At 43.9% G+C, this 144,179-nt stretch overlaps 2 protein-coding genes across 3 annotated transcripts; one reads left to right on the plus strand and one right to left on the minus strand.

Moving 5' to 3' along the window:
* Nucleotides 1-2,944: 2,944 nt before the first annotated feature.
* On the minus strand, nt 2,945-36,993 carry ZBTB10 (zinc finger and BTB domain containing 10). Of its 2 annotated transcripts, XM_073330745.1 has the most exons (5): nt 35,688-36,968; nt 21,955-22,852; nt 10,261-10,398; nt 6,891-7,066; nt 2,945-4,317 (listed from the first exon to the last, which is right to left on the minus strand). In XM_073330745.1, the coding sequence occupies exons 1-5, from the start codon at nt 36,672-36,674 to the stop codon at nt 4,012-4,014; spliced, it is 2,505 nt and encodes an 834-aa protein (XP_073186846.1). In that variant the 5' UTR covers nt 36,675-36,968; the 3' UTR covers nt 2,945-4,011. The 2 variants fall into 2 exon arrangements, with proteins under 2 accessions (XP_073186846.1, XP_073186847.1); XM_073330746.1 differs by lacking the exons at nt 2,945-4,317; nt 6,891-7,066; nt 10,261-10,398 and adding an exon at nt 11,231-13,473 and having other exon boundaries at nt 35,688-36,993.
* Nucleotides 36,696-40,465, plus strand: LOC140906579 (uncharacterized). Its single transcript, XM_073330747.1, has 2 exons — nt 36,696-39,093; nt 39,761-40,465. The coding sequence occupies exons 1-2, from the start codon at nt 38,802-38,804 to the stop codon at nt 40,237-40,239; spliced, it is 771 nt and encodes a 256-aa protein (XP_073186848.1). The 5' UTR covers nt 36,696-38,801; the 3' UTR covers nt 40,240-40,465.
* Nucleotides 40,466-144,179: the final 103,714 nt, after the last annotated feature.

The raw sequence follows: 144,179 nt of genomic DNA on the forward strand, positions 1-144,179 counted from the left end.
GGAATACACTTGTGTTGTGCGGAAGGGAGGGAAATTACCTAGCTGTCATATAGACAACAACCTTCATCCATCTGTAAATAGAAGACTTCTGATTACAGGTTAAGCAGGTTGGTCACACATTTGGTTATCTAGATTACTTATGCAGAGTCTAAGCACAGGTGCAGAAGCTTTTCTTTATGTTTCCAAAGAATTTTAAGAACCTTAGATGACAGGCATTTTAGAAGTGCCAAGTATCTGTTCTCTCATTCTTTTGGAGGCAGTTCTTCCATCAAAATGTTCCCCAAGCTGAGTTGTTGAGGAAGGAATCTTAGAGAAGCAAGAAGTGACTCAACACCAGTTCTTTGGATGCATATTAAGTAGTAAGCACCTTCCCCAACTCTGGCTGAACAGAATTAAGAATCTGAAAGACAAGCGAAAAAAAAACAAGCCGTCTCTACTTTATTAATGAGAGCTCTACTAAAATCTTACCAATTTAAAGCTAATGTCAAATAATTAACAAAGCTTTTCTCAGATGGTCAGAGCTACGTCAGTTGTTGGGAGACCAGAAGTTTATTGGAGGCTGGTGTCCAGGACTTAAAGAAAAAGTTATCGGCTGGTACCCATTCCCCTCAAAATGGAAATAAAAGGTTCTGGTAATATCAAGCTGTAAAAACAGAGCTGATATGTATGGTATCCATTTATAGATGCAAAAAAGTTTTTTTTACTATTGTGACTGATATTTTCAATTCCCGCTGCCTGTACTGTATCTATTAAGGATCATGTGTATCAGTCTCAGAACTCAGACACAAACTAATTTCACTTAAGAAAAAAATGATAGATTAACTCTTACAACAGATTCTTAACTGTGAATTTCTTGTGTGATGGAAAAGAGTCCATCTTTGTGTTTCATACCTTTAACATTACAATGGGAAGATGCTCCTTGGGTACTGTATGCTATTAATGTGTGTGTGCAATTTATGACAAGTTTTAATCTATTTTAGCTGTAGCTAAAAGTTTGATAAGGAGAATGAAATTATTAATCAAAATCATGTGTCTGCATCCTATGGATGTTATCACCCGGCCTCATGAACAAGTGCCTAAAAAGAAATGCCTTACATGAGTTTCTAAAGAGCAGGCATCACAGCTTTGCAAAATAAAAAACCCATTCTGTACTACAGACAGCCTGCAAAAGGAAAGGTTTGTGTCTTTTTCTTCTTCTTCAGGATATATAAAAAGGTAGCTAAACAAATCCACTGTGTCACTTTTCTATTCACCGTTCTACTAAATCACAGCCCCCAATTACTTTATTTAAAATGAAAAATATTGAGCGACAACCAACTCAGAGTACTCAGGTTATAAACCATGTTCTGAACAAGCGCATCTCCTGTACTTACCTATTTCACACCAGATGACTAAGATCGTCTCGTGTTACAGTAAGAAAACAATTTCTGACACCAAACAGTAAATGTTACTAACCACATAGAGATTGTCACAATACAACAGAAGAGTCTAAGGCCAGTCAATTATAAGAATGTTTGAATATTTATAAGTTACACTCAATCTATATTAAACCCTGTTTTTCAAAATATAACCAGAACAAAAGCACAACAATTCTGTAGTGTACCAAGTGTATATTTCAATTTACTGTATGCAATCTAACAACAAATTTGGTCATAATTTACCAGATATACATAAATGATTTAAGTAGTAAAAGGAGATTCAGTTTCAAGAGAATAAGTTCATACCTTGAGAAAAAAGTAAAATACATTAAGAATGTAAAGCCAGGTCCAGTTTCTAAGCATTAAGTGAGCTGTATTCTAATAAAGCAGATTTAGGTGAATTTCATATATATGTGTGTGTATATATGTATATGTATGTATGTGTGTATATATATATATATATATATACACACACACACACACACACACAGACAGATCTACCAATTGTAAACTATGGTTTTAAGGGGATAAATGGGATGGAAAAAATCTTTATGCTATACTTACATATTCACAAAGCAGAACATTACTTTTAACGTTTAAAATACTTTTTCATAGGATCTTTGCCCAACTAATTTCTACTTTGGACCCCACCAGAATTACACATTTCAGTCTAGAACAATGAGAATAAGATGTATTCTTCAGTTTAAAAAAAGCAAAACACAAAAACTAGTCATCTGTCAGGTTTATAGTGCTGTGGAAACTACCCATGAAACAACTGGATGATTAAAAAAATGCATTTTAATACGCATATAACTGTAGTTCAACTTATCTCAGTTTCCTCCAGCAGAAACAATGTCTAACATTAAATCACTGTTCTACTGAAATAAACGGACAACAGTAAAGCTTGTCTCTTTAAATACATACCAACTTTGATCAGATGGAGCACCATTAAGATTCTGTCCATCAAAGCATAGTTCCAAGTTTTCCACACAACTAGCATAATTTAGTTACCTGATATAAAATAGGAAAATATACTTATTTTAAAATTAAAACAAAAGCTGAAAATATGGGGACCCTCAATTTTTTAATACAGTACAGTCACACTGGCCTAGCTATGTGTTATGATAAATGCTGTGCATATTTATTCATTGTGACATAGTATTACATCAAATGCAGTGTCCAATGATCAGCTAATTCATTAGGCTAGATGAAGCGAAGGAGTTTAACCTAAAGGTGCAATACCCTCCCCTCCCTCAGAAAGGAGCCTGAAATCATTGGTACAGTATCACAAGTTTAGAAAAAAAGTCCATGGCTACAAAAATTCAAGTTTCAATGCCTCCTCAAAAACTGAAGTAAAGAGTGTGGGGAGTGGAGCATTCTAAATGGTGAACTCAAATGAATATCACTTTGCTTTTGGTTTGGTTTTGTTTTTTAAAAACGTTCGATCAAATTAAGCCGCCAAGTTAAACATAATTTAACATTAAACACTAGAAACACCCCAGAAAAATACAAAAGAATTAAAAAAATTAGATCATTTGTGTTCATTTTAATGAATAACAATGGACACAACAGCTAGTGTCTAAATTCATACTGCATAACAAAACTAGCCAAAAGCAGACATTAATCGTAAATTAACAAAGTCAGATGTCATAATATTTCTATGACACACTTTCTCCATTTTGGGGATACTTTAAGCTTTGTGTTGGACTGAGGTATACACTGGAGGAAAAAAGATGGTCAACAGGGAATGCTGCCAACAAAAAGATACCTAAAACAGGCAGCAAGCATTTAATATAGTAAAATTTTTTAAGTCACAAGGAAAAAGTTACTCATACTTGAATCACAATCTTCCCAGTATTATTAATCATTTTTTCCTTGTGTGATTATTCTGCATTTGTTGAAAGAGAAATAGCTTTCTTGCAAATTCAAAATTGTCAAGAAATCAAGTCAGTAAATTAATGCCAATACTATCTTCTCCAGCGCTTGTCACCTACACCACAGGCTGGCTTAAAGCCAACCAATATAAGTCAATTTCATTAGCATGTTGATATTACCTATACTGCATATTTAAGTTACTGAGGAGTTTAGACCATTAAGGGTAAGGGGGAGGCAAGAGTGGTGTGGCAAAGCCCTATTTTTGGAAATAAGAGCCACTAGCCCAAATTAGCCTCACTGGTTCACTGAAACTATGATTGGATTTGGGGAAGCTGTCATGTATTTCCATAACAAGATTGTAATTTTCTTCATTCATGTTGAAGGATACATGAATGCGTAACATAATAAGTACAGTTACCATGTTTGAATAGGACCCAAGTAGCTATATCCTATAAATAATAAAAAATACATTTTCTTTTGATAACTGACTAGATGTGAGGACTCTGTATAATTCAACCAAATGGTTGTATGCTGTACAGTCCTGTGCAAATATCATAAAAAATTTAATAATCCTTTTTTGCTATAAGGCTTTGACCCTACAGTTTTCACAGCAACATAACTACCATCCAGCCTGTACCATATTTTGCAAGCCTTCAGTCCAAGAACTCAAATTGTCAATCCACAGTGTCCAACTGCAGCATCCTTAAGCAGTACACCCTCAGTCATCTAAAGGCATACAGACTTCCCCAGATTCATCCCATCGAGACTGGTCATTCTGTTCTTCTACATCATCAACTAACTCTTCATCGGCTTCTCCGACTTCATTTTCCTCATACTCTTCATCCCTAGGGAAGTCTGTGTCCTGCACCTGGTCAACTCCCTCTTGCCCTCCTGGTTGAGATTTATCTGCACAGTCTACACACACTCCGTAGCGTCGAGATCCATGTCTTATTCCAACACTGGCTGCTAGCATGAAGATCTTCTTACACACCATACACTTGTACTTTTTATCCTTTTTATGCACCTGAACAGGAAGAGAAATGTTATTTAGAAGAAAATCACATTTGCAATATTTCGAAAAAACTGCTGAATTTGCATGAATTGTTTGAGGTCAGTTCATGTTTTGAGGTCATCAAAAGAGTTTTTGATACAAACTTTGCTAGCCAAAGGCTGAGAGGGGAGACAAAAGGGCCTCTGAAGGTTGAAAGGCAATATTTTCACTGCCTTAACTGTTGCCTGCCTACAGATTAAGCAGCTGGCTTGGATCAGACTGGCATGATTTTTGTCAGTTTCACTGCTGTATAGAGTTTTGTATAGACACTTGGGAAAAAAAGACCCTCTACCTGGTGAGAAAACCTGGATTTGTGCTGGAAATGGCCCAACCTGATGATCACTTTAGATAAGCTATTACCAGCAGGACAGTGGGGTGGGAGGAGGTATTGTTTCATATTCTCTGTGTGTATATAAAGTCTGCTGGAGTTTCCACGGTATGCATCCGATGAAGTGAGCTGTAGCTCACAAAAGCTTATGCTCAAATAAATTGGTTAGTCTCTAAGGTGCCACAAGTACTCCTTTTCTTTTTATAAGAAGAATGTTTTTTGTTTAGCTTAAATGCCTTCCTACGCAACACAATGTAAACAGTAAAAAGTCAGTCTTATATTGGAATACAAGTGTGCTCACAGGAGGTTATACTGGTGTAACTGTTTAAATTCTCAGATTATACTGAAAAAGTTTCCTCTGTAGACAAGAATGAAACTGGTACTCAGTTTAAGGCAATGAAGGATGATGAAAAAATAAAAATCCATGCAGATGATTAGTGATTCTACGCATGCGTAGAATCAGTATAGTTCTCAGAAGCAACAGATTTTCATAGTTCAGACTCACTCGGATATTGTCCCATACCTAGTGCAACAAAACCCATTCCTCAAATGAAAATTTACTTACTAATAGAAACAGCTGCTCACTGCAGTTAAAGTCTCGAGTGGTACTGAAACTACACTACCACAGAACAGTTATAACTTGGTATATATTACTAATACAACGTGTTCTTTTTTACTCTGAGCTCAGACTGAGGCAGTAGGCAGCAGTACTGTGTACCAGCACCTCTTTCCTGTTGCTTTCTTGTTCCCCAGAATTTTTGCTTTGCTTTAATTTTTAAAAAAGTTAAGGCTCTACGTGCAATGGTTGTTGAAATAAACTTCGTTGGCTTTTAACACGTTAACAGATCCAGTGATGTTGGCAGAGATTTTTCCCTCAGAGATACTAGCACCCACTGAAATGAATGGGGCAGCTAACTCAGATGCTCAATGACAATACTTTAAATAATTGATGTTGCTAACAGCTTCATTGCTCACAGAAGCATACATGAGAAAGGAGAGGGAGGACAATATCAGGAAGGTTTACACAGGGCACTGAGTGTGACATCTCATTTAGAAACCTTGAATGAACAGACTCTATAGTGTACTGCCATTTTCCCTTCCCTGACTCAAGAAGCAGCCAAGTCCAACGAGCCTAGCAGAATGTGTCTTTCCTGCCTTTTCAAAGGCGAGCCAAATTCAAGAAGCCCAACAGGGCTTATGGGCTTGAGCTTCCCCTCAGTGAGGCCCAAACAACCCAGTGGAGCTTGTGGATGTATCTGGATAACAGAGGGGGCCAAGCCCAAGTCACCCACAGAAGTTGCAGATGTTCAAAATGCAATCACACAATCTTCCGCAGTGGTGTCTCATGAGGGTACTACTTTAGAAAAATACCACCATCTTTTTTGCTACCAATTTCACCCGCCTTTATTGCTTCCCTAAAGCTGAAATGTTAGTGCACCTAGGATTTATACAACCCAAGAATTAAAATGAAACTTCAAATGTCTCATCACTTGTAAACTACATAGAAAATACCTATCGAAATGCCTAGAATATAAACACATCTCTGGCTTCTCACATAATCACAGCACTTCAAGATAAGTTCTTATGACCATTTAGATACTCACTAACGTGCCATATGGGTGCATGTAACTGTTCAATGGCATTTTACATGGGATCAGTGTCAAAGGCAAGTTTTCATTTTCAGCATCAGGTTGGAAACACTGGTCGCCCCAACTTGGATTTTTAAAGTGCATAATACATCATCCCATCAGATGGCTTTGGAATGAACATACCTTCAACTTCACCAAGGCACTTGGGAGAAATTGATTAGTGAGTTGTTAGTTTGGGCAGAAAATGGTAAAGTAGTAATACAGAACGAAAGGATGTTATATTCAACTGCTGCCCTAACAAGGGAAGGTTTCTTCTGGTCTACTAAGCCTATAAAATGACGCATTTCTGCTCTTATTTTTCTGTCACTTCCTCAATCCTCCTAAAACATCTGCCCCAAAATACTCATGCCATCTCCACGGAATATCTTGGAACAAATTTCACGGACAATAGTGTGATTTCCAGATGGGAATTTAAAGAGAGATATAGTTGTCCTGGTACCAAGTAGACTCCAACTTGGTTACTTCATGGTAAAACAGACTATTCACATGTCAAATCTCTTATGAAACTGTTTTTATCAAAAGATTAAGAAATATTTGAGAGCTTTAAAGACAGAGAAAATGTTACTCACCAAGGAATGTCTTTTTACATGCTCTCTTCGAGTAAACAGCTTCCCACAGATGTCACAGCTAAAAGATCTCACCCCTGTATGAATGAGCAAGTGTCTCTTTAGTGTTCTTCTGTATTTGGCTACATAATTACAGTGTGGACACTTCAGTTTGTTCATGATTAGAGCAGATGAATCACCTAAAAAAAAAAGTCCCAGTGTTTAGTAACGAAACAAAATAAAACAAGACTATCATCTGATACATTCTAGTTCAGCTGAAACAGCAAAAGGCTTTTGCACCATATAAATGTCAAAATTACCCAGGTCAGAACAGTGCTTCCCTGGGGTCCACTGACACAGTAGACCCAGGAAGCAGAATTTGACTGAAGGTGCCTATCTAGTAAATATGGACACCTCAAAGTCTCATTCTCACAAAAAGATTCCAGAACCCAAGGACAGACCAATTCTTTGAAACTGAGGGGAAAAACCCTGTTTTTATTGGTTTATATAAAAATTTGTTAAAAATATGGAAGGTATTTTGGTTCATTATATTGATAGCAAGTTGTATTATAATTTTAGAATAATCAAAGTTACTTAACTTCATTAATTTACTTATGCATTGCCTCCATAGAACCTCATTTACCCTCCCTTCTTCCCCTTTAATTCAGAGCTCAGATACAGCTTCTAGAGGTAGTGAAGAACCGAGGTATCATCAGGAGGCAAGAGCTAGTTATTATACCCATGAGCCAGGGATGGTAGAGCTCAATGGCCATGCACAAACCCGAATTACAAGAAATGTTAAGATACTACACTACTATATGACAAAAGGAAAGGAATGGGTCCTATGACTATAGTGCAGTTGGACAGAGTAGAACTCAGAAACCATTATGGGGGATGGCTGTTCATATGTTCACCCAGGGAAGACAGGAACACAAGATACAGGCACATGGACCTAACAGCCACCAAAACTTTTAAAAGATGTTTTCTAAGTGCATGTGGCTATGCATAGGATGGATTCTGGGGAGCTGATGTCAGGAAGGAGAAAGCAAAGACTTGTGTGTGTCTAAACAGAAGGTACTACTGCTCCCTCTGGCAAAGAATTAATTCATTTGTACCATGGATTTTAAGTATTTGTAGTCTTCAAAAATTTGGCTTTCAATAGCTGAGCACTCACGTTTGCTGCATCTAACAGATCCGTAACGTTAACTAACTTATTTGAATTCTAGTCACCTTTAAGAAATCTTATCCCGGAACTGACTGAACCTGTACTTGTATGCTTCCAGGCAGAGATAGTCAATAGGTGGACTGCAGACCAAATTCAGACCGTCAGATGCTTTTAAATGGACCGCAAAATCTTTTTATTTACTTATTACCATTATTGTTATTGTAGTGTGAAAAATGTTTCTCTGGAATCAGGACCTTGACAAAAAATAAGTGACTATTCCTGCATCCAGGTATTGCATCTTTAAAAGGCAAAAAGACAGCCACTCAGAGTGCCATAAAAATCCCCAACAAAAATGATCAATTTAAAAATCTAATACTAATGTATAAGGCTATGATTTAGTCAGAGGTCATGGATTCTGTGACTTTACTGGACCTCTGACTTCTGCTTCAGCAGTCAGCAGCTGAAGCGGTGGCTGGAGGCAGGACTGTGCACCCCCGCCCAGCTGCAGCAGCTGGTAACTGCAAGCTGGATAGCTAGAATCAGGACCCTGCAGCCCCTGCCCTGTGGTTTGCGGAGAGTGGAGGGATTGCTGTCAGGCTGTGCGCCCCTGTCTTGCAGCCAGTTCTGGAGCAGGGGCTGCACATGCCACAGCCCCGTGGCAGGAGCTGCAGCAGGGGCTGTGCACCCTTGCCCCGCAGCATCGCAGAGCCCTGCCCGCCCTCCCTGCGGCCAGCTCCAGAGCTGGGGCTGTGCTTCCGCCGGGGGCTGCAGGCGGGAACTGTGTGCCCTTACCCCGCTGCGTCCCAGGACCATGTGCCACCCCGGTAGACCAGCTCCAGAGCTGGGGCTGCGCATCCCCCACTGCCCTCCAGCCCTGCGGCTTCCACCAGGGGCCACAGCCGGGGTTGCATACCCCATCACCATGGCGGGAGCTGCAGCGGGCACTGTGCGCCCCTGCCCCATGGTGTCCCGGGGCCATGCGCCCCTTCCTGGCTGTGGCCGCAGCTTGGGGAGGCTGCAGCTGGGGTCGTGCACCTGTCCCACAGCTGCGGCCATCTCCAGAGCAGGGAGCTGTACACCCCCCAGGCTGTGCCCTGCACTGCGGCTTCTGGGATGTCATTCTTCCCGCCCTCTCCCTGGACTCCATTCCTCCTCCCTATTTAGCCCTGTCCCCGGTTATTTTTAGTAAAGTCACGGATAGCTCACAGGCTTCATGAATTATTGTTTATTGCCCATGACTTTTACCAAAAAAAAAAAAAGAAAGTGACAAAATCTTAACCTTACTTATGTATGCCCGCAAGGATGGGAGGGGGAGAGGCAGATACAAAACTTAAGCGTAACATTAAGACCCTGCTTGAAGTATTATGTTGAGGAAGTTTCTCCTAGTAGACAGAATACTGGACTGGGACTTGAGACCTGGGTTCTATTCACTGGCATGCTGGCAAGTGACCGTAGGCATGCCATTTCACCTCCTTTTGCCTCAGTTTCCCTACTTAGAAGGGTCAGTTATAATCATCCTTCCTTCATAAAGCACTTTGAGTTCTGATGAGGGATATAAGGGCTAGATATTACTACCCACTCCTGTATGTTCCTAAAATAGCTGCTTTATTGAGAAGGGGTGTCTTATTAAGATTACTTACATGACAGTGCTTCTTTGAGAATATCCAAAATCTTCAGAGAATTTGTCTACAGCTAACCCCTAGCTAGATCTATGTAGTCGGGGTGAATGGGGGGGCGGGGAGGGGAGATGTTACTCCCAGAAGGGCAAGACCACCCAAACAGGGGTCTCAAGAGAAGATGCTTTTAGCCATGCTGAAAGGAAATATGAATTGCACTAACCAAAACTTAGTATGTTAAGTGACAATTTTCAAAGTTAAGCATTATACATTTGAAGATCAAATCTATTTCATCTGTATGCTAATCCATCTATCCTAAATTGATGGTAAGAGCCTAATATTTCAAAAAAAGCCAAACTGGATATACTTTACTTTGGGAAAAGCTACTGTGACATTGTCAAAGAGGAAGTTTGCTATAACCCTAGGATTTTAAAAAATTTTCATAGAACAAGAATAAATTCAAGGAGGTCCAATGGTCTGTGCTATACAGAGGTCAGACTAGAGGACCACCGCTGTCCCTTCCGGCATTCTAATCTATACAATCATTAAATAGTACAAGAAACTGGACCCCCCCCAAACAAAGGGCTATGAAGGGGAAAAAAATATAACTTGCCATTTTCCCATGCTTCTTTTGGCCAAGATTCCGGCAACAGTCCATACTTGAAGTCATTTGAAGTACCCGGCAACAGTCCATACTTGAAGTCATTTGAAGTACCCGGCAACAGTCCATACTTGAAGTCATTTGAAGTACCTGTTACAAGTAATGTTCTTTTCACTTGATTTATACAAAATTCTATAGAAGAGAACTCTCTAAACAGTTATATTTTTAAACAAACTTTTCAAAAAGCTTTATGACTAAGAACCTATTTAACTTGTGATATTGGGCAAACTGCAGATTCTGCAATATTAGGCTTCCCTGCAATTTTGACAGCGGGCACCCGCATTCTCAGCCCTGAGTGGCTGACAGCAGAAAATTGCTGAAAAGTAATAATGACTTTATTACTGCAAATAATAAGGTCCATTATTACTTTTCCACAGTTTTCCATAGCTTGTCTGCAACTCAGCCACAATTTTTTTTTTAAACCACACAGTTCAGAATTCAAATAAGGCCTTATTTATGCATTGATTACTCTGATAGTCCCTTATAAGTAAACATTAACTAATTTCACCAAAATGTAAGATTCTTAGACTACAGCCCTGAGCAATTTTATCCTCTCCATGCTTGGAGATTCTGCAAAAACATTTTTCATGCCACAAAAACCCTGAAGGATCAAGTTTTACTGTATGTATAGAGCCCTACGCAAATACAAATTTATATCCATGGATATAAATCGGTATCTGTGGAACTGCAGGGGTGAAAGGAGCAGAACACGTGTCTGCCACTCCCAGGAGCCAGCTCCCCGCACTGACAGCTCCTCCAGTGCAGCTGCACTGCCCCCAAAGAGAGGGCAGGGCTGGGGCCAGTACAGCTATGCTAGAGGAGCTGCCGGCATGGGGCACTGGCTCCTGGAAGCAGCGGCCCCACATTTTGTTCCTTTCATCACTGCAGTTCCTGGGAGAGCCCTGCGGTTCCGCGGATACTGATTTAGATCTGTGAATATAAGTTTGTATCTGTGTGGGGCTGGCTTTATGTATGTAGGTCCTCATTCCCCCACTTTTTGCCCTCTTATTTTTTCTGTTTTTGTATGCCAGCAAACCCTTAGTGTAAACTCCCACTAGTGTAAAGTTGTTCTGCTGACATGGCTACACAATCTCTCTCAATGACATTAGCTATCCTGACAAATACTCTGACAGCACCGTTGCATCTACATAAGCAGTTTTGCTAACACACCAATGGCGAGCAGAAAGCATAATTTTCTCCTCATTCCCAGCCAATATAGCTATGCTGGCAAAACTGTGTAATGCAGACCATGCCTTATACCGGTAGAAAGGTGATTTAAACAGGTGTAACTCATTTCTGTAAGTCTACTGTGATAAGTGCATGTATTTGCACTATAACTACATACGTACTAGGGATTGTACGGCCTTAATTACACCCAGTTTCAAACATACTTAAAGCAGTACAAAAAACTGATCAGCCCTTTGTCCCATTCAGTCTCTGTAAATTTGTATGTTTGTGAAAAGTTGCACAAGGAATTTTTTTTTTTTTTATAAAAGTCAAATTTAAAGGAACAGTCTACTTAACACACACACTTATTTGAATTTCATCCTATTGTCATACTACTTAGTAAGTAAACAAACAGACCTCTCACTGTCCCATTTTTGTTGGTTTGTCAGTATTTTGTGTGCAATTAGTGCCAAGGCTTCCCTAGCCAATGAGTTTCCACTTTTTCTTATGTCTATTATATAGCAACAGGAGACTAGTTTTAAAAAAGCTGATTAAATCCACCCACCCACCCACCGAGAGATCCAGGAGTAAGTGTAGAAGCTGAAGATTGTAGTCATTAAGAATGGTTAAAACTTTTAAAGTCCTATCTCCCTTTAAAAATGTTATAAATAAGGAGCCGTTCTGTTGAACCTCAATGAGGACTGCAATTCTATTTTTGGTTTCTAAATCTAAACCCTCCCCATACATACACAAACACCATACACCTAGTATCTACAGAACGTGTAGGAGAAAGCCTTGAAATACAGTCTCCATCACAAAACAAAATTTTATGCACTTTGTATCATTCTTCTCGTCCCCCATTCAATTAATGTTGTCTCCCTCTCCTCGCTTGACTTCTTAGGTTTTTGTTTTATTCTTCTTCTAGCTACCAATGATGAAAAAAATACATTTAGAAACCACCATGCCCAGAACCATATATTGTGGTGATCCCCCAGCAATTAACTGGGTACAGGTCCCTTATCTATTTTGTTTTATTTTGTTGTTTGTCAGGCATAAAGAGAACAAATCTTTTATCAAAGGCATATCACGTTGGCATTGGCAGCATTACACGCCATTCTGATACACAAGAACATGTGTTTTAGACTGAATTCTGATGGGCAGCCACATCATTCCTACCCTTCTCCTGTGTCTGTTCTTCATTGGTGATGGGTGTTTTAAATCTGGAGGTTTGTAAACCTGTCCTACCCTCTTTTGTTGGGGGTTAAGTCCTGAGCAGGATGGGAGTAGCTATATCTGCACTTTTGTAAATTCCAGCTAACAAATCCATTTGCAGGTAAGGAGTGCACATGATATAAGAAGTTATGCCATGCTTTGACAGTGCTACAGCAGAAGCAGGAGTGACAGTATACTTCCTTTCTGCTGGGCAAGGTATGTGCAGAAGTATCCAGCGTACATTAATTTTTCACTACTATTGTTGAGGAGATTTTCACTCTACATCAGATTGTATGCATCAGTTTTACTCTGCTGCTTAAATAGCATTATGGATTATGGTTGGCAGTGGTAACTGCATGGGAAGACAGCTCAAAGGGAGCCCAAATGAAGTTAACAGGTGTCTGAAAAAACTGTCACGCAGTTGGGTAGCCAGCTACAGTCCATGTGGGATCATTCATGCAACTGACCTCAGCAGCTCAGTCTCAGTGATCACAAAGCCTCAGATCCCAATGAGTAAACAGGAAATTTTTCTCCCTCTCCCCACAGGCTTTGTTCCAAGGTTATTGGTTTTTATTTTTTTGGCTTTTGGGGGGTGGAGGGGAAGAGGGAGAGAAGAGGAGAATTCCAATATTTTAGCTCTCATGCCTGGTTGTTGGAGGGGAGGAAGTGACAACGTAACTTTCCTTTGATTCCTGGGAGCTGGGTGGAGAAAGAATGGGGGGGGAGGGAGTTCCTTTGTGCCAGCAATGCCCCTCTGCCATGTACATTGGCCAAACCAGACAGTCTCTATGCAAAAGAATAAATGGACACAAATCAGACATCAAGAATTATAACATTCAAAAACCCAGTAGGAGCACACTTCAATCTCCCTGGACACTCAGCAACAGACTTAAAAGTGGCAATTCTTAAAAAACAAACAAACAAAAAAAACCTTCAAAAACAGACTCCAATGAGAAACTACAGAACTTTGGAATTAATTTGCAAACCGGACACCATCAAATTAGGCCTGAATAAAGACTGGGAGTGGACAGGTCACTACAGAAACTGATTTCTCCCTGCTGATACTCACATCTTGTCGTCAACTGTTTGAAATGGGCCACTTTGATTACACTGGCCTCATTAGCACTACAAAAGCTATTTTTCCTCCCTTGGTATTCACCCCCTCTTGTCAACTGTTGAGACTAGCTCACTTCCACCTTAACTGAATTGGCTCGTTAGCACTGACCCCCCACTTGGTAAGGCAACTCCCATCTTTTCACTTGCTGTGTATTTATACCTGCCTACTGTATTTTCCACTCCCTGCATCTGATGAAGTGGGTTTTAGCCCACAAAAGCTTATGCCCCAATAAATTTGTTAGTTTTTAAGGTGCCAAAAGGACTCCTCGTTGTTTTTGCTGATACAGACTAACACGGCTACCACTGAACCCTGTAAGGAAGTTGTTCTTTGAAATTTTAGATCATACTTATGTCCAGGTTTCTGCACACAAAACATAGCGAGAACTCCCTCAGCTTGAAGAGAATATTGTTGATTCCAGTACAGGCATTTCACAGTATCTCATGTAATGAAACATGGGACACACATAGGGTATCTAACTTCCTATTCCTTTTGAATAGGTCAAATTCCCATATATACACAAAATCGTCCCTTTGTGGTGAAGAGTATGGATGAATGGTGATCTGTTATACCCCACTCTGGGGAATTAAAAATCTCCAGGTCTCTATTTTAAAAATAAATAAAAATCAAGGAACTGAAACCGATAGTGAGGGCAGGTAAGCACTTTAAAGAGAAAGGAAATTGTTATAATGCTCTTGGTCTTAAAGAAAAGCTGTAAAGAAAACAGTGCATCCAAAAAAAAATTTAAGCACCAAAAAAAGCTTTGTGATCAAAATTTTTAGCAACCCTAAGCAAAAAGGCCCCATATCTGCAACACTGATAATCAAACCCTGTCTCTTGATGCAGTGTAAACAATAAGTGTGTGTAGGGAATACGACAACTGTTCTCATCTTTTTGCAAGGCAAACTAAAGTTGTGTGGCAGCAGATTAAAGGTTTGATAATGATGATTAAGGACATGATTCTATCTCAAAAAAATGCAGCAGATAGGGTAACTTGAAATCAGACTTAGCAGTTTTCATCTTCTATATAGACAGACATCCTCAGTTGTGTTACAGAAAGTTTAATGGTTCTCTGTCACCAGATATGGAGAGACTTTTGCAAGATATAGTGGGCAACCAGAACACTGAAAGGATAGAGAACTATATTTGCCTCAGCCAATAAGCAGCAATTAGGTTTCTTACTGCTACTAACACACAAGTGCCCAGGCCCCTACACAATAAGGAACAGGGTTCACTTGGTACAGGGTGTGCCAGAAAGTATTTAGCAGGAGAATAACTGCCTAAAGATTTTACGATCGCATTTAACACAAGAGGAAATAAGTGGGTAGCAGACAAGACAGACAACATTATGCACCCAGAGCAGCCATTATGCATAGTTCATTTTAACTTGAAAACAGCAAATGAGTTAAATGAATAGGCAACTTACCTAGCAGCTATCAGTTACATTTTTACTGTAGGTATCATGGAGGTGGCTTTTTGAAAGTGACTTAGAAGTAGTTTAATGAGAAGGTCAGTAAGAATATTATATGCATTAAAGCCACTTGGGAGAGGGGAGACAGAGGCTAGCTTTGTTGATGGAACACCACAGTAAAGATACAAGGAAGGATAGAACAACGAGGAATCCTTGTGACACTGTGGAGACTAACAAATTTATTTGGGCTTAAGCTTTCGTGGGCTATAACACACTTCATCAGATGAATGGAGTGAAAAATACAGTAAGCAGGTATAATATACAGCACATAAAAAGATGGGAGTTGCCTTACCAAATTGGGGGGGGGGCGGGGATCAGTGCTAACGAAGCCAATTCAATTAGGGTGGCTGTGGCCCATTCCCAACAGCTGACAAGAAGGGGTGAATATCAGGAGAGGGAAAATTACTTTTTGTAGTGCTAATGAGGCCAATTCAATACTCCCATCTTTTCATGGGCTGTATATTTATACCTGCTTACCGTATTTTCCACTCCATGCATCTGATGAAGTGGGTTATATCCCACAAAAGCTTATGCTCAAATAAATTTATTAGTCTCTAAGGTGTCACAAGGACTTCTTGTTTTTGCTGATACAGACTAACATGGCTACCCTCTGAAAGAAAGGATAGGTAGCAGCTAAACTGGAGGGCCTAAACAGCGTAAAGACCAGAAGTTTGATACAGTGAGAAAGGGAGAGTCAGTAGAGATACTGGAAAAAGAGGGGTGACATGGTCAAAAGCAAAAGGTCAGGAAATCTATTTTTAAACAACAGCTTTTTTAATAGGCTTAAGGAGGAGAGATGAATGTCAGGAAAGCCAGAGAGAAGGCGTTTGCTGTAGTTAAAATAAGAGAAATTCTTAGATGAAGGGTCAGAACTTGAGTGTTGTGAAGGAACAAGGGGCAAGCTACGGATGCAGACTGGTGTCAAGAATAGAGTTGAAAACATCCCAGTTACATGCTATACAGGCGAGTTTCATCTTATGCTGGGGTCACGTTCTGTAGTCAGCGCGTAAAGCGAAAATCGCATATAGCCAAAATTACATTGAGTGTAATGGCAGGTGGAATCGCCCGCACTACAGGTACAGTATTTAAATGGTTATTTTAATCTTTTTTTGTTTTTGCTGACTGCGCAAAGCTGAATTTGCGCATAAGATGAGACTCGCCTGTAGTGGCAGATAAAATGGCATTGTCAGGGGCAGAGATCGGAAAGAATGGCAGTCACACTGGTGTTTGGCGGGAACATTAGTTCTGATCATGAAGCCTTTGTCTCAGAGGTTGGTCAGGACTTTTTGTACCAGAGATAGTTTAGCAGAGGAACGTACGTAACCCATCTCTAGTTGCCAGCCCAATCTGTCTGGTGGCAGGTGTAGAGCAATTCTAGGTTGTTATAAACTATCTTTACTGTGCCCCTATTCATTAAAAAAACAACACAAAAACAAAAACTGATTCACTACCCCCAAATAAGGGATCATTCATGTAGCTCTGTCACAAATTGGCTTCAGTCAGTGATCAAGTTTTGCTGTCAGGCAAACTAGGAAAATCTATAGAATACTGCCTTGTCTAAAGACTTCTTGGTACAATTAGTCTGTTTATTTAGAAAACTGTGACCTTACCATCCACATGAATGAGGACCTCCTTGAGATTACCTGAAGCTCCTCAGTTCATTCAGAACCACCCAGATGTTCCTAGCAACAATCAAATGCCTTAGCCACCTTTTAGACCATAAAGTTGCCCTAGCCCAGAGTTATGGGTCACTGTAGCTTTTGACAGAAAGGATTTCTTTTAAAGCATGTAAACTTGGGAAGTGAAGAAGAGCCATTTTGGAAGCAATTCAAGAGAAGAATTTCTATGAAGCAAAGATTCCATACCCCAACAGTGCAGAGCCTTTTGATGTACGAGACTCTTAATATCCGTTTAACAGATAGGTCCTCTAAGGCAGATACCACAGAGTTGCTAGTCTTTCTGAAACCTTTTGAAGACCAAGCAGCTTTTGCTGTTTGTATTTAGGAGGCTTGCGTCCCATCACCCCTGTGTGAAGAGAAAGGCCGAACACCCAGATTCTGGATGTATTAAGTACCATTTAACTTCTCTGGTCAAAGATAACTGGACAACAAACCCAAGGAAACTAAGATTGGCTTCCATTTTCTTAGTCTTTGAGGGAAGCCACCCTTTTTCTTTTTGGAGAAAAAGGATATCTTCCATAACATGGCAGATCACCATGCTTTTATTGAGCCCCTACGAAGGTCTGAACAGTGCAGTCACAAGTACTTTCCAGCATCATGGCCGGAAAGGAGCTGCTGTTGCTACCTTTTACTAACAAACTAATACCTACGCCCAACATCTGGCAGCCTCAGTACCTTCACATGTTGCCTTGTTGAATTAACGTTGTCTCCCTGTAGAAACTATCATCCACACAAGTGTCCTTCTACCCTTCTACAGTTGAACTGGTATTTGCCCATGAATAGACATATGTGACAGATAAACACATATTTTTGGCCAGGAGCAGATTTACTATGAAACAAACAGTAGGGTGGCACAGGGCCCCTAATGACAAGGGCACTCCCAAAATTCAGGGTAAATATCTGACAACCTGCCCAAGTCCCAGCTGGCGGTGCAGCAGGGCTCAGGCAGGCAGGCTGCCCCCATGCTGTGGCTCGTTGCCCCACGCCACTCCCAGAAGTGGCCAGCTGCTGGCATGTCTCTGCATGCCACTGGAGAGGAGGGGTAGGTGTTTCTTTGTGCTGCCTGCCTTCCACACAAGGGGCATGCAGAGATGTGCAAGCAGCAGGGCTAAGGCAGCTCCCTGCCAGCTCTACCTACCTCCCTCCCTCCGTGCCACTCCCAGAAGCAGCTGGCATGTCCCCCCTAGGGGTTGGGGGGTGCTGCGTCTCCGGGCACTGACTCTCACCCCAGCACTGACTCCGCAGCTCCCACTGGCCAGGAACTACAGCCAATGGGAGGTGCGGGGGCGGAAGCACGTGGAGACACCCTATCCCCCACCCACTTAGGAGTTGCTGCCAGAGGTGTGCACGCGCTGATTGCTTTGGGAGCCACGCCACCCAAGGTAAGCGTCACCCACCCGCCCGCATCTAAACTTCCTCCCAGAGCCCACCCCCTGCAGCCCTACCCCATGCCCCAATCAAGGTACCTCTCTTTATTTTCATTTACTGCCCCTTACTTATAATACAGGAGGAGGATGAAGAAAAATAAAAAACAGAAAGGGGGGGAGGGAGTGGGGGAAGACAGAAGATAAGAGAATGTTCTTTTCTTGGCTGGGTCCCAAGGAAGAGCCCCAAAAATGAAGCTGTGCACAAGGCCCCACTAACTCTAAATCCACCACTGCTTTTCACTGACAATATACTAGTATATGAAGTCAGAAGTGTGACTGGTCAGTGTTGCCTCTGGTCCCTGCAACATTCACCACCAGGCTCTCATACACAAGGTATAGCTGATGGATTTCCTAAGCAGAAGATACTTTCATCTACTCCTTTGATACAATCAGATCAGTGGATTGTGCATGGGTCATCCGTGCTACCTTTTATCCCAAAACCATTATGTACTATATCAGCTCTAGGGCCAGCAAGTGTAAAGGCTGCCAGAGCACACTATTTTATATAAGTTTTTATACCAGGCTCATCAGCACAGTATCTGAGTACCTTTCAGTAGTGCACTAAGAAACATGACTATTATTATCATCATGTTTGTTCGCTAATTCTCCCCAGGGAGAAGTCTGATCAGTGAAGCGTTTTGTTCACATGCAAAAGTCATTTTCTCTGGTACACATTCCCTATATGTACCTGTTTACTGAGCGAGATCAAATCCGACTTTTTAAATATTGCTTTCCCAACCTAGAACTCAGTTGCTGGACACTAGCTCAGGTTGAATTGGAGCAGGTAAGCTCTATTTGGTGCAGAACAGTGTCAGTTTAAAACAGAAGTGTGCACATGAGTTAGAACAGTACAAGTCTATTCACCTTTTTTCCTGAGAACAATCTCTCTGGGCCGGGATCAAATGATCCCAAATTTGCACCACTGAATCTGACTTTGCGCCCCAATGAGGCAAACCAATTTTCAGGACAACTGAGTATGCATATGGAATTTAGAGCACTTTGAAACGTCAGCTCTTAATATGGGAGCTTGGCCATGAGCTTCCTCCCATAATGCTTTTGACCAGCCTTTCCTGTGCCACTCAAGCAGCAGCTGCTGGGGGAAGTTCTGCTCCCTTCTTCCTCCTTGTAACAAAGTTAATTCAAAACCACTTTCATTTTAAAGAGTGGGGGCGAAGCTCAGGGAACATTTTCAACTCACAGCCAAGTACAAATTTTGTTAACAATTGCCCTTAAGGGCCACAAGTGACTATGCCTGTCCTATAGGCTTGACCAACACTGATTTATTAATCCTTTGAACTGGTCAAAGAAATAGTGGATAAAGGAGAAACAGCGGAAGTTTATGTGGACTTTCCTAAAAACTAATAATTGATAAAATTTCTCAAAGGCTATTACAGGAAGTTAAGCACTCATTGGAGTAAGGGGCAAAGTGCTAAAATGAACTGAAAACTAGCTGGGAGAAAAAAATAGGATAAGTAGATGGTTTATTTTCAACATGGGAAGAGGTTAATTGCAATATTCAACTCTTGGGGCATCTTAAGACTGGTATTGTTTAAAATAGTTATGATTATCTAAAGGAGGGGTGAACAATGAAGCAGAAAAATTTAAAGATGACAGTTATTTTGGTTAGTGCAGTTAAGACTAGTGAAGGCTTTAGAGGGACTGAAGGGCTGAATGAGTAAGTAGTATAACGACAGATCAAATTCAATGTTTTTCCAATGCACATTACCTCACATTTGTGGAATAATTTGATATCTCTAACTATTCAGGGTAGTGGAGAGAGGGTGGAGAGAGGAAAAAGGGTAGGGATGGAGAGATGAAAGGACATCCTTGTGGGCAGCTAAAAAAAAAAAAAGTCTGCTCATTGTGCAACAGCAGTTGACAAAAAACAAACAAAATATTTATTAGTATATACACACAAAAATGGGATGAAAGATACTGAAAACTTATGCCAGGAAATACTTTTAATAAAACCCACTCATTACTTCCTTCAGTAGCATGGGTTCTATTGCTCTTTCTAGAAAAATAATTTCTAGCAAACTCTTCACTGGTTACTAGCTGGGAAATTTGACACAAGAATCCATTCTCATTTTGAGTAAAGTCAGTAAGCATGGTCTACCTGATGGTGACACTACAAAAAAAAACACAAACACACCTCAGCAGGATCTGAGAAACAAGAATAAAAATTTGCTTGTTGAGTTCCCTAATATTTATCAAGCAATGTTGCTGTTCTCCCTCATTCAGGCAATACAAGCGTAATGGAAGTTGTCCATAGCAGGGCATTTGTGGGTATCCCAACATGTGGAGAATCCATAACAGCACAGATCCAGCGTAACTGGCTCCTACATACTCTAGTGCAGTGCCCTGAACAGAGAATAGGTTGGAGCAAGGAGAGGAATAGTTTGAGCATGCTGTACTCCAGCTATCCCCAGCTGGCATATGGTTGCTCAGGGACCATTATTAGCTGAAACTGGAGCTGCCATGGGCCGGACAGACAATTGGAGACCTATAACTCACTGATTCTCAGCTTCTTCAACCTTTTCTTAGGCTGCCCTATCTGGCTGCACGGGGAAGGAGAAGCCCTCTTTTGCAAGTCAATCCCCTAAGTTTAGGCAGGGTCAGTCAAGTTCCTATCCTGTTCATTATGAAGCACCTGCAGCTCAACAAGGAAGCAGACAATACAGCAGGCAGCCAGCTAGGGAGCTACTAAGGAGCTGTTCAGAGCAATCCTGACTCACATTACAACTACTCCTGGGAAACGGCGTGCAGCAGGAGGGGATCCCATCCAACACCAGCCCATACCAATAGGACTGGCACACCACACCACACAACCCATACACCACGCTGCAACCGTGGCTCAAGGAACACACTTTCAATTCATAATAAAAGTGAAACATCTCTTCAAGGGCCATAGGTTGACCACCACTGGTGTGAAGTCAAAATGCAACTTCTCTTTATACGGAACAAAGGGATGATCATTAAAAAGATAAGTCACTAGCAGACGCAAATTTACAGACTTCAACCTTTCCACCACAGGAGAGCTTTTGGCCAGGCAATTAAACTCAGTTATTTTCAAATTAAAAGGCAACTGCTGATTTTAAAAGCATAGTACGGATTAAGTTACATGTGGTGTGGATAGTTGAAATGTGCTAGTCAAGAGAATATACAATTAAACGTTTACATAAGCAAAATAAAAAAATGAAAGTTTTTACCAGTTGATATTACATTGTTTGGTTTAATAGATTACTGGCTCTTGAGGATTATAGGAAGTAGGTATTCGCCAGTGTGAACTGTAAGTTTTAATACTTTGACTACAAGTATTTTGGCAATAGTGTACATCTGCACACGAAACAGACATTCAGCTTTTTTTTTTACACTACTAATCGAAACAGAGTAAGCATGTTTACATTAGATAAGACTCCCTGCAACACTGTACGATATTTGCAATTCATTTTGTCTACTGATTTAAGACTTGTTGCAGGATCTTAGCTAATACATGTTTATAGAAGTGAGGTTATCCTAGAATGGATACAACAGTTTAACACTTGGATAATCCAATATATTAGTGAAATAATTTACCTGGTTCTTCCTTAATAAACTGCAAATCTTCTGGATATGGAACTGACGGCTGCATCACTGAGCAATCTTCTAAATTCTCTTCATTATTAGGTGGTATATTATAAATAAATCTCTTTGTAGTCTGGTTTTTCCTTCTTGCTTTTCCTGGTTCTTGAACTGATTGTCCCTGTGAGGCCATGTCATTCCACACAAACACTTTTCCTTCACCTTGAGATTCATTTTCAGCCATTTCAGGTGAGCTATCCTGGACCCAACTACAATCATTCATTTGATAGTTTTCAATTTGGCCTTCATCAATACAGTAACCATCATTTTCAGTTTTTATACTACTTGCCAAGTTAGTAAGATTCCGTGTTGCCCAGAAACTGGCAACTTTCTGATCCCTTGATGAAGGCAGACCATCCCGACTAACAGATCTTCTGTTATAATCCACTACTACAGCCTCTGGAGCTTCTGATTTAATGCTTATATTTAAGGCATCTTTAATGAAATTGCGACAGGACTGGACAACCTCAGTCATCTGAAGATAGCTGGCCACTGACATCACTTCAATGGCATTTTGGCTTGTGAGGACAAGGTTACCAGAATATAAGAAGTCCAATATGACAGAAAAACCTTGAACAGCAACAACATCTAAATAGGTAACAGTGGTTTGGTTACGGCTTTCTTTGTTTGTAAAGCAGTACAGAGTCTTAAAGAAACGGCTGCCGGCAACCAGGATGTTCTTGTGAGCTCTGAAGACCCTCCCACTCACCACAATATTGACATCACAAAGAATGCCTTTCTTCCTCTGTTCATTTAGTTCTTGCAGCAGCTGATAGCAATAAGAGTTCTCATTTGGCCTACTGTTGTAGTCGCAGTATCCCTCATTTGTCAACTCAGACGGTATTTCTGACTCCTGCAATTAGAGGGGGGAAAAAGTTAACTTTCAGTTAATTTCCTTCTTAATTTTCCCAATGCTGCCAACAGGATATGAAAATAAACTTGCGTTAAATATGCAATACAGAGGAAAATGGGGTTTATATCCTTTTTGTTTCTTTATGTCATAAAGGCAACATGAAATAAAAGTTTCCAGGAAGTTTCCTTGTGTATTAGAAACTCAGTCCAGTTCTACCGTTTTTTTCAGTTTCAGGAAAAAGGGGGTAGATGAGCTTTAAGTACCACCGAAGTAAAATGCAAACCACTGATGTAAAGATATTTAGCTCGGGTATTTAAAGTGTTCCTTTTTGTTAACACAAATTCCTGAACTAGAAGTTAGAAGAGATTTACATTAAAGATTCAACCACCAACCAGTTCAGGTAAGAGCTAGGAAAACTCCCTCACACCACTTCTCTGGTCTTACATAGAGGCCTCAAGTAAAAATGGGGAGACAGGACTTTAAGAAATTCCCAATATATCCTTCCACCCTCCTTATCAGCCTTCCACAAACAAATGGAAGCAAAATGAATACAAATGCCACCCTGCCTCCTTTGCAGATCACATTTAGTAATAAACTATATTCTAATGAACATTTATAAAAGTTGGTGCACTATTGGAAATATTTTTTACTTCTAAAGATAATATTTTAACAAGTACTTAATTTTCCAACTATGACAGTTGGCATCACAGAAACTTGGTGGGACAATACAGGACTGGAATATTGGTACAGAAGGTTTCAGCTTGCTCTGGAAGAACAGGCAAGGAAAAAGGAAGGAGATGTTGCCTTAGATCTCAAAAATGAGGTTGAGATAGAAATAGGACACAGACTTGTTGAAAGTCTCTGGATAAGGATAAAAGGGATAAAAAGCAAGGGTAATGTCATGCTAGGGGTCTACTACAGACCACCTAACCAGGAAGAGGAGGTGGATGAGGCTTGTTTATAAAGAGCTAACAAAATCATCCAAAGCACAGGACTTGGTGGTGATGGGGGACTTCAACTACCCAGGCGACATCTGTTGAGAAAAACAACACAGCAGGGCACAGATTATCCAGCAATTCTTGGCACGTACTGGAGACAACTTCTTCTTTCAGAATGTGGGAGAAAGCCATCAGGGGAGAAGCTGTTCTAGACTAGATTTTGACAAATAGAGGAACTGGTTGAGAATTTGAAAGTGGAAGGCAGCTTGGGTGAAAGTGATCATGATATGATAGAGTTCATGATTCTATAGAATGGTAAGAAGGAAAACAGCACAATAAAGATAAAGGATTTCAAGAAGTCAGACTGCAGCAAACTCAGGGAAGTTTAAGAAGGTAAGATCCCATGGGAAGCAAGTCTAAGGAGAAAAACAGTTCAAGAGAGCTGGCAGATTTTCCAAGAGACATTATTAAGGGCACAAGAGCAAACTATCCAACTGTGTAGGAAAGATAGGAAGTACGGCAAGAGACCTCCCTGTCTTAACAAGGAGTTCTTCAATTATTTAAAACTCAAAAAAGAATCCTAAAAAAAGCAGAAACTAGGTCAAACTGCAAAGGATGACTATAAACAAGTAACAAGTATGCAGGGACAAAATTAGATTAAACCGGCTAGAGACAAAAGGTAACAAGAAAACATTCTACAAATTAGAAATAAGAGGAAGACCAAAGACAGGGTAGTCTGTTACTCAAGGGGGGGAGGGGGTGTAAAGAAAGAACAATAACAGAAAATGTAGAAATGGCAGAAGTGCTAAATGACTTCTGTTTCATTTTCACCAAAAAGGTTAGTAGTGATTGGACGTCTAACAGAGCGAATACCAGTGAAAATGAGGTAGGATGGGATGCTAAAATAGGGAAAGAACAAGTTACAAATTAGAGGTTTTCAAGTTACCAGGGCCTGGTGAAACATATCCTAGAATACTCAAGGAGCTGACTGAAGAGATATGAGTCATTAGTGATTATCTTCAAAAAAATCATGGACGACGGGTGAGACTCCAGAGGACTGGAAAATGGCAAATACAATACCAATCTACAAAAAGGGGAATAAGGACAACCCAGGAAATTACAGACCAGTCAGCTTAACTTCAGTACCTGGAAAGATAACGGAACAATCAATTTGCAGACACCTAGAAAATAATAAGGTGATAAGTAACCGTCAGGATGGATTTGTCAACAACAAATCATGGCAAACCAATCTAATGCCTTTCTTTGATAGGGTAACTAGCTTTGTGGATGGGGAAAAGCAGTAGAGGAGGCATATCTTGACTTTACTTAGGTATTTGATAATGTCTTGCATGACCTTCTCCTAAACAAACTACGGAAATACGACCTACATGGAGCTACTATAACTTGGGTGCATAACTGGCTGGAAAAAACTGTTCCCAGAGAATAATTATCAGTGATTCAGTGTCAAGCTGGAAGGGCATATTCAAGTGGGGTTCCACAGGGATCAGTTCTCGGTCCGGTTCTGTTCAATATTTTCATCAATGATTTTAGATAATGGTACAGAGAGTATATGGTAACAGCGTTCAAGTACATAAATGACAGGTTTCAGAGTAACAGCCGTGTTAGTCTGTATTCGCAAAAAGAAAAGGAGTACTTGTGGCACCTTAGAGACTAACCAATTTATTAGTCTCTAAGGTGCCACAAGTACTCCTTTTCTTTTTGCAAGTACATAAATGTTTGTTACAAGGAGGAGGAAGGTAAATTATTCTCTTTAACCCAGGGGTGGGCAAACTTTTCGGCCCGAAGGCCACATCAGGGAATAGAAATTGTATGGGGGGCCATGAATGCTCACAAAATTGGGGTTGAGGTGCAGGCTCTGGGGTGGGGATGAAGAGTTTGGGGTATGGAGGGTGCTCTGGGCTGGGACTGAGGGGTTTGGAGGGCGGAAGAGGGATCAGGGCTGGGGCGAGGATTGGGGGTGCAGGCTCCGAGAGGCGCTTACTTCAAGTGGCTCCCGGAAGCAGTGGCATATCCCTTCTCCAGCTCCTATGCAGACGCACGGCCAGGCGGTTCTACACGCTGCCCCATCCGCAGGCACTGCCCTTACAGCTCCCATTGGAGCACCAGAGGGGGCCACTGGAGCGCACAGAAGCCAAAGTGGAGTCATGCTGTGGCTTGCGGGAGCCGCGTGGTACGGCCCCTGACCCTGTGCCCCGACCAGAGCGGGCTCAGCTGCATGGTGCAGCCCCTGATGCTGCGCCCTGGCTGGAGCATGCCCAACCGCATGGTGCAACTCACAGGCCGCAGTTTGCCCACCCCTGCTTTAACCTCTGAAGCTAGGACAAGCAGCAATGGGCTTGAATTGCAGCAAGGATGGTTTAGTTTGGACATTATGACAAACTTCCTGTCAGGGTGGCTAAGCACTGGAATAAACTGCTTCGGGAGGTGGTGGAATCTTCATCATTGGAGATTAAGAGGTTAGACAAATACCTGTCAAGGTTAGTCTAGATTAGGGGTCTCAAACACACGGCCTGCATGTGGCCCACCAAGTTATTTCCTTCGGCCCGCCATAGGCGCCGACTCTGTGGGTGCTCTGGGGCTGGAGCACCCTTGGGGAAAAATTAGTGGGTGCTCTGCACCCACTGGCAGCCCAAGCACCCCTCCTCCTCCCATGTGCCATGTCCCTGCTCCTCCGCCTACCTCCCAGCGCTTCCTGCCCAGCTGCCACCAAATAGCTGTTTGCACGCTCGGGAGGGGGGGGGGGCGAGGAGCAGGAACGTGGCATGCTCAGGGGAGGAAGCGGGGAAGAGGCAGGGCAGGGGCAGGGATTTGGGGAAGGGGTTGGAATAGGGCATCTGTACAACTTCCTGCGTAGCAGCTTTAACTAGGGTTGAGCAGAGTCCATTCCAGATGGGCCAATAGCCCACGTTACTTTCCTCTCTAGGCTGTAAACAGAGACAAAGTTCCAGATGGCCTCCAAAATCCAGTTATTCTCCACCCAAGAGCAGTCCCTAGAGGCCATTTCAGATTGTCCCAGAAATCCAAGACAGGATTTTCCCTACCTCAATCCACATGAAGAAGCAGGCTGCAAGAGTCCTCTACCTCTCTTAACACTAATGCAAGACTTAACCAACGTGCTTCCTGCAGGACAGTCAAAGGTAAATCCCAGCCTGGAGATCTGCAGGTTTCCCTGAAAGAGATTCGAGCTGCTCCCCCGCCTATCTTTGCCATTCTGCAGACGTTTGCTGGTACACCCCCACCTCCAAGGGACTGTCCCCTTCTCCTTGGTGGTTCTGCTGCCAGTGGAAAAACCTTGCTTGGGGTAATTTTCATGTGAAGGGCCAGGCCCTCTTGGGGAATGCTTCCTCTTTTTCTGGATCAGTATTTAAGATTGACAGAGTACAGATCAGAGAAGTACATTTACTAAATCATATTGGCTCAGCTCCCAGGGAGTTTTGGGTTGGGTTACTGCAAGAATGATAGTAGCTCCAAAGGAGAGAAATACAATTAAATTAAAAACATCTATTCTCTAATTCTGGGGATGTAGCAGGGGGAAGAGAAAAGCTGGAGTGGCTGAACATTCACTTACAGCACAATCCTAGCAGGATTTGTCTGTAGGCAAATTGCATCTCATATACATGGTCACTGCCTAGCTGAAATCCTAGGCACAGCAGTGAGGGAAAGATTTGGAAGGAATGCAAACGACACAGGGATTTTACCAGGGCTTCTAACCTTCCTTCACAGCCCTTAAGACTAGTTGATGCAAAACGCTGACAGCTAAGTGGCCAAAAATGAAATGACTATCAATATTAGCACTGACTTTTTGCAGTACAGTTTTTAAAAAGTTAACACATTGTCTTTTAATAGCATAATATCTCACTTTTTTCATTTTTGACTAAACTTTTGTATCATTGTATGAAAAGGTTTCAGTGATGCCGACCTCAGGCCAACATATTAGTCCTCATGTGGCCCTCGTGGTGATTTGAGTTTGAGATCCCTAGTCTAGAGAATACTTAACCCCACCATGAGTGCACAGGACTGGACTAGAACAGTGGTTCCCAAACTCGTTCCGCTGCTTGTGCGGGGAAAGCCCCTGGCGGGCCACACTGATTTGTTTACCTGCCGTGTCCGCAGGTTCGGCCGATCGCGGCTCGCTGCTCCAGGCCAATGGGAGCTGCTGGAAGCGGTGGCCAGCATGTCCCTTGGCCCGCGCCACTTCCAGCGGCTCCCATTGGCCTGGAGCTGCGAACCACGGCCACTGGGAGCCGCGATCAGCTGAACCTGCGGACGCAGCAGGTAAACAAACCAGCGCGGCCTGCCACGGGCTTTCCCTGCACAAGCGGCGGAACAAGTCTGGGAACCACTGGACCTCTCCAGCCAGGAGACCTCTCCAGCCAGGAGACCTCTCCAGCCAGGAGACCTCTCCAGCCAGGAGACCTCTCCAGTCCTACTATTCTATGGTTCTATAGAGGCAGCCTTCACCATTAGTTCAGAACAAACAAGTGAAGAGAGTACTGAAAGTGATTACTGCAAGTGTGAAAATACCACAAAAGCCTGAATTACTAAACCAGGAAGCATCTTAAAAATGTTTCAAAAGGATTTGCCATTATAGTAGTATTTAAATGTGTAACAAGTGTTAACAAGGGAATTACATGCTTTGCATTTATACACCATTTTTCATCAGAGTATCGCAAAATGGCTTGTAACAATTACTGAAGAAAGAATAATAGCAGGCAAAGAGGCACCAGGCAGTGAAGTATTATTGGTTTCCACTATCTGCATTGACCTATAGCAGTAAGTAGCAGACAGGAGAGTTTTGAGCTGAATTTTCAAAAAGGGATGGTGAAGTCAACAGATGTGGCAACAGCAAAGAAGTATCCTCTGAACAAGGAGGAACTGGAGAGAAAATTGGAAAGGGCAGACTGGGATATTCAGGGTGGCCCTAATGGAGATTGAGTATTGCCATGAAGAATACTAAGAAGGCAGCAGAAATTTTGTAGCAGATCAGTCAGAGATGGTCTTTCAGGACATGGTTAATGCAAATCTATTTCTATTTATCAGTTAGGAAAGGGCCACAGATGTTTCAGAACATGCTGGACTCTGGAGAAGTGATTTAGGTGGCCACAGGCTAGAATTTCAGTAATCAAAGCGTGAAGAGAAAAACATGTTATTGCCAACTATAATTCATACTTTTTAATGTCTATCACCTAGTCTGACCTATGTAACATACCAAATTTCATCCAGTTACCGCTGTATTGAATCCAATAACTTGTGTTTGACTAAACCAGATCTTCAAATCAAAACTAATGCCTTTCTGGAAGACATCAAGAGATAGCTGGTTTGCACCAAAACTAAAATCATTTCCCACAACACTCAAATAACTTGTGTATTTTGTTTGTAGCTCTCAAACTCAATCCAATGTGGATCATGATGAGGATGGCTGCAAGACTGACCAAGACTTCTCATAAATCAAGTTTTAGCTGCTTCTCTTTAGGTAGCAGCTATTACCCCAGTGGGGCAGAAACGGAAGGAAGATTGCGCTGCAGCAGTGTTGGGTGTAGCACTCAATCAACTCTATACTTTCCTAAATCACCACCCTCCTCACAGCTGACCACATGCCAGGTGTGTAAAGAAAAGCAGAATAGTGAAACATGAATGTGATAACTGGAAATGGATGTGGTTTTCTTCGCCACACCTTAGAACATCCTTGGTACATCCACTCAATAATATCCCAAAACCTTCTATCACAGAACCATGCCATACTCCCCACTCAAGAGTACCCAAATTCTTGCAGCAACTAAGTACTCAAAGGATTTGGAGACTAGAGTTACAGAAAAGATGAATAGGAGGTGGTGTGAATCCGATGAAGTGAGCTGTAGCTCACGAAAGCTTATGCTCAAATAAATTGGTTAGTCTCTAAGGTGCCACAAGTACTCCTTTTCTTTTTGAGAAAAGAAACACTGGTCAAGAAACCATTTGTCACAATGTATACCCACAGCACACTTGTGCTTAATGTAGTCTCTCTTAAAGGAGCTCGATTCATCTATTAGTTTATAAAAAAAAAAAGAAGATGCAAAGACATTTCAGATTAATTCAGAATAAGATATGATGATCTAACAAGTAGCAATTCCTCAAAGCGCAGATGATTGCGACGCCAAAGAAACATGTTCTTAAAATGCAGTAAATTAGTGAGATCTTGAACTCACACAGAGATATTTGTTTGGCATCAATCTCTGCTGTCTTCTGGGAGCAGGAAAGGACCAAAGGCTCTTGCACCACCTCTTGTATATGTGTATGAAGAGTAATGGAGAAGTAATTATCCTTTCAGAGTCTTCCATATGTTGCTTTGTTTGCCTTGCAGCATCCTTCCTCTATCCAATCAGTTAGTTCTTTCCCCATCAAGTAAACACTGCCCGCAAACAAGCCCTTTCAGAAGGGTGAGAGAGTAGTAATTTCCTGGCCACAGTTTTCTAGCCAAAACCTTCTGAAATGTTTTCCATCAGCTGCCATGAGGTGGAGCATCACCTAAACATCACTCACACAGACCTTGCCTTATTATTTAACATTTATATTGCAGTAGCACTGAACAGACACAATCAGGTTGGGCCCCATGGTGGAAAACACCATAGAAGATATAAGACAATCCCTACTTCAAAGAGCTTACTTTTAAATCAGCAAGTAAAGGTGAGGAAGTAATCCTTAAAACGGGGATACTCAAACTTATTTATGAATGAAACACCACCTCCTATTCATGATTGCATGACACTGAAGCAATTATGGTTCCTGTGGAAAAAAGTGATACTACATCAACTATTCTTCTGCTTTCAGAGAACTTCTGCCTTTAATCAAAAATGTATTTCACACTGAAAGGGAGCTTTCGTGGTATTACCTGCAAAGCCATAACTTTAAAAAGTGTTTAGTAGAGGGGAAAGAAAACTGGTACTCCACCACATGCATTTACGTCAGCAGCAAAAGGAACACAGACCAGAGTAAAATATTTTTGCAAAATTTATTAACTAAATAAATCTGTCCTAGTGCAAGAGTCCACATTTTAAAAACCTGAAGAGTCAGTTTACCCCAAAGTGGATATAAATCTGATTTTTACTGAAATCAGACTTTTCATTATTTAAATTATAGTACATATTTATTTTTAAAAATTAATTTGTTATGGCCTAGAAATATGTTAAGGCCTAAACTTATAATTTCTTAAAACATTTAAGTAAAAAATAATGCTGACTCCCAGAGCCTCTATTAAAATCTTTGAGTTAAAGACTGCTTTTCTATAAAGATAATTTCCCTCTGATTCTAACTTTTTTTCTTTATAAGCATGGCACAATAGGTCATGTACTTTATTAAGGGCTTGTTTTAATTAATATAAATTTTAAATGCTGTTTGTGTATTTAATTAAATTTCAGTTTCTGTCCTAACGTAGCTTGACAAAGATCATGAGTAAAAAGGTAATTATCTAGTAAACAAGCAATATATCATTCACTATTTTCTAACATACTAAAAGGTACAATTAATAAGAATCTAAAAATACTAAATAATTGCTTAAATAAATGTACACAATTACAGCCTACCCTCCTAAGTAGCAAAAAGATATACCAAATCTAGTGTAAAGGCCCTATTTAGTTGTAAATCAACACGTTTTAATGCTTATATGAGAATGCACTCTTCTGTAGAAAACCCAAGTCTACCACATACTATAAGTAATTTAAAGGCAGACCATATTTTTGGCCTATAGTAACTACTTAAAACTAGTTTACAAAGGGGAAAAAAAGACTTAAGATTGGTGCCTCAGTAAAAGGCAAGGACTCACAATACCCTTGAATTTATAGCAGCAGCAACCACTTGTGATGTATTTTGTGATCTGTATATCTCTAAAAAAAAAAAACCTGAAATCACTGCTTTCATTTTTGAGAGTCTATTGCCCAACAGATCTATAGAAGTTTCCACTGCTTTAGTGTCTAATACCCACAATTTCCTTTTCTCACTTGAACAATGGCATTATGCCATATGTTTGTTATGAGCAGCTGTTAAACATGCCCTGCAGTTGAAGCTTGTCAAGTCAAGAATACATGTGTACTGTCTAAGATCTCTCCTAGCTTTTAACTAACTCTTAAAAGGCTTCCTCCCCCCATGATGTTTCCTCAAAAATTTAGGAAAAACATGCTAAGGAACACAAATTACCTATTTAATATTCCAATGTTCTAAATATTTGATATAAGGGAATTTTTTTTTAAGGCATATTGTTTTGGTGTTACCAGATTAACTTTAGAGGTGGAGAGAAATGTAAACATGATAGGGATGCGATAACACATGGGAAGAGAAAGTAACAGAAAAAAACCCCATAGTTTGTTAATTAAATGTGGGATTAATGGCGAATGCGATTTAAGAGATTTGACAACCCAGTAAAACCATTTATTCTTTTGAACATTCATACAAGTCAAACTTGCAGCAAAAAAAGAATCACAACAATGGTTCAAGGATACAGAGATCAGTATCTTCCATTTGAAAGTTCCACCCTCTAAAGCAGGGGTGGGCAAACTTTGGCCTGAGGGCAGCATTGGGTTTTGGAAATTGTATGGATGGCTGGTAGCCAAGCATGGCCCGGCTCCCACCCCCTATCCCCCCACCCCCACTTCTCGCCCCCAAGAGCCCTCCCCTCCCCGGGGACCCCTGCCCTATCCACACACACTCCCCCACCCACTGACCGCCCTGACTGTCCCCCGCCGCCCCATCCAACCCCTCCCTCTCCCTGTCCCCTGACTGCCCCATCCAACAACCCCTGCTCCCTGTCCCCTGACTGCCTCCCACCGCCCCATCCAACCCCCGCTCCTTCCTGACTGCCCCTCCAGGACTCCTGCTCCCATTCAACCGCCCTGTTCCCCACCCTGAAAACTCCCCCCCCAAACTCCCCTGGCCTCTATCCAACCCCTGGCTCCCTGTCCCCTTACCACACTGCCTGGAGCACCAGTGGCTGGCGGCGCTACAGCCGTGCCACCTGGCTGGAGCCACAGCCACGTTGCTGTGCAGCACAGAGCACTGGGTCAGGCCAGGCTCTGCAACTGCGCTGCCCCAGGAGCTCACAGGCCCGCCACCCAGAATATTGCATCGGCGGTGCAGTGAGCTGAGGCTACGGGGGAGGAGGGAACAGGAGGGGAGGGGCCGGTGGCAAGCCTCCTGGGCCAGGAGCTCAGGGGCTGGGCAGGAAAGTCCCGGGGCCGGATGTGGTCTGCGGGCCATAGTTTGCCCACCTCTGCTCTAAAGCTACCCTGCAGGGGTTCCCACTTATTCAGAAATAGTACAAAAGAGGCAAAATCTGATGTTACACCATAATGCAAATGTTTTCATTTGAGTGAGCAGGTATGGAACCTGGAAGATTTCAAGTGTATTAAGCAATCTACTTTTATTTTAGGCCTTGTTATATTTAGAAGTGTTTGAAAAGATCAGTTTGCTCCCTCTCTTTAGAATATTGAAGTGTTACTGTATCCCATCTACTCGGTGTTTAGAGTTTGTGGACAAGCACTGACTGACAGTTTACAGAAGAGACAACAGATAAGGATGATTCATGTTATGAAAATTCCTAGCACACCAAAGTGCAGATCTTTGGCTGGTGTAAACAACAGCTTGAAAGAACTTCAACAGAAGCTATGACAGTCTACACCAGTTGAGGATCTGTCCTTAGTGTTTAAAGGTCTTCTTATAGAATACAAAAAAATGTTCAAATCTGAAGGAAAGCAGTAAGAAGGCTGTAAGATAGATGACTACTTAAAATACATTTCATGTGCACCTGGGTAAGGTGACAATAGCAGAAACATTTATATGAAAAATTTTAAAAGCCTAACATATCAAAGCAGCAAAATCCAGTTACATATCAAGAATGAACAGAGATACCACTTCTATAAATTACACCAGACTTACCATTACAAGATGATAATCCAAAAACAAGTTTAAAATATAAACAAGAAGGGATAGGAATAGTTGTGGGATTGCTAAAGAGGTTAACACAAAGAGTAAGGAAATAAAGCAAAGGAAACTGTCAGAAAGGAAATAGAAATTTTAGTCATTTAACACACATCAGGAAAAACAATGGAGACAGAGGAACAATCCTCAAATTACAGTACAAGAGACAAAATATGTGAGAATTACATGACAGATCACATTAGCAGTCTCAAAGCATCAAGTTTCTGAGAATGCTTTTACTAGGAAGATATAAAGATACTTCAACTAAAGGTGAAGTTTATAGTATATAATTCAAAAATGCTCAAACAACTGAAGTCACTGAAGTGGACTGTAACACAGGAGCAGGGCATAGGAAGTTTCACATGAAGTGAAACTTACATATCCTATCCAATTGAAACTGCAGGGGCATCTAGATTTGCTTACCATACCTGTCTTTAAACCCTGAGATCCTGCTCAAATTTAGAACACCTGGTTTTGCCAGAAGTGCAAAGGCTTTCCATTTTTCCAGATATGCCTTTAGACAAATCTATATAATAGAAACTATTTTCTTTATGCTTGACTTACATTTTGTGATCACTTCACTATATTGTTAATTTAGCCACAGTGTAGGATACTGTCAGAACACAAGTGACAAAGGAAATTAAGTACTCATTGTAGACAGGTTTCAGAGTAGCAGCTGTGTTAGTCTGTATTCGCAAAAAGAAAAGGAGTACTTGTGGCACCTTAGAGACTAACATTTATTTGAGCATAAGCTTTCATGAGCTACAGCTCACTTCATCTGATCTGCATGCATCCGATCAAGTGAGCTGTAGTTCACAAAAGCTTATGCTCAAATAAACGTGTTAGTCTCTAAGGTGCCACAAGTACTCCTGTTCTTTTTTCATTGTAGACAGTTAATTAAGCAGGATGTCCAATTAAAAAAGTACAGCTTTTATGTCAAGCACATGTATTTGTTGACATTTCAAACACCCTTTAGACACTTGGTAGCTACAGTAAAATAGTAATGTTGTCAGTGGCTTTGCCAATAAGAGGATAACAGCTTTTGCTTTCAGGGTGGTTGGGGATGCACACAGCTCACTAGTTTCAAAGCATTAAAGGGGTTAGGTGGCATATTAAGTAGGGTTTCAGGAAACCACATGTTTATCTTGATGCAATTGCAGACTCTTTATGCAAAGTAGTAGATGAAATCTAAAGTCACCTATGTTGGGAAAAAAGAACTAAGTCCAAAAGCGTATACGAGCACCCCATGCAGCCCCTAAAATGAATATTCCTTCGGATTTCGTGCTAGAGGATTTTGCATGTAGCTGTTTTTGGGACACTGCTATCGTTTTCCCCTGGAGAAGAAGGAATAAAAAACTACTTGCAGCTATCAGTGCATTAACACATTTAAGTGCATACAATTTTCTTCTCCTAAGGACACCAAATTATCATCACAAAATTAACAAATGAAAATAGAAGTCACCCATCCCTGAACACTTAAGTTATATTAACCAGGTATAACTACAATTAACTATATGACTACTGAAACTATTATATATACCCCCAGCTAATGTGTCTGGACCATAGGTGCTGGAACTAGGGGCCTTGGCTTGAAGTGGATTCCATTATATACAGGGTTTACAGTTTGATTCAATGGCTCTCCACACCCCCACTATAAAAGTTGTTCCAGCACCCCTGGCCTGGAGAGGCCTATTAGATGCTTCAGCCTGAAACAGAACACAGAGTAATCAGCATACTGGAGAGAGAAGGTGTAGGAACTGGAGCAGAATGTACCCGGCACCCCTCCCAGACAGAGAGAGACAGAAGAAGTCATTTAAACTACACACGTGGGCTTGCAGACATGTGAAAGAGTTAGTCTCAAACAGGGAACTGCGATACCCCCACCCAACACTACCCTGGCCGGGAGGATGCCACCCCCTGGGGCTACGTACCTGCTCTGCAGTGACCGGTTCGTTGAGGCGGTGCTCGGCGGAGAGGTGGTGTCTGAGAAGCAGGGCTCGTTTGTAGTTGCGGGTGCCCTTGCAGAGCTCGTCGTGCCCCCCCGCACCGCCTCCGCCAGCCATGCTGATGTCGCTGGGGGCAGAGGCGGCGGCGGTGCACCAGGCGCAGGACATGAGGCCGGTCTCCTGGCAGTAGTGCAGCCATGGGAACTCCTTGAGCCAGGAGCCCTGGAAGGAGACGTGCAGCTTCTGCAGCAGGGACTTGGGCCTGGCCGCAAGCGGGAAATGCTTGATGCTCTCCCCCTCCCCCGCGCCCACGCTGCTGCCCTCCGCCTCGTCCCCCCCATCGCCTCCAGACCGCCTGCTGCTGCTACAGCTGCCGCCCTCGGCGCCGCTGCCGTCGCCCAAGCTGCCCCCCTCGCCGTCCTCTTCGTCGTCACTGCTGTCGCTCAGGGAGCCCCCGTCCTGGACCAGGTCCTTGCCCTCCAGCAGGCCCTCGGGCTCCAGGCCTTCGGCACCCTCCAACTCCAGCTCCTCGTCCGCCCCCCGCCCATTGAAGTGCCTCCGCGGCCAGGCAGGGGCCTCGCAGCCATTGTTAGCGGCGGAGGGGCCGGAGAGGAGCCCTCCGCCGCCCCCCCGAAAGGCCAGAGTCCTGCGGTTCCTCTCGGCGAACATGGGGCCGCTGGCGGCCGCAGGGGAGACTGCGTCCTGGGGCGGGGGCAATAACAGCAGCTCCTTCCCCTCGGCGGCGGCCTCCAGCTCCTCGGCCTCCAGCCCCTCCAGCTCCACTTCCTCGTCAGCCCCCCGCCCATTCAGCTGCTCGGGGTCTTGCCGGGCCCAGGCCTCGGCCGGGTTACCCCCGTTGTTATTGTTCGAGGAGCCGCCCCCGGCGCCTCCGCCGGCCGCCGCTGCGGCCGCCGCGGTGACCAGGCCGCCAGCCCGGAACGCCAGCGTCCTGCGGTTCATCTCCGCGAACATGGCGCGCGCGCGCGCCCCCCGTCCGCCTCGCGCCCCCCGGCCTCGCGCTCTGACTCGCGACCGCCGCTCCCCGACCGACCGACTGTTCTGCCCGCTGACGGGGAAACTGGGACCCGGCCTGCCCAGGGAACAAAGAGAGACAAAGGGGCAAGTCCGGCCCCGGGTCTGGCCTCTACCGCCGCAGGCTCCCCACAATGGATCCGGCTCGGCAGCGCTTCCGTCCCGACAGGCCCCGGCCCAGGTCGAATGGCAAATGAACAACGGACTACTCCCACAATGCACCGGGGCAGCCACCGAGGGAGGAGGGGGGGTAGAGCGGGCGGGGGAGGAAGAGGGAAAGAGAGCGGGAGGCCGAACAGCTGGTGAGTGTCAGGTTCTAGTCAGCGCTCCCGGCACCTCCTTCTCCCCCTCCCCGCGCTCCCCACCCCCAGAGCACAGCGCAGCGCAGCGCAGCTCCCTGCCTTCCCCCCACCTCTGACTCGCTCTTTTTCCTTATGCTGCCATCTCTAGCCACGAGGTGCCCATCGAGCTGTAGCCCTGCTAGGGTGGCCTAAGCATCCCGAGACCCATATTGTGGCTCAGAAAGGGTGCCTGCAGGGCCCTGACTCCTTATTGTAGGCGATGGTGGCGACACACCGCCCGCCTCCGCGGTACAGTGTGCCAGGCGCGGGTAATTGCTCCGAAATGTACTGCCCCGAGTGCCTAAGCTACTTGTGCTTGTTGTGAAATGGGAATGCAAAGAAAAGGTCACACACGTGCTGAACTGAGTGGGGATGATTGCCATGGCTGTTACATCATGCACCGCCAATTATAGAGCGCCCTGCCTGTTTGTACCTGCGCGGACATACACTCTAATGCCATAGATTACCTGGGTTCCAGAATCCAGTACAGGGGAAGGGAGGGGTGAGCGGGTCAATGGTCTCAGTGTGCACTGAGGCAGTAATCATTAACAAATCTGAAAACACAGGTTATATTGGTTATAATAATGGACTGGTAGCTTTCACAGCAGTCCCTGCTGCATGTGTTTTCTAACCTCACCCAAAATCAAGCTCGCATTTCTTAATTCCTTTCCACTTGAGTGCTGTGTTTATGGACACAGACCTAAAGTTCACCCTGTAAAATAGTCAGGGCCCTATCTACTCTGCAATACCACAGTCACTGACAATTTGTAGCAGACTCTATTTCTTGCACAGAATTTAAACACTTTTGCGGGGAAAAATCATTTCTAGACTTCGTAATTGTGAGAAAAAAAACCCACCTTGAAAACGAACCAAAATAAGCCGATATTGTCAAATTTGCTTGATACTATACATGGCCTGGAACTGTTGCCAACCCTCCAGGATTGTCCTGAAGTCTCCAGGAATGAATCTTTAATTAAAGATTATGTTAAGTGATGAAATCTCCAGGAATAGGGCCCAACCAAAATTGGCAACCCTACCTGAAACAATAGCTCTGAATTGCTCCATTCATTGCAGTGGGGTGTTAACTTTGCTTAATCATGAGCAAGTCTACACTTAGGGCTTGGCTACACTTGCGAGTTACAGCGCAATAAAGGAGCCCCAGGTGCCCTAGCTCACTACCTGTCCACACTGGCAAGGCACGTAGAGCGCTCTGTCTCCGTGGCTACATCGCTGCTGGTACTGCGCCTCGGTGAGTGGAATAACGTTTGCTGCGCCACCGCTGGAGTGCCGTGGAGCCAGTGTGGATGCCCTGGTCTGTTATTGCACTGTGATCGGCCTCTGCAAATATCCCACAATGCCTGTTCTAGCCACTCTGGTCATCACTTTGAACTCTACTGCCCTACCCTCAGGTGACCAACCATCAGACCTGCCCTTTAAATTCTCTGGGAATTTTGAAAATCCCCTTCCTGTTTGCTCAGCCAGGCGTGGAGTGCTCTCTGCAAATCTTTCCAGGTGACCATGCCTCCACGTGCCAGGCAATCCCCAATATGGAGCAATGGCGAGGTGCTGGACCTCATTAGTGTTTGGGGAGAGGAAGCTGTCCAGTCCCAGCTGCACTCCAGCCGCAGGAATTACGATATCTTCAGGCAGATATCAAGGGCCATGCTGGAAAGGGGCCATGACCAGGACGTACTGCAGTGCAGGGTTAAAGTGAAGGAGCTGCGGAATGCAAACAGCCACTCCGGTGCTGCCGCCGCGACCTGCCATTTTTACAAAGAGCTGGACGCAATACTTGGGGGTGACCCCACCTCCATGCCAAGTTACCACCATGAACACCTCAGAGGCCAGTGCAGCAAGGCAGGAGGAGCAGCAAAGCGGGAGCGAGGGTGCTCCGGCGGAGGAAGACACCCCGGAATCCCTAGATGCATGCAGCCAGGAGCTGTTCTCAAGCCAGGAGGAAGGTAGCCAGTCACGGTGGCCAGTGCTTGGGGAAGGACAAACACCAGAGGAGGTTTCTGGTAAGCGGCTTTTATTTTGGGAAGGAAGTTATTCAGTGCGGGCTCTTGGGGCGAGGAGGGTTAGGGCTACTCGCATGCCTAGATGTGGAATAGGGCATCAATGTGCTCCCTCACATCGCAGTAATTGGCCTCAGTGATCTCTTCAGAGGTCTCAGCCAGAACTTGGGCAATGCACTTGTGCAGGTTTTTCGAGAGCGCCACTGTGGTCCTTGTCCCAGTAAGGCTAACTTGTCCATGCCACTGTGCCATAAGGGGCGGGGGAACCATTGCTGCACACAGACAAGCTGCATATGGGCCAGGGTGGAAGCCGCATTGCAGTAGAAGACCCTCCCTTGCTTCCCTGGTCACCCCCAGCAGTGAGATATCTTCCAGGATGAACTCCTGTGGAAAATGTGGGGACAGTGTTCAGTATAGGGGCCCCCTGCTGTTTTTAGCTCTCCCCAAGGCACAGAAACCCAGAGGCCAGTACAGCCGTGAAACAATCAGTCACACTTAATCCTGTGCTTACTCACCATTTTGGGGCTCCTGTGGGTTATGTGCGCTTGCTTTGGGACAGGCAAATTATGTTATTGTGTAGACTGTGCTTGCCCTTGAGTACAGGGGAATCATTGCTCTGTCTGGTGTGAACAATGCTGCCTCTGTTAAGTGTTGCATTTTGCCTTTACAGATGCAACCTTGAGATCTCAGCCGTCCATGTTATCAACGGCCGAGAGGCTGCAAAGAATAAGGAAGAAGCCACGTAGAAGCAAAGAGGACATGCTGCATGAGGTCATACAGCATTCAACTAATGAAAATAAAAACGTGCAGGAGTGGCGGGAGAGTGAAAGGAGGGTCCGCCAGCAGAATGCGGATTGCCAGCACCAAAGCACAGAGTGGCTGATAAGCATCATGGAGCGCCAAGCAAACTCGATCCAGGTGCTCGTAGCCATGCAGGCAGAGCACTACCGCGCCCCCCCCCCCGCAGCACTTGTCCCAAAACTGTTTCCCTTGTGCCACCATGTCACTTCCAAACCACTTTCCCCAACATCCAGGTTCTTACCGCCACCTGCTGCCTCCAACACCTGTTGCTTCACCACCCAGCCCGGAAACATACGACCCTTACCCACTGCACTCAACCCCCATCACCATGCAGTACAGCCACCCTGAAATGCAGCACGCATTGCACAGAACTCCAGACAGGACATACGCAAATCTCTGATTGTACCGTTCCCCACCCCATCCTCTTACCCTTTGTGTTCCCAAGCAGTTGTGTTGTGTTTCTTTTCAATAAATTGATTTTTTGGCTTTGAAAACTTTCTTTATTATTGCATAACGTAAAAGAAAACTTAGCCCAGGAAAGCAACAGGTACTGCAAGTCAGTGTATCATACGTAGCACACATAGATTCCTACCACACGTCATTCCCAAGCAGGGCACCACACCAGACATTACTGTTGGCTTTCAGCCTCAGATTGCTCCCTCAAGGCATGCCTAATCCTTGCAGCCGCACGCTGGGCCCCTCTAATAGCCCTGCTCTCTGGCTGTTCAAATTCAGCCTCCAGGTGTTGAAGCTCCCAGTTCCATGCCTGAATGAATCTTTCACCCTTCCCTTCACAAATGTTATGGAGGGTACAGCACGCTGATATAACTGCGAGGATGCTGTTATCGGCCAGGTCCAGCTTCCCATACAGAGAGCGCCAGCGACCCTTTAAACAGTCATAAGCACACTCCACAGGCATTCTGCACTGGCTCAGCCTGTTGTTGAACCGCTCCTTGCTGCTGTCAAAGCTCCCTGTGTAGGGTTTCATGAGCCATGGCATCAAAGGGTAAGCGGGGTCTCCAAGGATTACAATTGGCATTTCGACTTCCCCTACGGTGATCTTCTGGTATGAGAAAAAAGTCCCAGCTTGCAGCTTCCTGAACAGGCCAGTGTTACGAAAGATGTGTGCGTTATGCACCTTTCCACGCCAGCCTGCGTTAATGTCAATGAAATGCACACGGTGATCCATAAGTGCCTGGAGAACCATAGAGAAATAGCCCTTCCAATTAACGTACTCGGAGGTTAGGTGGGCTGGTGCCAGAATTGAAATATGCGTCCCATCTATCACCCCTCTGTAGTTAGGGAAACCCATTTGTGCAAAGCCAGCCACAATGTTATGCACGTTACCCGGACTCATGGTTCTTCTGAGCAGGATGCGACTAATGGCCCTGCAAACTTGCATCAACACAATTCCAACAGTCGACTTCCCCACTCCAAACTGGTTAGCGACTGATCAGCAGCTGTCTCAATTTGCCAACTTCCAGATGGCAATAGCTACCCGCTTCTCCACCATCAGGGCAGCTGTCAATCTCGTGTCCTTGTGCCGCAGGGTAGGGGCAAGCTCCTCACAGTCCCAGGGAAGTGGCTTTTCTCATCCAAAAGTTCTGCAGCCACTGCATGTCATCCCAGACTTGCATAACGATCTGATCCCACCACTCAGTGCTTGTTTCCTGAGCCCAAAAGTGGTGTTCCATGGTGGTGAGCATGTCCGTGAATGCCACAAGCAGACTCGTGTCATTTGCGTTACTCGAGTCGATATCGTCGGAGTCCTCACTGTTGCTTTGGATCTTAGGGCATAACTCGACTGCCAAACGTGATGCACTGGTGAGACTTGTCAGCATATTCCTCAGCAGTTCAGGCTCCATTCCCGCAGACCGAAAGGGAAGACAGAGCGTGCGGTACAAAAACCATTGAAAGATGGCGCCAAATGTGGACGGAAGCAAAGAGAAAGCTGGGATGCGAACCGATGCATCACGGGGCGCTGGGACAGGACTCAGAATGCCCCCGCACTCCCAGCCCCCTTCACACAAGCCACGGTGCAAGAATGGGAAGTGGTGCTCTGTGGGATAGCTGCCCACAACGCACTGCTCCCAATGCCACTGCAAGTGCCACAAATGTGGCCACACCAGTGCGCTTGCAGCTGACAGTGTGGACAGACTGCAGTGCTTTCCCTACTGCACTGTACGAAGGCGGGTTTAACTCACAGCGCTCTACATCTGCAAGTGTAGCCATGCCCTTAGGTCTGGTCTGCACTACAGACCTATATCAGTATAACTACATCACTCAACCTAACATCCCCATATGGACATAACTATTTCTTCTTGGGGAGGAGGATTAAATACGCTGATGGGAAAGCTCTCTCCCCTCGGCTTAGAGCGTCTTTATTAAAGCGCTAGAGTGGCAGAGCTGAATTGGTGCAGCTGTGCCACTGCAGTGTTTTAAGTATAGACGTGCCCTTAAAATGCTGCATCCGTGCAGCTGCAGTGCTTTAAAGAAGATGCTCTAAATTGATGGAAGAGAGCTTTCCTGTCAGTGTAGTTAATCTACCTCCCCAAGAGGTGGTAGCTATGTTGGCAGGAGGAGCTCTCCCGCTGACATAGCATCTGCATGATGGGGTTAGGTCAGTATAACTACATCATTCAGGGGTGTGGATTTTTCACATCCCTGAGCAACATAGTTATACTGATATAGGTCTGTAGTGTAGACAAGACCTATGACAGTCCAAATGTCACACAAAACATCCAACTAATATGCTTGTTCTAAACTGACTTCCAGACCTTCCCAGGTACCAGAAACCCAATTGTCTCCTCTCCAGCTGCCAAAACCTCCCATTTCCCCGACCACCACTTTCTATAATGCAGTTATGTTTTTAGCACAAAATTCTGCAACACATGGCACAGTGTTAGAGAACAGAGTTTTTGCTTTAAGTCTTTGCTTATAGGGCACTATCACAAGACATTTTAGTATTAAACATTTTATACCAAAAGGTAAAATACTTTTAAATAGGCAATTAATTAAAATCAAAGAGGCAAAATAATTAAAATTCAGTCCAAAAGAATCAATTTGGCTAAATTATGCAAACTCAAACAGCACCAAGGAATCTGGTATAAAAGACAATTCAGTGGCTCTCAAGTCAGATCTCCCAACCAACAAAATGGATCAGTTTACAAACGATATAAATGATAGGGTTGAAAAAGGGTAGCATTAAGTTTGAAAACTAAGGGAGAGGTCCCAGCACAGGCAAATCAAAATCAATAGGAATTGTATTTTAATTAGTCAATGAATGGGAAGCAGAGCACTGCCCAAATTCTAAATATAATAGTTGCCTAAATAATATTCATATGCTAAGGTGAGATCATGAGAAAAATCGGTAATTGAAAATACTAACTCCCCTTCACAACTCTGAGAGGATTCAGACAGAAAAGTAGAAAACTAGTTTAACACTGTCCTCAGGAGTAGTAGTACAATTGAGTTCAGAAAGACACTGTGTTAACTGGATTCCCATGGAAAGTTTTGAATTCAATTAAACAGTATTTTCTGACAGAAAAACATTCTAGTTAGTATACGTGGAGCTTATTGTCTTCTATACTTTGCAATACAAACCTTATGTTTCTTCATCCTCGGGTCCATATGGCCCTGCCTTGCCTCTCTCTGACTGTTTGTCACCTATTCAATATTTTCCACCACTTTCCTATCTCCTCTTATAGATTCAAGTAGTTTCCACAATTCTTGTAGATGTATGACAATGCATTGTACGATTTCTTTGTTTCTCCAGAGAATCTATGGAATTATAGTAAGACCCTCTTAAGCTTTTAACCTCCAATACTAGGAATCTATAGTAAGAAGATATATATATACACATACAGGACAGGCCCAACAAAAAAAATAACAGAACACCACTAACTGTCACCTTCAGCCCCCAACTAAAACCTCTCCAGTGCATCACCAAAGATTTACAACCTATCCTGAAAAATGATCCCTCACTCTCACAGATCTTGGGAGACAGGCCAGTCCTTGCTTACAGACAGCCCCCCAGCCTGAAGCAAATACTCTCTAGCAACCACACTAACCCAGGAACCTGTCCTTGCAACAAAGCCTGATGCCAACTCTGTCCACATATTTATTGAAGTGACACCATCATAGGACCTAATCACAATTAGCCACGCCATCAGGGGCTCATTCACCTGCACATCTACCAATGTGATATATGCCATCATGTGCCAGCAATGCCCCTCTGCCATGTACATTGGCCAAACTGGACAGTCTCTACGCAAAAGAATAAATGGACACAAATCTGGCATCAGGAATCATAACATTCAAAAGCCGGTAGGAGAACACTTCAACCTCTCTGGCCACTCAGTAAAAGACTTAAGGGTGGCAATTTTGCAACAGAAAAGCTTCAAAAACAGACTCCAATGAGAAACTGCTGAGCTTGAATTAATATACAAACTAGATACCATTAACTTGGGTTTGAATAGAGACTGGGAGTGGCTGAGTCATTACACATATTGAATCTATTTCCTTAAGTTAAGTATCCTCACACCTTCTTGTCAACTGCCTAAATGGGCCATCTTGATTATCACTACAAAAGTTTTTTTTCTCCTCCTGATAATAGCTCATCTTAATTAATTAGCCTCTAACAGTTTGCATGGCAACTTCCACCTTCTCTGTATGTATGTGTATATATATATATATATATATATATATATATATATATATATATATATATATATTCTTACTATATGTTCCATTCTATGCATGCGATGAAGTAGGCTGTAGCCCACGAAAGCTTATGCTCGAATAAATTTGTTAGTCTCTAGGTGCCACAAGTACTCCTGTTCTTTTTGCGGATACAGACTAACACGGCTGCTACTCTGAAACCTGTTTATTTAAATGTGATCCTCACTATCCCACTGTATAAGAATTCCTTTTTTACAATGGGGCAAGAGAGCAACACAAAGCAAAATGGTTACTAATGGGTGAAATCTTGATCCCACTGAAGTCAATTTTCAGAGTAGCAGCCGTGTTAGTCTGTGTCTGCAAAAAATTGGCCCAAATCCACAAAGGTATTTGGGCTCCTAATTTCCGCTGATTTCAATGGAAATTAGGACCCTAAATACCTCTGTGGATCTGGGCCATTGTGTTCATTATTGAATCCAATAACACAACTTTAACTATATCTCTCTTCTGCAGAAACATTAACATTTCTTAAAATAACTGTATTTTAACAATATATTTTACTGTCAGATAATCAAAACAGGTTTAACAAACCCCTTGTTTGTTGGGTGAAGTATGTTACCAGAGAGGCAGATGCCTGGCCAATAAGGAGCTATGTCAGTACTCACCCATGTATATGATAGATAGCACAATGATATCCTTCTCATAGCTTCTGCTGCTGCTGCCGCCACCTCACATGTGGCTCAGCCATGGCAGCTGTAGTTCTTTTCTCCTCTTTCATTCTCAAAATCCTCTGCAGGTGATGCCTTTTACCAAATCTCCCCTTCCCAGGGATAATTGGCCATATCCACACTGTAGAAAAGACCCACGTTGTTGGATAGCACATTTCAAACCTAGCTCCCTCCTGCCCCAGTTTGGAAGCTGGTTTGGTTGTTGACATACAGAAGGCCAAACTGTGTTCAGAACAGTTATCAAAATCCATCTGTGGTGTTTGGAAACACATCCTCTCTCTCCACATCCCACTCACCCCATATCTCATGTAGCCAAAGCTAATGATATTACTCTTTACTACTCTCCTGTGTCTGAAGCTGGCTTATTCCAAAGGCTCCTCTCATTTCCATTTCCACTACCCTGGAGCAGGGAACCAAATTCTGTTTCCATGTTACATTAACTTTGTTGAATAGCTTTGTTTCTCTCTGCTTAAGCTTGCCCTACCCTAATCTTTCTACCCACTTCACATTCTCTTCCTTCCCTCCTAATCGTCAAACAAGGCTCATATACCCTGGAAGAGGAGCCACAACAAAGCCTGGTTCCTTGGACATTGGCCTGGTCTACACCTAAATTGTAGGGAAACTTAGCTAAATCGCTCAGGGCTGTGAAAAGTTTCACACCCTGTGCGACAGTAGTTAGATTGACTTAACCCCCACTATAGATGGTAGGCCGATGGAAGAATTTTTCCATTGACCTAGCTACTGCCTCTTGGCTACTTCCATCACTGTAGTAAGTGTCTATGCTACAGCGGCATAGCTGCAGCTTTGTCACTGGAGCACTTGTAGTGCAGACATACCCTGATACAGTCCCTCTCCCCAACCGCCATTTCCCAACTGTCATGGAACTCTCCAAGCCAGTCACTGTGTCCTTCCCTAACATGGAATGCCAACAGGGATTCCCAGCCCAGAGGCACAAGTTAAAGGGCTCTATACTTGCTGCATTAGAGTAATACTATCATCATAATTAATTAATAAACAATCATAGAATCATAGAATATCAGGGTTGGAAGAGGCCTCAGGAGGTCATCTAGTCCAACCCCCTGCTCAAAGCAGGACCAATCCCCAACTAAATCATCTCAGCCAGGGCTTTGTCAAGCCTGACCTTAAAAACTTCTAAGGAAGGAGATTCCACCACCTCCCTAGGTAACCCATTCCAGTGCTTCATCACCCTCCTAGTGAAAATTTTTTTCCTAATATCCAACCTAAACCTCCCCCACTGCAACTTGAGACCATTACTCCTCATTCTGTCATCTGCTACCACTGAGAACAGTCTAGATCCATCCTCTTTGGAACCCCCTTTCAGGTAGTTGAAAGCAGCTATCAAATCCCCACTCATTCTTCTCTTCTGCAGACTAAACAATCCCAGTTCCCTCAGCCTCTCCTCATATGTCATGTGTTCCAGTCCTCTAATCATTTTTGTTGCCCTCCACTGGATGTTTTCCAATTTTTTCACATCCTTCTTGTAGTGTGGGGCCCAAAACTGGACACAGTATTCCAGATGAGGCCTCACCAATGTCGAATAGCGGGGAACGATCACGTCCCTTGATCTGCTGGCAATGCCTCTACTTATACATCCCAAAATGCCATTGGCCATCTTGGCAACAAGAGCACACTGTTGACTCATATTCAGCTTCTCGTCCACTGTAACCCCTATGTCCTTTTCTGCAGAACTGCTGCCAAGCCATTCGGTCCCTAGTCTGTAGCAGTGCACGGGATTCTTCCATCCTAAGTGCAGGACTCTGCACTTGTCCTTGTTGAACCTCATCAGATTTCTTTTGGCCCAATCCTCTAATTTTGTAACAATCCATGATCCTATTCAGAAGAAAATATCTGTGGCCTTGGGAATTGCTGGCTGTGAAGTGGGCTGACCTGCTCTGGGAAAAGGCTGACCAGCTGTGTGAAATGGCTAAATAAATAGGACTAGATTCACTTGGACCAGGTTTATGGCTGCTTTGCATCATTGGAGTGGCACAAAGCAACCAGAACATATCAGGGAATCTGGCTTATAAATTCCAACTTGGGTGCGAGGAAAGTTCATGTATCCCATGAACAATAACTACCTTTGCTGAATCTGTGCATGTGCCACAACTGAGGCCACATTTTCCACAGGGGCTATCAGGTGTACAATAACTCTGACTGCATATCCCCTAGTGGGACAGATGAACAGGTCCCAGGCTTAGCTTCCATTTCATTAATTAAAAAATAAAATACCAGCCTTCAGTTGCAGTGGCATCTCTGGAGAAGGGCAGTTGGGAAAGACTTCTGTGTCCGTTCTTTGGAAGTTGTGGAGCGCCCTCACATTACTACCGACTAACTTCTCAATCGTGAACTATGTTTCTATGTCTTAGCATGATTATATTTAAAATTTCTTCAAAGAAGAACCTAGACCTTGGTTTAGTCATTTTGAATAATATATTTGGGGAGGGAAGGGGCAACATAAAAATTTAAATAAATAAATAGATAAATAAAAATGACCATTTTACTTGGAGAGAGTGGCAAATTATTCCACCCAATAGATCACTTTCCTCTCTACAGCTGAGCTCATATAGAGTTGTCAGGCAAGGCAACACCATCTTTAGAGTGTGTAGTTCTTTTAAGTGTCTAAAATCTTCTGTTGTTTGCTTTTCTTGCTACAACCTTGAACTTCCTCTCCCTCAGAATGTAGGTTACAGCAACCTACATTCACTGATGTAGATTTAGTTGTCCTGTTTCACCACTACATTGCTTCTTTTTTATGCTGGTGCAACTATATTGAAATCAGTTGACGTTTACCAGCATAAAACTGTATTTTCCACTGAATGCATCCGATGAAGTGAGCTGTAGCTCACGAAAGCTTATGCTCAAATAAATTTGTTAGTCTCTAAGGTGCCACACGTACTCCTTTTCTTTCAGCATAAAACTGGAATTACAGAGTAGTGAATCTAGACCAATGCTATTTCATTTGGACCACCATTGATGTCACCAGTGATTTTAGCCCTGGGAGTTCAAGAAGTTGCAGAAAAAGTATCAATACGACTTTAAGAGTTCCATTTGAACTGGTTCTCATTTAACAGCAATGAGAATTTAACAGTCTTACAATTTGTTCCTCGACGCAATTCAGCTTGTTGACCTTGACCTAAGAAATCCTTTCCTGCTTGAACACAGAAACCACTTCTCTTCTAATATGTTAATCTGATAGTTGAGGTCAGCTGAGAGTGTTCAGAGTAACAGTTCTTAGGTCATATTTACTTTAGGCAAACGGGTGTATTTTTACAAGATAGCTAACACTTTGTAAAATCCTAGACAGGGCAGTTGTAGTTTAACTTGGACATAGCTGGTACAGGTGAACACTAGGATTTTACGTGTTAGTGATATCATTAGAAAAACACACTTATATGTCCTAGTGTGAGTAGGGGTTTTTATAGGGAAAATTCAATGGTTCAAGGGAGAACACTAGATTTGTTTATGGGTAAACTGATGACTCAAGGGTTTTCTTTAGGCTAGACAATGGGAGCTGATCACTCTTGGCTATGGATGATGTTCCTTCCAGGGAGCTCACAATGCAGTTAGGCTGCTTCAGTATTTTGGATATCAATCAGGGATTTATTACTAGAATTGGTCTGATAACTGCTGAGCCGGGTGTAAAATACAGGAGCTGAGATTCTCATTTACATTTCCACTTTCCTCAGACTGAAGTGGAGCAGCTTTGCAGTACCCAAAAGCCAGTTCCTTCCATTGTGAATGTCCTGTTATTGCCCCCAAAGTACAACTGCAAGGCTATGTACAGAGGTTGCTTCCGGTTGAGGGGTTGTATAGCCATACTGGTTACTACCAGTACAATTGTGACGTGAAAGTGGGAATAGGGACATAGTAAACCTGTGACATATGAGGGTGGCAGCTTGAAAGTGCTGCTCAACCCAGACTACTGAGGCCAGGGGCATATAAGGGTGACAGCTTGAAAGTGCTGCTTGACCCAGTCAGCTGAGTCCAGGGGCACGTAAGGGTGGCACCCTGGAAGTGCTGTTTGACCCAGCCTTCTCAGGCTTACTCTGTTCTGGTGCGGTACCTTTGGCACATATGGGATGGCACATAAGGGTGGCAGCTTGAAAGTGCTGCTTAAGCCGGTCTACTCAGACTTGCTCTGTATATGTGTGTGTGTTCATCCGGTTCTGGGGCTGGAGGAACCCAGCCCTGGGGAACCTAGGTCCTGCAGGATAGCTCCCATTGGGAGGGGACTTGCAGAAGGGAGAAGTAGAGCTCCATGTGAGAACACAAGTGACACAAGCAGTACATTGAAAGAATTACAGAATCCCGCCCACCCTCGCAGAAGAGTAACCCTAATAAATGAGTGTACCTCAAAGTAATGGGCAAATCTGGTAACACCACATTAGTAACAGGATCCTGGTGGAACCTATAGGTGCCCCATCCAACATACACAGAGGCACAATTTTTCTGTAAAACGAGTTACTTGAGTTTGGGGTGTATCCCAAAGAATAATGAGACTAATCCTTTCCAAAGCCTCCTATAGTGGTGTGATAATGAAAGACATGAATCAGTTATGTTTTGGGAAGAGGCAGCAAAAATTTGTTTCACAGACCTGGCCAAAAACGTTTAGGCTGGTCCTGTCAGAGGAAGGCCCTTGAGTAAAATTTGTTTCCCAGCTCAGCCCAACAGAGCCCAAACTTATTGACCAACATGGCATATTTCAAATCTTATCTATTTATTCAGGCTTTCCCTGAGGAGCTGGGTTACATGGAGGGGGTTCTTTTCCTTTGTTTATATGAGCAGGGATAATACTTTTAAGTACTGTTGACATCAAATCAGCATATATACTTGACTTTTTTGTGAGTGTGCCTAGAAATTATGGTAGAGACCTAACATAAATTGAAATAAATAATTTAACAAACTCATTTACAGACAGTATTGATAGCTCTAAAATAGAATACAGAAAAACATCAACAAAAACCCCTCATATATATTCTTTTATTTTACAGAATGACATCTCGTGCCACAGCAACCTCTTCAGTTAATCTGTGGAGGCTGCATTTTTTCAAAATTAGGTGCCAAGTGTAAAGGCAATTAAACCTGTAGTGAGCCATATAACTACAAGTTTTAGGCACCTCAGGGTACATCTACACTGCAAAAATAAAAAACCCATGGCAGTGAATTGTGGAACCCAGGTCAACTGACTCAGGCTCATGCTACAAAGCTAAAAATATAGACATTCTGACTTGGGCTGGAGCTCAGGCTCTGAAACCCAGTGAGAGAAGAGGGTCTCAGAGCCCGAGCTCCAGTCTGAGTGGGAATGTCTACATAGCTATTTTTTGCTCCATTGCAAGCCCGAGTCAGTTGACCCAGGCTCTGAGACCTCACCGCCATGGTTTTTTTCTAGTGTAGATGTACCCTATGTGTTGATTTAGGCACTTAAACCAGGATTTAGGTGTCTAAAACTGATTCAGCAAAGCACTTAACATATGCTTAACTTTAAGCATATGTTTCTGTTCAGCAAAGCACTTAAGCATGTGTTTAACTTTAACTTGAAGTGAATGAGATTTAAAAGCAGGTGCTTTAAGTTAACTATGTGTTTAAGTGCTTTTCTTAATTGGAGCCTCAATACAAATTTTGGTGCTTAAAGTTAGGCTCCCAAGTTGAAAAATGGGCTTTGTAATGTGAAATGTATATGCAATCTTAGTCAATATATTTATCAGTAAAGGAAGTTCTTGAATTCCATTCTATCACTTTTCAGCCTTGTTATAAATATATAGAACCCTGAGGAAAAAGCTATATACATTAATGGTTTGGGAATGTTGATATAATAGTGTGGACAAATATACGCCTCCAGAAGCTTGAAGTTAGGAGAAAAGTTTATAGACCTACAAATACGCAGCAGAATTTTTTTAAAAAAAGCTTGTGAAAATAATTTCTTATTAATATAATGTCTGTTAGTTGCTGACGTTTTCAACAAGTTATTTCCCATTTTCAATCAAAGTGAAAGTATTTTTGTCATCTGAAGTATCTATTAGGCAATTTAACATGACTGTTATGGTACATTATTCAGCTGTTCTCATATATTGGGGCTCTTTCCGTTACTTTCCTTTGAATTTACAAATACTATTTCCTACAAAATGGAAAACTATGCCAAGAAAAAAATTATTAAAAAGTGGGTTGGCTGAAAAGCTAATATCCTAGACTCTGTACAGTCTAGCTTCAGGCCAGGATATAGAACTGAAACCACTTTAATAGCATTGATTGATTATCTCCTCCTGTCAGTGGATAGAGGGGAAATATCCATTCTCATCCTCCTGGATCTCTCTGTGGCATTCAACATTGTCAGCCATGAAATACTGCTATCTCACCTGGGGGTGATGCACTAAAATGCTTCCTGGAGGGATGCACCCAACAAGTAGTGATGGGAAGCTGTACCTCCATGTGACACTCTGTACCTCAAAGTGCGGGTGGCTCAGTGAGAAATCTGGATGTACAGGGGCTGGTTGGTGGGTTCCGGATGCAGGGGCAATGGGACTCTGCAGGGGATCCAGGTGAAGGTGGTTGGGGCTCAACAGAGGGGGTCTCGGTGTGGGGATAGCAGGCTCAGTGGGGGATCTGGGTGTGGGGGGCTCAATGGGGAGGTCCAGGTGCCAGGGGAGTGGGACTTGATGGGGTGGGGGTCCAGGTGTAGCGGGGTACGGCTTGTCAGGGTGAGGGTTCAATGGACCTGCTTAACTGGGGAGCCCCAGCTGCTGCCGAGGGGATGCTGCATGCTGGGCTCCCACTTCCCACTGTGATTTCCCTATCCCCTTTTCATCTCCATCCTGCTCCCCTCATTCCCACATTCCCCTTCTTCTGCCCTATTCCACCCCCCTCCTTCACCACTGCCTCTTCCCCCACCCCCTCACTCCCCTTCCCTCATTCCGCCCCCCCTTGCCCAGCCCCACCATGGGCACTCACTGCTTCACAGAATAGAAAACAGGAAGGCTCCCAGCACACAGAAGGGAACTAGGCACGAGGACCCAGGAGACAGCATTCAGATGTAGAGTCAGTGGAGCTGAGACACAGCCTCCTTTGGCTGGGCAGCTCTGCACTTGCCAAATGAGGGGGGACAGTAGCGTGTAACCCCATGTGCCCCCCATGCTTTGCCTATGTTTGGAGGAGGGAAATCCCCACCCCAAAACTGTGCCCAATGTTGCCCCTTCCCCCTCCCCCACACAGCTGCCATTTGCTTCCCTGCTTTTTTCTGCAGGGAAGCACAGGAATTCTGCAGGGGTGCGGGGCATTTTCTGTGGGCACGCAGTCACGCAGAATCCCCTCAGGAGTAAATAAGGGTAGGGGAGAAATGTGCGGGAGATAGAACCTTCACCAGGGCAGTCCAAGACTATGGAATGAACAACCCTGGGAACTAAGGACCATCACAAACCTCACCACCTTCTGCTCCAAGTGCAAGGCATATTTCTTTGATTTAGCTTTCTCTAACATAAATGGACAACAACATGTGTATTATATATTAAAGCCTACCATATATATAAAGCCTATTATATATATATAAAGCCTACCAAAACAAAACTTTCCTCTGTGTACACTTCACCCCCTGGGAGAAGATGAGAGAACAAACAACACATGACAGATATTACTTGCATCATTTAATGCATAACTGGAAGGTGCCCAGATACTACAGTGATGAGCATGGTATAAGAACCTGAACGGAATAGAATAGTATGTAATGGAAAAGTTAATTTGTTTATATTCCTCTCTCAGATGAAATGTTGGCACGCAGAGTGGTAAATAAAGGCCTGATCCTGCAATCTGTCAAGGGCCCTTAGTACCTATTGACTTCTATGAGAAAGAACAGCACTCAGTACTTTTCAGGATCAGGCTTGAAGATTGTCCCATAGAAGGCAGAATATTGTTCAAAGAATACGTTTTCACTCTGCCAAATTAAAATATACTGAAACACAGAGAGAGAGAGTTAAAATAAGTGCTTAATTCCACAGAACAAGGCTTAAATACTCCTCACCTTACTCATGAGGTTAGTCCCCTTGGACTGGGTTTTTGGGTTCATTAAGCCAGCTTTGCGCCATACCAGTGGAGCTAAACTGCCTTAAGGTAGGCAACTGGTCAATGGAGCATCTCCTCTGCCTAGGGCCATTGTAACTGTCCAGTGGAACTTCCCCTATGCATAAGACCACTGTAGTAATTCCTATGTCATGCCTCACCGGGTCCCCCCAGACATAGGAAAGTAGCCAGGGAAAATAGGGGTATGATCAGGACACCCCAGTACTGAGCTGATCACCAGCTGCTAGAGCTGCAGCTGAGGGTATTGGTAATCGGTATAAAATAGAGCAGCCTTCAGGCTTCTTTGTTTTAGGCATAGGACTGCAACATAGTACACTTGCCTGGTCAGGAGAATTTGGGTTATTGACTTCAATAGACTACAGTACTCACATTAGTAACGAAATCAGAGATCACAAAGGAAATTCTATCTGTAGCTCACTCTACTATGCCTGGGATTCACAGCACATTTGGTTTGTTCTTATCTGGATTTTGTAAGGCATGCATCTATGACGATCATGATCATAACAGGAGTACCTAGATAAAGAGATAAAGAGATATGATCATTATGCAACCTCTGAGCACAATAGTGAATTATGCAACCTCTGAGCACAATATGAGAACTAAATGTGAAATGGAATCTGTAATATTTATGACACCAGCAAAAAGCTATCTTGCTGGTCATCGGTCTTTATTCCATCCTCTTCATCCTCCCCAGGTGGCAGTCAAACAAACACAATTCATTACACCAACCTTGCTTCAAAGATAGTTATAGCAAAGTGAGATTTCCATACAAACAGTGTAAATTGCCTTCCTATGAGGAAACCACTTTTGCAAATAGAATATTTCAGACTGAACGAAACCGTGTATAGTCAGCTTCATTCTTGTTTTTTGTTAAATGGTACATTATCATTATTTATTCAGGATTCCTGTGTTATTCTTGTTGTCACTGACTTACTGTGTGATCCTAAGCAAGTTATTAAATCTTCCTGTATTTCAGTTTACCTGTCTATAAAATGGGACTACTTACGGTGCCCACCCCAGAAGAGTTTTATGAGGAATATTTAATTAGAGGTAGATTGTTTTTTTAGGCACAGCCCTGAACACTGGGTGGTGTGCAAGCTGCATCATCCCAAGTGTAGCCCCAGGAGGGACTGCTCTGTCTCAGGGACATTCCCCTGAGATACAGTTGCTCTCTGGATTCCTTCTTGCTCCCGGGAAAGATATGTTACTGCAGGACATAGTTTATTTCCTCCCCTTTGCCTGACTACAGTAATTCCTCACTTAACGTTGTAGTTATGTTCCTGAAAAATGAGACTTTAAGCGAAACGATGTTAAACTAATCCAGTTTTCCCATAAGATTTAATGTAAATGGGGGCGTTAGGTTCCAAGGAATTTTTTTTGCCAGACAAAAGGCATTATATACATAAACAGTATACATTTTAAACAATTTTAAACTAGCAATTTAATACAGGTATAAGTTTTAAACAGTTTTAAACAAACAATTTAATACTATACTCAGCAATGATTTGTGAAGCTCTTTGCCCGTCCCCTCCAGCCTCCTGAATGCTGGCAGAGTTCAGTCCTGGTTGACCGTGAAAAATTAACAGGTGCTCTGCACCCACCGGCAGCAAAGCTCCCCCTGCCCCGTCGCCTCCTTTCCGGAGCGCGCAGTGGACTCGCTCCTCCCCGTCCCTCCAAGAAAGTTTGGCGGCGCTTAGGATTTCCTGGGAGGAGGGGGAGAAGCAGGGATGTGGCACTTCCCCGCTCCTCCCCCTCCCTCCCAAACAGCTGTTTGGTGGCAGGGGAAGCTCTGGGAGGGAGAGAGGGGGGGAGGAGGCGGAGAAGAGGAAGTTGTGCAATGCTCCCTTGTAAAGTCACTGCTCTTCCAGAGAATCCTACAAGCAGTGGGCAGAGCAGGCAGCCAAACAACGTTATAAGGGAGCATTGCACAACTTTAAACAAGCCTGTTCCCTAATGGAGCAGGGACGTAACATCAAAACAACGTTAAGCAGGAGGACGTTAAGTGAGGAGTTACTGTAGCTGTTTTGGTCAGTGAGTGGGCAGGGTGGGCTTGGAGTCAAGGCTGTACCCACTGTCCATCCCTCTCTGCTCCCACTTGCTCACAGTGGGGAGAGCAAGGACTGTACTGCACCTCAGACCTAGATCTTGACCCAGACCCAGTATCTGGATAGATCTTATTGAACTGAACGTATTTAGGCTTGAGTTATAAATGGTTATAAAGCTTTAACATTTTGAATCTCAACATCTACTGTCATTAAATAAGTAATGTCTGACCCCTGGACCATAATTTCCCAGGACTGTGAAAATTTAAATAGATAAAAATAAAAAATATTGCTTAAAACCCATAATTTCATGCAACTGTGAAAATTTAAATAGATACAATTCTAAAAAAAATGCTTAAAAGTGAATATTGATATTATCCATTACAGTTATTAAAAAATAAAAATCTAATTCTGCCAAGCCTAAACATATGCAGTATTATTGTAGCTGTGTCAGTCCTAGGATATTAGGAGACAAGGAGGATGAGATAATATCTTTTATTGAACCAACTTTTATTGGTGAGAGACAAGCTTTCGAGCAACACAGAGCTCTTCCTCAGGTATGGGACAGGTACTCAGAGTGTCACAACTAACTAGCAAAGTTATAGGACCCATAGGTGCTGACTCATGGGGAAAAAATGGTGGGTGCTGAGCACCCACTGGCAGCCAGCTCACCCCCGGTGCCTCCCGTCTGCTGGCAGTGCCGCCAATCAGCACCTCCTCCTCCCTCCCAGCGCCTCCTACCCGCCGCAATCAGCTGTTCGATGGTGTGCAGGAGGCGCTAGGAGGGAGGGGGAGGAACGGGAACAGGGCACACTCAGGGGAGGGGGTGGAAAGAGGCGGGGGTGGAGCTTTGCGGGGGAGGGTGGGAGTGGGGGCGGGGCCTGGGGCAGAGCCCGGGGTTGAGCACCCTCCAGCTTATTAGAAAGTTGGTGCCACTGATAGGAGCTGAAATTCATAACTTTCCTGGACACTAGATATCATGTAGACACTGGATTTATGGTTTATTACAACAATCTGTAACCCACTAATCCCCTCTTTTTGTCCTAGGACTGCAGAGATGTTAACAGGTCACTCTACTTTGAATGACCCCTTACAATGTGTGTTAACTACTTATGCTAAACTATCTGTTTGACCTTGTATTTAACTGTGACACTCTGTGTACCTGTCCCAGGCCTGAAGAAGAGCTCTGTGTAGCTCAAAAGCTTGTCTCTCTAACCAACAGAAGTTAATCCAATAAAAGATATTACCTCACCCACCAAGCTTGAACTTACTCCACCTTACTCCTGGGCTTGGTCAAGTAAGACAAGAGTATAGTCTAGCCCTTAATGAGTGTAAATAAAGCTGGTTGGGAATTTTCCACCACAATCTTCCAGTGGAAAATGCAGTTCTGCAGAATTGAATTTCTTCAGGAAAATGTAGATTTTTGCCAAAATTTTTCAAATTTCTGACCTGAAATGTTCTGTTTAAAATCAATTCAACAAAACATTAAATGGTGCTTTTACTTATGGGATTTGCAGTTCTGGTTCTCATTTTTTCCCAATGGGCTGAGTTCCCTGGAGGACAACATCTTCCATAAAGCAATATACTGATTTCCCTTTGATTGAACTACATAGTGCATCACGGGAGTCACATGACTCAGGTGCATTGTGGGTGATCTAGTTTGAGCACTTGATGCTCCCATTCTCCCCTCTGGGCAAGCCTCTCTGGCCAGACTACAACTCTTATAAGACCACTCTCCATAATGGGAGAATGCAGTTTAATGTTGGAATGACGCAAAATTAAGCCTTTTGGTTGGACAAACCAAAATGAAATATTTCATTTTGATCAAAACTGTTGATACAAAACATTTCAACAATTCCAAATACATATTTTTAGAATTTTCATTCTGTGAAAAATTTCAAAATTTCAACTTTTCATCCCAGTTTAGGATGAAAACAAATATTGAACAGTCAAAATTTCCTGAGAGATGGAAATTCCAAATTTTGCTCAGCTTTAATTGTAAAGTGATTTGAGATCCTTTTGACGAAAGCTGCCATATATGTGCAAACTAACCAATGTGACGGGGCAAGGCCAGATGGCTATAGAAAAGTAGTGGGAGATAGATATATTAGCTCCAGGCTAAACAAATCCCTGGTATCAGGTTAAGTGAAATGGAAGCTGTTCCAGGTCAATTAAGACACCTGGGGCCAATTAAGAACTTTCCAGAAGGCAGGGAGAAGGCTAGGTTGATTGGGACACTTGAAGCCAATCGGGGCTGGCTGAAACTAGTTAAAAGCCTCCCAGCCAGTCAGGTGGGTGTGCATGTCAGAAGATGTGGAAGGAAGTTGTGCTGTTGGAGAGGCTAAGTAGTATACACCATATCAGGCACAAGGAAGGAGGCCCTGAGGTAAGGGTGAAGTGGAGCTTGAGGAAGTGAGGGCTGCTGTGGGGGAAGTAGCCCAGGGAATTGTACGTCATGTTTCTAAAAGGTCAGCTACCATAGCTGATACTATTAGGGTGTCTGGGCTGGAGCCTGGAGTAGAGGGTGGGCCCGGGCTCCCCCCCACACCTTTGCCCCCTGATTAATCACTGAGACTGGGAGACAACAGAGACTCTGCAAGGAAGAATAACTTCTCCTCACCTCCCTTGCTGGCTTATGATGAAAATGGATCAGTAGACTGTGACCCTTGTCTCTAGAGAAAGAAGGGTCGCATGGAGGGTCACAGTGAGCCTCTGAGGCTAGCGAAATCTGCCAGGAAACACGGGACCCACGGAGGCAAGGACAGAGCTTTGTCACACCAATTTATCTTTCCATGCCGTTTTGGAAACTGGTCTAGTGTGAGTGATCATAGTACACAGTTGGGAATATGTTTGAGTTCTGCTTTTTCACAATATTTTAAGTAATAGTTTATTAAGAGTAAATATGCCCAGAATTTGTCATGGGCAGTCTCATATTTCATAAGCAATGTATAACTCTCAATTTGCCAAGTCCCAAATGTGGAATATAATATGTGACAAAGTCCCTGAATGAGGGACACAAAAAATATTGATGAAGGATACTTAAAATTCTATGAAATTCCCTCCTTTAGAGTAAACTATTCTTAAGGCTAAAATTTTGTCATGGATATTTTTAGTAAAAGTAATGGGCAATAAAGAAAAATTCATGGAAGCCTGTGACCTGTTTCTGACTTTTATTAAAAATATCCATGACAAAACGGGCAGGGGCTGGGCAAATGCGGGGTGGCTGGGAGCTCCGGAGCCCACACCACCTGTGGGGGCTCAGAGCTCTAAGGTCCCCCTGCCCTGGTAGTGGGGAGCTCTGGGGGTCCCCCTGCTGCTGGCTGGGTGCTGTGAAGGTCTCCCTGCCCACTGCAATGGTCGGGGAGCTGCTGGGGTACCCCTGCCCTGCCACGGCGGCTGGGGAGCTGCAGGGATCCCCCTGCCCTGCTGTGTCTGATGGGGAACTGCGGGGATCTCCCTGCTGCCGTGGGGGCCGGGGAGCTGCGGGCATCCCCCTCTGACTGTGGCAGCTGGGAGCTGCGGGGTACCCCTGCTTTACATGGTGGCTCGGAGTTTGGCGGCTCAGGCGGTGCTGGTACCTCACCACTCCCTGCTGCTGCGGAGGTCTTGGAGGTCTTTGGAAGTCACGGATTCCATGACCTTCGTGACAAAATCATAGCCTTAGTCTTAATCTTCGGTTCATGAATCTATATTTTTGTTGTCACTAACTTTCAATGATAAAAATAAGGGGCCATCAAATCTGTGTGGAATGTAGATAGATAACTTTAGGACTAAAATGAGTGACATCTCTAGAAATGAGATATGCTTCTCAGGTATGAAATAATGGATGTCTTCTCTTGTTGAGAATTTTGATTCTGCGGAAGTGTGTCATTTTTAGATGCAATTTATTCTTTCTCACCAAATAATCCTGTCTAAAATATCACTTCCAGTGCTCACTGTTTATAGTTTGCAATTCACAAATTCATTTAAACATTAGTGAATGAATTCATTAGTTCATGTTTGTACAGTACTTTGAAGACAAAAAGTGCTGTATAAAAGCTAAGTTACAACTTGTGAGTTTTCCTGAAAGTTTAATCAAAATGATATTTGGCATAATTCATCTGCAAATGATGTTCAAATGCAAATATGCTTCTTTTGCAGTGGAAATTCTGCTTTATGTTTTAAAAACTGTGTAGGATTGATTGCTATATGTTCCTTCAAATATCCACTGCAAATCAATTCTACTCAGAAGAATTTTTTAAAGTAGCTGAATTGGTTTCTACACTGTATAACACCTCAGAATTATACACTGCTTTAAAAACATGGTGCTTGATTTCCCCCCACAATGGTGACTTCTGACCCAGGGCCCTTGTTATTGCAGAGGGCCCATAGCTAGTCAGTGCAACCACCAGAATGCAGATACATATATAGCCTTTTGAATTAAATTGAAGCCAAGGCACAATCTGGAGGAATAAAAACAAGGTTGAATGTCAGGGTGTCCTATTCCAATATGACTGTGTTAGTGATTTAATGTGTGGCCTTGGTTCAGTCACTGATGCTCTGCCTCAATTTCCCCATCTATATAGTGGAAGAATAATTTGGGGAACGGGTATAAGCTACATCAGGAAAAGAACTCTTGCGAGTACAAACTGTGCATGCCTCCACTGGGAGAGTTTGCTAATATAGCTATACTAGTGTAGATCTGGTCTTGATTGGGGGAAAAAATAAAGGCTGGTGTCTTCCCAACACCACCCACTCCTGGCACCAAAATGAAACATCATTCACAGTAAATTGTGCAGATCTGTGAATGATGTTCCAGACACTGACTGTCAAAAGTGTTTGGCCTTTGGCTGGCCAAATGCATATTCCGCAACTGTTCAGTATTTAATTAAACCTTCTCCTACCAGGTTCTTTGAAATCAGTCTGTTGCTTCCTGAGCCAGGGCTGTAGAGGTTAGACTGCGTCCCCTAAAATAACAGTTGGCACGAACACCTCATGTACACTCATATAACTGGCAGGGAATAAAGTTCCATCTTGTCCAAACAGATAAATGCCAGATCTTGTGAGCATCCTGGCATCATGCACCCTGCAGGTGCATTCCACGTTGGTGTTCATGAACCTGCCTTTATAGTCAACCAAGGCCTGCATAATGATCAAGTAGTATCCTTTCTGGCTGACATGTTCATATGCTCCTTGTGGCGTGCAGACAATGAGCACATGTGCCATTGATGGCCCCAGCACAGTTGGGGAACTCCGTTCTCTCAAAGCCAGGTATTATTTAGGGACATTAGCAACGTTCACCACCTATGGTTAAACTGCAGCAATATAATCTCCTTTTTCCCCTTTTTGACTACACAAGATCAGGTAATCTACCCTGCACCTCTAGTTAGAGTTCCAGTTACTATACTGAGCAGTTGATTTTCCTATCAAGGAACTTTTGTTGAACTTTGAGGGAGAGAGTTGTTGTATCCTGGGAGTTTGGGAAAGTTTATTCAGGATAGTTCCTAAACACGTACAAAGAAGCAGTTATTGAGTTCAGACCTGGTCTGTTGTGCTCCCTACATACCCTGAAAATAGCTGTAACAATGATCTCTTCACCAAGACCCAGCACTGTCTTCTTAGGGCAACAAGCTAATGCTGTAATGCCCTCCACCATGCACCATATCCTCTATCTCAGTGGTTCTCTTGCGGCCCAGTCAGCACACAGCTGCAGCCCATGTGACATCCTTAGGGCCATACAGTTAGTATGTATATTGTGTGGATGTGACCTACATAACACAAAGACAGCTGCATATGTGGCCCACGATGGTAAATAGGTTGCGAACCACTGCTCTGTCTGCATCCTGCTGCGTTAGCAGGAAGAGGTCATCATCTTGTGCTGGATCCATGCCTTGGCACTGGCTGGACAGACAGAAGGGAGGAGGGTACAGAGTCAGAAGGGCTTTCATTTACTTGTGTTGGTGGGTAAATACACTTCTGCACAGGGGCTTGGGAGTTGGGAAGGACAGACAAGTTCTCCCACAACACACCAGAAAAAATTCCCTAGAGCAGCTTATCTTGATGAAGTGCTAAGAACCATGGGCTATGCTCTCAGGAAATCCTTGTGCCTAATGCAGGCTACTGTAGTGCCAATGTGGATGCGGCTACACCGGTCTGACTTAAGTGTGACTCAGCAATATGGACACTCGCAGGCTACATTTACACTATACACCAGTGGTGGCGGTGTGTAGTGTATGCATAGCTACACATTGCAGTGAAAAGCACACTGTCCAAAGTGTGATGTGTAGCGACACATGCCTGTGAGAGGCTGTGGTAGGGGAAGGACTGCAGCAGCAGAGAGTAGCCAGTGTCTTTCACTGTGGCAGAGAAGGGTTCCAGCAGTGGGGAGGCAGCGGGACACTACATTGCTGAAAAAGGCAGTGTAGATGGGGAGGCGTGGCTTGGGCAAGCAGAGACCTGTATAGGGTATGTGCTTATGAACATATCCACATCCTTCAGGCATTTCTATACTGTATTTGCCGAAGCCATGTCTCTCTGTCTACATTGCTATTTCTACCCATGCTCAGGGACTGCATGTGTACATATGCTACACCCCACCAAAACAAGAGTGCAATGTAGACACACCCTCACAGGCAGGGTTGGTTAACTGGGTACCCAGACCTGGGCAGACACTGCAGAGAAGACATATGCTGAATGGTGCCTTCCTCAGAGCTGAGAGAAAAATGAGTCATTGCTGTGTAGATGGGGAATCAGGAGCTGGAGAACAGGCTTGAGAAAAAGTGATCTTCTCTTTCCCTACCCTCCTCTTTGTGGGCTCTCACAACTGCCTTCCAAGAATCAGGCTAAATATTTTTTTATTTTAGTCAATTCTGGCCATGACCCTGGAGAAACCATCTCATGATCTTGTAACGATGCTGGTTCTGGTGGGACCCAACTGAGAGTGCCAATTCAGGACAAACTGCTTAAAGCAGGGCAGTTACAGCCCAAGGCTGGGGTTTCTGTGAACACCAAGGCAAACCAAACCAGACAGACAGAGAAGACATTGGTTTTACCCCACTGGCTAACCACAAGTCACACAAGCAATTCCCTTAGACGCTCCAGTTTCCCAGTATCACCACCAGTGCCACTCGTTTTGGGGACAGATGGTTATGAAAACCAATACCTCAGTAAAAGAAAAAAGGTTCTCTCTATCCCAAAGGACCAAGCCCCAGATCCAGGTCAATATACAAATCAGATCTTACCCACAAATCACGCTGTTGCCGATCCTTCAGAATCTAAAATCTAAAGGTTTATTCATAAAAGGAAAAGATATAGATGAGAGCTAGAATTGGTTAAATGGAATCAATTATATACAGTAATGGCAAAGTTTTTGGTTCAGGCTTGTAGCAGTGATAGAATAAACTGCAGGTTCAAATCAAATCTCTGGAGTACATCCACAGCTGGGATGGGTCTTTCAGTCCTTGGTTCAAAGCTTCAGTGTAGCAAAGTTCCTCCAGAGGTATGAAGCAGGACTGAAGACAAGATGGAGGAGCTGCAGCAGCTTTTTATATTCTCTTGCCATGTAGTCTTTCTTTCTTTGTTTCAAAGACAAGCTGTCCATCACATGGCATGGAAAAACCTCAGAGTTCTGTCCATAGGCATGTCCCTGTATACCTTGCTAAGTCACAAGGCGTGTCTGCCTTCTCTCAATGGGTCAATTCTATAGCTGATGGTCCTCAGTGGGCCATCAAGCAGGCTAGGCAGAGCTGACACCAACTTGTCTGGGGTGTCACCCAGAAGCATAGCATAAGTTTGAAATACAGACAGTATACAGCCAATATTCATAACTTTAACTACAAAAATGATACACACATATAGACAGCATAATCATAACCAGCAAACCATAACCTTGTCTTAGACACCTCATTTGACCCCCTTTATATAAGATATGGTGCCACTACAGGACCTTGGTTGCAACAATGATCTATATGGTCCCAGATTATGTCAATAATGTCACAGATCTATGTTAGGTTTGTGATCTTAAGGAGAGCCCAATGTGCCTGATTATTCTGCCAGCTTTGTGCACTAATTATCTGAAACCATATTCTAATTAGGTCTTTTTGGTGTTATCATACCCATGGTTTGAATTCCACATGAAATAACATCACCGACCTCACTGTCATATCACCACAATTACTGTAAATAATATGTATCTATAATATAGTTCTCTACCTCTCATCTGAGTGCTGATTCTACTTTCTTTTCCCTCTTTAATTCACTTTGTCTTCACTTTCTTGTTTCACATTCTGCCTTCCTTAACACTCCTCAGCACTGTCTGATTTCTGCTTTTCATCTCACTCACACCTTTTCCTACTGAACGGTACTGGAAAAAGTCCAAACTCCTCTCTAATTTCTAACTCTTCAAATTCATTTTCACATATTTTATCTCATATATTGTTTTCTGCTAAGCAGCATAGTAATACCAACTTCATTCACTTCTAATCTTTGCAGATTTTATCTACTCCTAGGTCACTCCTTTCCACTCTTCCCTTCATCTCCACTCTCCTTCTGTGCAGGATTCTTTAGATGTTATTCATGCCTCACTTTCTCACCTCCTGTCTTCCCATGGCCTCTTCCAGCTGCTTCATTCTTTGCTTTCACTCTGTTCTCTAAGTCCCTGATTCATCAGGGCTGCAGAGTTCTGAGTTAAGTAGCCATAAAACAGTTGCAGCTCTCCAAAGAATTCTCCTGACAAGAATGTCCCTGACAGGAGGAAAGTCCCAGCAGCTGCAGTTGGCATAACCACCTCTATGCTACATTCTCTTCCTGGCAGGAGATCTTGGCACAAGGACGCACCAGGAAGGGATTTCTGTGCCCCAGCTATTTCCAGCCACAACAACCCCTAGGGCCCCCCGACTACCTCCTGGTCTCTGTGTCAGGATCATTTCGTTTAAAGGGATGAATTTGTCCCTCAGGCCTTTGGCCATTTTCCTTCACCACACTATAACAAACATGCTTAATTCTCTTCCTCCTTTCATACTCTTGCACCTTCTAAAATTATTTTCAATACACATGCATTCATTCCTTTGCTGCTGTCTTTTATCTTCCTCATTTATTTAGTCAAGCTGTGGTCTCTCATATTCTCAAAAAAACCCCACCCATTGACTCCCTGCATATTAACAACTGTTGCCTAATCTTATTTCCTTTTCTCTCCTATTTTGGAGCTTGCTGTTCATTTGCAACGCTCAATCTTCCTTTCACATCATTCCCTCGAGATTCCCTTCAGTCTAACTTTTACCCAAAACATTCCACTGAAATTGCTATTCTGTCTGTGTACTGTTCTCTGTTAAACCTACTTCTCTCTCATTTATCCGTATTGTAAAAATTTCTGCTGCTTTCATACTGTCACAGGCTTCTTTTGTCTTTTTGTCAGACAGTGTTCTGTTTTCTCATGGTTCCAGTCTTATCTTTCTAACCTCTCCTTCTTGGTGGCTCAGGCTATGTCTATGTAAGCAGTGTCAGGATGAGCTCCACCCTGACATCTGGTGGTGAGGTGTGGCAAGTTGTGGAAAAGAACTTCAGGGGCCGATCTCATTTGCATAGGCACACCCACTACGCCTAGAATGAGACCATAGCTGCCCAAATGGTCACTTTGGCTGCTGTGGGATCCCCAGTGTCTCTGTTATTGGGGCAGGAAGAATAAATTGTTATTACCCTGATTATGGGAACTGTGCTTGGAACTGTACGTGGCCTTTTGTTATGATGGAGGGATTCACCATCAACTAAGTAGCACTCGCTAGGCAAGAGTCATGGGTTCCAAAACTGTGTGAATGGAGAGAGGCTGGGGACAAGTAGTAATACTTGGTGGCATGGGCCCCTTGGTGAGGGCCTTACATGCTAATTGAACTTCCTCCTCTCTCCACTGTGGAATATCAGAGCTAATTTTGATTTCATTAGAAGTCTAGTTATAGGCTGCTGAGCTCACTTTGGGCTGACAGTGCACCAGCACTGGGGCTCCCCTACTACAAGCTGAATTCACCTAAGAGCTGAAATCACTGAGTGTTGTGTTAAGTAGTGGGGGAGCTTGAAGATATATTGTGGAGCAGTTCGACGCGGAGCAGTGTGTGGATGGCAGGAGCTGCTTGTGGGCCGTGGAGCTGAGCGAAGGAGTTCGTGGGGCGGCTGGCGGAGCAGAGCGCAGCTGAGCGAAGGAGTTTGTGGGGCGGCTGGTGGAGCGGAGTGCCGCTATGGGGCGGTCAGCTTCAGATCATGTAAGGTGCCTCTTACCCCCGTCCCATTTCCACCCAGGTTGGGAGGTAAAGCTCTGCAGATAAACTTTCGAACTCTGGGGCTGCCCTGACCAGGGACAGAGACTTTTGGGGCATTGGACTTTTGGGACTTTGGGTGATTTGGGGTTGCTGGACTCAAGAACCAAAGGGAAAAGGGCATGCCCCAATTTGCCTGGGGTGGGGTTTTTTTGCTCATGGGTTGTGTTATGAATCCTGTTGGTGGTGTTTCCCCAACATAATGCCACATTGTTTCTCTCTGTTATTAAAAGGCTTTTGCTACACTCAGACTATGTGCTTGCGAGAGGGGAAGTATTGCCTCTTGGAGGCGCCCAGCGGGGGTGGTATATATTTGTCCCAGGTGACTGGGTGGGGGCTCGAGCCGGTTTGCATTGTGTTATTGGAATGGAACCCCTAGATATTGAACCCAACCCTTGTTGCTGCCAACTCTGACGGGCAGAAGGGTTACATCTACACTAGAGACCTTACAGTGGCACAGCTGTACCGATGCAGCTGCGCTGCCGTACGATCTCTCGTGTAGCTGCTCTATGCTGACGGGAGAGAGCTCTCCCATTGACATCGCTACCGTCACTTGTTAGGGGTGGTTTAATTAGGTCGCCGGGAGAAGCTCTCCCGCTGGCATAGTGCTGTGCACACTACCACTTATGCCAGAGAAACTTATGTCACTCCGAGGAGTGTTATAAGGGCTAGAGTAAATGGGAAGTTTGCTGATTAATTGTTTCCTCTCATCAGCTCCTGGTGGCAAAGCTCAGAAGCAGAGCCAGTTCAAGGGTCCTGTTACTGGGGTGGGAGATGGATATTTTGGGGACTCCGGATGTCACTATTTAAAAAACGAACAGCCTTTGAGGAGTGCAGGGGCTAGTTAGATCCTGGAGAATCTTGGATTTTAAGAGAAAATTTTTTTTGGCTATTGTCAGTACTTTGATGTGATCTATAAAGGATGAAGACTGTACGTATTGTACATATTTTGGCCTTTCTGACAATAATTTAAGGCCACTTGAAGATCATTCTTCCTCCTTCCTTTCCCTGATAGCACCGGGCCTACACATATGCAGTGGCGTAGCTAGGTGGAGCAAACAGGGGGAGCAGACATAAAGAAAGGTGCCATCCGCTTGGACTCACCCGGCGGCGCTCCAGGTCCTCGGCAGCACTGAAAGCTCCTACTGCGGAAATGCCGCCGAGGACCCGGAGCGAGTGAAGGCCCCCCCACCAGCGAAGTGCTGGACCCGCTGGCGAAGACCCGGAGCGCTGCCGGTGAGTAAAAATTAAAGAAGGCGCCACTTGTGCTCAGGTGTGGGAGCGGCTGCTCCCCCCACCCCCCCGGCTCCCGCCCTAGCTACGCTGCTGCTGTGCATGTGGAGTTCTGGTGGAAGTTAAACTGGTCTCTCTCCCACACAGCCAGGCCCCAGAAGACGGTGTAGCAGAAATATTACTTGCCCTACACTGGGGTGTGTGTCTGTTCCAGAGCTAGGAGGTTAGCTGTTGCTCAGTGGTATAAAATACACCCTCTGTACTATCTTTTCAAATCTGGCCTGAACTCTCTGTTCTCCATTACCAAGCAGGGCATCGTGACGAAGAAGAGGAGCAGGATGAAGAGAAACCAATAACGAATGGCAGTATAGAAAGAGAGCAAAAATATTCAGGACTGGACCCTCAGCTGATGTACTGTGATGTAGCTCCGTTGAAGTCGATTGGTAAATTGGTATAGCTTCATTGAAGTCTGGAGATACACAGCAACTAGGAATCCCCGAGTCTGTTCCCTGAGAAATGTTAGCACTGCATTATTATTTACAAAGCCCCATAGGAATACATGGCATTGTGAAGACATTTAAGATAGCATGGTCCCTGTCTCACAGAGTTCACAGTCTACATTCTCTGCAAAAACAAAAGCCCACAAAGGCAGGTGGAATCGCTGTAGAATGGGAGATTACAAATTGCTACGTCTGGGAGATTACAAATTGCTACGTCCAGAGGAACAGCAAAGCAACAAGGGGGGTGGTCAGATGCGCCGGGAAACAACTGTGCAGCAACGGGGTGGGGAAAACGAGGAGGTGGTTGCACCTTTTCCTTCATTTCTATTTTTTAAAATGTAGTTAGTGCTCCCTGTCTAATTTACAAATTAATAAAAGAACAGGAGGACTTGTGGCACCTCAGAGACTAACCAATTCATTTGAGCATAAACTTTCGTGAGCTACAGCTCATGCATCCGATGAAGTGAGCTGTAGCTCACGAAAGTTTATGCTCAAATGAATTGGTTAGTCTCTAAGGTGCCACAAGTCCTCCTGTTCTTTTTGTGGATACAGACTGACACGGCTCCTACTCTGAAACCTAAAGATTAATAATCACTCAGAATAGCCATGTCACCAAAAGCAATGGAAAGGACCTGTTCTCTTGATCTCCTTCTTGTTGGCTGAAGGTTACATTACAGCAGTATTTCACTGGAATAGTTGATTATCGGAACATACCATATCATTTCACTGGTCTGAGAAGGACTGGCTCGATAGGAACCAGCTAACACAGACTGATCAAACTAATTTGAGGCTTTTAGCATAAATCAACTAATCTAGAGGCTTTAGCATAACTTGAGCCAGAAAGGGATTTATAACTTGATCACAAGAGCAAAAGAAACACCTGCCCTAGCCAACTTCCCCTTCTGTGAATAGAATGGGGGACCCTGGTTATACAATGGGAGCTAAGGAGAGGATGGCTATTGGCATAGGCAAAGCAATGTGTCAGAGGAAAATAATACCTGTTTAGACTAAATCTCTATTTACAAGGGCAAAACTAAGGTTACGGAAGCTCACAGGGTTTTCATGACTGAACGAATGAGGATAAATAGAAGACAGAAAATTTTTAATCACAAATAGCCAAAAACAAACAATTTTTTTTTGGGTACAGGATACATGTCTCCTCGTGTTGCTGTAAATAATAAGGGCAGAAATATAGATTTTTCTGACATTTCAATAAGCAAAGATTGGAAAGGTTCTATGCAAAAGTCATCTTAAAAGCCCCTTAGATTTGATATTCTTCTTACACCAGTTTTACACCAGGGTACTCTATTGACTTCAGTGGAGTTACTCCCAATTTACATCTGTTTAGATGGGAGGAGAATCAGACCCACTATTTCCAGGTTTAACGCTACAGGCCTTACGATTTCAGGGAAGGCTGAGAAGGATGCTACCTACCACAGATAGTAGGCCAAAATCATTCCTGCAGTAAGTTCATTAATGGCAACAGCATCTTAGCTGCTTCAGTGAATTATAATTTGAGATATGGTATCTCACATCACACTCCTGCCCTGTGAGAATTTGTGGGACTTGAACCCAGGTCTGGAGGCACATGGTGCTTCCACACTGCCACCAGGAAGCCTTGGCAGAGCTATGGCCTAGGCATCAAATATCTCTGGGAGATCAATCACTTTGGGAAGTGCCACCCATGGTAGAGATGACCTGCAGTCCCTCCCATGACCTCTGATTGGCCCAGACCTATTAGTTAAGCCTGGAGAGAATACTAGGAAGTTGCCTATGCAACAAGGCAGATCCCTGAGCTGCTGCTGAGACTGGCCCTGCCCTGCTCCCTGGCTATTGACTCCAACCTCACCGTTACCTCTGGTTCCTGACTATTGACTATGGCTCAACCTTAGGCATTGATCCTTGGCAGGACTCTTGGCTCTGGACCCCAACTATCATCAACTCTGGCTCAATGCCTTTTGGCCTGATCAACTCCAGCTCTAACCACCTGACTGGCCAACCACATCCTTGTTCCTGACACCCCCATCATGTTGAGTTGTCCTTGCCTCATTTTGGAAGCAAACAGAGGGCCAGCACAGAGATTCAAGCACACATTCTGTGGTTACAGCATCCTGCCCCATGTTCATGAAGTAGGCAGCTGCAGCCCACACCAGCTGAAACTTCTGGACAATCTTCAAGCATAGCACTCCTAAGCACAGTGCATTACACTTGTCAGTATGTAGGTGACAATAGCTTGGATGACCATTACAATGTCTGTATGAAATGAGAATGGTCACAATCTTCTAGTCACTAGTAAATTATTAAAGGCAATATATCCTATTACTTCTACCCAAGAATTCAGGGGCAAGGATGGATTTAATATGACACCAGGCCTAAACTGTTCTGGCAAAGGTAAGTGCCTACACCCTCAGTCACTGGCACAGAAACTAACTCATCCATTTCTCTACATAGTTTCCCATTCAGACAAGTACCACTTCTGTTTTGTTGGGATTGGTATTGCAGTTCACCCTGTCATAAATATAAAGGGAAGGGTAAACCCCTTTGAAATCCCTCCTGGCCAGGGGAAAGCTCCTCTCACCTGTAAAGGGTTAAGAAGCTAAAGGTAACCTCGCTGGCACCTGACCAAAATGACCAATGAGGAGACAAGATACTTTCAAAAGCTGGGAGGAGGGAGAGAAACAAAGGGTTTGTGTGTCTGTCTGTAGTCGTCTTGGCCAGGGACAGAACAGGAATGGAGCCTTAGAACTTTTAGTAAGTAATCTAGCTAGGTATGTGTTAGATTATGATTTCTTTAAATGGCTGAGAAAAGAATTGTGCTGAATAGAATAACTATTTCTGTCTGTGTATCTTTTTTGTAACTTAAGGTTTTGCCTAGAGGGGTTCTCTATGTTTTTGAATCTAATTACCCTGTAAGATATCTACCATCCTGATTTTACAGGGGGGATTTCTTTATTTCTATTTACTTCTATTTTTTATTAAAAGTCTTCTTGTAAAACACTGAATGCTTTTTCTTTGTTCTCAGATCCAAGGGTTTGGGTCTGTGGTCACCTATGCAAATTGGTGAGGCTTTTTATCCAACATTTCCCAGGAAAGGGGGAGTGCAAGTGTTGGGAGGATTGTTCATTGTTCTTAAGATCCAAGGGTCTGGGTCTGTAGTCACCTAGGCGAATTGGTGAGGCTTTTTACCAAACCTTGTCCAGGAAGTAGGGTGCAAGGTTTTGGGAAGTATTTTGGGGGGAAGGACGCGTCCAAACAGCTCTTCCCCAGTAACCAGTATTAGTTTGGTGGTGGTAGCGGCCATTCCAAGGATAACGGGGGTAATATTTTGTACCTTGGGGAAGTTTTGACCTAAGCTGGTAAAGATAAGCTTAGGAGGTTTTTCATGCAGGTCCCCACATCTGTACCCTAGAGTTCAGAGTGGGGGAGGAACCTTGACATGGTGGCACAGTGGTGGGATTAACCTGAAATCATTTTGAGATCCAGTTGAGATTTTTTTGAACTAGAAATACAGATTTTAAAAAGGAATTTTTAGGAAGTCCAGAAGGCAGCTTTGAAACTGAAAGCAGCTTGGTTTCTCTCTGCTTTGTGGCCAAGCAGAGACAAAAGGGGATTATCTTGTGAATTGCAGGTTTCATTTGCCTGGAGGCAGGGTACTTAACTCCTGCAGGGAAATTCACAGTCTTCCAACCCAGAGGTTTGTGTTTTTTTTTTTCTTTTCTTCCTAAAAGTAAATAGGGGGTGTGTGCTCTACCCATTTGCCTGGAGACAAAAGTGGCAGGGTTTTTTTTTAGGATTTTGATTTTTTTTTTGTTGTTGTTTTACAAGGAGCACAGGTTTGAAAAGAAATTTTTTTTTTTCTTCGTTGGGCTGGGTAAGCAGGTTTCCAAGTAGTTGGAGGTTTTTTGCTTTAATTTGGGCCCAGAGCAGAGACAAGGGAATTGTCTTTTTCTGTAGGCTGACAATCACTATCAGAGAATAGGTATTCTATTCCAGCACAGCAAAATTTTACAGCCAAGTTTTGTTTGTTTATTTCTAAACCTCAGGTGTAAAGTTAGTTAAAAACAGAGAGGTTAGAATGACCAAATCCTCAGCTCGACTACAGCTGGAATTAGCCAAATTTCAGGCTGAGGAAAAACAAAGGGAACATGAAAGACAGATAGAACTCATGCGGCTGGAGAAGGAGGTACAGGAGGCTGCCCACAAGAGGGAAATGGAGGCAAGGAAGCATGTGGAGGAGATGGAGAGGATAAAGGCCCAGCAGAATATACCAACAAACCCTAGCAATCCTTCTCCAGGTACCACTTCCCATCCCAGAAAGTTCCCCACCTACAAGGCAGGTGATGATACTGAGGCCTTCTTAGAAAACTTCGAAAGGGCCTGCCTTGGGTACAACATCTCTACTGACCAATACATGGTAGAGCTGAGGCCGCAGCTCAGTGGACCCTTAGCTGAGGTGGCAGCTGAAATGCCTAAAGAACACATGAACAAGTATGAACTGTTTAAATCCAAGGCGAGAGTCAGAATGGGGATAACACCCGAGCAGTCTCGTCGGAGGTTCCGAGCCCTAAGGTGGAAACCAGACATGTCATTTACCCGACATGCCTACCACATTGTGAAACATTGGGATGCCTGGATATCAGGAGCAAGTGTTGAATCTCCAGTAAATTTGCCCTTCCTAATGCAAATGGAACAATTCTTAGAGGGTGTTCCTGAGGAAATAGAAAGATACATCCTAGATGGGAAACCCAAAACTGTAATCGAGGCAGGAGAGATTGGAGCCAGATGGGTGGAGGTGGCAGAGAAGAAGAAAACTGGTCGCAGTTGGAGCGGAGACCAGAAGGGACCACCCCAGACCACACCCTATTACCGGGGGCCGCCCAAAGCCCCACCTACCTCCCAAAGAACCCTCCAGACCCCTTATCGTCCCACCACCCCATTCTCCAGCAACCCTCCTCGTCCCAGTGACCCGTCAGCTGGACGATGTTTTAAGTGTAACGAGCTGGGGCATGTAAAGGCCAACTGCCCCAAGAACCCCAACAGATTACAGTTCATTGCACCGGAATCACACCAGAGGTCCACAGGCCCAGATACCTCCCAGATACCCTTGGAGCGGAGGGAAACTGTGAGTGTGGGCGGGAAGAAGGTCACCGCGTGGAGGGACACCGGAGCACAAGTGTCAGCTATCCATGCTTCCTTAGTGGACCCCAATTTAATCAACCCAGAGATCCAAGTGACGATTCAACCCTTCAAGTCCAACTCTTTCAATTTGCCTACAGCCAAGTTGCCTGTCCAGTACAAGGGCTGGTCAGGAATGTGGACTTTTGCAGTCTATGATGATTATCCCATCCCCATGCTGTTGGGGGAAGACTTGGCCAATCATGTGAAGCAGGCCAAGAGGGTGGGAATGGTCACCCGCAACCAGGCTAAACAAGCCGTGAGGCCTAGCTCTGTTCCGGAAACTTCTATCAGGACCCAGTCAGAGGTGATGGACCTGGACCCCAGGCCAATGTCTGCAACAGCAGTAGTGGATCCAGTCCCAGAGACCCAGACGGAACCAGTCCCAGAACCGGAACCAGCCGAACAACCAACACCAGACCCCGTGTCAGCACTGAATCCAGTACTTGCAACCTCAACACCAGAGGGCCCCACCGAACCTGAACTGGCAGCAGCCGATAACCCTACACAAGAGGCTCAGCCGGAGCCTGAATCCCAACATAGTGCACCAGCGGAGAGCGGTTCACAGTCAACAGAAACAGCTCCATCCCCTATATCGCTTCCAGAGGGACCAAGCCTAGGTCCACAATCCCATGAGGAACTGATGTCTCCAGCATCAAGGGAACAGTTCCAGACCGAACAGGAAGCAGATGAAAGCCTCCAGAGAGCTTGGACGGCGGCACGGAGCAACCCACTGCCTCTCAGCTCTTCTAATCGATCCAGGTTTGTTGTAGAAAGAGGACTTTTATACCAGGAAACTCTTTCTGGGGGACACCAGGAAGACTGGCATCCTCAGAGACAGTTGGTAGTTCCAACTAAATACCGGGCCAAGCTCTTGAGCTTAGCCCATGATCACCCTAGTGGCCATGCTGGGGTGAACAGGACCAAAGACCGTTTGGGGGGGTCATTCCACTGGGAGGGAATGGGCAAGGATGTTTCTACCTATGTCCAGTCTTGTGAGGTGTGCCAAAGAGTGGGAAAACCCCAAGACCAGGTCAAAGCTCCTCTCCAGCCACTCCCCATCATTGAAGTTCCATTTCAGCGAGTAGCTGTGGATATTCTGGGTCCTTTTCCGAAAAAGACACCCAGAGGAAAGCAGTACATACTGACTTTCATGGATTTTGCCACCCGATGGCCGGAAGCAGTAGCTCTAAGCAACACCAGGGCTAAAAGTGTGTGCCAGGCACTAGCAGACATTTTTGCCAGGGTAGGTTGGCCCTCCGACATCCTCACAGATGCAGGGACTAATTTCCTGGCAGGAACTATGAAAAACCTTTGGGAAGCTCATGGGGTAAATCACTTGGTTGCCACTCCTTACCATCATCAAACAAATGGCATGGTGGAGAAGTTTAATGGAACTTTGGGGGCCATGATACGTAAATTCGTAAATGAGCACTCCAATGATTGGGACCTAGTATTGCAGCAGTTGCTCTTTGCCTACAGAGCTGTACCACATCCCAGTTTAGGGTTTTCCCCATTTGAACTTGTATATGGCCGTGAGGTTAAGGGGCCATTGCAGTTGGTGAAGCAGCAATGGGAGGGATTTACACCTTCTCCAGGAACTAACATTCTGGACTTTGTAACCAACCTACAAAACACCCTCCGAACCTCTTTAGCCCTTGCTAGAGAAAACTTACAGGATGCTCAAAAAGAGCAAAAAGCCTGGTATGATAAACATGCCAGAGAGCGTTCCTTCAAAGTAGGAGACCAGGTCATGGTCTTAAAGGCGCTCCAGGCCCATAAAATGGAAGCATCGTGGGAAGGGCCATTCGTGGTCCAGGAGCGCCTGGGAGCTGTTAATTATCTCATAGCATTCCCCACCTCCAACCGAAAGCCTAAGGTGTACCATATTAATTCTCTAAAGCCCTTTTATTCCAGAGAATTAAAGGTTTGTCAGTTTACAGCCCAGGGAGGAGACGACGCTGAGTGGCCTGAAGGTGTTTACTACGAAGGGAAATGTGCTGGTGGTGTGGAAGAGGTGAACCTCTCCATGACCCTTGGGCGTATGCAGCGACAGCAGATCCAGGAGCTGTGCACTAGCTACGCGCCAACGTTCTCAGCCACCCCAGGACTGACTGAACGGGCATACCACTCCATTGACACAGGTAATGCTCACCCAATTAGGGTCCACCCTTACCGGGTGTCTCCTCAAGCTAAAACTGCTATAGAACGGGAGATCCAGGATATGTTACAGATGGGTGTAATCCGCCCCTCTGAAAGTGCATGGGCATCTCCAGTGGTTCTAGTTCCCAAACCAGATGGGGAAATACGTTTTTGCGTGGACTACCGTAAGCTAAATGCTGTAACTCGCCCAGACAACTATCCCATGCCACGCACAGATGAACTATTAGAGAAACTGGGAAGGGCCCAGTTCATCTCTACCTTGGACTTAACCAAGGGGTACTGGCAGGTACCGCTAGATGAATCTGCCAAGGAAAGGTCAGCCTTCATCACACATCTCGGGCTGTATGAATTTAATGTACTCCCTTTCGGGCTGCGAAATGCACCCGCCACTTTCCAAAGACTTGTAGATGGTCTCCTAGCGGGATTAGGAGAATATGCAGTCGCCTACCTTGACGATGTGGCCATATTTTCGGATTCCTGGGCAGACCACCTGGAACATCTACAAAAAGTCCTTGAGCGCATAAGGGAGGCAGGACTAACTGTTAAGGCTAAGAAGTGTCAAATAGGCCTAAACAGAGTGACTTACCTTGGACACCAGGTGGGTCAAGGAACTATCAGCCCCCTACAGGCCAAAGTGGATGCTATCCAAAAGTGGCCTGTCCCAAAGTCAAAGAAACAGGTTCAATCCTTCTTAGGCTTGGCCGGTTATTACAGACGATTTGTACCGCACTACAGCCAAATCGCTGCCCCACTGACAGACCTAACCAAAAAGAAACAGCCAAATGCTGTTCAGTGGACCGGAAGGTGTCAGAAGGCCTTTAACAAGCTTAAAGCGACACTCATGTCTGACCCTGTACTAAGGGCCCCAGACTTTGACAAACCGTTCCTAGTAACCACAGATGCATCCGAGCGTGGTGTGGGAGCAGTTTTAATGCAGAAAGGACCTGATCAAGAATTCCACCCTGTAGTGTTTCTCAGCAAAAAACTGTCTGAGAGGGAAAGCAACTGGTCAGTCACTGAAAAAGAATGTTATGCCATTGTCTACGCTCTGGAAAAGCTACGCCCATATGTTTGGGGACGGCGTTTCCACCTGCAAACCGACCATGCTGCACTAAAGTGGCTTCACACCGTCAAAGAAACTAACAGAAAACTTCTTCAGTGGAGTTTAGCTCTCCAAGATTTTGATTTCGACATCCAACACATCTCAGGAGCTTCTAACAAAGTGGCTGATGCACTCTCCCGTGAAAGTTTCCCAGAATCAACTGGTTAAAATCGTCCTTGAGATGTGGAAAATATTGTTAGTCTTTATGTACTTGGTAGTATATTTAGAGATGCATGTGTCTTATTAACTCTGTTTTCCTAGAGCTCCAGGAAGAAATCCCAGCCAGTGTTTCACCCTAGCTGAGATTTGGGGGGCGTGTCATAAATATAAAGGGAAGGGTAAACCCCTTTGAAATCCCTCCTGGCCAGGGGAAAGCTCCTCTCACCTGTAAAGGGTTAAGAAGCTAAAGGTAACCTCGCTGGCACCTGACCAAAATGACCAATGAGGAGACAAGATACTTTCAAAAGCTGGGAGGAGGGAGAGAAACAAAGGGTTTGTGTGTCTGTCTGTAGTCGTCTTGGCCAGGGACAGAACAGGAATGGAGCCTTAGAACTTTTAGTAAGTAATCTAGCTAGGTATGTGTTAGATTATGATTTCTTTAAATGGCTGAGAAAAGAATTGTGCTGAATAGAATAACTATTTCTGTCTGTGTATCTTTTTTGTAACTTAAGGTTTTGCCTAGAGGGGTTCTCTATGTTTTTGAATCTAATTACCCTGTAAGATATCTACCATCCTGATTTTACAGGGGGGATTTCTTTATTTCTATTTACTTCTATTTTTTATTAAAAGTCTTCTTGTAAAACACTGAATGCTTTTTCTTTGTTCTCAGATCCAAGGGTTTGGGTCTGTGGTCACCTATGCAAATTGGTGAGGCTTTTTATCCAACATTTCCCAGGAAAGGGGGAGTGCAAGTGTTGGGAGGATTGTTCATTGTTCTTAAGATCCAAGGGTCTGGGTCTGTAGTCACCTAGGCGAATTGGTGAGGCTTTTTACCAAACCTTGTCCAGGAAGTAGGGTGCAAGGTTTTGGGAAGTATTTTGGGGGGAAGGACGCGTCCAAACAGCTCTTCCCCAGTAACCAGTATTAGTTTGGTGGTGGTAGCGGCCATTCCAAGGATAACGGGGGTAATATTTTGTACCTTGGGGAAGTTTTGACCTAAGCTGGTAAAGATAAGCTTAGGAGGTTTTTCATGCAGGTCCCCACATCTGTACCCTAGAGTTCAGAGTGGGGGAGGAACCTTGACAACCCTTATGCAGGTACCCATCTAAGCCAAGCACCAGGAAAGAAGTGAAACTCTAGATTCTGCATTTGATGAAAAGATAATGTAGAGGTTAGCATTATCAGCACCTTTATGTGATGACAGTGGAACCTGGAACACTGTTCTCTCCTATTGGCCTTACATGTATATTGAATGACGTGTGGATGTGTGAGACAAAATGGACTTTACAGAGCAAGGACTCAGCTTGGGAGAGTCTTACAAAAAGATGGGCAATTGCCCAGCACCACAGCACTACCCTGTGAGATCTCCAGTGAAGAATGCCAGCCCCACCAACCTCTGAAAAATGCTGCAGGAAAGTCAATGCTATCTGATGGCCAGTGCTATCTGACATTCCTTATAGATCTACATCAGAATGAGCAGTAGAATAATAATAATCAGTGTTAACTGATATTTTCTTGTGCAGATGTAGTCACAATTTCTATTTAATACGTAAAACTAGAAGAGGCTAGCAGTTCATTTACTTCCTGTAATTAAGTAGCCTGGGGAGGGGAAGGAGGTGTTAGGGCTTATGTTTACCTTAATGGGAGCCCAGGCCTACATATAGGAACAAGGTCTGGCCCTTGAGATATGATAGAGTTCAGGGTTCTGAAAATTAACATCCTGAGAGATGTAACACAGAAGGCAGAGCTTAGGTAGGAAGGGGCCAAATAAAATGGTGATCAATTTATGGCAGTATCCACATAGCTGTCTCTAGGCTGCACTGCAGCCCAGAATCCCCATTCAATATGGACTTCCTACTTGCCAATGATCCGCTGTTTCCCATCCCCAGCACGACCTCTCTAGGGGGCCTGCAAAGGGGGAAGTGCAGGGCCATGGTTACTTTTTTATACTCTCCCCAAGGCCGCTGCATACCTTTTATCGGCTGTCTACACCTTCCAAAAGCCATATAAGAGCAGGGAACAGAAGCTGATCCAGAGCATTCAAAACAGATAAAGCTTGTTTAAAAACCTACACATTTTCACCCTTTCTATAGGATAAATATGAAATTAGAATTAGAACTATGTTAAGTTTGGTTAAGGAAATATATTTGTGTTGTAAAGAAAGGCCCTGACTAGCAAGTAGAAGGAAGGCCATGAAAATAATAAGTTTTAAGGCCAGAAGAAATAAAGTAGGGATGATGTCTGGTACAAAGAATAACTAATGAGATAAGGGGACGTTTCTAAGAAGAAGGCCTCTGACCGATAGGGGTGACTGCAGATGGTTTTAAATAAGACAAAAGAAATCTATCTTAAAACGAGCCAGCAAGGCCCTTCCCAACCCACACACCAGTGTTATCTCAAAATTTAGGGCTTATGAGAACTCAGCTGCAAAAACTGTTGGTCAGCAAGAAGGAAGGGAGAAAAGGCCTTGGGAAGAAAGAAGAGGCCTGGAAATAAGAGTAAACTGTCTCAAATTGGTTTTAGCTGAAGTCAGTAATGACAGCACTTGTTTGTTTAAAGGATATCAGGGGTTATACATTTGAAGAATTCTTGTCAGTCCCTGCCTGATCATGCTGGAGTGGAGTACGCCAGAATGAGATGGTCATCCTTAGGTTTGGCCTTTGTAAGTATGCTGGTCACATGTTTATGAATACTTTGTTACTGTAATGGGTACAGTGACTGCTTATTTTTAGGCTATTAAACATGTTTAGAGCAACTGCATGAACTACCATTTAGCCTTTGATTTAAGAAAGGAATTATGGTTAAATTGGTGTTGGGGATTTCCCATATTAATACTAATTATTTCAACATACTATTAATAATTCCAACACCATCCTCCAAAACAGGGACATTTTTAATTGGACTCCAAGTTTGCTTGGAAGCCAATGAAGGTGTCAGAGGATGAAAATGGCTTTTTACAATGGGGTAAAATTCTAATACAAATATTTCTTCTATATTTGAAATTTATTTTTAGTACAGTTACTAAGCTACTCTGGATCTAAATGCTGTGCTCATGGTCTTCAGTGGGTTGGCATGAAATATACTGTACATGAGATTCAACCATTTTTCACTAATATGCTTCTATTTCCTGAAGCGAAGTAGCTTAGCTACAGCACACTGTGGTTCTCTAGAAGTTTAGAGACTGAGAGCCTGATAATTGACTTCACTGGGCACAGGATCAGACTCTAAAGGTCATACTCTCTCCCAGTTGTGGAAGGCATAAATGTGCAGCAAAACTGTATTTTGAATCAATACAGAAGGGCTATGTGGGTGGGAAAGACCCCTACAGAGGGTGTGAATAGTCGACCACAATCACCAACAACCCTTTTGACAAATTCCATGCTATTCAATAAAGGTTCTGAGGAGCAGATACTGTATGGACAAGAGATTTGGTACAATTCAGCCTACTCTTTAAAGCTTTATGTTGTCAAACTGCAAGGGACTGGGAAGAGAAAATGAAGACCTGAAGGTAATGATTGATGACTTCTCTGTTATTCTAGCCAAGGATATAAAGAGCTGAAAAAACAAACCGGTGACCTGGAAAACAAGATCAGATTAAGAAATGTCAGGTCTGAGGGGGATTCCTGAAGGAGTGAAGATAGTTGAAATAGAGACACTTTGGTCACAGTGGATTACAGTGGTGTTAGGGATTAACAGAAAATTTTCAGCTTCCACTATAATGTGTCTGTAACATTGCCCCTCTCAGGAACACAATCAGGCAATGCCGCAATGTCCTGATTCTGCGTTCCCTCAGAATAGTTTTATAGTTGCTGTAACTCCCTTGACTTCAGTGGAGTTGATCCTGATTTACACCAGCATGCCTGACAGCAGAATGAAGCCCATGACACTTTTGGGGTTTATAGATCTTGGAACGAACAACTCCCTTTTAAACAGTTTAATAAATCTGCATCTAGGTTCAGGGAATAAGGTATTATACATACACACTTTGAATTTGTCATCAGTAACTCTAAATGTTTTATAAAGGAAGATAAGAATGATTATTCCTCTGTGTAGCGGGGCAATTACCCTGCTTCTGGGGGAAAAGGGAAGCTGACTGGGGAGGCAGACACAGCTGTGGCCACACCCAATCAGCCCACAGCTGGCCCTGATATAAGGGCTAAGGGAGGAGCTGGGTCAGTTTCAGTCCAGCCTTGGAGTGAGAAGGGCTTAGCTGCTCGGAAGTACAGGGTACCTGAAGTAGGGCAAGGGCAGCTCCAGCTCGGTAACTCCCTAGGCTGAGGCCTTGTTAAAAACCAAAGGAGGTACTGGGACTGCAGGGAGACAGCTGGGCAAAGAAAGGTAGCAGATCTAACCCCCTTGTCAGTGATGAGTGGTCACTGCAGTTTGCCTCACAGAAAGGGGGTTAGATAACGACTGGCAGTAGCCACTGAGGCAAGGTGGGTATAGAGGGTTGGGGTTCCCCAGGGAGAGGAAACCCAGAGTGTGGGGGTATTGCTGTGGGCAGGACCCTAAGTGAAAGGGGCACTGGGGTCTGGGAAGGACACTGGCCAGCGAGAGGTGCTCCAAGTGCTGGAATTGAGCTAATTCCCGGATGACCAGCCGGAGGTGGCGTGGCGGTGAGTGCTCGAGCTGCTACGCCATCTTACAGATAAAGAAACTGGGGAACAGAGCAAGTAAATGACTTGACAGAGGTAATACAGCAAATCAATGACAGAGCTCGGAATAGAATCCTGCCTCCCCTCTCCTGATTTCCAGTCCGATGCTCTCTTTAAACACCCAAAAACACTACGCTGTGTATTGGGTAAGGCTGCTGCCTACCCATATGATATCAAACGCAAAACTTAAAGAGCAAGGAAATGAAAAACAAAGCCATAGAATTTTACTTACTCACAGCTCCTGCAGCCAGTGAGACACACCTCCCCACTAGAATCCAAACTCTGCATCGCATACAATGCATTACATCCTCACCTTTATCCAGTGATGAGCTGCCAAAATCTTAACAACGGGTTCCTTCCTCACCCCACGAGGGGGTTGTGGCCCCCCCCCGGGGACTCCTGCCCCATCCACCCCCATGTTCCTTGACGTCTCCCCCCGGACCGCTGCCCCATCCACCCCCCTGACTGCCCCCAGAACTGGGCAGGAGGGTCTCGTGGGCCACCATAGCGGGTGCCCACCCTGCCCCTAAGAGCCAGAGGGACCTGCCAGGGGGCGAGGTGGGGAGTCCCAGCGGTGCTTACCTGGGGCAGCTCCCATGAAGCATCTGGCAGGTCCCTCTGGCTCCTTGGGGCGGGGGAGCGTAGCGGGGGGAGCAGCCGCTCCCTCCACTGATCAAATCAAAAGTGGCACCTTAGGCGCCGACTCCATGGGTGCTCTGGGGCTGGAGCACCCACGGGGAAAACTTGGTGGGTGCAGAGCACCCACCAGCAGCTCCCCGCCCGGCCCCAGCTCACCTCACCTCTGCTCCACCTCCTCCTCTGAATGCACTGCCCAGCCCTGCTTTGCCCCTCCCCCAGCTTCCCGTGAATCAGCTGTCCACGCGGGACGCCGGGGAGGGCTGAGAAGCAAGTGGCAGCTTCGCACTCAGGCCCAGGGAGGCGGAGGTGAGCTGGGGCGGGGAGCAGTTCCCCTGCGCCCTCCCCTCTGCTGGGTTATCTGCTGTGGTGCGGGCAGCCCTCCTTGTGCCCCCCGCCCCAGCTCACCTCCCCTCTGCCTCTCTGGGCCTGAGCGTGAAGCCACTGCCTGCTTCTCAGCCCCCCTGCTTCCTGCGCGAACAGCTGATTCACGGGAAGCCAGCGGGGGTGGAGAAGCAGAGTTGGGCGGTGCGTTCAGGGGAGGAGGCGGAGCAAAGGTGAGCTGGAGCCGGGCATGGGAAGCTGCCGGTGGGTGCTCTGCACCCATCAAATTTTCCCCATGGGTGCTCCAGCCCTGGAGCAGCCACGGAATCGGTGCCTAAGGTGCCACTTTTGGCTGGTTGTTAAATTTAGTAGCCCTTTGAGAACCGGTTGTCCCTCGTGGGACAACCGGCTCTAAAAGGGCTTCTAAATTTAACAACCGGTTCTAGCCAACTGGTGCAAACCGGCTCCAGCTCACCACTGCCTTTATCCAAGAAAGGTGTCAGCCTTCCAGCAACCTCTTCCTCAAACTCCCCACAAGGACAAAGCTTCCTGCTGTACCATGGTGGGATTGAATTTTGGAGAAGAAACAAGCTGACTGAGGCAGGTTGGTTCTAGTGGGTAGGGCACTAGCCTAGGACTTAAAAGACCTGAATTTGATTCTCTGCTCATCCACTGACTTCCTATGTGACCTTGGGCAAGTCACTTAGCCTTTCTGTGCCTCATTCTCCTGTCTGTACAATGGGGATAATAGTACTTCCCTAGCTCACAAGGCAGTTGTGAGGCTAAATACATTAAATGTGGTGAGGTGTTCAGATACTACAGATAGAGAAGCACTTTCATGTAAAACTGGGTCTTTCTGAAAGTTGATTTGCTGAAATTCTCCTCCAAATGCTGCTGGACTAGATAAAGTCTTCCTTCTCACCCATGGTCGTCTCAGTTTTGGATAGAGGGAACATATGACAAAAGGCAGTGTTATATTGCTGTCCTAAAGTGTTCAGAAATTCTTCTGGATGCTACAGAGGCAGCAGTTGTTAAACACTCACACCCACATACACCCCACTTACCTAACATGCAAAAGTTTTCAATAGTGGCACAAAATGCCAATTTTTTTTCTTTTAAATGAATTTAAAAACTAGCTACTGCAACAGACTAAATCTCATTGTATACACATTTTCTGGCTTTCTGCAGAGCTTGTTGTATGAGAGACACAACATACATGTGTGAACCCCTTATGCTTAACAGTCTGTCTCATCTTGTCAGCTTGGACACGCTAGTTAACCTTCTCTAGACCTGAAGAGCTCTGTGATGCTTGATAGCTTCTCCCTTCCCCAGGAAGTTGATCTAATAAAAGATATGATCTCACTCACCTAGTCTCTTTCTACAGACCATACTTTTTTAATCTAATAGAGCCAAAAAAATCATGAGACACAAAATGTAAACGTTCTTAAAGGACTTGATTTTATTTAATTATAACCTGAAAAAAATATTTCTGAATATTCTAAGGATATATTAAACTATTGTATAGCCTCAGAAATGTTAGTCTTTACAACAGAACATGTGCTTTAAATTTGGGGCAGATGGTCTATATTTATTCATTCAAACTAAAGAGGTTGAATCTCCACTTTGAGTGCCAGAACAGAACCCTGTCATACCTATGGTATCATTACTATTTCTCCCTAGTTCCCTGGATCCGGCTTCCTCTCTAGGTCTCTGACCAGACCTCGATGCTCAGATATTATGGCTACAGGCATAGTATAAGAATTAACATGGATAAGATAGTTGTCTTTTGTTTGCATCATAGAGGTATTTAATTATTAAACTGGTTAAAGCAAGAATGCACCAAACTTTAAAATGTTGAGGCCAACAGGCTGTCCGATGGCCAGAAATACATCTTTTTTCTGTGCTGATCTGATGTTTCTGGATGAGCAGGAGTCAAGCTTGTCTCAAATAGTGGAAGAAATTATTTCAGAGATCAGGAAGGAGGATGTTAGTTTAGAGTACACTTTCTTTTTTTGCTCCTTTGCAGACATTGACTGACTCTGGTCTCGTTGTGGACAGCAGTGTATGACTGAAATCCTTGGATAGTCAAGAGACATATTTTGAGTATATGATTTAAGATTGTGATCTTGTTTTTTGGGGGGAATAGGCAACATACTATAACAAACCTATAGCCTCCCAAAAATCGATTTTATGCCCCTATCTAGTTCCGGGTGTTCTTTGAAGCTTACATTCTACACAGTTAATGAAATACCTTACAAACAAATTAATTACTCATATAGAAACCACTGAGACAACACTCACATTCATCCATGAACAGGTAACAAAGAACTATTACTCGTTCTGTCGTTTAATATACCTTCATAAAACCTCACGGAGGAAAATGAAGGGGGGAGAGATAGGCCTTGCAGTCTGCTCTGAAGGTTAACAAATCTGGGCTCTGTTGAATCATGAACAGGGTATGTTCCAGAGTTGAAGACTCATTGTGGAGAAGTTTCTGCCAGATTCCCCTTCCCACTTAAGCTGAGGAAGCTGTAGCTTGAGCACCTCCATTGGTTATAATTGTGATACTATTTCACAGGGAAGGTGATCTGTCAGCGCTTGTCTACACAGGGAACTTCAGCAATATGTTTATATTGGTAGAGTTATACTAGTAAATCTTCCCTTATAGACAAGCCCTCGGGTAATTGGGTCCCAAACCATTTAAGGTTCCATAGGGAGTGCTGGTAGTGACCGTTATATTTAGGTTGCCTAAGCCTTTCCCTTATAAAGGGGTCTTTCTACCTTTACTCTGGGAAGCTCTCATATCTCCCTTGTTTGCAAAAGGGCAAATCCCATCAGGCTACAGAAGTGTCTTTTCTCTGTCTCATGAAATTCCATGTAGATTTGGCTGAGATATAAATTATTACAAGTCGCCATTTCCCTTCTCTCACGTGGGCTGCTCAGACATATTTTGGCGGCACACATTACACAGGGAACACCAGGGAGCTGACAGAGCAGCAGAGGGTGGAGGCAGGTCAGGCTCTCCTCCCCCTCCTCCCCACCATGAACCCCTAGATCCACAACATGGCCCACTACCCCTGACCCCACCCCTTGGGAGCAACATGTGGGGCTGGAGCTCGCCCTGCTCCCAAACAGGGAGAGGAAAAAAAGTTTCCCCAGCTACCCCTGGACCCAGCGCATGGCACCAGTGAAGTTCCTCCCCTTTCTCAGGAGTAACACATGGGGCACAGGTTTCAGAGTAACAGCCGTGTTAGTCTGACTCCGCAAAAAGAACGAGGAGGACTTGTGGCACCTTAGAGACTAACACATTGATTTGAGCATAAGCTTTCGTGGGCTATAGGCCACTGCATCGGCATAAGCTCCCTCACTCTGGGGCAAGGGGGAGAGAGCACCAGGGTGTTCATAGCGCTTCCCCTCCAGCCCTTCTCCAACCCAGCACCTGGATGTGGCAACCCATTTTCTGCTCTGGGGAACCCCCCCGGCTTTCTTTGGTTTTACCAGCTAGCATTGTTAGTCCTGTCGCTCAAGTAAACGCAGTCTGTGCTGCCATGCTAAAAGTTCAGCCCTCAGATCCTGCAAACAATTCAGAATGGAGAGGAAAGTCAAAGTGGCACATAACATTTATTTTTACCTTTTTCTTTAAAAAAAATAAACAAGCACCAACCTAGGAAATTACCGATACAAAAACCTACATTCAAATAGTGTTTATATTGCAGTCAAGCACTCAAAAGATAGGAAATACCACGCTCACAGCTGCCTGTTCCACCGTAATTTAGCCTCCTTGAGCATATGCATTATGGGACAATCTTTAATTAGGTGATCACATGCTATTTTTCCACAGGCCCCCTGCCTCATTCAGCGCACAAGTGGGCAGAAGTAAGGTTACATGAGCAACCATAAGTCTGACATTTTCTAATTTTTGAGTGCTTGACTTTGCAACCTAAATAATGGTTTTTCATTTTTGTGTGTGTGTAAAATGGGTTAGAACCAACTCTTTGGATTCCACCCAGTAGCTACTAGGCAGCCAGTGCAGATCATGGCATTCGCAGGAGTAGCAGAAGGCTGGGAAGCTCTGGAAGCACAGCACCAATGACGCTGCACAGTGAGAGTGACATGGGGCCTGGGCCTACGCACAGAGGTCTCTAGTCTACAGCAGATTTCAGGAGATCAGTGGGTTTGGGGATGGGAAAGGGGCAACATCCAACTCATTCCATGGTAGGGGAGGGGATGGGCACAGGTCTGGCAAACTTCAGCTCCTCATTTAGAATGACTGAAAAGGCTGCTTGTTTCCACAAAACCCCTCCTACAGGATTTGCCATGGAAGGGGCAATCCCCTTTCATATAATTAAAAGGCAGTTTGACTAGAAACCAGGGACAAAGTCAAAATGGCATATTCTTTCCTAACACCTCTTTCCCTTCGACTTGATCCTGCAAGGTGCAGAGCACTCTGGCCCTGATCTACCAAGCACTAAAACCCATGCATAACATTAAAGTTAAGCACCTGTTTCCATGCTTTGCCAGAGTCAGGCCCAGAGCACTGAGCTCCAAAAGGGTAAAGCCAAGTTCCCAAAAGACAAGAGAACATAAACATGGCGTAAAAATTCACTGCATCAAGTGAACAAGTTTCTATAATGTAGAAAGTTCCAAAGATAGAAATATAGTTTATTAAACATAAACAAAGCCACAGTGAATGCACCATCTCTGACAAAAGTCTGAAAATGTTACAAATGAAAAACCATAGACACTAGACTCTCAGACAATGATCTACAACAGTATTTAGCTGCCTTACTCCCATTGATTTCAATGGAAGTTAGGCATCTAAAATACCTTTGGGGATCTAAACCTCAGACACTATGTTCACAAGAGCTATGTAAATGCTCAGATGAGATTAGATATTGTAGGAATGGAGGCCTAATCAATTTTTTTTATCAGAACCCACTGATCAAAAAGATCCACCTTTCCCCATGGCATGCTACAAGACTTGGACACAAATAAGTATGACAAGAAAACAGGCCTGTTCTACTGGTCAAAAGAGGAAGAAAAGGGTATGATAGAATTCAAGGATACAACTGAAATTCTGCAGAACTAAATCTATGACTTTATCCCTGTTCTGGGCTTCAATATTTGCACACGCAGCTATGTTCCGTACTCACCCATTCAGCAAAGAAAATAGCTGTTAACAGCAGAAATTTAAAAATACATTAAGTTACAGAGTATCATGTTTAAAGATTTATATGTAGATTAGCCAAATAACTTCTTGACCAGAGCTGAATAGAAGTTGAGCAGTGTCTACATTTTATTAGACAGACACTTCATCATTTAAGAAGCCCTCTAGGTCATTTTTTAATTAAATATTTTTTCTGTACAAAAGAGAGAATCTATACAAGAGTTACAGTGTGATGATCAGTTTTCAGACTGTGCAGTCTCAGCTTTGCAGGCTGAATGTCTATTTCTCCTTTGTCATTCTTCAATTGGGTTTCACCCCAGCTTTCTGATTTCATTTCTGTGCTTCCCTCCTCCTGACATCAGTGCTTTGCATACCATAGGACACTGTAAAATGCAAATCTGTGTGACTCAGAGCCTCTGATTCTTTCCAAAGTGGAATAGTAGGACACTGGTGTGGCCTATGGTGCCTGGGCAGCCCTCACTGGAAATGCCAAGGTCAGGGCAGGCTGCAAAAGGGAGAGCAGATACTCCCAAGACTGGTGGGTAACACTTAAGTTAAACTCCCCAAAAAGTCACAAAATACTGTGCTTCTGATCCCCCACGCTGGTTATCAAGAAGCAAAAAACAAATCACACAGCCCCCTTTATTGCATTCCAGTTCGCTGGCTCCCAATCGGCACTTAGGTCCAGCACAGTGAGAATTTATGTAAAAACTCTGCTCATATATACAAAATGTTCTTCTGATCCCAAAGGGTCAGTCACATCATCAGGTCAGTATAGGTTTGGATCTTACCCAAAATACCAGGCTGCCTGTCAATCCTGTCTAAAACTAAAGGTGTATTGTAAAGAAAAAAGAGAGAACAAGAAGAGAGATGTTAAATGTATGTATTCACATACATACGACTTCGAAGTCCATATATCAGGTTCCTAGCAGCATTGGTGATAGGGTGACCAGATGTCCCATTTTTAAAGGGACAGTCCCGTTTTTTGGGACTTTTTCTTATATATGTGCCTATTACCCCCACCCCCGTCCCGTTTTTTCACAGTTGCTATTTGGTCATCCTAATTGGTGAGTGTGCTGGCTTGAAAGTCGCTCTGGAACACTTCCACAACTTGGATGGGTCATTCAGTCCTTTGTTCAGAGCTTCGTTTGTAGAAAAGTTACTCCAGAGGTAAGAAGCAGGAATGAAGATGAAATGGGGAAGATGCAGCTGTGTTTTATAGTCTTTTGCCATGCTGCCTGTGCTTCCTTTATTTCAAACACAAGCTGCCCAGCACCTGGCTTGGAAGCCTCTTCTGTCCATAGGCATGCTCCTGCATGCCTTGCTGAGTCATAAGGTGTATCTGTCTTCTCTCAATGGGTCAGTTTATAGCTGATGGTCCTTAATGGGCCATCAAGCAGGCTAGGCAGTGCTGATGCTAAACTGTCTTGGGGTGTCACCCAGAAGCATAGCACAAGTTTTGTAATACAGACATACATACACATCTATAACCCATAATACAAAGATGATACAAACACATAGATGAGATTATCATGTTTGGCAAATTATAACATTTTTGCAGATACCTTACATGGCATATCTGGCACAACTTGCTGCAATTTTATAATATTAATATTCATAATATCCTCAAGTGTTCCCCAGATTCCATACAGCGTCACAACTAGCTTCATCCCTTGTGTTTACGACTGTTCAGGTTTTTGCTGCACTCTTACCCACTTCTGCATGAGAAGCATTCATAGGATTAATGTGTCAAGTCCTACATTTTGTTGGGTTTAATTATTTAAAGCCTGAAGTTGCAAGGGGTCCGATTGCTGCCCTTTCGCAGTCAGATAGGAACATTCAGAACACCCTATTTATTTACAACAAAAAAATTCTAGCCTTGCAGCAAATAGCCTCCTGTAAAACCCCTTGGGGCCTCTATTCTGAACAAATTTGCCTCAACCTTTCACTTCCTCTTGGATGTAAATCCAGCACAACCGTCGGAAATCAATCGTATAATGTTAGATTACTGAGAAAAAGCCTATCAAAATAATCAGTGTTTCATCTTAAGGAGAATCAACTCCAGCTGTAAGCCTTTAGACTTTGGGGAGGATCTATTCACTGATTGCAGTCTCATATTTTTATTGTATCGTTAACATACTTGCGTTCACATTTTTGCAGGAACGGCCTAACTGTGTTCTCCCTTACATCAGTGCACATTTGGAGTAATTCCAGTGAAAAGTAGTTATGGCAGAGTAGCACTGCTAAGGGAAGAAGACACTGGACTGGGATTCAGAAAATCTGAGTTCAGTTTCCCCTTCTACCGCAGATTTCCTCTGTGACTTTGGACAAATCACTGTATCTCTCTCTGCCTCAGATCCCCGTCTGTCTTTTCTCTTAAGACTGGGTACATCTACATTTGAGCAGGCAGGTGTGATTTCCAGCTTGTGTAGATATACTCGTTCTTGTTCTGGTGGAGTTAGCATGCTGAAAATTGCAGCGTAGCCAGGGTGGAGTGACCAGATGTCCCGATTTTATAGGGACAGTCCCGATTTTTGAGTCTTTTTCTTACATAGGCTTCTATTACCCCCCAAACCCTTTCTTGATTTTTCACACTTGCTGTCTGGTCATCCTAAGCCAGGGTAGCATACCCATCTGGAGCTCCTGAGTACGTGCACAAGTCCCTGCCCTGGCTACATTGCTACTTGTAGCATACTAGCTCTCACATAGCTAGGGAGTATGTCTACATGAACTGGGAATTGCACCTCCCTGCTCAATGTAGACGTAGCCTGTAAGCTCATTAGAGGAAGGACTGTCTCTATTGTGTGTTTGTACAGTGCCTAGTACAATGAGGCTCCTGTCTCACTGGGGCCTCTAGGTTCTGCTGAAATACAGATCATTAATAATAATCAGGCCCTGTGTCTTAAAGCATTTTATTTTTCTAAGCAAAATCATTCTAAGAATAAAGTGTGAACGTTAGACATGGTGAAATGATTTAAAGATGAACCTTTAGTAAATGAGAACATTTTTGCATTAGAATTGAGTAATACTTTATCCTCCATGCCCTGTCTCTCTGTCTCAGATTGTCAAAAGTGTTGTCTGATGAGGACATTCTGAGTATGGTACTCATCTCTAAATTTAGGTATTCTTCCTTTTGGTCCCAGGACACCACCATGGTAAAGAGGTTTAAACAGTCTGTAGCATAGATATATAGGAGTGGTTTAGCTGCAGTTAAGTGGATATGGAGATGTATGTAAAAACGTGACGTATTTGGCTTGATCATTAGAAAAAATAATACTTTTAATGTTTTTTAAAGAAAGATGTTGTGGGGGCAGAACTGGGGCTAAACCACTGCCTATAACTTCCATTAGGCAGAGCTTTGTTCCCACCCATTGTCCCCGGCCCTTATGGTCATGTAGATTAGCCAGTCAGTTGAGAGACAGGCATTCAGAAGGCAATCACTAATCAAGAGGCTGGAAAGCCAGGACATCAGTGCTGCAAATCCCTGCCAGACACACAAGTCTGAGGGCTGGAGAGCCAGTCCAAACTGCCATGGGCATAGTGGAAAAAGACACACACATTGAGGAAAATTTGCTTAAATTGATTGCAACTTTTATTAATAAAAGAACAACTAACTAGTAATGGCCATGGACATGTAAACCTTGCAGCCTCATTCTTGGGGATGGAAGCTTGTCCTAAACTCTTCCTCCCCAACAACAGATGGGGCAGAAGCAGACTGGACACTGTAGATTAACCATTCTGTACGAAAAAGGGTAAACTCACTCTTGCAGGCAAGCCCCCTCTCCCACCGCATCAGCCTTCAGTAGTCAGCTTTTCAGAATCCATGGGAGGAATTACTCGTCCTGTCTTCTGCAGCAGGATTGGAAGGCAATGAAGTCTACTCAGCCATGACTTATGTTTCTGGCTGTTTATTCAAAAAATTGTGCAAGAATTATTCATCACTAGTTGCCACTAGAAAATTGCTGAGCTAGCATCCAACACTGCAAACTACACACAAAATAATTCAGTCCATGAGAGCAAGGCCAGAATAAACAAGTCCTCACAAGCACTGGACTGGATAGCTGAAAGAGGTCCAGCCAATCATAATTAATATTTGTGTGTCTGATGGTTTCCCCTGCTGAAGTCCTAAGTAAAGTTCCTCATTTCCCTGTTGATGACTTCCAAGCTCAGTCAGTTCTGCTCCATGCAACTCGTTGATCTGCAAGGTACATTTTACAGTCCTTCCTCCACCCCTTGTTGCTTTCTTACTTACCCAAAATGTCTGGAAAGTGGTGGTGAAGACAGCCTTGAGGAGCAGTAGCTTATGGAGAAAATTTGTGGAAAACCAACTTCAGCAGGCTGAATTAACGCAATTCAGGTGACCCAGGGCACAGGCTCCATGGCTCCAATCCTATACTATGGCCCCACTCCTACACCATGGCCCTATCCCTCCTTGAGGAGGCAGCAGGTTTCAGAATTCAATGAATGAGGGAATTCTCTTGGAGCTATTGTTTCAGGCTCTCTGCAAACTCAGACTGACATTTGTTACCATAGCTGATAAGTTTTGCATAACTACATGTGTGACATTTTATGTGCATTATTAAATGAACTAATTTGTATAGTTTCAAATAATTTGCATATGACCATAAGCTTCATTTTATGGTTAATCTACCCTTCCTCAAAGCAGTGGCAGGGATAGGATATAAAGCTGCATAAAACTTGGCAGCTATGAGGCTGGGGCTAGTAGGGAGTGTGTGGGTGGCTACTGGGGTTGGGGTAGGTGAGGAAGTGTTCTGCTGGGTGACTGTGAGTACTGGATAGGTGCTGGGGGAGGCCTGGGTTACCAGCTAGGGGGTAGTTTGGTGCTATCAGGGACAGCTGGGGTATATGTGTGAGTGCTAGGGTGTGTGCACTGTGTAGGATACTGGGATAGGACTGCAGGCTGCGGTCAGAGTGTGGTGGATGCTGCAATATTTGGGAGTGCTGGGTAGGTGGGTATTGTCTGGGAGGAGAACTGAGGTCTGTCTGAGGCCTGATAACTGGGGGTACTGATGGCGGGGGTCTCTCGAGAGAGCAGGATCTGGGATCTTCCTGGGGATCTCTTTAGAGGCTAAGGGTCTGTATGGAATCTGATTCAGGGGAAGGGGACTCTCTGGGAGCTGGCTGAGGTCTCTCTAGGAGGCAGGGGTCTCTGGGGTCTCACTGGGAGGCAGAGGCCTGGAATCTCTCTGGGGGTTTGGCTGGCAGTTACAGGGTCTGACAGTGGGAGCCTGGTGCTAGTACTGGGCACCTTTACCACCCCCCTGCTGCTGCCACCACTTTTACTTCTGGCTGTTCTGTCCCTTCTAGGGGACAGGAGCAGCCAGACAGGAGAAGGGAGGCAGATGTGTGGCCTGGCTCCTGTCCACAGCTCAGCCAGATAGGAGATACCCATGCTGAAATGGAGGGAGGTGAGAGGGCTGCCAGATGTGTGAGTGTCAGGCTAGATGCCAACACTTGTCAGGCCTGAGTTATACTCACATCACCTTTACAAGTTTTTCTTTGCCTCCATGAGAAGTGTGATAAATAAAGTGTGCGTGTGTGTGGGGATAGCTCCCTTTGATGGGAGCCAGCCAGGTAGCTGTAAAATCCCTCTTGGTAGCTGTTCTTTATTTGCATCACCTGTAAAGGGTTAAAGTACTCCTTTTCTTTTTGCGAATACAGACTAACACGGCTGCTACTCTGAAACCTATAAAGGGTTAAAAAGTCTCCCAGGTAAAGAAAAAAAAAGTGGGCACCTGACCAAAAGAGCCAATGGGAAGGTAGAACTTTTTAAAATTGGGAAAGAAATTTTCCGTTTGTCTGTTTTTCTCTGGGCTGGAGGGACAGAGCAGCCACGCTATAAGCAACTTAACCCAGGCATGATCATAAATCATCAGATCATGCCTAGAACTACTTATCTGAACTCCAAATGTGTAAGTAGATCAGAATGTTTAGCTAGATCCTATTAGGGTTATTTCTTTTATTTCTTATTGGCTTGTGGTCTCCTCTGTGCTAACTCCAGATGCTTCTGTTTGCTTGTAACCTTTAAGCTGAACTCCCAAGAAAACTATTTTGGGTGCTTGATTTTTGGAATTGCTCTTTTAATATCTAACAAAAGCCTAAGTTCCAGATGTATTTTCTTTCTTTTTGTTTTTAATAAAATTTACCTTTTTTAAGAACAGGATTGGATTTTTGGTGTCCTAAGAGGTTTGTGCATGTTGTTTGATTAGCTGATAGCCACAGCTAATTTCCTTTTTCTTTCTCAGCTCGTGTGTGTGTGTGTGTGTGTGTGTGTGAAAGAGCTTGGGGTACCCCAGAGGGAGAAATTCCCAAGTGCTCCTTCCTGGGTTCAAAGGGTTTGTTTCTTTTTTGCATTTGGGTGGTGGCAGTGTTTACCAAGCCAAGGACAGAGAAAAGCTGTAACATTGGGAGTTTATTACAAGCCTGGAGTGGCCAGTATTAATTTTTAAAATCCTTGCAGGCTCTACTTCTGCACTCGGAGTGACAGTTAGGATTCAGCCTTGACAAGAGGTATAAACAATTTTAAAGAACATTGACTTTGTGATCTCAGCATGGCTCTGGTTAGTTCACTCCACAGTCTCTGCAAGATGTGCAAACTGAACCCATATCTTTCATCCACTGTGGGATGAGCCAAAACACCTCCACCCCATCATTATTTTAAGGATACAGGCCCTGCACATGTTTAGGTACCCGGCTGTCTGCAAGATAAAGGAACAGCCATTAGGTTGGTGTTGCTAGTGGAATGTGCAAATTCATGCTTCCTCACTGCTACAATAATCTGCACAGTGTCTATGTGTAGGTGGTCCTTGTAATGATAAAAGTCCAGTGCAGACATGATCTTAGAAAGCTGAATGACCTAAGAGTCTGAGAAGTCATGCCAGGTAGAACTGGTTTTACAATGGACATAAAGCCCTCAGGGCTGGCAAAAGCTGTATATTTTGCAGCTGTGTGATTTTTAACTATTTGGCATTGCTTTACCTGTGCTTCCAGCCTCAGTAAAAATATCAACGGGATAGAGGCCCTGAACATAGTGATAATAATGATTATAAATATCTTCCATTTACAGATAGTGCCTTTGGTGTTGAAAAATCCAAAAGCATTTAATTAGAGCTGGTCATGAACCAGAATTTCTGTTCTGCAAGAAATGCTGACATTTTCCATTTCTGTTGTCTGTGTGTGGAATCTGGACAAAATTTTGTGAAACAAAAATTCCAAAAAATTCTATTTGGAACCATTGAAATGTTTTGTTTTGACAGTATAGGACATATAGTCATGTATTCATTGCTTATATTTGTTGGAGTGAAGTAACCTCTCACCCAGTATCCCAGATGGGGTGACAATTTAAAAAAAATCTTATTTTATTTATGGGATCTTGTCTATCTTGAAGTGCAAGCAAGAGATGTGAGAATCAGGAAGGAACTACTTTTGTGGTTTTGTACTTCTGTAAGTCAAGGGACAATGGATCGTAAGTTATGACCAGGAAGACAAGAGGCCCTATATTGCAGAGTCTCAGCTATTCACCTAAACACAAGGAGTTGAGATCATTTTAATAGTCATCACTCCTGTGGTGATTCATGAACTAAGAAGCAGTACCATAAAGGAGAACACCAAAAGTGGGCCAAAAGTCAGAATGACCTCTGCTAATTGGGACTGGACAATGCAGTTGGGGTGAGAAAACTGATCCCCTGATTCCATCAGAAGATCACAAGGGAGGTCCTGTGAAATGATAACACCTTGAGTTTCATCCATAAAAGGCCAGGTAAACAAGGTTGAATTGTACTTCTCTCAAGGTCACATGACAACAACTTGATGAATGATGTGCATACTTCCTCTTGCAAGGAAAGCAGAGACAAAGACATTGAAGACCAGCCAAGCTGACTCACATGGTGGGATCTGAGTCAGATACAATGCCTGGTTCCCCAAACTGTAGTTCCTGACTGAGTCTGAAGGTCCACAAGCAAACTAAAGAGCGAGCACTTTTTCTTTTTTTAAGTGATGTAATTCTTTTTCTCTCCTTAACAGGACATTAGAATACCTTTGCAGGGAAACCGACCAGGAAAGACCTGCCCTAGACTTTTTTTCATTTTGGCGAGGGGGGGAAGGAGGTGTTTATTGATGATAATAATAGCACAAACATGTAAAACTATAATGAAAATTACTTTTGGGTATTGATGAACCTAGGTTCAAAGCAAATCTTATCATAGATCTCTAAGATTCCTCTGGGATACATAAAGATTTAAGACTTAACCTGTGGCTTTCCACAAGGGAAAATATAAACTGCATAGGGGTAAGAAGATTAAATAAGTCATTTAATCACTGGTGTTAGTTAACTTTCTGGTTGGACTGCTGGTTGTGCTCGTGTAATAACTTGAGCATTTGTTCTTCTTAAATTGTGCTTTTTGTAGTTATCCAGTACTAAGTTGTATTATTGTTAACTCCTTGATTTGAGTAACTCAATTTATATTGTAATATCCATATTAATTATTATATTATTTAATACTTTTAAAAGTATATGAAATTATATATAGTGTGTAGTGTTTAGTGCTTATGAATAAAAATTGTAATACACCAAATTGGTTTTCTCTAATCAACTGGTGACAGGTAAAAACAAGTTTTAAATATTTTAAATTTTTTTAATATTCATGGAGCATTGGACTCAGGTCCTCAAAGACAACCCTTATAATTATAATAGCATCAAAATGTTTCACTTTGATTTCAATGACAATACATTTTTCAATGAAAAACTGTTCCATTGACAATTTTTTGAGCAGCTCTACATTTAACACTTTGGCCAGCACTGGTATGCAATCAACCGTGGGCTTAAATGTGGCAACAGCACATGCAGCTAACAACATGCAAAAGCATTGCATAGTAGTAGAGGGCAAGAACAGAAGAATACTGAATCCAAATGAACCTGCAGGAAGAATCTCAGACAAAATATAATAAGTACACAATACAGTATGTGTAGATAATTGCTGTGCAACTTTAGGAAAACCCTTCTCACACAAAGTTCACTTAAGAAAATAAACCTGTTTGTTAGCCAAGCTCACTGATCTCCTGAGGTCAGGTTGCCTATAATTAAGAGATATCAATGTCACATGATAGTGGTCTATTACTGCTGGGAACCTGTAATGGGAAGCACTCACCCTTGCAACACCCCCTTATGACCCAGTGTGGAACTGCAACTATGTCTGCTTCAATTTCCCCTAGTGGGCTTTCAATAAGTTCAGTGACATTTGTCTACAGTGAACAGTATCTCTTCAGGAGTCTAGTTTATTAATCAAGCACCAAACATGGTATGTAAACAAGCCTTCTTCTGCTGTGAGTCCCCAAGGTTCTTCAGAGTCTGGACCTCTGGAGTCTCTCAAGCCCTCTATCATGTACACCTGGTACATGGTAGATTGTAGGGCTGTTATTAGGAGGGCAGGCTTCTGAACCAGATATGGACTGACCACAGAGCTTACTTCTCAGAGAGGTACATATCAGACATATTCACTGTAAGGTCCTTTAATGTTCTGTTAATACTGTTGGTTCAGAGATTTTCTTGACTATGCAAAACTGGTCATTCTCTTTTACTCTGTTTCCTCTTTATGAAATAATGGGCTAGGAGTCCTGAAAGGGACATGTAGACTATATGGTTCAGCATTGTTTCTGAAGGTTATTTGTACTGGATCTCCTTTCAAAAGTCCAATATCACCAAATATTCCATCGAGTTCTTCCACCTTTCTCACAAGGCCCATCACAGTTGCCGTGCTGCAGCTGAGAAGGTTGCTGGTTATGATTCTTTGACCACATATAAAGGCAAAAGCTTTGCATTTAGAGTGTAAGTTGTTTCTGTGATGAACTGGCCTATGCAGTTCAGAACACCTCCCAGGCTAGTCAGATCCATGTCAGGTGTCTTCAGCTCTGGGAGAGTATTGTAAGGCCCTTCTGAGGTTAATGTTCTGAGGTCTGACTGAGGTTAGTTTAAATATGGTATTTTATACACAGCGCTGTCTAGTGGCTGAACAATTACAGTTTAGTATTCCATCAGACCCTCCCTGCCTGGAGAGCTTCGTAGTCTCTTTCCTTTGTCTTTGTCTTCCTGGGAGCCTCTGCTGCTCTCCATGGAAGCACCACTGGGAATAACTTCCTACCCAGCTCCCCTGAGGAGCTCTCTCCCTTGGAACTTCCTCTTTCTGTGCTGGGCTCCTGCCTGAGCCCTCAATCCTTTATGGGTGTGTCTACACTGCAGCTGAGAGCGAGCCTCCCCACCCAGGTAGACAGACTTGCACTAGTGGGGCTCAAACTAGTGCTCTAAAAATAGCCCACCCCACTCCCTAATTTTGAGAGCCCGAGCTGTAACATTCATATTAGTCTTTTAAGCACTCTGGTTCAAATCCGCTGACACGAATCTGTCTACCTGTGTTGGGAGGCCTGCTCCCAGCTGCAGTGCAGACATACCCTAGAAGGCCCAGGTGTTTCTTTGACTAATTAACTACTGCTCAACTATTTATCCAATTAAATGTCCACCAGGCTTATTCTTCTTAGTAGAGCCTGTCACAAGGAGACTGGGTGCCTGACTCCTCAGAGGGCCAGCCCCCATGACAGGAGTCAGTTCGAAAGCTGCATTAGCTCAGTGGACATTGTTCACATTTATTTTCAAAGTAGGAGCACTGATCCTGAAGCAATATTCCTTTATTATACAATGACTTTATTGCTGTTAACTGATGTATCCGTAATCATTTTCTCTGGTGGATGTTGGCGCAGCAGAGGACAGTGGCTTACTGTTGAATAACCACATTCTGACTGGCTTTGAGAACAGGTTGAATTCTTGGAAGAATATTTGAAGGAAGTGAATTCTGAATTTATACTTGAAAATACTTGCACTGGAGACACGGTTTTGAGCTAACCTGGTGGCTGAACTTTGTCCTTACCCATAACTATTTTACATTTGGGGACAATGTATACCTTCAGATCAGCGGCACTGCTATGGGTACCCGCATGGCCCCACAGTATGCCAACATTTTTATGGCTGACTTAGAACAACGCTTCCTCAGCTCTCGTCCCCTAACGCCCCTACTCTACTTGCGCTATATTGATGACATCTTCATCATCTGGACCCATGGAAAAGAAGCCCTTGAGGAATTCCACCATGATTTCAACAATTTCCATCCCACCATCAACCTCAGCCTGGTCCAGTCCACACAAGAGATCCACTTCCTGGACACTACAGTGCTAATAAACAATGGTCACATAAACACCACCCTATACCGGAAACCTACTGACCGTTATTCCTACCTACATGCCTCCAGCTTTCACCCTGACCACACCACACGATCCATCGTCTACAGCCAAGCTCTGCGATATAACCGCATTTGCTCCAACCCCTCAGACAGAGACAAAAACCTACAAGATCTCTATCAAGCATTCTTACAACTACAATACCCACCTGCGGAAGTAAAGAAACAGATTGGTAGAGCCAGAAGAGTTCCCAGAAGTCACCTACTACAGGACAGGCCTAACGAAGAAAATAACAGAACGCCATTAGCCGTCACCTTCAGCCCCCAACTAAACCCCCTCCAACGCATTATTAAGGATCTACAACCTATCCTGAAGGATGACCCAACACTCTCACAAATCTTGGGAGACAGGCCAGTCCTTGCCTACAGACAGCCCCCCAACCTGAAGCAAATACTCACCAGCAACCACATACCACACAACAGAACCACTAACTCAGGAACCTATCCTTGCAACAAAGCCCGTTGCCAACTGTGCCCACATATCTATTCAGGGGACATCATCACAGGGCCTAACAACATCAGCCAAACTATCAGAGGCTCGTTCACCTGCACATCCACCAATGTGATATATGCCATCATGTGCCAGCAATGCCCCTCTGCCATGTACATTGGTCAAATTGGACAGTCTCTACGTAAAAGAATAAATGGACACAAATCAGATGTCAAGAATTATAACATTCATAAACCAGTCAGAGAAGACTTCAATCTCTCTGGTCACGCGATTACAGACATGAAAGTTGTGATATTACAACAAAAAAACTTCAAATCCAGACTCCAGGGAGAAACTGTTGAATTAGAATTCATTTGCAAATTGGATACAATTAACTTAGGCTTGAATAGAGACTGGGAGTGGCTAAGTCATTATGCAAGGTAACCTATTTCCCCTTGTTTTTTCCTACACCCCCCCCAAGACGTTCTTGTTAAACCCTGGATTTGTGCTGGAAATGGCCCACCTTGATTATCATACACATTGTAAGGAGAGTGGTCACTTTAGATAAGCTATTACCAGCAGGAGTGTGGGGTGGGGGGAGGTATTTTTTCATGCTTTGTGTGTATAAAAAGATCTTCTACACTTTCCACAGTATGCATCCGATGAAGTGAGCTGTAGCTCACGAAAGCTTATGCTCAAATAAATTGGTTAGTCTCTAAGGTGCCACAAGTACTCCTTTTCTTTTTGCGAATACAGACTAACACGGCTGTTACTCTGAAACCACTGGTTCTGAGAGTTACACTCATCCAGTTGGAGAACAGTAACACACATGTGACTTTTTTGGCCAATTACACCATCACAATTCAGAATCTGAATACTGTCAACAAACTTCTCATGAATGAACTAAAGACCAAGAATTATTTGCAGAAAGTGTATGATGATTTATTTCAGGTAGCAAATTGACATAATTGTAAGATGTTCTCCAGGCAATTCACTAGCAGAAAAAATGACAAAAAAATCATGAAGTAAAATATTCACTAAGAATTATTAGCCCAACTCTAAAGGGATTTCTTTTTCTGTAAGAGAGTCAGGGATGAAGTTAGCCTTGGGCAAGACTTATGTCTATATCTGTGAAACAGAAATAGGAGAAGGCTTGGGAAAAAGAATAGAGTCCTTAAACCAGTACTCTTCAGTGATTTTCATTTTCTACGAAGTGTAAAAGAAAAAAGAAAAAGCTGGAGCAGGGACAGCAAAGTTAAACTTGAGGCCCTGATCAACACACTGAATGTTTATTTTTTTTAAAAAAAGTTAGCCCCTGAAAGAAGAAGAATAATACTTAGCCCTTGGAACTTTCATCTAAGAATGATAAAAATTGCTTTACAAACATTGATGAAATTAGCTTTTTAACAATCCTGTGAGATGGACAGGCATTAAAGGGCCCTTTTCAGTAAATTTTGTGGTCAAATGAACAGTTTAATGCATCTCTTGTGTATGCGTGGGAGAAAAAGAATATTCACAAACCAATGTGGGAGAGTGGTTGAAAGAGAGAAGTCTTGAGCACAGAGAAGACATTGAGAAATGATAACTTTTGTGTTTTACTTATTGCCAGCCAAACCAATTTATATGAAATTAATAAGGTAAGAAACTGCTTAAGGGCTGCTATGGCTTGATATTCTCATAAGTGGAAAATTAAAAACAAACAGCAGTGGCCTTCGTTGAAAAGGTTAACAAAACATAATATTAATTCTTGCTGTAATGTAATTTCCTTCAACGTGAAAATGCTTTTTTAATTCCTGTCACAGGTAAAGATGGGGCCTGAACTAATACTTCAGGTCTGACTGCCCCTGAACTTTGGAGAAGCTAGGATTCAACATTTGCAACATTATAGCAAGCTGAACACAAAGCTTGTATTGGAATTTAGTGAAAATTCAGAACCCTGTCTGGATCCAAATGGAGATGTTTGCGCTTATCTCTAGCTCTGGGTCTAATATTAGAATTTCTAGCCGAAGGGCTTGTCTGCACAGTGCATTAGTCCATACCAGAGGGGTGCAAATTCTAGTGTACGCTATCATGTTGTGCACTAATTAGTCTGAGTGGATCCTTCTGGCATGCACTAAAAGTTCCCTACTGTGCACTAATATAGTCCAGTACTACATTAACTCTCACTAAGAAACTTTTAGTGTGTGCCAACAAGATCCATATGGGCCAGTTAGTATGTAACATGCTAATGCACGCACGCTAGAATTTACACCCTTCTGGTGCAAACTAATGCATTATGTACACAAACTCTTAACAGACAGTTAAATGTTTGTTAGACTTTTCCCCTATTGGCTAACCTGGTTTTTTTTACATGTTCCCTCTCTGCTATGTTGATTCTAGTATTTGAACTGAATAGACAGTCTACAGAGTATTATTATTGTATATTCAAGCTAACTTGGCATTTATTGGCAGAACTTGCTGCAGTCTGTTAAACAGTTGACCATTAATTCTCAAATCACCTATCTGATCAGTATCACAGACCAAGAGTAGGTCTGGGCATGTTGTTCATTTTGGACTCTGCTGTTGGTTCCTATTGCAAGTCATTCTTCCATCTAGTCTTTGGCATTGAGGGTAACTAACTAGTGGAACAGTTTAGCAAAGGTTGTGGTGGATTCTCCATCACTGACTATTTTAAAATCAAGATTGGATGTTTTCCTAAAAGCTCTGCTCTAGGAATTATTTTGAGGATGTTCTATGGCCTGTGTTATACAGGAGGTCAGGCTAGATGATCACAATGGTTCTTTCTGTCTTGAAATCTATGAGTCTATTAAATTAAAGTTCAGCTGAGCTGCAGCCATTAGTTTTATTTCGAAGACTTACATAAAAAAGCAGCAAGGAACAAACACCAACTTCAAAGTGAATGGAAGAGCATTTAGGAGGGTGTTTTTTGGTCTCCCTTAGTCATAAGGTCAGCATAACTCAGGACGTGATATTAACCCATTATTGTGCACTGGTGTGACTGTCTTTGGAGACACCAAATCACACAGCTTGTCATATTGTTAGGCCTAGTCCACACTATGAGTGTAAACCTGCTAGCAAGTGTGTTAAAAATGGTTATGGCTACTCCCAGTGTTCAGGAACTGACTCACCTTTCCAGACAACTGTAACCCTTTCAGGAATCTGATTTGTCTTCCATATCCCCAAGTGAGACCTCACTTAAAACCTACTTGCTTACAAAATCAGACATAAAAATACAAGTGTCACAGCACAATATTACTGAAAAATTGCTTACTTTCTCATTTTTACCATATCATTACAAAATAGATCAATTGGAATATAAATATTGTACTTACATTTCAGTGTATAGTATATACAGCAGTATAGACAAGTCATTGTCTGTATGAAATTTTAGTTTGTACTGACTTTGCTAGTGTTTTTTATGTAGCCTGTTGTAAAACTAGGCAAATATCTAGGTGAATGGATGTACCTCGTGGAAGACCTCTGCGTACCCCTGGTTGTGAACCACTGAAATAGAGCAACTGATGTACTGCAAGATTTTTTCAAAATTTAAACGAATAAAATGATTAATGATTAAATACCCTCTGGTTTGTTTGAAGGCTATTTCATTATTTTTGACCAGTTTGTGACTAAATGTTCACATCATTGGTCACAGATTATTTTGGGGGCATTTTTTTGGTGGTGGACAAGAACTAGTTAAGAGCCATTGTTTCGGAGTACTCTCCCACATAGCACAGCTGTACTGGAGACCGGAACAAACTATCCAATTTGAGGGGCTCTGTCTCCCCCTCCCCCAACCTTCCTTTCGATATACAGTCAGTGTTCTTTTAGAAAAGTGCACTTATCTGTACACATCAAGTTTCTCACACACTAATTTGCACAGGTTTCAGAGTAGCAGCCGTGTTAGTCTGTATCCGCAAAAAGAACAGGAGGACTTGTGGCACCTTAGAGACTAACATATTTATTAGAGCATAAGCTTTCGTGAGCTACAGTTCACTTCATAGATTCATAGATACTAAGGTCAGAAGGTACCATTATGATCTAGTCCGACCTCCTGCACAGTGCAGGCCACAGAACCGTAGCCACCCACTCCTGCGAAAAATCTCTCACCTATGTCTGAGCTATTGAAGTCCTCAAATCATGGTTTAAAGACTTCAAGGAGCAGAGAATCCTCCAGCAAGTGACCTGTGCCCCATGCTACAGAGAAAGGCGAAAAACCTCCAGGGCCTCTTCCAATCTGCCCTGGAGGAAAATTCCTTCCCGACCCCAAATATGGCGATCAGCTAACCCCTGAGCATATGGGCAAAATTCACTAGCTAGATACTACAGAAAATTCTTTCCTGGGTAACTCAGATCCCACCCCATTTAACATCCCATCACAGGCCATTAGGCCTATTTACTATGAATATTTAAAGATCATCAGATGCATAGAATGGAACATATAGTAATGTACAGCACTTTAATATGGTAGTGCTGTATAGACAAATCAGTAAAGTAGGAAAGGCTAAACAGACTAGGTAGCGCTGGCTGAAAATCATGCCTAGTGTGGATGGCTGGTTATTCTACTGATTCAGTAGCTCTCTGATGCAGTATCCCCAGACAGAGAACTTATAGAGGACCAGTGTGTTTTAAAGTTGCCTTTCCTTGGAAGAATCTCTCCAGACAGATCCAACAGACAAGCTGGATTGTCGGCTGAAGGATTAGTAAGGATGCCCGACCCTTTCTATTATAAGCCCCTGTTTTCAGAGTTGATAACTTTGCCAAATTTTAATTGTTTGACTGAAATTATCCATGTCAGGTGCCTGCCTCAAGCTGAATGGTTCAGCCATTTCTGAGAATGAGGATAGGGAGAAATATGTTGTTTTGCTATGTTAAAAAAAAAATCTGCTAACTTTTTCTTTGAGAAGCTCTAGGTGCTCACACTGCCTTAGAACGGAGTGTCTTGGAGCCAGGGCTGGCTCTAGGATTTTTGCCGCCCCAAGCAAAAAAATTTTTGGCCACCCACACTTTTTTTCGTGCCCACCCGCCCCTGGCTCCGCCCCAACTCCGCCCCTTCCCTAAATCCCCGGCCCCACCTCCTCCCCCAGGCATGCCGCATTTTCCCCCCCTCCAGTGCTTCCTACGGCTCCCCCAGTGCAACCCCCCGCTCTAGCTCACCTCCATTCCGCCTGCTCCTCTGAACAGGCCGCCATTCTGTGTCTCCCCTTTCCCTCTCAGGCAAGGGAGAGGCAGCGTGTTCAGGGGAGCAGGCGGAGTGGAGGTGAGCGGGGGGCAGTGCAGGAAGTAATGGGGGGCTAGAGGAACTCCTCCCCACCCCAGCTCACCTCCACTCCACCACTGCTGCCTCCCCCGAGCGCGCCGCTGCTTGGCTTCTCCTCCCTCCCTCCCAGGCTTGCCGCGTGTGAAACAGCTGTTTTGCACACAGCAAGCCTGGGAGGGAGGGGGGAGAAGTGGAGCGGCGGGGGCACATTTCTAGGGGCGGTATTCTGGCGCCAGAATGCCACCCCTACAAGTGTGCCATCCCAAGCACCTGCTTGTTTTGCTGGTGCCTAGAGCCTGCCCTGCTTGGAGCAGGGACTTCAAATTTGGCAGGGGTTGGCCTTTGGGTCAGAGGTATGCCTTAGGTTGTCCTTGTGAAAATCCACTCAAATCTGGCCAAGAAGCCAGGGGGACGACTGGGAGCTGGGGAACAGGGGAAAGACATATCAGATGAAGAGCCAGGAAGTGGGAATGTATAGGCAAGAAGAGTGAGACGGGGGCATGGAGTCAGGGTTAGGGAAGAGACAGGACTGGAACAGGTTGCAGGGGATGAAGCAGAAGGGGCCAAGCTTAGGGGGAACTGGTAGAAGGATCTGTTCCCACTAGAGTATGCTGCCCTGCAGAGCCTGGAATGGAACCCAAGACTTCTGAGTCTCACAATTCCTCTGCTGTCAGCAAAATGTGTGTCTTATCCCCCTCTAGTGTTGGCCCATACAGAGGATGACAACCTACTACTGCTATCAGTTACTCCATTAGCTCAAGTGGCAAGAGATGTGGGCAGTGGATTTAAAGGTTCCAGTCCTCCTAATAACCCATGTGGACGTTAATCTGATGCCACATGCTGGAATTCTTTTTTCAGTTTGCTTTTTTAAAAATCAAGAAGTTACACATAAAAAACCGAGTTAGAAAATGCACAGGTTGCCTGTGCAGCCTTAATTTGCCCCCCTTGTGTGTGTGTACATTACGAGTCTTTAATTTCATGATCACATACTAATTTTTCTACAAGCAACCTTGATTGTGGCATTTGCTAACTTTTGAGTGCTTGATTTTGCAACCTGAACGTTCTTTTATTGTAGTTTTTATGATAAAGATCATATTAATGTTAAGAATGATATTAATATGCTGTATCAGTGTATAATGTGGTGTCTACAAGTCAGGTATAAAAAGTCTGTTTATAAAATAGTTTGAAATTTATCCATGTTTTAGGAAGTAAAGAAGTGCTGGGTTTCAAGAAGGAATATACTATATGTAACCCTTCGGTCCGGTGGAGCTGGTAGCAACCAGGGCTGGATTCAATATCTAGGGGTTCTTTTTCAACAATACAAAACAGAACCAGCTCAAGCCCTCCCGCCCCAGTAACCTGGGAAAATTATACACCACCCTTGGGTGCCTCTGAGAGGCAATACTTCCCCTCTCGCAAGTACACAGTCTGAGTATAGAAAAGAAACTTTTAATGAAAGGAGGGAAGACTCCTGCCATTAATTAGGGAAAATGCCACAAGCAGGATTAATAATCATAAAATTGAGCAGGACACCCACCCCAGAGCACGTGGGGCAATGCCTTCTGCCTCATGTGCTTGAATTTTACGACCAAAAGTTCCTTTTCTGTGCCCCTGTGCTCCCTCACCATACCCCACTCACAGTGGTTGTCTTAGGTCAGTGAGGACCCAGAATTCAGAGGTGCATCTGTGCAAGGCTTTTCCATGTCCACCTTTGGTATTACTTTTTTCTTAATTTCTTCTGCAAATAGAGAACTACTGCCTTTGGGTTGTGGGAAATTCTGACTGGTCTCATTTCCCTGATATATAAGTAGCCAGTATATAATAGCACAGAGAAGAAGGAATTGAAGCAGAATGGCATAGTTTACAGCACTTTATGATGGTAACTGTGATGGGGTGGGAGTCCCTGTCCAGTGTGGGGTGAGTCCACACCATCCCTTGAATGCCTGTTTCTTCAGGGTAGGACACTCAATGGACTTACATTGATAAGATTGTCCTGCATCACAGGGTAATAAGGCCTAATGGTCAGAGTCAGTGGCGAATCGCTGGTTCACGGGGTTGAGGCCTAGCGGCCTGAGTCAATAGTGATTCCCCAGTTTGCAGGGTACCCGGGCCTAGCGGCTGGAGTTTCTGAGGCTTCCCTGGGCAGCAGGGTAGGCAGGCCTGGTGGCCGGAGTCAATGAGGCATCCCTGATTCACAGGGTAGTGGGCTGCCCCTGGGGGAGGGTAGTGCCCTACGGTAGGGGGACCTGGGCTCTCCCTACTCCACTGGGTTCCAGCCCAGGCCCTAGTAATGGCAGAGGGTTCCACCACTGAAGTCAGTGGGGATCCAACCGCAACACACTGCCTATGTCTGGGACTATGGCTAGTCCCCCCTGGGCTGCTTCCTACCATGGTTCTGGTGGCAGTAGTTGAGGCATCTTTGTGTTGCTCGGCTGGGGCTGTTCCCGGAGTCTACAACCCATTCTAGGTATCAGCGGATGCCTGGGCGTCAGCTGGGGCCTCAGCGCTTTGGGCTTCTGCGGGGTAGGTTGATAGCTGCTCCCTGGCGAGAGCCTGAACGCTACATTGTTCCCCTCCAGCAGTCAGCCCCAACTGAACTGGACTGCCTTTATACAGCCACTGCACCTGGCGCTTGCCCAGTAGGGCCATGGGGGCGTGGATTCCTCAGCCACCAAGGAAGAGTTAACCCCTTCCTGTCCAGTGCCAGGTGAGTACACCCCCTCACAGTAACATATTAAGAAAGTTCTTGATTCCAGTGAGTGAAACACTGTAACATGCATTTTGCCCTTGTTTTTCTTACATGTATAGAAGGCTTACAGGGACGTCTAACTACAAGTTTTACTGCAAGCAAGTTTCATGTTTTCCCTTTGTTGAAGCAGAATGTGGAGTTATCCAGTAAGTGGCAGCAAATGAGTCTATCTCTCCAGTGAATGAAGCAGAGTACTCAAATTCACTATGTGATTCTATCTGGTGGGAAATGAAAATAGCAGCTGTAAGTATTGTGTATTTGCTAACACAGAACATGCATTTAACTTCCTGTTGCGATAGTAGCCTCTCAAGGGTACAATCATGTACCAGGAAACAACACCCTTCAAAAGATGCTTTAGCAACACTTCGATTCCACATATTTCTTTGATCCCATTCAGCCTGGGTTTAGAGCTTGTGATGGGTTCCCCCTGGGGTACCACTTGGAACTGAGGTACCACTGAGTCCCTGACCCACCAGCCTGGGCTCCCTCTCACCTTGTACTGCTGTGACAAGCTGCAAAGCTCACCAGCCTGCACTTTCACCAGCATTCATACAGTTACACGCAGGCTCTCTAACCACCAGCTTTCCAGCCTGGGACCCCAAAGCAGCACCATCCTGCCCTGGTCAAATCTGGCCAGTATACAGGTTTAATGCCCAGTCCGCCTCTCCCTCAATGTGAAGAGAACAATGCACACTTGTGGTAACCAAGCAGAGATCTTCCACAAGCACTCCAGTCAAAGCTCACTGGTTTAGACTAAAACATAAAATAAGTTTATTAACTACAAAAGGATAGATTTTAAGTGATAGCAAACAGATCAAAGCAGATTACCTAGTAAATAAAAACTGAAAACACACTTAACACACTAGAAAGGTAGGATATGAATTAGCAAATTCCCACCGAGTGATAAAGAGGCTGGCAGATATTTAAGGCACAAGCTTAAGTTTACGTTTCCCAGGTTTTCATACACAGACTAGAAATCCCTCTAGCCTGGGACCATCACTTCCCACAGTTCAGTCTCTGTTCCTCAGGTGTTTCCAGGTGCGTTGTTGGGAGAGTGAGGTCCCACATTATGTCATTTCCCCCCTTTTATATCTTCTTCCCACTTGCTGGAAAGCTCTTTTGCTGTGACCTGGGTCAAACAGTTCCCATTGTGTAGTGCTATCTCTGAGAAGTTTCTATTGTACACAGTTCCTGGGGTAATCCCTGTGCTTGGGTGCATTTCCTCAACAAGTCATTAACATCATTTGGCCTTTTTACTGTTGTACCTGAAAGGCTGCTTGTGGGTGTTTTCAACCTCACAACATGCTTCAGTAACACACACATAGCCAAACTTCATAATTTCACATACGACAACAGCACATACAATCCAACAAGATATCAATGTCTAGCCAATCAAGACTTTCAGAATGATACCTTACAAGGCCTACTTTGTGCAAAACATATCCTAATTACATGACAGTGGTGAATACAGAGCTGTACGGGGAATTGAGACTGCATAGATAGGAATGATTTCTAGCAATGGACAAAATAAAGAGTCCATACTAATTCTGTTAAATATATTAGCAGCAGTTTAGACCATTAGAAATAGTTTATACTATTATATGCCAGTTTTCCAAATCCAAATTCTGATTGGTCTGTTAGGCCTTTTTCATATCTCAGATGCGCTGTTAAAGGAGCTCATTACTGAAAAACAAATAATCAAATAATATACAAATAAGCTTTGTACAAATTATGTTGATTGGTTGGGAAGGAAAGTAAATGGTAGGGGTGAATGATTAGGAGGAGAGAAAGTGATAGTTTAACCACAGAGAGCCAACTTACCCTTTCAGTACCATTTGGAGGACTTCCAGGTACTTTTAACTATATTGTAAAAACTAAACTGATTGATATTCTCTCTTTAGTATTTTTAAAAGAAAGGGAATTGAAAACAGAAAACACTGAAATTGGGTTTTTGGCCACAAACTATTGCTGAAATAGCAGCTGAGCTTCTGAGGGCTGAGGAGGGTGGAAAGGAATCGCGAAAGGTGTTTAAAAAAGAGGGGGGAAATGAATACATTAGAATAATAGCAGAAATGTGTTTCTAATCATTTTCTATTAGCCTTCTGCTAGGGACTCTTTTTCAGAGTGGAAGGAGGCATTAAATATCTCTGTCCCCATTTTGTTTTTTGAAGAAAGGTAGCAAGCCTTAGTTTAATAGCAATAAGCCATGCCAGGGTGTGCATGAGGCTACTGGTTCATTTCATGGGTGGCTGAACACTTTCAAGGAATGCAGTAATAGCCTACAAATGTGTGCCATGCTGTTTTTATTTGCTATAGTGACTCACCTGTTTGATCTTGCAGCAATGGAGAGTGAGTTTTTGTTCTTTCCTGTCTTCCAAAGAGGTCCAGGAGGCCTATAGAGTCATCAGTGGTTCTTTGTTGTCACCCCTCCTAGTTGATGTACACAGTAAGCCAATAGAGGAAATGAAAGACATTTGAAGCTGTATCATCACCAATATATTGAAGGTACTCAGCTTGGCATTGCCTTGCCAATATATAGTTTCACTATTCCTGTAATAAGTGACTTAATTTAAAACAGGCCACATGCTTTATTTTTAGAGTTCTAGAGCTAAATTTACAGCTGGATATAAATGAAAGGGGGAGCAGGAGGGAAGAGGCCAGAAGGGAATTGGCAACAACTCCCAAATGATAGGGTCACTCTTTGTGGCCCTGCCCCCAGTGTAGATTAGAGCAGCCTTGGAGCAGCTCTAAACTATGCCAGTTGGCTAGGGCTCCCAAGAGGCCACCAATTAACCAAGGGAGCAGCATGCTCTGGGTACACTCCCTCACCAACCTTCTCTTCCCCTAAAACACCTCTTGCACTTAGAACTAGGAGAGGGTGTGACTGAATGCACCCTGTATTCACTCCCTTCATACTATTATAATAATATTCCTACAAAATATACCTTGTGAGGTATCATCTGAAAACTAATAACTCACTGGTCAATAATATCATGGTGAAATGTATGTAGCAACATTCTGTGTAAAGTTATGAATACTCCATGTATGATGATGTTAGCACATGTTCAAACCCACATAGCCCTGACTAGGCAGAAATTGGTAAACAGATCTGTCCTAAACAAACAATGTGTGTTTACTTTAATTTACATATAAGTAGTAAACAGGATCCTTGGGACAGCAAGAGGGGGTAAACCTGTTTCTCAAAGACAAAGGACAGTCTGATGCCTCTAGCTAAGTGCCATCAAAGTTGAATGGGAATCACAGGTCAGGTAGCCATTCTTTGGGAATGAAGGGGGTCACAAACCAATCAATCTGCATTTAGCAAGAAGCAATATGGAACCCCTTTCACCACGAGACTCCATGTCTCTGTCCTCAGAGTGGGAAGAAACTTTCCTAGGGGTAACCCTCAGGAAAATACATTTCAAACGGTGACTAGACTGTGAAAGTGAGGGGCAAACACACGCCAGCTTCTCTCTCTCACCTAAGAAGAGAGAGGAACCAGCCTTTTGACTTTGGGAGGGATCCTGACATGAAAATTTGGTCAGCCATATTGCTGGGAACCTGTGGTCAGGATTTTACCTTGAACCAAGTCTAGCTTGTTAAATGTTAACTACTAGATAGCATTTTATTTTTATTTCTCTTGTAACCATTTCTGACTTTATTACCTTATACCTGTAAAAAGAAAAGGAGTACTTATGGCACCTTAGAGACTAACCAATTTATTGGAGCATAAGCTTTTGTGAAGTGAGCTGTAGCTCACGAAAGATTATGCTCAAATAAATTGGTTAGTCTCTAAGGTGCCACAAGTACTCCTTTTCTTTTTGCGAATACAGACTAACACGGTTGTTACTCTGAAACCTGTCCTTATACCTGTAGTCACTTAAAACCTAACTCTTTGTAGTTAAATAAACTTGTTTTATTTTTTAATCAAAGCAAATCCAGTGTTGTGTTTAAACTGAACTGTTTGGTAACATCAGTAAAAGTAGTAAGCTGTTGTATACGGGGGCAACGGACCTCAATATCTGAACTGTCCAGGAGAGGGCTGGACGGTACAGAAAACACTTTTTGGGGGCAAATCCAGGACTGGGAGTGTGTTGGGATCACCCTGCAGGTAGTAACCAAGACTGCTGGAAGCCAGAGTGTGGCTGGTGTGTTACTGACAGGCTGCTGTGGTCAGAATTGCTGGACCAGTGTTGTGGCTATACAAAGGCACTCAGGGTGTGACCTGCATGCTGTGAGGCTGTCTGTGAGGAGCCCACGTTGGGAGCTACAGCAGCAAAGCATTGTGAAGCACCCAGGTTGCAAGGCAGAGGTGACAGAGCCCCTCACTGGTCTGGATTGCACCCTGAAATGGGACACAGAGAGTATAACGTGGGAGGGGGGTGCTATGCTAGCTTGATGTCTGCTGGGGACTCTATGTCAGGGGAACCCCGAATATGGAAAATACATGGCTCTATGATCCCTTTGTATCTCTGGAGTGGAGCAAAGGGAGCAGAGCAGGTTGGTGAATCTGGGCCCCATTTCATATTCTACATATATTACATTAAGATTACTGTCTGAGCCTGTAAGCAGCTGTGCCAAAAAAGAGGAAAAGAATCTTTAAAATTAACAAGCCATATTGTGATAGCTACAAGGCAGTGTTAAATCTTTTCTTCAGTACTTTTACTGCACTGCAGTTTTTTATGATACAGCAACATATTTTCTCTTATTATGAATTCTGGGGATAAGCAGAAGAAAAACGAGAAAATTATCCAAGCATATACGCTGAGATGGAATCATAATTCACGATTTGGCCACTGCTCCATGCGTTCATGGTGTTGCGAAGGCACTCCTGGGACTTTATGAAGTCATATGTTCTGTAAAGAGCTAGAGCATTTCTGAAGAACATTCAAGGAGAAGCACTGTAATGTAGGTCGATTTGTGCTGCAATTTCCTGGAAACTAAACAAAAACAGCACTGTTAATTTACACACTATTTCCAGAATGCCCTGGTTACAAGGGTGCTGAATGGGGAAACTTGCAATGCACTTAGTTTTAATTCCATAGCATTAGGTAGTGACAGGACCCTTCTGGTAAACAGTGGAGAGTGTGTGTGGTTTTTTTAAATGACAGAACTCTATTACTGGGGGCTGAATTATTGTCAGACAGAGGTAGGTAATTCTTTAGAGACTGTGTGACCCACCTGATATGGGTATGGGACCAGGAGGCAGAAAACCGTGGTTCTGTTCCCAGATTTGGCACTGATTTACTTTTGGACCAGTCACTTAAATTCCTCGTTAAATTCCTCGTTAAATTCCTCAGTTGCCTTATCTGTAAAATGGGGATAAAGATACCAATTATTGTGACCTGCCTTGAGTCCAATAGCTGAAAAGTGCTAAATGAGTATTACTGGAAATGCTTTTGATTTGAAATGCTTCCCACCCCCCACCCAAATTAGTTTCAAATACCTATTTTTAAAAAGTCATTTCACTCCACAAAGAGACATTTAGAAACATGTCTCAGAGCATTGTACACTGCTGTGCTTAGGGTAATAACATTTCAGATTCCAGAGGAACAACAACTGCTTTAGTGAGAAAGATTAATTCAAACTCTGTGACTAAAGCCAGGTCTCATCTTTGCTTCCCAGGGCATTCCAACCCCAATAGGATGCTGATAACATACTCAACCAGTGAAACATAAGATTGGTTCTGATGACACGTTTCCTTCTCATTCACTGAGCATACCCTGAGAATACAGGACATTTAGCTAGCAACTGCTGAGAGATGATTGACCCCTTTCATGGGCATCACATGCTCATCACACACCTCCCACCAGACTTACGAGATTTTCCCCAGCAACCATATAAGCCCTTCCTTTTCCTCTGAATTCTGCATTTTTTCTTTATAGTCATAGTGCTGTAGTGGTAATTTTAGAATAGCTATATTTTGTACCTCATGTTCAGTACACCACAAGTGACTAGCAAATCACACCTAATTTTGAGGGAGTGGGAGAACTATTGTGGGGCAAGGCAATTTCTCTACTGTCCATTTATGTAGCGTATTGAGAGACTGGACTGTATGTCATTTATTCATTTCCCCCGGAGTTATAGGCTGTCATGCAATGATAAGATACCTGCTTTCAAAACTAAAAATCTTTGCACATCCAGGGGGTCCTTTTCAGTGCTCCTCCTGCACTGTTGCCCACATGCTCCCCTTCTCTCTACTAATTTTCAGGTAACTTACAAAAGTCAGCTCCCTCCCAGCCAGAGAATGATAATGACTCACATTTATAAACAGGGCCAGTTCAGACTAATCTTACCACCAGCTGTAATCTGCCTGCATCTGCAAGGCCACAATTAATTCAGCGAATGACCTTTCTCCCCATGCTCCAAACACCTACACCATGCAAACCGTTGTCTGAGTCTCATGCGGGGGAGAGAATAAGTAATGTGTCTAGAATGGATGCATGTGTTTGTGGAGGAAACTAGGGGAACAGTCGATGAAAGTCTCTTGTTTAAACAGAACGGGTAATTTACATCACTCCCCAGCCAGAGCAGTAAAGGGGAGATGCCTTTCCCCAGAGGGTTCAGGTTATTAATTAACCCCTCCTCAGAGTTTTCAGCCAACCATAAAGTAGCATATACTCAGCACCCAGAGCATGAGCGGTAAACATCCAGCTAACCTTGGTGAGGTCTCCTAAACTGCAGATTTGGCAGCACTTTTGAAACAGCCCTGTTTATCTTTCATCAAGCTGGATTCTCTCCTTGTTCTAGATCTTGACTCCCTAAAGGTGGGGCTTTTGGCTCTGCCAGACAATTTCACTACTTCCTGCCTGGCATCCCTTCAGGGCTCTCTGGTCCTGCTCCACCAGGCTCCAACATAAAGTCTGCAAAAATACCTGCTTAGAGCAGGACAGGAGAATGAAACTCTCAACTATGTTCAGGCTGGGGCGGGGGGGGGGGGGCAGGGATTAATAAATACTCCCGACCTCTCTCTGACCCTGTACCAGTCACCTTCCTGGAACTGGCTTCCGCCATCTGAGAAGAAGCAGAAATTACAATGTGCTAGAACTTGGGTCATCAGGGTGTTGGTACCTTGAGCTCTCTGAAGCGGGCTTCCAGGATGATATATTTTGAGTTTTGTTTTCATTTCTTAATTTACTGTGTAACACCAACACACAAATATGCTTCTGATATTTTTCAGTTGCTCTCATAGAATATTTGAATAAACTGTAGCATTAAGTTTATAAATGATCAAGGCCCACTAAGCCCTCTATAAATGAAGCAGCCAACTGTTATTTATGCAGGGGATTAATAGATGTCTCAGATATGAACTTGTTTGTTTTGATCTTTTATCTTCATTGAAGGAAAACAACCCATCCTGATTTTGCAGTTTTATCATATCAGGACTCAGCAGCAAACTAATATCCATGTGAAGAGTCGATCTTTAGCATCTGTTGAATACATTACATATCATGTCATATATAGTAATTTACCATTTTCCTACTAAGCTCTCATTTTCCTCTCAAGAATTGGCCGATGAGATGTTTATTTTCATTCCCACTTATCTAATTTTAGCTGCTAATCCCTTTAATCAAACAGCGGTATGGGCTCCCCTTAGTGCCAATGACCTACAATTCATCAGTTTAAAATATGGGATGTAGAACAAATGAGTGTATTTAGTGTTAGTTCTGACCGCCTGCTTTAATCACACTATGGTAAGTCTGAAAGAATTGTATTTTTGTATACTTTTAAATTGATAAAACTTCAGCATCATTCATATTAACAGTATGCTTTGTATTTTAAACAATGTTTAATGTGTTTTGTAGCTAACAATTTATAAAGCAATAAGATCTGTTTAAAAGGCATGATCAGTTAGATAATGACTACTTGCAAATGTTAAAGCCTAAGGCAAGGATGAGGGCCTTAACGTATGTATTCAGTCACTCTTTTATAGTTCAGGGGTGAAACATTAAATATTGCTTTTGTTAACAAATCTGAGGACTCCTAAGGCTTTGAAGTTTTCACTGTGCTGTACAAAGAAAGCCCTGGTGGCAGCACGAATAGAATTCATACCCATACCCCCTAAATTGAAGAACTTTTGGCTACCTGTTAGGAATGTAGGGCCTCCAAGACACAGCTCAGCCATTCTGATTCTATCCAGTAGAGGGTAGTGGTGCATATACTCATCAGGCAGTTCTTTACACTATTATGAAACCTAATTAGGATGAAAAATTCCATTGACATATTTTGTTTTCAATGGAGAGACAGAGCAGCAAGATACTACTAATAAAGAGAATGTCTGCTTGTGTGCCTACCATACAGGAATCTGTGTATACATGCTGTAATTGATATAATGTGGTCCTTTCCTTAATATGTTGCTTGATCTTTCAGATAATCTTGCTCAACTGTATTGTCTGTTTTCCTCCTTCTTTCTCTTGGGCGGGAGGTCTGATCTAGTAGATATGGCAGTCAAGCACTGGTGAGTTCTAGTCCTATTTGACACTGACTCCCTCTGGCCCCCTTAGGCAGTTCACTGGAGATATCTGCCTCAGTTTCCCCATGGGTGAAGTGGGAAAAATACTACTTAACTACCTATTTCCCATTATAAACCTGATTTTCTTTTTTAACTCTTCCCCCCAAAGAAACCAATCTTCTGAAACTTTGCATGTTGCATCTCATCCAAAGGAAGAATTTTTTCTGGTTAGTTTGATTAAAAATCAGAAAACAATATTAACTGATGGTGTTTAGAAAAAATTTAAAAGTTAATTTCAGGTAAAATTTTCAGGTTTTTTTTTTCTGGCTCATAAAATCTGAAAAATGACTTGGCCTAGAACTCTTGTTTGTCTAACTGTACCACACCCATCCCTCACTCAATATTGAAAGGCATTTCTCAGTTAGACAAATGAGTTCTAGGCCAAGTCATTTTTACATAGATATATAATAAAAACAGCTTGTGATAACCCAAACTAAAGTAAGCAGTGCAGCAGCTAACTAGGGAGCTCATTAAAGCGGGTTTCAGAGTAGCAGCCATGTCAGTCTGTATCTGCAAAAAGAAACGGAGTATTTGTGGCACCTTAGAGACTAACAAATTTATTTGAGCATAAGCTTTCGTGAGCTACAGCTCACTTCATCGGATGCATACAGTGGAAAATACAGTAGGGAGATTTTATATACACAGAGAACATGAAATAATGGGTGTTACCATACACACTGTAACGAGAGTGATCAGGTAAGGTGAGCTATTACCAGCAGGACAGAAAAAAACCCCTTTTGTCGTGATAATCAAGGTGGGCCATTTCCAGCAGTTGACAAGAAGGTGAGAGTAACAGTGCGGGGGAAATAAACATGGGGAAATAGTTTTACTTTGTGTAATGACATCCACTCTCAGTCTTTATTCAAGCCTAATTTAATGGTGTCCAGTTTGCAAATTAATTCCAATTCAGCAGTCTCTCATTGGAGTCTGTTTTTGAAGTTTTTTTGTTGTAATATTGTGACTTTTAGGTCTGTAATCGAGTGACCAGAGAGATTGAAGTGTTCTCTGACTGGTTTTTGAATGTTATAGTTCTTGACATCTGATTTGTGTCCATTTATTCTTTTACGCAGAGACTGTCCAGTTTGTCCAATAAAGCAGGGTTACACAAGGGAATTGGTTGACTGCTGAGGAAGGAGGCCTGAGGAGAAAAGAAAGTGCTTGCTTTACAAAAGGATAAGTGAGATGCGTAAGTAGTGAGATAGTTAGTCCCAGGAACAGAAAGCAAGCTGCTTTTTCCTAACTCTGATGCATTTTGCAGCAGCATAGTGATACAGTTACCTTTCTAACAGGGAAGCCCTGGCAGTGTTAGCATAGGTGCCGACTCCGTAGGTGCTCCGGGACTGAAGCACCCACACGGGAAAAAATGGTGGGTGCTGGCAGCCCCCCATGAGTGCCCTCCCACCCAGTGGTGCAAGTAAAATCCATTTCTTACTGATACGGGGGGAGAGGAGGCACCGGCTAAGGGGGGCACGAGGGCCTCACGCTCTCCCCGTCCCCTCCTCATGATCCATCCCACGTTACCAGGGGTCTGTGGGGTCGGGACTCTGTCCTCCTCCTGCTGCGCCGGAGACTTTTTGGAACCGCAGCAACGAAAGGAGAAGAACACCGGCAGCTCCTCTGGTGGCTGTACCCCACCCAGCGGTGCCCCCCTCCCCCAGCCCTGTCCTCCAGCGAGGCTGCTGCTGTACAGACAGAGGAGACGCAGCTCCGTGAATGGGCTGGAGGTGGTACAGCCGCACCAGAGGAGCTGCTGGCGTGGGGTGGCCAGCTCTTCCGGTGTCTTTCTGATATGTTGTATCGGCTATAAATATCTTGCTGGCACGGCGTACTGTACCATGCCGCCATACTTGCACTGCTGCCCCCACACCCCCCAGCGCCTCCCATGCTGGTGGGCCCCGCAAATCTGCACCTCCCCCTCCCTTCCTGTGCCTCCCCCTTGCTGCGAACTGCTGTTTCGCAGTGTTCAGGAGGCTCTGGGGGGCAGGGGAGAGGATGCAGCGCACTTGGGAGATGGAGTGGAACTGGGCAGTAAGAGGCGGAGCGGGAGCAGTAAGAGGCAGGGCAGGGGTAGGGCTTTGGGGGAGGGGGTGGAGTGGGGGCGGGGCCTGGGGCAGAGCCCGGGGTCGAGTACCCCCTGGCACATTGTAAAGTTGGCACCTGTGAGTGTTAGTAATAGAAAAGGGAAATTGGGAGGGAAAATGTTTTTTCATTTTAATTGTATATCTTGAACATTATTTGATTTTAACTAAATTGCCAGTCTGGTTCACCAACTCTTTTCTTGTTTAAATGTGATGGTAGAGAAAGCGTCATTTATATTGCGCTATTCTCAGATTTGTATTTTTTCTTATAACAGGACTTTTCACTTATATAACTAATACTGATTGGTTGGTTAAGCAGTTTGCTCAGCTGGGGAATCACTCAATGAGCTAGTCAGCCGAGGAGAAGAAAGTCTGCCTGGATTCTGGTTGGAGACTTTTGCAGGCAAGAGGAGGGAGTCATGCTTCTGACTCAGCTGACTGCATAGAGTGGATGAACAAAGACTCTGGTTTACGCTACAGCTGTAATTTGACCTATGTCATGCTACATCAGTTACATAACAGAAGCCAACATAACTTAGGTCGACTTACAGTGGTGTCTACACCATACTGTGTTGACGGGAGACCCTCTCCCACTGACTTATCTTATGCTTCTCGGGAAGCTGGAGTACAGAAGTCAAGGGGAGTGTGCTCTGCCATTGACTTAATGAGTCTTCACCAGACCTGCTAAATCGACGCAGCTGCATCAATCCCAGCAGCCTATCTAGCCATAAGTATAGACATGGCCTAAGTGAGACGCAGGTGAACTCAAGCTAAGCTTTTGGAACTCTGAGTTGCTTCTCACTGTGTTTCAATGGGGACTGACTTGTTTAGATTCAATTTGTTTCTTTTGTTTGTGTATATGTGTAACCCTTCTCAGCATTTCAGTGGTATGCTCTAACCAGGGTTCAAACTCCTTCTCCCCAGCAAATAATCTTAACTTACGACAAGAGTTTGATGCAGCATGGGACAGCACAACCTTTTCCAATGTTTGCCCCAGAGCTTTTGTCCAATCATCAGCTGAGGCTGCAGCCTCTGAGCTAGAAGCTGCTGAGCCAGGGCCCAATAAACCTGACATATTAGCCATTATACAAACAGTAATTTCCTCAAAATATAAGCACAAACAAAAAAATATAAATTGTTTCCCAATGTAGTGGATCACTCAACAGGTGCTTGCGAGGGGTACTGACCCAGGCATCCCAGATGAGCCCCCCAAAATGTAACTCTTCTGCCCATCAGAGTTGGCAGCAACATTGGCCGGGTTCAATATCTAGGGGATCCATTCCAATAACACAATGCAAACTGGCTCGAGCCCCCACCCAGTGACCTGGGACAAATATATACCACCCCCGCTGGGCGCCTCCAAGAGGCAATACTTCCCCTCTCCCAAGCACATAGTCTGAGTGTAGCAAAAAGCCTTTTAATAACAGAGAGAAACAATGTGGCATTATGTTGGGGAAACACCACCAACCGGATTCATAACACAACCCATGAGCAAAAAAAAACCCACCCCAAGCAAATTGGGGCATGCCCCTTTCCCTTTGGTTCTTGAGTCCAGCAACCCCCAAATCACCCAAAGTCCCAAAAGTCCAATGACCCAAAAGTCTCTGTCCCTGGTCAGGGCAGCCCCAGAGTTCGAAAGTTTATCTGCGGAGCTTTACCTCCCAACCTGGATGGAGATGGGACGAGGGTAAGAGGCACCTTACATGATCTGAAGCTGACCGCCCCACAGGCCTTCGCTCCGCTGCGCCAGCTGCCCCACGAACTCCTTCGCTCTGCTCCACGGCCCACAAGCAGCTCCCGCCGTCCTACAAACTGCTCCACCAGCCTGTCCACAAGGCACTCCAGCCGCCCTGCAAACTGCTCCACAATATATCTTCAGGCTCCCCCACTACTTAACACAATGCTCAGTGATTTCAGCTCTTACTCAGTTCAGCTCTTTGGTGAATTCAGCTTGGAGTAGGGGAGCCTCAGTGCTGGTGCACTGTTAGCTCAAAGTGAGCTCAGCAGCCTGTAACTAGACTTCTAATAAAATCAAAATTAGCTCTGATATTCCACAGTGGAGAGAGGAGGAAGTGTAATTAGCATGTAAGGCCCTCACCAAGGGGCCCATACCACCAAGTATTAATACTTATCCCCAACCTCTCTCAATTCACAGAGTTTTGGAACCCATGACCCATGCCTAGCGAGTGCCACTTAGTTGATGGTGAGTCCCTCCATCATAACAAAAGGCCAAGTACAGTTCCAAGCACAGTTCCCATAATCAGGGTAATAACAATTTATTCTTCCTGCCCCAATAACAGAGACACTGGGGATCCCACAGCAGCCAAAGTGACCATTTGGGCAGCTAAGGCCTCATTCTAGGCGGGGTGGGTGTGCCTATGCAAATGAGATCGGCCCCTGAAGTTCTTTTCCACAACTTGCCAGACCTCACCACCAGATGTCAGGGTGGAGCTCATCCTGACACTGCTTACATCTGTGAAGACAATTTATGTGTATTGTGAAGTAGCCTTTTGTAGCTGAAATTAAACTGTTAGTTTGTTTATCTTTTGTAAAGTTGATATTTAAAATTAAGTTCATTCCTTTTGGACTTGCTTATGGGCAGCTTGATCTTGTGCAATCCTTGCTGAATATCCTCAATGACTGAATTCTGGGTCTCCATGTGCTTTACTATAGAAGGTGTGTTAGAGCACCAGGAGAGGGGCAGTAACGTAAACTCTTGCCCGCTCATAGGTTACAATAGCACTGGGAATGTATCTACAGGAGACTGTAGATGTGGCTGTCAAACTCAATTCTATGTGTGAACAGGGTAGGCCTTTTCAAAATATTCCGTATATCTGCCTACAACAATCAAGTGAAAAAAGCAGACTTAGGGAATTGTCATCTTCCCATCTGCTTAAAGAAAGTAAAAGTCTGGGCCTCATATGGTTGATAGTGCTCCTGTATTGCTTACTTTTTCTTTTTTTCAATTAATTGTAAACAACCTAAAGAGAGAAATTCTTCTGTGTTTGAATGTCATTGGTTTTTAAATTCAGGACTCACCATAATCAGAAAGAAAAGGAGTACTTGTGGCACCTTAGAGACTAACCAATTTATTTGAGCATAAGCTTTCGTGAGCTACAGCTGAGGAAGTGAGCTGTAGCTCACGAAAGCTTATGCTCAAATAAATTGGTTAGTCTCTAAGGTGCCACAAGTACTCCTTTTCTTTTTGTGAATACAGACTAACACGGCTGCTACTCTGAAACCATAATCAGAAAGTTCAAAGACTTGATTCACTTCCTATATTTTCCCCTTTGTTCCTGAGACAAGTCAGTGTGGGTGTCTGTAGCTGCTTCCAGCTTCATTTGTTCAGCCTTCTTGTCATCTAAATGAAAAAAGTTGGTTGAAGCTTTGATTTTTGCCTCCAGGGCAAATGGAGAGAAACACAACTGCTGGGTTTCCTTTCCATCGGAGCGAGCAGGCTCTTATCAGTTCATTAAGGCTTAAGTTTTGTCCAATCAAAACAGTGAACTTCTAATACACTACCCGAGTGGGTTTAATAAAGTATAATCTGTTTGTTCTATTAATGTAAGGCCATATTCTGACCTTATTCATGCTGACATAAACGTAAAGTAACTCATTTGCAGCCTATGCAGACACTCAATTTGGAGTACCTGCATTGCCTGCAATAGAGTTACTCCTAGATTTATACCATTCACGAAGGGCTAGACTACACTAAGGAAATTTGCACTGGTGTAAATACACTGATGTAGTACAAAGAAGGGTTTGCACTGGTGCAGTCTCCGACGCATATGAAGTGGCGCATTGCTTGTTTGTTTATGTCTCATCTACACTAGAAACTTTTGCCAGTTTAGAAATTGTGTTTAGGGGTGTGATTTTTATTGATGTATATACACTCACTGGCAAAAGCCCCGGTGTAGAAGCAGTTATATTGTGGGGGATGTATCTACACTGCAGGGTTTTGGCAGCAAACCCTTTCTCGTGAAGACAAGGCCTTAGGGTGTAAACTGTTTAAGGCAGGAACTGTATCCTCTTCCAGTCCATAGTACAATAGGATCTGATTCTTTTTTGACTGTGGTTTATAAGGGAGGAGTCCTCAAGCTGATAGGACATGCCACAACTTGTATTTCTTCAATATGGGCACTATCTTGAGCTATGCTCATTTAAGAGATGGAAGGGTAAGGTTACACCAGTTCAAAGTATCTGCTGTAATTATCTTTTATCCATGGTGTAACAATGGCCTAGATCCTCAAAGTATTTAGAGGTATTTGAAATAATGGAAGTTAGGAGCCGCAGTGCCTTTTGAGGATCTGGGCTAGACTGGCAGGATTCTTCCCTCTTTCAGTTAGCAGGAGTTAATGTGAAGCGTCCTGCAAGGTTCTAACTACTGCTGACTTACTGAGGCAGGTATGACTCATTAGACTTCATTGTGAATATAAGGAAAATGGGAGGAGACCTCTGGCAGAGCATGTGTTCTGCAGAAAGCAAACAAATCTTTAGGAGAAGCCGTATATAGAATAAAGTACTAGTGGCTGGTGTGTGCTTTTAGAGTTGCTTTTCTGCTAATTAGTGCTTGAGGTCTTTTGACTCTGACTTTGTAGTTTTGTTTGGAGCTGAGTAAGGGTTTCATTGCTTTGCAAATTGTCATATTTTGTGCACAAACAATCTAATTAATCTGAATTTTGCTCCACCTTCATTATGTAAGATACATATAAGTAAGGCTGCGTTTCTTTCATGGAGGTCGTGGAAGACACAGATTCTGTGACTTTCTGTGACCTCCCCGTGACTGCTGCAATGGCCCATGTGGCTGGCTCTAGGGCTGCACAAGCAGCTCAGGCAGCCCCCGGGCCAGCAGCAGCAGTTTGGGTGTGGGAGGGGGCTCAAAGCTGGGGCAGGGGGTTAGGGTGTGGGGCAGTGCTTACCTCATGGGGGCTTCCTGGAAGCAGCCAGCATGTCCCTGCAGCTCCTAGGCAGAGGGGCCAGGGGGCTCTGCGCGCTGCCCCTGCCTGCAGGCACCACCCCTGTAGCTCCCGTTGACTGTGGTTCCTGGCCAATGGGAACTGCGGAACTGGCACTCGTGGCGGGGGCAGCGCTTGGAGCCCCCCTGGCCTTCCCTCCCCCTAGGAGCTGCAGGGACATGCCTGCCAGCCCCGCCAACCCCCCCCCCCCAGCTCCATCAGGGGTCCTGGGCTGTGCGCAACTACCTGCCTCCTCCCCAGCAGCAGTGGGGGTCCTAGGCCATGCCTCCCCCCACCAGCACTTGCAGGCCCCCCTCTTCCCCCCTGGCCCAGGTTTTAGTTAGGGGTATATAGTACAAGTCATGGACAGGTCACAGGTGGTGAATTTTTGTTTACGGCCTGTGACCTGTCCACGACTTTTACTAAAAATATCTGTGACTAAAACATAGCCTTACATATAAGTAATCTGATGCAAACTATACTTGATGCAGAACTATGAAACGGGTCTTAAATGACCACTCAGGGGACTTGTAAGGAACTGTTTAGCAGAGGTGGCCTTCCAGTAATAACAGAAGAACAGAATTTATTGGATATGTTTGGGATAGTCTCAAAACAGGTGTGTACACAAAGATGATCCCTTGCGTAAGTTTCACAGTAGGGACAGACTTGGCAGTTGTATTTGTTTGATTTGAAAGTCTTGTTAGTTACAGTATTGGCAACCCCAAATGCTCAAAAATAATGAGTCACCTCCAACCCCCCAATCATTAATTTGGCTTAGAAAATACAAGGAGAGAATACTGGGTTTGGGATTCATTTGCTCTGTGTTTTTGAGCCTGGGGCTGCATTTGGGCCACATTTTCAAACTCTTCTCTAGCACCAGGAGGGTGAGGATTTTTTATTATTTTTATTGAAAGCTGAGGTTTTTCATCTAATCGCTTAGCTTAGCTTTAAGCTAAAACTTCAAGTACAGTAACACTTGTGATTAAAATCATGAGTTAGTAACACTGTAGCTGTGTATTTCATACAAGTGTTTGAAATGCTGGACCAGTTTTCAAAGCGAGGCGTATTTAAATGTGCACAAGTCTCCAATATGCTGCCTAACCTTCTACGTGTAAACAGCATACCTGATTTTCATATGCATATTGGGTTTTAAGGTACACACTGCTGTTCACTCCTTGCTTTCAAAATATGACCTTCTGGGTAGAAGTTAGGCCGATTGTGCTTCCTGTCTGATGACCAGGCAGTTGTTCTTAGTCGTAGATAAGTGAGCTGGTGGCAGGGGAGTAAGCTCTTGTTTTTGGCTGAAACCTGATGGATTGAATCAGCAATTTAAATTTCTAGTGAAGATTTCAGGTAGAAGCCTGTAGAGCAGGTTTTCCTGACCAGTGTCAGGTAAAAAGGATACCATATCACTTCTGGCTGCTTGGATAAATAACTCCAGCAGTCTTAAGCAATAAATGCAAATCATAAGTACTTTTGACTGCAATAATCTGTTTGATCTTGCCCCATATGCTCTAAGCTGCATTGTACTGAAACAGGCAACTCACTGTTAAAGCAGGGTGAATAGTGCAAAACATTCTCCACAACTACTGGTTTGTGTTTTTAATAAGAACTGGTTTCAGCCATGTTGTACTCATGGTTATTCTGCACCAGAAAAAAGGAGGCTAAATTCCTCAGATGAAGTTATTACCTAATAAATATTTTCTCAGACCCATTTAATAAAGTGTGTGGGAGGGGAACAGACAACGTGGATGAAAGAAAAGTTAAATATGCTCACTTTTTCAGCAGAGAAGCCAAGGATCAATGGGTACTGAGACTGAACTAATATCACTGCTAGAAATGGCCCCTCCAGATCCAAACTGAGGCAGTGGTAAGGTAATTTAGGTAAATCGTACATAGTCTATTGCAGTAGTGACAGGTTTCAGAGTAGTAGCCGCATTAGTCTGTATCAGCAAAAACAAGAAGGAGTCCTTGTGGCACCTTAGAGACTAACAAATTTATTTGGGCATAAGCTTAAATTTGTTAGTCTCTAAGGTGCCACAAGGACTCCTTCTTGTTATTGCATGTTACTGCAGTAGTGTGTGTGTGTGGGGGGGGAGGAGGGGGGTCCTGTCCCGGATCAGTGGTAGGCGCTGAATAAACAGAACAAAAAGACTGTCCTACCCTGAAGAATTTACAGTGCAAATACAATGCATCTGTGCTATGGAGAGAGTTGTTCAGTTTCCAAGACTGCTTATATAACATGTTTCAAAAACATTAAATCAATTTCAATGACCGTTTTTAAAGGAATAGCTCAAATTATTCCTTTCAATCTACCACCATGATCCCCTCCTCTTAGCTTTGTTAGGCCATTCTGAGATAGTCTTTTACTGTTGACTAATCTACCGAATTTGGCATTTGAAAAATTTTCCCATCTCATCGTTCTCCCCGTATTTAACAGATCACTAATAAGTATATAAAACATAGGAACCTCATAGCACCTCACTGTTAATCTTTTTGACATGCTGCAAACTGATCACTTACTCCTACTCCTTTCTGTCTGTTAGTTTCTAATCCAGGGGTGGGCAAACTTTTTGGCTTGACGGTCACATCTGGGTATGGAAATTGTATGGCAGGCCATGAATGCTCATGAAACTGGGGATCGGGGTGTGGGAGGGAGGGAGGGCTCTGGCTGCGGGTGCGGGCTCTGTGGTAGAGCTAGAAATGAGGAGTTCAGGGTGTGGGAGGGGGCTCCAGGTTGGGGTGCAGAGGGCTGGGGGCTCCATTTGGGGGTGTGGGCTCTGGGTTGGGTCTGGGGATGAGGGGTTGGGGGTGCAGGAGGGTGCTCTGGGCTGGGATCGAGGGGTTTGGAGGGCAGGAGGGGGATCAGGACTGGGGCAGGGGGATGGGGCACAGGAGGGGGTCAGGGTGTAGGCTCTGGGTGGCACTTACTTCAAGCAGCTCCCAGAAGCAGTGACATGTTCCCCGTCTGGCTCCTATTCAGAGGCATGGCCAGGCAGCTCTACACACTACCCCATCCGCAGGCGCTACCCCTGCAGCTCCCAATGGCCGCAGTTCCCAGCCAATGGGAGCTGCAGAGGTGGTGCTTGGGGCAGGGGCAGCTTGCGGAGCCCTCTGGCTGCCCTTCATGTAGGTGTCAGAAGTGGGACATGCCACTGCTTCCAGGAGCTGCACAGAGCAGGGCAAGTCCCTGATCCCATTCCCTGGCTGGAGTGCCGGAGTGGGGCAAGCCCTGGACCCTGCTGGGCTGGATTAAAATGTCTGAAGGTCCAGATGCGGCCCCTGGGCCATAGTTTGCCCACCCCTGTTCCAATCTGTTATAGAACTTTACTTCTTACTCCAAGATAACATAACTTCCTTCATGGTCTCTTGAGGGACTTCTTAAAAGGTTTTTTTGAAAGCCCAAATAAAATCATTCAAAGCATTGGTTTTCCTGCATCTGCTGTTTTGTTGACATTCTCAAAAAAATTTCATAGCTTGGACGGGGAAGTTGTTTGTAAATTCTCCTCTAGAAGTGTGCTGCTTTGTCTCTATCATATCGTTTATCTAGGTGTTTCATAATTCTCTTCTTAATGATTGTTTCAGCCATCTTGCCTGCTACTGAGGTTGTGCTGGTAGATAGGATTGACTTTCTGTAACATAAAACTGTTTTTTGTGACGTTGCAAGTTCTTTGTATGGTGTTGAAATACTTGCTTTTTCACATGTTAGATGAAGTTTGGAGTTAGACCATAGAGTTTTCCATTTAGTTTATTCCCAGTCTAAATTGCCGATCAATTTTTAATTGCCTCTTTTAATTCAAAGATTACTTCCAGTTACACTAGATAGAAAATAAAACTTCAGTGAAGCTACATATATATTGCTTATGACCCAAAATTGTGGCTATATTGACCGCTTATTTTCTTTAATTGTATGTACTGAGTACAGAAGTCATATTAAGTGTATTCACTATTACTTATTGCTCCTTTTGATTACATTTTTTTATAATTCTCATATTTAAACTGGTTAATATGTGTGCTTTTTATTTTTAAAAAAACCCTTAATTTAAGGAAAAATTGGGCCTTTAATGCTCAAACCATAGTTGTTAGGCTTACCATTTTCCATCTAACATAGTCACACTGAGCAAAACATCCTTCTACATGACAAAGTACTTGAACTAGGATTTAAATATGTGTGTTAAAATATGCCATCAAAAGTCATGAGTATCTTCCGTGGTGCCAGGGATTGGATCAATAAAAGTGCAGATGAAAACCAGATGCTATTAAGATATGTTTGTTTGACATTCATCCTACTCTAGCAATCATCCTCAGTTTGGTCTTGGAGGCATAGGGCTTTGAGTTTTAATTCAGAGATAATGCTTTAAATTTAAAAACGATGTCAAGCAAACCTAATACATCCCTTTCCCTACCTTCCTTCAACTCTTTTCCTTGGAAAATAATCAGCCATGGATCATAGCAGGCTGTGATACCTTGAGCATTCCCGAGAAACTTTATGTACATGCAGCAACGTGATTTCCTTAGAACAAATATTTTAAATGTTCAAACAGTCTGTAAATGCTGAGACAGATGAGAGACAAATGAAAACAACCAGTAACTAATACAAATGTTCAGTACCATAGGGGTGATGTGACACCCCTCCCTGAGCCACAATAATTATGTATTCACTATCACCATGAACATGTCCAGTGATTTCCATTGACGTATTGCACAGGGTGGCATTTAACAAAGAAGATTTAACACAATAGCTTAGCGGTTTGCTTGGGCCTAATTTTTAACACTGAACTGGACCCAAGAATACCTGACCCGAGCCTAGGAGGGTCAAGTAGTTTACCAACCTGACTTCCCCTGAATTTGAGCCAGTGCCTCCTACCTGTGAGATTGGCATGGTGGTGGCTGCATGCCCTGCTCCTGCCATGCCCTGTGATGCTGTGTGTGCTGCAGAGTGAGAGGTACTGCAGCTTCTCCGCACATTAACTCTGCAGCACGTATACTGCAGCAAAATGGCAGTGGCTGGCCGGAGTCCGGCACATAGCTGCATCCAGGCCAATCTCATAGACAGGAGAAGGTATCAGAGGTGATTTGACCCCAAGAGGGGGTTGGGTTGCAGGGATCATAGTCTGCATTAGGATCCTTATGAATGGTTTAAGGCTGGGCATTTTATAAACATTGTAAAAAAATAAATCTCAAACTCAGTTATGAATCCCTAAGTCCCTGTTGACAATACCGTGTTAAGCCTCAAACCTGTCTGAATATCCTACCAGAGAAAAGGCACCATAGGTTCAAGGCTGGCTGGGTCATAGGGTTGCCAACTGTCTAATCGCACAAACCCAAACGCCCTTGCCCCTCCTCTTCCCCTGAGGCCACGCCCCTTCCCGCCCCTTCTCCGAGGCCCCACCCTCCACTCACTCCATCCCCCCTCCCTTTGTCACTCACTCTCCCCCACCCTCTCTCACTTTCACCAGGCTGGGGCAGGAGGTTGGAGTATTGGAGGGGGTTTGGAGTATGGGAGGGGGCTCCAGGCTGAGCATGGGACAGGGGGTTGGGGTGCAGGAGGGAGTGTGTGGTGCCGGCTCCGGGAGGGAGTTTGGATGTGCAAGGGGGCTCAGACCTGGGGCAGAGGGTTGGGGTGTGAAGGTAGGCAGCCTGCCTTAGCCCTGCTGCACTGCCGACCAGACTTTGGCCCATTAAAATCTCCCGGATTTCCTTTAATAGTCACCAGGAAATTGAGGCCAATTCCGGGAGACTTTTGGTCAATCTGGGAGGGTTGGCAACCCTACTGGGTCACAGGTTTGCATCCAAAATATTTCCCTCCATCATAAAAATAAGTTTATAAGCGATGAACAATGATCTCACCCCAAACAGAGTGTTGTTTCACTTTAGAACACTGCATTGTTAAAGAGATGGGATTTGTCTGATACAGAAAAACTCTGTTATTATTTGTATTCTGGTTGGGCCTAGTAGCCCCAGTCATGGATCAGGACCTCATTCTGGTAGGTGCTGTACAAATTTAGAACAAAAAACATCCCTGCCCCCCCCCCAGGAGCTCAGACTCTAAGTCAGTGAAGTTACACCAGAGCTACATTTGGCCATTTGTGTCTTGGACGTGTTCCGAGAGTAGCTATGAAAATACCAAATTCAACTGCTCAAAGATGCACTTATCCTTTTGTTATGTTCATGAAAATGGCCCTGACAGCGGTGAGACAAGGAATAAGCATCAGTTCACTAAAAATATCAGAGAAGGGTAAAAATTCCTCTGTGACAATAAAGCTGCACAGAGAGAGACTGAAGCCATATTCATGCACATCTTATTCAAAATAGAACTGCACATAAATTGTGGGGTTTGAGGTAAGGCAGATGAGATCAGTGACAGTCGTCAGGTATGAGTCATCCCTTTACAGGACTGGAGGAGTGAGCAACATGTTCCCAGCAATGTGCTTCCTGGAGTAAAAAGTTCAGTCATCACAACCTATTTACATCAAACATAATATTACTGTGGCTATGGCCTCTAGGGGAAAATATAGCTGAATCCATAATGGCACTTTCATATAGCAAATATGGCAAAATACATGGCAATGGGAACAAAAATGTCTGTATGCATCTTGTTTCTTTAAATATTTAAGGGACAGATTTTGCTCCTGCATAAATCCAGACTGAGAGCAGAGCTGACTCTTACCCTTTTTAAAACAAGAGACATGTTACACTTTAAATTTAACCAAGAATGTTTAATAGAGATTTAATTACCATTCATGCTTTGAGCAGGGGGTTGGACTAGATGACCTCCTGAGGTCCCTTCCAACCCTGATCTTCTATGATTCTATGATTCTATGTGACTAGACTTGGAAAAGACTATGACTGGAGTTCACTGGAAACCTGGTTCCTATTGTACCAGACTCATACTGTGTCTAAATTAAATCTCACAACCAGCGCTTCAGTGGCCAGGAATCCAGATACAGCTGAGAACCACAGCAGAGACGTGGGGGGTGACCACGCCAGCTATAATCAGCATGTTAGTGCTGGAACTGGCTCAAGAGGGCAAGCTGCTTCTGGACATGCAAGTCCAGCTATGGTGTCAACAAGCACCACTGTGAAGCAACAGCTGAGATATCTGTAGCACACTGTGCTACAGTTCCGTCAGCCAGTGATTACTCTGCCCCCAGGTTCTCACGATGTCAGCTGAATTGCAAGACTTCTAATATGTCAGATATGGGATGAGGCACTCAGATAATCCTAGTGCATATTTGTCTTGTGTGTCATTGACCTGAGTGAAGATTTAAGACTCAACTTGCTTCTGATGCCTTGGAGAGTAGCCAAGAGGGTGGCTTTCTACCTCTGCAGCTTCTGGAGAATGCCTTGCATAGAAATATGCTCGCCTAAGTTGGCAGTGGATTTGCTGGAGATGCAGTTCATCTGAATGTGACATTCAGTAGACACCTGGGGACACACAAGAAAATAAAGGTAAGTTCCTGAACAGGTGGGAGTGGTCTTGTTTGTACAATGCTGGCATGTGGCATTCAACAGTGCTTGCTATTGGTTATCAGGCCACAGATTCCACTTGAGAGCCCTCTTCCATTTGGGGCTGCAAGGTGCCTTGGGGCTGCTTGCGGGAGTAATGCTTTCAGGATCAGGCTCTATAAAAGTACAGTATTGGAGTTCTTCAGAAACTTCTGGCCCAACATTTTCTAAATAACTTGGCCTAAAAATCACTATTTGTGGATGAAATCCTGACGTTTTTACTCTGCAAAACTTCCAGGTGAAGTTAAGGTCTCAGGATTCAGTACTATGATTTAAAAAAAAAATTTTTTTTTTAAAACCTAGACAAAATTTAAACTTTTAAAAAAATATGGCCGCAACTGCTATACATTCTAGATAATCAATTTGTTTATAAGCAGTCTTGGGTTCAGAGGTCCCAATGCCAATAATTGACTTGACAATAGCTATTTTGACAAATCCTGCCTACATACTAATAAGTATCCAAAGAAACGGAACATTTTAGTCTTTGATTCAATTCATGACATAATTCAGCCTTTGTTTCACTGTGTGATGGGGTGCATCAACAATACACGAGCAATACAGGGGTTAACAAACTGCTTTGGGCCCAACAGGCCAGGCATCCTCACCCTTGCTGGGCATGCTCCTAGTCAAGGGAGCATATAAAAGGAAGCAGCTTAGCTCAGTCTGGGCTGGCTGAGGAGAACAGCCATATGCTGCAGGCTCCTGCTGAGAAGTTGATGGGACTCCAGACTGTCAAGGCCAAACACCCAGACTACGCCTCGGGAACCCAGTTGACTGTGGGGACCAAATGGGACATCGAGTCACTATGCCCTTATGGCTTCCAACCTGTTTCCCATTTTTTTGTTTTTATTTTAACTGACCCCTTAGCACACTGACTTCAGAGTTTCCCTCATTACAAAAAAACCCCCTGATATAGCCCTTGCACTTTGGCAAGATAAAGTAACCAACTCTTAGAAATTCATCACAAGTGTAACACCACTAATTATATTATGTTTATAACAGGAATGAATTTTTAGCCCACTAATCAGACCACAGAGGTGTTTTTATGCTCTGTATTCTACCTATCCTGTAGGTGTCAGTCAAACAGTAAGGGACTTAGTGGTAAATCCTCTAGGATCAGCATGTGACTGGCCCTAATGTGTCTATCTTGGTCAATGGAACTGGAGGTAGAGGGCCCATGTTCCCTATAGAGACTGTTATTGATGGGATGTTAGTGGACCAGGGAATATGTGGAGCTGGGATGGAATCAACTCAGACACATGGACAGAGCAGTGCACAGGGTTTAATAAAGTTCCACTTGTTCACCTTAACCTGCACTCAGCTTCACTCTTTGCAAATGAAGCACGGAGGTAGCGTCTGAGCTGTGAGTTCTCTGCAGAGCAGCAGCTAGCTGCATGAGGCCCGGAACTCGGTCTGATGGCCCTCCCCCACCGCACCGCCCTGGATTTTACAGACTCAATTTTACCTCAGCAAAGGACCAGGTGGAAGGAAGAGTTCGAGCTGTACACAGACCTGGCCATGTAGGAAAACAACAACAGAAGGAAAGTAAAACTGTTATTTTACCTTACCGGGGAAGAAGGCAGAGAGATCTGCACCCTTCTGAAGCTCGACACTGCCACAAGCCTTACAGCAATCTGAGGGGTCCTGGGGACCTATTGCTCCCCAAAGCAGAACAAAACTGTGGGGTAACACCGGTTTGTCACTAGAGACCAAACCACAGGGGAGGGGATAGACCCCTATGTTACAGCCTTACACACAATGGCCGCCACATGCAATTTTAGGACCTTGACAGACTCCCTGATTCAGGACAGGATAGTGTGTGGCACTTCATCTGCTTTCTTGAGGCTTCTGCTGCATGCCCCGTGTCTAAACATCTGTCCAGCATCAGATCGCCTTCCTGGAGCAGCTGCTTCCACAAGTATCTCTGACCCCTGCTCACTGACTACTGTCCCTGATGTGAATACCCCAGCCCAGCTGTGACTGCTAGGCCAAACTACTGATGCCCCAGTCCCTTACAGTGTGTAACCCAAGTGTGGCTGGCAGGGAACAGTTACACACAGACACTCAGGATGTGGTTTGCATGCTGGAAGGCTGTTTGTGAGCAGCGCAGGTAGAAGCTACTTCAGCAAGGCATTGTAAGGCACCCAAAGTTGCAGGGAAGGGGTGACCAGCTGCTCATTAGTCTGGATTGTACCCTGGAATGTCACACAAGGCAGTCAGAGACATGCCAGCTCCAGTGGATATGAAAGGGATGCAGCACTTCATAGGAATGATTAATTTTCTGTCCAAGTTCTGTCCACATCTGGTTGCAGTAGCCAAACCCATACATCAGCTCATGGAAGAAGGATGTTGAGTGGGACTGGGCAGATCCCCAACAGCAAGCATTTGACATGCGGAAATAAATAACTGATGCCCCTGTCCTGAAGTACTACCAACCAAGAGAGCTACTGACATTCCAGCATGATGCATCAGAGAAACAATTGGGTGCAGCCCTTTTACAGGAGCAGCTGGTTGCTTATGCTATCAAAGCCCTGTCACAGACTGAACAAGGGTACACCCCAAAAAGAAAAAGAGCTTCTGGCTGTGGTAGTTGGAGTGCACACACAGTGATAGTGCAATCAGACCACAAACTCATAGAGACAGGCATGGTAAAGCCCCTTCTGAGGCCTCCAAAGAGCTTGCTGTGCATGTCAGTGCACCTCCACTGCCACCAAGTTGCAGTGGCACCAAGTAGGGAGGCCCAAGGGGACAAATGTCCCGTCCCTCAAATTTTTGCACTTGTTCAAATTTCAGTGGGCTACAGAGCTGGGGGGAGGGCCTGGTCTGATCACTTTTACGCAAGTGATACATACTAAATCAGTACAGCTGCTGCTGGAACAGTCCGGAACATTGCTCCAGCTGCATGGTCACAGCACTGCTGAAATTGGACCTGGCCTCCCCTCTGTACAGAAACAGGGGCATCTGCCTAGAACTCAGCTCCTGGCAACACTGGCACTGTGTGGGTAAAAGATAAGGGAGATTCCCCAGCAGGGAGAGACCTGGAGTCCCTGCGGGAATGTGAGAGGACGAGTGGGGTTCGGAACAGGAGTCTTACTGAGCGGGAACCAGAATATGCCCCTCCCCAAAAATATCTGAATTGGGACCAATGCCAGGTAGAGCTCAGATACTGTCCAGAATTATTACTCGTGTTCGCTAACACGCTGAGCAGAACATATATACCCAGCATATGCGAACTCAGGGAAGGAAGATCAGGACACTGAATCCATTAACATGCTGCACTGTCTCCCAGTTTTAAGCGCAAAGCTGATGGAAATCAAAGAAACTACAGACAGCCAACTACGTGCAGTCAAGAGACCAATACTAGCAGAGTGGCCAAAAGACAACTGCCAAGTGCTGTAGGAGCAGAACCATATTTTCAAATTAAAGACAAGCTGAGTGTGCAGGAAGGAATCCTATTAAAGGACAGAGGATTGTCATCTCTGCCTCCTTACATATATGCAAAAAATACATGGCGTACACTGGGCATTGACAGCTGTCTTAGATGACCTCAGGAATGCATTACTGGCTGGGAATGAATACACAACTCCACTCCTTGAGAGAAGGTGTGATGCCTGTGGGTTGGGTAATGGCCATCAGCAGAAAGACTCTTATCACATGAGCTGACCATGGGAAAAGGTGAGAGCTGATTTATTTACCCTCAGTGAAAAGCAGTACTTGAATACATGGGACTCCTATTAAAATTTTTGGGAGGTCAATGCCCTGCCTGATATTCAGTGACAACAGACCCCAGTTTCCCTCAGAAGTATTCAAGCAATTTGCATGTGAATGGGAGTTTGACCACCACACTTCTTCGCCAGCATACCCACAGAGTAAAGGTAAGGTGGAATCAGCTAAGACTGTTGCAAAGGGCTGTTTCTTCTGGTTCAGCCCCTTGTTAACATTTTTGGCGCACAAGAATACCTTATCAGAGGGGTGCCAGAACAGTCCAAAAAAGGCACTGATGGGACAAAGGACCAAAACCCTGCAACCAATGAGGGGAGACCAGTTGCAGCCAGAAAGATGGGAACACCATCAAGAGGAGATGGCCAGCTATGATTTCTCTCAGCTGGAGAAAGCAGGTACTTGAGTATGACAGGTCAGCCAATGACTTGCCAACCCTGGAGACAGGCATTCCTGTTAGGATCCAGCCATAAGAGAGAGACTAGAAGGCGTGGACTAAAGGAGTCACAAGGGGTGCAGTGGCTCCCTGGTCACATGAGGCAAAAGGGATACGCAATACAAAGGAACAGAAAACACTTATGATTCAGTATGACCCAGAATGAGCCTCCAGAGATCACCACAGAAGGGAGAGACAGAAATATCTAGAGGCCAGCACCATAGAGGGAGAGAAGACTCTACAAAGAGTGGGTTCACTAGACTTGGAGACTAGTGGCAGGGAGAAAGAAAGAGGTCATTCCTTGTGTGGTCATCTGTTGAGGAGACCAAACTATCTCAAAGATTATGTAACCAGATGAGTTTCTGATAAAGACAAGACTCCAACTCAGCTACATTCTAGCAACCTTTGGCTGAAGAGCCACAGGCTTGGGGCCCGGGCACCAATTATTTGTTTCTAATGTTTATATTCAAGTGTTTGTAAAATAGGGAAGATATATAATCAGTGGAACTGGAGTCAGAGGACCAGTGTTTGCTGGAGGGACTGCTATTGGTGGGACACCAGTTAAAGAGGGAATGGGAAGAGTTAAGCTGGAAACAACTCAGCCACAGGGACAGAGCAGTCCACAGTGTTTAATAAAATCTCACTTGTTTAACTTGACACACATTCAGCTTCACTGTTTATCAATGAAGGTGCACAAGTGACAAATCACCAGTGGTGTACCATCTGTGTATGCAAGGCATGCAGTCCATGCCCCAGGACCAGCTGTGCCTGTAGGATGATTTGACTGGCCTCCAAATGGGCATGGAGAATGCCATGTTGGAGAACAAAAGGGTGTCCTCCACACAGTGTGACCTCAAACACATCATGTGTGATATCACATCGCATGGAATACACCATTGTGCATGCTAGTATAGAATTGCATGCCTGACTAAAAATGTTAAGAATCCCACTGCAAGTCACAATCTATGTCTCCTCCAAGCCCAGAGACTGCTCCCTCCTAGTACTGCATGAAATGCTAGCCACACAGGGAGGAGAAATAAAACAGTGGGGGAGAGGGAACTTTCCCCTTCCCCTTGCTCCCATTAATCCCCCCCTGCCCCGCAAATCAGTGGAGGTATCCCAACCACAATAGGAGTGCCTACGGAATAATTCAGCACGTATGCTCTCTCTATACTTCCAGCTCACCTGACTGAGGTGTAGGTCCCCATAGCGCCCAGCTCTGACTCTTTAATTTATACTTTTTTTTTTAAATGAAGGTCTCTGATGTATGCAGATCAGCCAACAGTAAGTGTTCATTTTATAACACAAGTGAGGGTCCTTATTACTTTGCATACTGTTACATTTATAAGAAAATTAGTGACTGATAGATGATATAAAAAGTTATCACTGTGTATCTATCTGCTAGAAGTAGCTAATGAAATCATCACCTTTTAGAAATACCACCTTCCCTTCAAACAAGCTGTTCCAAGCATGCAGCAATCTGGTGGTGACAAGGGTGGGTTGTAGGTTTGGCTTGATCTTTGTAGCAATTAACTGGCAATGTAAAGATAAACTTATTTCAAACAAAATATGCATCAAAAATTGGAGTATGAGCAAAGAACTCAGTACCTGGTTATCAAACTCCATCCTACATGATCGCTCTTGCTTGCACATGTTGGGTCTGATACTGCACCATGGCGCCAAAGGGTGTTCTGCCATTGACTTAAGTGGGAGAAAGATTGAGCAGTTAGACCTACTCTCCTGTCATTGAAATCAGTGTGAGTTTCACTTGTGTAAAGACAGAAATGGGGCCACTGTGGGACACTTTCCCCAGAGCTCAGCGTCCGACATGAGCTGTACTGAACCTGTGGTTGTTGATTTAGGTGTATGAATGGCAGCTGAGCAATTCTGAAAATCTGGCTGTGAGAGTATAATGCCTGTTAGCATTAGTAGGAATTTCACATACATATCTGAGGTCTTGATTTTTTTTTTTTTTGCATGTGTAACCCTTCTGCCAGTCAGAGTTGGCAGCAACAGGGGCTGGGTTCAGTACATAGGGGTTCGTTTTCGACAATACAACACAAACCAGATTGAACCCCCACCCAGTGACCTGGGACAATTACACACCACCAGGAGTGCCTCTAAGAGGCAATACTTCCGCTCTCGCAAACACAGAGTCTGAGTATATGTAGCCAGACAGCCGCCCCCCCCCCCCTCAGACCAGCATTGCTGGAAACACAGGAGGAAGCAGGAACAGGGCACTTAACATATATTCCAGCCCAGCCTTTGAAGCTGTGAAAGCACAGGTGTGCTGCTACAATGTGCCTCTGGGAACAGATACAAGGATTAAGCTCACAGCAGGCAGAGGCCCTGTGACAGACATGGCTCTTAGCCCCAACTAAATAGCATGATGCACACACACCAACATCCTAGGTGGGAAAATATTTACCCTGATAAAAGAAATGTCCAGTAGTCGAAACTTATTGTTTCTCTCCCTTGCAAGTGTAAACTACTCTTGCAAAAGCTGGCGTCACCCCGACAGACCAGCCTCAATTTGGCATAAGAAAGGAGAAAGAGAATAAAGGAGTACAGAGGTATAAGTAGGGGACCTACAGCACCATGATTTTTGAGTGCTTTTCACTATCTATCTGCTGGTCAGATAAGTGACAGCCTCCCAAGGCTTCTGCAGCTAAGAGGGTCCCTACGCCTTGTCCCTTATTCGTCTTTCCGCGGAATTGAGTGACCGATCCTGGCTTGGCACTGCTGGAATCGAGAGATGCAAGGAGGGTAAGAAGCACCCACACCTGATCTCCTATCTTTAGTGTACACATATTTTGAAATAGAGCTCTATACTTTGTTTTCTTTCTTTGGGATTGTGGCTTCAGTTTTGTAACTTGTTTGTGTGTGTAACATCTCTACATTTAAATAAGTAGGCACTAGCAATTTTTTAACCACATGATTAGAATCTAGCTTAATAAATTTTTGGTAACCATTTATGCATAAGCCTGACTTGTTTTCTCTGGTTTACTGTAAAGCAGCCAACACAATTAAAGAACCTCAGCCGTTTTGGCTTTAAAGCCTGGCCATTAGGTGAGAGTACTAAGAGCCTAGCGTTGAGTTGTGCCGCCTCCACGGGGCAAACTCTTGGGGCACCTGTCAGTCAATCCTGGCTGCCCGCTGCGAAGGAGCTCTGAGCTCTAGCAGTTAAAGTCACGGGTGTGGAGAGGCTCTTAGTGCTGCCATTGGGGCACCTGTCAGTCAGTATTGACTGCCCGCTGCGAAGGAGCTCTGAGCTCTAGCAGTTAAAGTCACGGGTGGTTAGGACCTTGGGGCATCCGTCAGCCTAGCCCGGGCTGCCCGCCGCGAAGGGACAGTGCGTCCTAGCGGTTAAAGTCACGGATGGTCTAAACGGGCATAGCTGGCACCTCACCAAACATCCTTGGCCGTCGGCTAACAGTATAGCAAAATAACTTTTAATAAAAGAGGGAAATAATGCAACATTAATTTGGGGAAACACCGCAACCAGGGTAAACACCGCAACCATAAACCATGAGCAAAAGACCCACCACCCGGTAAGTTGGGCAGTGTCCTTTTCCCCTCAGGTTCTTAAGTCCAGTAACCCAAAAGTCCCTTTAACGTGCCTGTCCCTTCTCTGCACCCCACTCACAGTTGCTGTCCTTGGACAGTGCAGACCCAGAGTTCAGAGGTGCATCTGCAGAGTTCACCTCCTACCCTGAGTGGAGGCGGAGGGTAAGGAGGGACCTTACTCACTCCACTGCTTGGGTACTCATTTGCCACCACTCTCTGTGGCACTCTGCTCCAGCTCTCTCCGCCAGCCGCCCTACTGGCCGCACCTCTCTGCCAGCTGCCCTGCTAGCCACTTGCCACGCCTCTCCACCAACTGCCCTGCTGGCTGCCAAGATGTCTTCAGGGACCCCCACTTAACATAGCTTTCAGTGATTTCAGCTCTCAGTAATTTCAGCTGTTAGTGGGGGAGCTTCACTGCTGGTGCATTCTGGGCAGTCTCTTGCATCAGAGACACTGTACCAAAGCAGGTCTAACACTTAGACCTAGGTATCAGTGATTTCAGGTCTGCAGCCTGTAACAAGACTCTCAATTGAGTGTAAATTAGTTCTGTTATTACACAGTGGAGAGAGGCAGGGTGAAATGGTGTCTGGGACCCTTAGGCAAGGCCCACACCACCAGGTACAAGTACCTGTCCCAGCCCTCTCTCAACTCATTGAGCTTTGGAACCCATGTCCCCTGCCTAGCGAGTGCCATTCAGTTGAGGGTGAGTCCCTCCATTGGGGTATGCCAGGTATAGTTCTGCTGCCCTCGGTTCACACAGTAAGGATAACAACTAGGGCTGTCACGCGATTAAAAAATTAATTGCAATTAATCGTGTGATTAATCGCACTGTTAAACAATAATAGAATACCATTTATTTAAATATTTTTGGATGTTTTCTACATTTTAAAATATAGTCATTTCAATTACAACACAGAATACAAAGTACACAGTACTCACTTTATATTTATTTTTTATTACAATTTGCACTGTAAAAGACAAAAGAAATAGTATATTTCAATTCACCCAATACAAGTACTGTAGTGCAATCTCTTTATAATGAAAGTTGAACTTACAAATGTGTACAATGATGTACAAAAATAACTGTATTCAAAGATAAAACAATGTAAAACTTTAGAACCTACAAGTTCACTCAGTCCTACTTCAGCCAATCGCTCAGACAAACAAGTTTGGTTACAATTTGCAGGAGATAATGTTGCCCACGTCTTGTTTACAATGTCACCTGCAAGTGAGAACAGGTGTTCGCATGGCACTGTTGTAGCCGGCATTGCAAGATATTTACATGCCAGATACGCTAAAGGTTCATATGTACTTTCATGTTTCGACCACTTTCATGTTTCCAGAGGATATGCATACATGCTGATGACGGGTTCTGCTCGATAACAATCCGAAATAGTGCAGACCGACGCATGTTCATTTTCATCATCTGAGTCAGATGCCACCAGCAGAAGGCTGATTTTTTTTTTTTTTTGGTGGTTTGGGTTCTGTAGTTTCTGCATCGGAGTGTTGCTCTTTTAAGACTTCTGAAAGCATGCTCCACACTTTGTCCCCCTCAGATTTTGGAAGGCACTTCAGCTTCTTAAACCTTAGGTTGAGTGCTGTAGCTATCTTTAGAAATCTCACATTGGTCCTTCTTTGCGTTTTGTCAAATTTACAGTGAAAGTGTTCTTAACACAAACAACGTGTGCTAAGTCATCATCTGAAACTACTATAACATGAAATATATGGCAGAATGCAGGTAAAACAGAGCCGGAGACATACAATTCTCCCCCCAGGAGTTCATTCACAAATTTAATTAATGCATTATTTTTTTAACAAGCATTATCAGAATGGAAGCCTGTCCTCTGGAATTGTGGCTGAAGCATGAAGGGACATATGAATGTTTAGCATATCCGGCACGGAAATACCTTGCAACACCAGCTACAAAAGTGCTATGTGAACGCCTGTTCTCACTTTCAGGTGACATTGTAAATAAGAAGCAGTCAGCAGTATCTCTCATAAATGTAAGCAAACTTGTTTGTCTAAGCAATTGGCTGAACAAGAAGTAGGACTGAGTAGACTTGTAGGCTCAAAAGTTTTACATTGTTTGTTTTTGAGTGCAGTTATGTTACAAAAAAATCAACATTTGTAAATTACACTTTCATGATAAAGAGATTGCACTACAGTACTTGTATGAGGTGAATTGAAAAATATTATTTATTTGATCATTTTTACAGTGCAAATATTTGTAATAAAAATAATATAAAGTGAGCACTGTACACTTTGTATTCTGTGTTGTAATATAAGTCAATATATTTGAAAATGTAGAAAAACATCCAAAATATTTAATAAATTTCAGTTGCTATTCTATTGTTTAACAGTGTGATTAATCATGATTAATTTTTTTAATCACAGTTAATTGTTTTGAGTTAATTGCGTGAGTTATCTGCAATTAATTGACAGCCCTAATAACAACCCTTTATTATTCCTGCCCCAATAACAAGGAGACTGGGGATCCAACACCAGCCACAAGTGATAATTTGGGAAAGCAATCCCATCATGCTGAGCAGCTAGGCAGGGTGGGTGTGTCCATGTAAACGAGATCAGCTCCTGAAGTCTTTTTCCACAGCTCACCACTAGATGTCAGGAGAGAACTCATTCAGACTCTGTTTACACATGGCAGAAAACAAGAATTTCAAGTTTGTTATACTCCAACACAAGTGTGAGTGGAAGCTAAAAATGAATACAAGAGAGATTTGAGATTAGGCTCAGTCCACTTTACTGAGGGGGTTTAAGTCTCAAATGCCTTGTGTGTCCACTCTCTTGCTCTCAAGAGATTACAATAAAACAACATGGGCAGAGAAAAATGGGCACATCTGAGGAGACGTGGGCATATGAGGCATTTAGCTGTGGTGTTAGCGGGCAGCATAGTCCCAGAGTCCTGAGGTACACTTAGGCACACCTGTTTCCATTCCCTGTTCTCCAACACCTCACCTAGCTATTGTGATTTCAGCGTTATTTAGTAGTTGGGTTGGAGGGACCTCACCCGAGTTCACTTGTCTGCAGTTGCTACTGCTGCCACCATCTTCTGCAGCTTTCGTGAAGAGCCACTTCTGCATCACTTCCCAGTGGATTCTCAGTGGAGGGAAACTAATAGCACACAGGACCTTTGTGCAGAGTCCTTGCCCCTGGGGATACTTTGTGGCAAAAAGGGTAAGAGCCCCTTTTCCTCGCTCAGTTCAGGTCAAGTCCTAGCCATTTCTTAGTTTCTGTAGTTATGGTGACTCCCAAAGTCTGACTTGAGGAATGCAGGGTACGGCTGCTACTCTGAAACTCATGCAAATGACGCTCTGTAGCTGTACTTTCCCTTCACATCGATAGATAGGGTAGAGAGTTCCTTTGCAGCTGGAACAGCGAAAGTGTTTTTAAAACTAAAGTCCAGCTGGAGTTCTTGGTAAATACCTTAGACAGATGAGGAGGACTTGTGGCACCTTAGAGACTAACCAATTTATTTGAGCATAAGCTTTCGTGAGCTACAGCTCACTTCATCCGATGCATACTGTGGAAAATACAGAAGATATTTATTTTTATACACACAAATCATGAAAAAATGGGTGTTTATCACTACAAAAGGTTTTCTCTCCCCCCACCCCTCTCTCCTGCTGGTAATAGCTTATGTAAAGTGATCACTCTCCTTACAATGTGTATGATAATCAAGGTGGGCCATTTCCAGCACAAATCCAGGTTTTCTCCCTCCCCACCCGCACCCCCCCCAAACAAACCCACTCTCCTGTTGGTAATAGCTTATCTAAAGTGATCACTCGAAAGCTTATGCTCAAATAAATTGGTTAGTCTCTAAGGTGCCACAAGTACTCCTTTTCTTTTTGCGAATACAGACTAACATGGCTGTTACTCTGAAACTTATACAGATGAAACATTTCTATGGTCGTTCTTCTCCTGTTTACCAACAGATGTGAACAGAGAGCTCCTTACCCTCTTAAGCTTCAAGCCGCAGGGCTTACACATGTGAAATATTATGAAAGTGGAAACACTGAGCTTTGAATAACCAAATAAATATGAGAAATATAGCATAGGACATTAGAAAGACAAGGTGGGTGAGGTAATATCTTTTATTGGACCAACTTCTCTTGGTGAGAGAGACAAGCTTTCAAACCGAAGTTGGTCCAATAAAAGATATTACCTCACCCACCTTGTCTCTCTAATATCCAGGGACCGACACGGCTACAACTACACTGCATACAACATAGGATATACCAGTCAAAAGTCACTTGGATCTCTCACCACTGCTACAGGTGTAATTCTGAGTTAGCCTTTAAAAACTGAGAAACATTGAAGCGAGAAATGTATGAGCAGTGAATAATAACATTTCTATTAAAAAAATTCTGACACACATGTCCCATGTGTCAGCCAAGTAGTATATCATGATGCAGAGATGTAAATTGACAGTCAGGTTTGGAAATGAAGTACAAATCTAACTATCATCAACCTAGGAAGCATATGCAAACCTTTGTCACCTTAAGAGACTCAGCAATGGAATTAAAGCACAGAAAACCTAACAGGGAGCTCTGAGGGGGAACCACAGCTGAGACGAGGCAAATTCTTCTGGCACAGCATGTCAGATGAATCAGACAAATTAAAAAAAAAAAACATGAATGGATAACAAGGTCCTGAAAACCAAAGATCAAGGAGAATCTTGGCACAATACCATGATCAATAATATAAAAGCAGCCAATCAATCAAAAAGTATTAAAACCAATGACAAACCATGGGAACAACCATTGATTACCAAGTCAGTTAAAAATGTTACAGGCATTTGCTGTGAAGCAATAATCTCTTGCAGGATTTGGGAATATCACAGCAAGTGACCAGCACTATTGACCTTTATAATGTTTTGGGCATGTGGATTCTGTTAATGCATCACTAGCAAGTACTGCCATGGAATTCTGGTCAAAGCAGTAACACATCATTAACATGTGCTAGGGTCAATGTTAATATGATGCAGTTGTTATACTGTACCATTAATGACCAAAACACTTTGAAATATGCTGACACCCATGTTTAGTTTATTTCCCGTTGTTTCTTCCTTTCTTCATGCTAAGGTCCTGGATTATATTCTCCAGTTGAGTTATTGTCTCCGGATCACTTTTTGGTGAAAATTTTGGAGGGAATCTTTCTGTTCCTGAATTCGTCTAATTGTTTAGCGGTGAATGAAATCTTAATGAATGCTATGAACAGTAACTAAATGATTCAGCAGCCTTCTTGTAAGAAACTTGAATTCTGAAATGGTTTGCCAAAGAGGAAAAATTAGTCCTTGAATGGAATTTAAAACATGAGTTAGCAACACCCTAGAAAAACACATTAAAACAGTTGATTGTGTGATAGAATTAACTGTGTGCCTTTAGAACAGTGAGGTATTAACTTTCTTTTCCCATTATGCCTGGCTCGTTTCATTCTTGCTTTTAGTCAGCTGTGACCTACTTTATGTAACGGTTAAATTCAGAAATATGATCCTTGTTTCAAAGAGAGATTTTAGGAACCATATAAAAAGTTTCAATAGCACACATTTTGTTGTCTGGGCCAAAATAGTGAGATATTGTGTGCCTGATCTCTACAGAACAAAAGACAATAAAAACAAATGTCCTTGAATATAAGGCTGAGAATTCAACCAGGAAACTCAAATGTTCAGGTTTCCGGTGCAATGCTAACTACCCACATGCTTTATGGGATCCAGTATAGCTAACAACATAAAGACAAGTCCTAATCTATTTACATGGGCCCAAATTTTTCCCTCAGATATCATGCCTGCTGCAGTGAAAAGGAGTATCTAATGGCAAATTTAGAGAAGCAAGATGGGTGAGGTAATATCTTTTATTGGACCAACTTCTGTCGGTGAGAGAGACAAACTTTCGAACCACACAGAGTTCATCTTCAGATCTGTGAAAGGAACTCCTAGTGTTCCCTTCTGGGAAAGGAACTCACAGCAAAATATTACCTCACCTACCTTGTCTCTCTAATATCCTGGGACCGACATGGCTACAACTATATTGTATACAAGAAGGGAAAATTTGGCAGATTTCCTTTTGATTTCAGTGGGACTTGCCTAAGTGAGGACTGAGTAAAGTTGGAGGCCCAGGGCATCTCCTCACAGAGCTAGGATTGTGAGGAGAGGATGGGGGGGAAATGCTCCAAGGATCTCTTCAGGATTCCTCCAAATCTTTCTAGGCCAGGCCCTCTTCTGCATACTGGCTCATTCTGGATTCCCACTCCCTCAATTCAGCACTCCTTAGCAGGATGGGAGATGTGCTATTAGGACCTTTCCAGGTCAGACGTGCCATCAGGACTCTGTTTAAAAGCAGACGTCCCAGCTGTATTATGTTTTCCTAGCCATCTGCCCCACGCCTGTGGGGGAATAGTACAGATCCCTTGTCCTGTCCCTGGTCCAACATCTTCCCTCTGTAGAACCTGACCCAGTCAATAGGTTGGGAACAATGACATGATGATGTAGTTGTGAACCCCTCACGGTCAATACAAGGTAGGTCTATGTGTGAATGCAGCTATCTTGGCTGACACTAGGGATTGAATCAGGGACCTCTGGAGCTGAGAACATGAGTCTCTACAGCTTGAGCTAAAAAACCAGCTTCTGTAGCTGGGGGCTGTAACCGATTCTCATCCTCTATGCCTCAAGTACTGAGGGGAACATGTAGCACACATTGACTAGCGAGTTACATGTTCATAGGGGGCCCTGTCCACACAGGATCTGAAAGACACGGTTTGACCCCAAGCAATGTCGTGTATAGCATAACATACAATGGCCACACATTTTAGCTGCTAGCACCA

The sequence above is a fragment of the Lepidochelys kempii genome, chromosome 2 (genome assembly GCF_965140265.1).
Source record: "Lepidochelys kempii isolate rLepKem1 chromosome 2, rLepKem1.hap2, whole genome shotgun sequence".
Classification (NCBI taxonomy): Eukaryota; Metazoa; Chordata; order Testudines; family Cheloniidae; genus Lepidochelys; species Lepidochelys kempii.

Coding starts and splice junctions, on each gene's coding strand:
- ZBTB10 (XM_073330745.1), bottom strand. CDS start 36,674: ATGTTCGCGGAGATGAACCGCAGGACGCTGGCGTTCCGGGCTGGCGGC. Junction 7,067..10,260: donor AAAAGAAGCATGGGAAAATG/GCAAGTTATATT, acceptor TTTTTTTTTTAG/GTGATTCATCTGCTCTAATC. Junction 4,318..6,890: donor ATGTAAAAAGACATTCCTTG/GTGAGTAACATT, acceptor CTTCCTGTTCAG/GTGCATAAAAAGGATAAAAA.
- LOC140906579 (XM_073330747.1), top strand. CDS start 38,802: ATGCAAACAGCCACTCCGGTGCTGCCGCCGCGACCTGCCATTTTTACA. Junction 39,094..39,760: donor AACACCAGAGGAGGTTTCTG/GTAAGCGGCTTT, acceptor TTGCCTTTACAG/ATGCAACCTTGAGATCTCAG.